The sequence below is a fragment of the Misgurnus anguillicaudatus genome, chromosome 17, assembly GCF_027580225.2.
Source record: "Misgurnus anguillicaudatus chromosome 17, ASM2758022v2, whole genome shotgun sequence".
In the NCBI taxonomy this organism is placed as follows: Eukaryota; Metazoa; Chordata; class Actinopteri; order Cypriniformes; family Cobitidae; genus Misgurnus; species Misgurnus anguillicaudatus.
In genome coordinates this window covers 14,015,401-14,151,683 of record NC_073353.2, presented here as the reverse complement: position 1 = coordinate 14,151,683, position 136,283 = coordinate 14,015,401, and the positions used below count along the sequence as shown (strand labels likewise).

General features: G+C 37.6%; 6 protein-coding genes and 1 long non-coding RNA gene across 10 annotated transcripts; 4 read left to right on the top strand and 3 right to left on the bottom strand.

Moving 5' to 3' along the window:
• Positions 1-2,564: 2,564 nt before the first annotated feature.
• On the bottom strand, positions 2,565-37,124 carry ptprna (protein tyrosine phosphatase receptor type Na). Its single transcript, XM_055216251.2, has 23 exons — positions 36,820-37,124; positions 32,898-32,948; positions 28,178-28,288; positions 25,806-25,899; positions 25,487-25,634; positions 24,453-24,765; positions 22,877-23,002; positions 22,479-22,510; positions 21,444-21,724; positions 19,634-19,720; positions 19,444-19,523; positions 19,224-19,288; positions 11,555-11,764; positions 10,561-10,773; positions 9,875-10,022; positions 9,643-9,716; positions 9,447-9,524; positions 7,879-7,998; positions 7,620-7,786; positions 4,316-4,369; positions 4,155-4,219; positions 3,990-4,063; positions 2,565-3,909 (listed from the first exon to the last, which is right to left on the bottom strand). Exons 1-23 carry the CDS (start codon positions 36,899-36,901, stop codon positions 3,838-3,840), a joined length of 2,745 nt encoding a protein of 914 aa, XP_055072226.2. The 5' UTR covers positions 36,902-37,124; the 3' UTR covers positions 2,565-3,837.
• Positions 19,192-19,502, top strand: LOC129452417 (uncharacterized). The gene is made up of 2 exons (XR_012358290.1): positions 19,192-19,309; positions 19,412-19,502. It is a non-coding gene; the product is annotated as an uncharacterized lncRNA (long non-coding RNA).
• A 7,354-nt stretch (positions 37,125-44,478) lies between the features above and the next one.
• On the top strand, positions 44,479-54,585 carry desma (desmin a). The gene is made up of 9 exons (XM_055215834.2): positions 44,479-45,111; positions 46,914-46,974; positions 47,085-47,180; positions 49,173-49,334; positions 49,456-49,581; positions 51,031-51,251; positions 52,214-52,257; positions 52,418-52,518; positions 54,218-54,585. Exons 1-9 carry the CDS (start codon positions 44,555-44,557, stop codon positions 54,257-54,259), a joined length of 1,410 nt encoding a protein of 469 aa, XP_055071809.2. The 5' UTR covers positions 44,479-44,554; the 3' UTR covers positions 54,260-54,585.
• Positions 54,586-59,393: 4,808 nt separating this feature from the next.
• Positions 59,394-87,323, bottom strand: tmem198aa (transmembrane protein 198aa). 2 transcript variants are annotated; one of them, XM_055215690.2, is made up of 6 exons: positions 87,011-87,323; positions 75,070-75,249; positions 71,745-72,015; positions 67,154-67,729; positions 61,251-61,495; positions 59,394-61,116 (listed from the first exon to the last, which is right to left on the bottom strand). In XM_055215690.2, exons 3-6 carry the CDS (start codon positions 71,911-71,913, stop codon positions 60,964-60,966), a joined length of 1,143 nt encoding a protein of 380 aa, XP_055071665.2. In that variant the 5' UTR covers positions 71,914-72,015; positions 75,070-75,249; positions 87,011-87,323; the 3' UTR covers positions 59,394-60,963. The 2 variants fall into 2 exon arrangements, with proteins under 2 accessions (XP_055071665.2, XP_055071664.2); XM_055215689.2 differs by lacking the exon at positions 75,070-75,249.
• A 3,477-nt stretch (positions 87,324-90,800) lies between these two features.
• On the top strand, positions 90,801-111,651 carry bin1a (bridging integrator 1a). 3 transcript variants are annotated; one of them, XM_055215950.2, is made up of 20 exons: positions 90,801-91,059; positions 92,116-92,196; positions 92,305-92,359; positions 92,474-92,568; positions 94,128-94,223; positions 94,329-94,436; positions 94,579-94,671; positions 96,457-96,542; positions 96,791-96,866; positions 98,156-98,211; positions 98,388-98,432; positions 98,905-98,977; positions 100,114-100,236; positions 102,270-102,347; positions 104,555-104,572; positions 105,087-105,320; positions 105,594-105,641; positions 108,839-108,892; positions 109,098-109,199; positions 110,463-111,651. In XM_055215950.2, exons 1-20 carry the CDS (start codon positions 90,973-90,975, stop codon positions 110,562-110,564), a joined length of 1,710 nt encoding a protein of 569 aa, XP_055071925.2. In that variant the 5' UTR covers positions 90,801-90,972; the 3' UTR covers positions 110,565-111,651. The 3 variants fall into 3 exon arrangements, with proteins under 3 accessions (XP_055071925.2, XP_055071927.2, XP_055071926.2); XM_055215952.2 differs by lacking the exon at positions 105,087-105,320 and having other exon boundaries at positions 90,802-91,059; XM_055215951.2 differs by lacking the exon at positions 98,388-98,432 and having other exon boundaries at positions 90,802-91,059; positions 110,463-111,650.
• A 2,936-nt stretch (positions 111,652-114,587) lies between these two features.
• slc23a3 (solute carrier family 23 member 3) lies at positions 114,588-124,490 on the top strand. Its single transcript, XM_055216524.2, has 12 exons — positions 114,588-114,949; positions 115,850-115,986; positions 116,069-116,139; positions 116,248-116,321; positions 116,795-116,976; positions 117,147-117,231; positions 119,914-120,115; positions 120,306-120,556; positions 121,475-121,580; positions 121,669-121,836; positions 122,064-122,159; positions 122,244-124,490. Exons 1-12 carry the CDS (start codon positions 114,812-114,814, stop codon positions 122,504-122,506), a joined length of 1,773 nt encoding a protein of 590 aa, XP_055072499.2. The 5' UTR covers positions 114,588-114,811; the 3' UTR covers positions 122,507-124,490.
• Positions 124,484-131,732, bottom strand: ihha (Indian hedgehog signaling molecule a). The gene is made up of 3 exons (XM_055216525.2): positions 130,738-131,732; positions 128,998-129,259; positions 124,484-126,122 (listed from the first exon to the last, which is right to left on the bottom strand). Exons 1-3 carry the CDS (start codon positions 131,035-131,037, stop codon positions 125,443-125,445), a joined length of 1,242 nt encoding a protein of 413 aa, XP_055072500.1. The 5' UTR covers positions 131,038-131,732; the 3' UTR covers positions 124,484-125,442.
• Between the last annotated feature and the right edge of the window lie 4,551 nt (positions 131,733-136,283).

The window sequence follows — 136,283 nt, the reverse complement described above, 5'->3', positions numbered from 1 at the left end:
AAGGTGCTTGAATTTGAAGTTAACTAATGTGTGGGAACCCTATAAGCAATTTCAACTTGTTTTTACTTTATAAGTTATAGCAACTCATCACTCATCAAAATTTTAAAGTGTAAGTTGACTTCTACATAACTTCTACAGCCAATTTGATTAAACTTAATAATGTAATAATGCAGATATTCTAATAATGTCAAATTGAAATGTATATAATCATTGTAGTTACTGTATATTAAAGTATTTATAATTTTTTGTGCTATTTGAGCACCAAACAATTACAAAGATAAGTGATTTTTTAAACATTCCCCATTTTCTATTGGTTGGTCAAACAGATTATCCCACCCCAAGCTCATCATTAAGCCAATATTTTTATGTTGGCCTGGCTAAGTTTTTTGGATACCAGTGTAGAAAAAAGTATACTGAAATGAAAAAATACACACTTCATCTTTAGCAGTGCTTTGCTTAACAATTGTATTCTTTTGTTAATGAACAGCAGCAGTCTCAATTGGACAGCAGCATTGGTCACAATAAAGCAGAGAGGCAGTATGAAAAGCCACAGACATCAATCGGTGCTGCTACACAGATTCACGTTTAATTTATAACATTTAAAAATGATAGTCATATATTTCTCTTTTTTGATCATTTTCCAACATATGCTACAGGAATAGACAAAGATAGCTCTCAGTGAATTATTTACAATGAAAGACTGCCCGGACTAGACTGGATGTGAAAGCCTTGAAGGAGATTTTACAGGAACTGTACGATATTACACGTGCCTTCAGGTGATACAGTCCACCAAAACAAAGGACTCTGGTGTGCAGACAGTATGTAGGCTTGACTACATGAGACATATTTTTCGTCTTTTTTGTATATGATGCTGTACATTGCAAAGTTAAGAAAGCATTTGAAAAACAAAAAATGTAAATGTAGAGACTCTGCGTTTGCAACATCAAACTATATCATCAGAGTCATTACAGCCATAATGTCTCATAAAACCTTTGTTCTCCCTGAAACTCTATAAGGACTGAAGATTTGGCCCATGTAAAATCCAGCATACAGAAATCTTTCATAGCCTTTTACAGACAGTGAGTGAAATTTTAAAATCTAAATTGGACTTAAAATCTAAAGTGTTAGCATTGCAGTCATAAATTTGCTTAAGTTAAAAATATAATATTTCAGCGATAAATCATTTTGAAATTTACACACATTTTGGTTTGGATAAACAGACCAAAAGTCATTTTACACTACACAGATTTTTGTTCAATGAATCAAAGAAAATACATCAACACATGACAGAAAACTGCACTAATCAAGCAATGTCATAGGGTCTTGCATATATGACTTAAAGGGATAGTTCATCCAAAAATGAAAATTATTTTAGTCTGTGTAAAGTCCGATATTAAAGGATTAGTCCATTTTCTTAAAAAAAATCCAGATAATTTACTCACCACCATGTCACCCAAAATGCCGATGTCCCCCCCTGCTCAGTCGAGAAGAAACCACGTTTCTTTGAAGAAAACATTGCAAAATTTTTCTAATTTTAATGGACTTTAATAGAGCCCAACATTCAACACTCAACTCAACACCCAACAGCCCCCTTCAACGGAGCCTCAAAGGACCACAAACAATCCCAAACGAGGCACAAGGGTCCCATCCAGCGAAACGACCGTCACCCTTGACAACAAAAAACAAATATACACTTTTAAAGCACAACTTCTCGTCGTGTAGATCCGGTCGTGATGCGCCAGCTGACCCCACTACGTCACCGCAATACGTCATGACGTCAAGAGGTCACAGAAGACGAACGCGAAACTCCGCCCCAGTGTTTACAAGCGTCTTGAAAGAGGACCGTTCCTACGTTGTTGTATGTCAACTGATACTAATTAATGTCTTTGTGTCAGTTTATTGTTTAAAATGGTCCGCAAATGTGCGTTTTATATATGTAACACGTGACCTCCCTACGTCACTACGCATTTACGTTAGGTCGCGCTGGACCGGACCTTGACGAAAAGTTGTGGTTTAAAAGTATACATTTTTTATTTTTCTTGTCAAAAATGACAATCGTTCCGCTAGATAAGACCCTTATGCCTCGTTTGGGATTGTTTATAGTCCCTTGAAACTCCGTTGAAAAAAACTGTTAAGTGTTGAGTCAAGCACCAAATGTTGGGCTCTATTAAAGTCCACCAAAAATAAAAAAATTCTGCAATGTTTTCTTCAAAAAACACAACTTCTTCTGGACTGAACAAAGAAAGACATCAACACCCCGGATGACATGGTGGTGAGCAAATTATCTGGATTTTTCTTTTAAGAAAATGGAATATTCCTTTAAATGTGTTCTCAGTTTGTGACACCACAGAAAAATGTGTTATTAACCACTGCCAAATTTGAATGTTTAAGAAAACCACCACATAAATAAAACAAGTTTCTTGGAAAAACACTCTCAAGTGCAGGGGGCGTGTCTGCTGTCAGCGCTGAAACCACGCCCACTCGTGGGAAAACTGCCGGTATCTCTCAACTTTTAAATACCGCTACAACCTGAATGGATGCTTGCAATTGTGTTAGATTTTGTAAAATCCTGAACACAGATATGTGGTAAAACTGTTTAACTCCACAATTCAGTTCAAAGTCAATGGGGCGGTTTCCCGGACAGGGATTAGACTAATCCTAGACTAAAATAAATGTAAGAGCTGTCCAAACTGAAAACAACTTGCACTGACAAGTTGTTTTGCTTTAAAATTCACACAAGTAATGTTTTTTAGTAAGACACGTTTGTTAAAACTAGTTATATTACCCAATTAAACTAAGGCCTAGTCCTGACTTAAGCTAATCCCTGTCCGGGAAACTACCCCTATGTGTTTCAGCAATACTATATATTATAATGTGTTTAGAAACAATTCTCTGAAATGACTTTACACAGACTTGAATTATTATTTACTCACCTTCATGTCAATCCAAACTAGGGCTGTGTTGAAAAAATCGATTCACCAATTCTGAATCGATTTCATATTAATTTCTAAAGATCGATCCGTAACTCAGAGGATCGATTTAATAATTAATAACTTAAAGTTGCCGCGTCATTGAATTCACGCATTTGTGGAAGGACATTAAAACAACGAACATGGCGGTCAGTATCGTTAAGCAAGCAAGCGGTTGTTTTGAAAACTGTAATTCAGGTAACAGCTGGAAAAAAAGCTTTTTCTTATCTTATCTAAATCTCAAAGATCGGATCGAATCGAATCATGATAATCGATTCAAGATCTTGAGAATCGGAATCGAATAGATTCTTGAAATTTGAATCAAAACCCATCACTAATCCAAACCTGTATGACTGACTTTGGAATATCATATATCTTGCAAATTATTTTGGCAAAATATCCAAATTCAAGTTTATTTTGGCTAGAAGTTGGTTACTCACAGACAGATTTGAAATGGGCACCAATAGATTTCCACAGTATGAACACAAAACCATTTCTTAAAATATCTTCTGTGTTGAGTCATGCACAGGTTTTAAAGCACATGAGGATAAATAAATAACTGTTTATTTTTGGTTAACCTATCCCCTTAAAGTATGTAAGATGGACAGAAGAGAAGCATGTAAGCGGAAATGATGTAAAAGAGACACGGTGTTCAGGGTTGCCAGATCCGCTTATCAAAACCAGCCTAATGGCCATTCAAAATCAGTCCAAAAGCACCCCAATGACTACTCACAGCCCAAATACCAACAAGTACAAAACCTTTCCATCTCTAACCTGCAGAAACACATCAACCTGCAGATAGTTTAAAAGTAGCCCAATTCAGAAGTCTGACGAAAGGCTGCGGACCTGGCAACGCTGGCAGGGTGGCTCACTGAGGAAGGGCTTTCAGAATGGCATTCACTTCTTCTGCCACAGCTGTCAAGGCAAACTCAAACTGGTCCTGAGGACACAAACAAGCTTATTTATCTACTGCACATCTACAGGAGACTCTTAAAAAAGTACATGAATACTGAAACATACCTTAGTGCGTACCATACTTGGTCTCTGATCACGAATGTGTTCCAACGTTGCGGCAATATCGATCTCCTTCACGCCTAAAACATACAAACAGGGAATAAGCATGTGGCATGCTATACATGCATGGTGCCCTTAAATGAAATTTGCAGCAAGTAATGAGGCACTTGCCTTTCGCCATGCGGTTAAGTACCATGTCGATAAGAATGTATGTGCCAGTTCTTCCAGTACCATTACTGTTTGAAACAGGAAACAATTTTAATTTAAGCGATTCAACTACAATGAAAGCTGTAATTACAATACTTCACATCCCTGAGTCGAAGCAACATTACCTGCAGTGCACAATTATGGGGCAAGAACGTCCTCTGTAACACTTGTTAACTTTCCTAAAAAAAAGCAAAATAGATTAAAAACAGGTGGGTGAAAGGACCCGTTATTTCATAATAAGCATAATTGTTGATTTGTCAAGCATCTCAATTCATTAGTCTGTCAACAAAGAGGAGATGAAAGATCAGGCTGGTTTGAAGGGCCGGGGAGGAGAAGGAGGAGGAGGGAGATGGAGCATCTGTCTTCTGTCCTGCTGCACTCACACCTACCAATGATCATTTTTGTGACTATGCAACTGGACCCAGACTACTAGCTGCAAATCACAAAAATGACACTGGGAGGTGTGCTACGTCCAGGGACCTACTGATCTCCATCACAGACAAGAGAGACGTGTGGAAGAGAGAGGTAAGGTGGTAAAGCAGGAGCAAAAGTCCAATGTGCAAAGACATTGAACAGAGAGGAACTTCAGGGAGGTTTGAAAAAACATCCACAGATATTTCGAGTCTCATATTAGGGTCAGGAGCAAACAGCAGGGAAAATGTAGAATTGCTGATAATTGTGATAATTAGACACAATTGTTGTGTTTATGGCATATGGTGGAAGTCTGAAATGAGGATGCAACATCTTTTTTGGATTTGGGTTTGACGATGCCATAGAAGAACCATTTTTGGTTCCTCAAAAAACCATTTAGTGAAAGGTTCTTAGAGGTACCATTTCTTTCTTACCTTAAGGACCTTTTCACCACAAAGAACCTTTTGTGAAACAAAGGTTTAAAATTTCTTTATAGAATCATTTAGCCAAAAATGGTTCTACTATGGCACCGTGAAGCACCATTATTTTTAAAAGGATAGTTCACCCAAAAATGAAAACCCATTATTTACTCACCCTTATGCTGTTACAAAACTGTATCAATTTATTTGTTCTGATGAACACGAATGGAGATATTTTGAGGAATGTTTGTAACCAAACTCATTATGAGCCCCACGGATATCCACAGTAGGAAAAAAGAATACTATGGAAGTCAATGGGGCTTCTGATCAGTTTGGTTACAAACATTGCTTAACATATCTTCTTCTGTGTTCATTAGAACAAATACATTGTAAAATACAGGTTTGTAACAATATGAGAGTGAATAAATGATGACAGAATTTTCATTTTGGGGTGAACTATTCCTTTAAGAGTTAAGAAAGTCCAGCTGTTGTGTTAAATTAACCAATTTTTTTACATTTGACCCAACAATGGGTAAAAACAACCCAGCATTTTGGGTTGAAACATCCCAGCATAGGTTAAATTACAACCCAAGGGGGTGGGCTCGTGCATTTTTGACCCATTGAAAATAACCCAGAATTTTTTAGAGTTCATGTAGAACACTATTCACCACAAACTATTAACAGGAAACATATGTATGTACAGTATTGTTTGTATGTATATTTCAACATTTAGTTAAACATGTGTTTACATTTCAGTAAAAAATGACATTATTACACTAACAAGCATATTTCGGTAGATTTTATGTTTTAAAGGTACACTCCACTTTTAAAAAAAAAAATATTCTCATTTTCCAGCTAAGACCGACAAAAAATTAAAAGTTGCGAACTATACTCTTATTCTGGAGTAATAATCAAGAACTTTGCTGCTGTAATATGGCTGCAGGAGGCGCAATGATATTATGCAGAAGCTGAAAATAGTCCCCTTAGTATCGTTCAATAACAGGGGACTATTTTCTGTGTAATATCATTGCGTCTGCTGCAGCCATGTTACGGCAGCAAAGTCCTTGATTATTACGCCAGAATAAGAGTATAGTTCCTAGCCATATCTGCCTAAAAAATCGCAACTTTTAATTTTTTAATTGTCTTGGCACACAATGTAACTACAGAAGAGTCAAGTTTTAAATAGGAAAAGTATTGAAACTCTTTGGTTATTTTTTAGCATGATGCTAATGGTCTAATCAGATTCAATGGATTATGCTAAGCTATGCTAAAAGTTGTAGCGCCAGACCCGGAGATCAGCTGAATGGATTCCAAAATGGTAAGAATCAAATGTTTAACTCTCGGGGAGATGGAAAATAAGCATATTTTCAAAAACGTGGAGTGTCCCTTTAATACCAGCTGTTCACTCTTAAAAATAAAGCCTTCTTGTCTGGCTGTGGTTCTGAATAGAGCCTTTAACATCCACAAACCCCTTCTGTTGCATAAAATGTTTTTTATTGTGAATAAAGACTCTTCAGAATATATAAAGTTTAGAAATATATATATATATATATATATATATATATATATATATATATATATATATATATATATATATATATTAGAAATATATATATATATATATATATATATATATATATATATTTTTAAAGAACAAAAAATCTTATAATTGATTCTTCTATTGCGTCACTGTAAAGAACCCTTTATTTTTAAGAGTGTTTTCAGTATTTTTATATAGCCTTTTCAATGGTGGCAAGCACAAAAGTTTAATTTAACCAAATTGGGGTCGCAAAAAAGTTCAACACTTTTTTCAAAAATTCATTTAGATTCTGATGGTGCTGACAGGGTGAGATATTTACTCTGTAATTAGTCCATCAGTTTCTGACAGTTTGACCTATTCAGGTCGATCTGAAGAATAGACTGCGAACATGATAAGCGAGCGTTATTACACTGACATGATAATCAGACAATCATAGTGCAATAAAGCCACTGTCTTCTGAATTTTTTGTAAATTTTTTACTGTATTTCACCCCCTTCACATGTTTTGGGACCCTAACTAGAACACATTGAGCTCCAAAAATACGAGCAATTCCATCTTTTAAAACTCTATTTGATGGTGTTGCTATTAAGCAGTGTAATGTCTTGCTCAAATTTTCTTAATATTTGTTTTGCTTTATTTGTATACTGTACTACTTTATTCAAATCTTTTGAAGAAAAGCCACTGTTGTGTTTATATCCGTTTTAGTACCAGTAACTATATTTTATACCACAGGGCTGTTGAATGCTTTATTCTGATTGGTTGAGAAATGTTGGGTGTTGATTAAACGCACATCTAACCTTTCAAATGTCTTAAAATAACCAGCAGATCAATGTTTGTGGTAACCATGGTATAAGCAAAATAAGTGACTCTTTATTTGAATTAATTTATTTGAACTCAATTATTTGAAAATAATGCACACTCCGCTTCGCATCATACTGCATAACCACCTTGGGTTTGCATTATTTTCGAATAATTCAATGGCCTGTCATCAATTATTCCTTACATATGCAGTGATATATCTGCACTAGTACTAAGCTGTGCATGGAGCTGTGGCAGTACCTGCGGAAGTCCAGCAGAGGTCGTGTGGAGGAAGGAATGCCCTGCGCAGGCCAGCTCAGCAAATGAAACTGGGTTAGGGTCCGCGTCTCCTGAGTCTGAATGTTCTTTAAGTAGAAACTACGAACCAAGAAGTCCTTGCACCAGATGTGTTCAGACACAAGATTCACCTACAGGAAATACAAGAAGAAAAATACATAACTCAAATAGACCAAACATCACGAGAAACCCAAAGGTAATGAAAGTGAATAATGTTTCTCACCTCATAGATGTTGTACAGAGACGATCCTTCATCAGGCCAATAGCGTTCACACTGTTTCTCTCCATCCTCCACTAGAGCTGTCATCATGACTATTACAGTACATCCATTCTCCCAAACCATCTAACACATAGGCCAAAACACAGAGAAAAATCATTTATCTTCAACACATATTACGCTTATTTGAGTTATTTCCAAAACAATAGAGTAAAAATTGTGGCCACCTTAAATGTTTTAAATTGACTGTACAAATCAATTCAACTTAATATTTTAAAAATTGATCTGAGATGAGTTGCTGTAACTTCAAAAAATTTTAACATTTGATCAGTTAAAGTAATGTATAGACATACATTGAATGATTATTGATAACATAATTATAGCTGGGTATTTCTATTAAAAAATGTATAAGTCTTGATTAACTTTATAGCCATTAAAGGATTAGTCCATTTTCTTAAAAAAATCCAGATAATTTACTCACCACCATGTCAGCAAAAATGTTGATGTCTTTCTTTGTTCAGGCGAGAAGAAATTATGGTTTTTCAGGAAAACATTGCATGATTTTTCTCATTTTAATGGACTTTAATAGAGCCCAACACTTAATACTTAACTCAACACTTAACAGTTTTTTTCAAATGACTATAAACGATCCCAAACGAGGCATTAGGGTCTTATCTAGCGAAACGATTGTCATTTTTGACAAGAAAAATAAAAAATATGCACTTTTAAACCACAACTTTTTGTCTAGGTCCGGTCCTGGAAGCGTCAGCGTGACCTCACGCAAGACGCAACACATCATCACGTGAAGAGGTCACAGAGGACGAACGCGAAACTCCGCCCCAGTGTTTACAAGTGTGTTGAGAAAGAGGACCGTTCCGACGTTGTTGTATGTCAACTGATACTAATTAATGTCTTTGTGTCAGTTTATTGTTTAAAATGGTCCGCAAATGTGCATTTCATATATGTAACACGTGACCTCCCTACGTCACTACGCATTTACGTGAGGTCACGCTGGCGCATCACAGGACCAGAGATAGACGATAAGTTGTGGTTTAAAAGTGCATTTTTTTTTCTTGTCAAAAATGACAATCGTTTTGCTAGATAAGACCAATATGCCTCATTTGGGATCGTTTATAGTCCTTTGAAACTCTGTTGAAAAAAACTGTTAAGTGTTGAGTTAAGTATTAAGTGTTGGGGTCCATTGAAGTCCATTAAAATGAGAAAAATCCTGCAATGTTTTCCTCAAAAAACATAATTTCTTCTCGACTGAACAAAGAAAGACATCAACATTTTGGATGACATGGTGGTGAGGAAATTATCTGGATTTTTTTTTAAGAAAATGGACTAATCCTTTAATAATAATATATATGACCCTGCTTGAGAAAACCCACTTAAAGTCATTTTTAGTAATTTACGGTTTTCTACATAAAATCATCCTACTGTATATAATGTAAAGAACATTCTGTAAAAATGTAACCTTGATGTCTTTAATATTAACTGAGTAAGGTCATCTCAAAGATTAGCAGGGTCACATATGTGTTTAAGCTAAATCAAACACTTAAATCTGACTTTACCTGCCAGAAATCAGCAATAGTGTGTGGCAAAGGTCCTTGAGTGGCGATATAAGCAGGCAGGCGTGGATCATGGTCAATCTAATGGCAAAAGCAAAATAATAATTAAGAATTTAACTGGGAGATCATCGCATCCACAAGTGTTTTGCTAGAAAGCTGTTTGTTCTCTATTATAGCTTATACTAATAGAGTTTCTTACTATAATGCTGGCATTTATGTAGTCCTCTTTGGAGGGGTTAGTCTCTGCCTTTAGTTTCACACGGGAATGATCATCTAAACACAGAATGTAGGGTAAGGTTATCAAAATAAGAGTTGAATTATACATTTCACAAACTGCCCATTATTATATTATAGTTGTATGTCTCACCCTCTATGTAATGTTTTTAAGATCACTGCAATAAATATTTTTTAGTACTTTAAAAGGGTCTTACAGGGCACAAAGTCAGGATAGCGGTTCTTCTCCATGTTGGTTTCAGATTGGCTGACGGAGACAGAGCTCGGTTCAGCCTGGTATGAGCACAAAGCCTCCCACTCTTTCTGCAAACGGTCCTTATTCTTCAGATGGTCCTCCATATAAGCCTGAAGAACAGACGTGAACTTTAAGCTTCCAGCTGGTTGCCCGTGACCAGTCTAATCCTTCTCTATATAATTAATAAAGCATTTAGGCAGCCTCGAAGCTGACCATATAACTAAATTAAGACGTGAAACCATATAATAGTTTTTCTGTCCTGTAATTTACTGTTTAAATATGAACTCTGTGCAAATATGGAGTTTTAAATATGGAGAACCTATTAAATGGGCTGATTTGTATTGCACAGCTAAAATTATGATGTAAAATTTATTGTTAAATAGTTTAATACCACACAGGTGCACACAGCAAACATAGCAGATTAAGTTGTCTGAATGAGAATCTTTGGGTACTGTATAAAGCAGTGGTCTCCAACATTGATATGTTTTATCATTTAAAAATGATTAAACATATCAACAAGGAAATCAAAACAGTTTTAATTAGACTATCAAACAAGTAGTTCTCAAGATTGTTTTATCCATTGTGGAACATTGGTCACAAAAAGGTTGGAGACCCCTTGTATCAAGGTTTAATGTTGTGGGTGTGTACCAGTATCATGTGTCCGGTTGAGATGTCCATGTTGGACTGAGCAGGCTCTTCACTCCAGGACGGCGTGCTGCTGTGAGAACTGGGGCTGTGCTGCGGTCCGTCGCTGAACTGAGACGACACACTGCTGACTCGAGACGTGTCGGTCCCCCGTCGACCGCCGGCCTCCGTACGGGTGAACGATGACTTGGCCGCCATGTGCTGACGACATAGTTCCTGAAAGATAAGAGGGAACGTTGTCATAACTAATCTATTTTAAATTAAATTTTATGATCTGATTACTAATATCACTAATGTAAATCTTACTTATGTGCTAAATCACAAACGCACTGCCAGACAAGTACAAAATCAATTTTAGGAAGGTCACAAAAACTCCTTATTAAGTAAGCATTATTCTTATCATTTATGACTATGTCTTCATGATAAACTCTCATAATTTAATTATGAGATTAGGAGCATCAAATTTTGATTTCACTCAAACTTTGACATGTCCTTATACTCAGTCAATATTAAAGATTTTCAAGGTTATATTTTCACACAATGGTTTTTACATTATGTAAGATAACACATTTTTGTAAGAAACATTATACATTTTATTAATCATTATATTATATCATAATTACATTGTAATAATCATTATGTATCAATTCCTTACACAAAATGAATGGATGATTTATTTAATAAACACTTGCTAGTCTTACACATTTAGTATGCAGGCAAATAATTTTTGTGTATTCATACAGTATTCATTGAAATGTGTGCTTTATATGTCTACTGATGAACAGGGAAAGATATGAATGTCATTAAACATTTATACAAATTAGATTCTAAATATAGTATATCATACTGAAGAGAGGATGGTAATAAAATTATTAATAAGTACTATATGAAATGATTCAACTTTTGCATTTGTGTATCTCTCTCTCTCTCTCTCTCTCTCTCTCTCTCTCTGTCTATATCTGTGTTGAAGCTGCTGTGTGCGTGTTTAACAGTGTACCTGGTAATCAAAGTGAGTTTCTGCGCCGGCTTCTGGTCCCAGACCTAATTTGCCCGAGGCCAACTGACGGGCGTGGTGACGGAGACAGGCAATCGCCAAGGCGACCAACAACACCGTGCCCACACATGCCATGGCGACCATTGTGAGCACGACTCCACGCGAGCCCTCCCCTACCCGTGTGGCCTGGGGCAGGCCGCGCCCCTCGCTCCTCTATGATGAGAGACAAAATCAGAAAGAGAAACACTGTAAATGTTATTATTCCCATATAGATTTTGACCTTTTCTCCACAAATAAGTAAATAGATAGACAGACAGATGGACTTGAAGAAGAATGAATGGAGACTTTTAGCTAAAAGTCTCCTTAGTTTCCTCAGTAACCTCATATTTATCTCATCTACAGTTTCAAAAAAGATCTTTCCAGTTTGCCAAGAATCAAAATACCAAGTTTGAGGTCTACACTCACAAATCAGATTTTAATATACCAACATTTCTCTACGTTCACCCAAGACAGATCTGAGCTTTCACATACACATTCATTTTGTCATTCTATCCCCCAACTGCATGTCAATGATTTCTGTCTATGTCTCATATAGGCTTTTTAAAGAGAAACATCAATGACACACAGTTCAACAAAACATAACTGAACTTCATGAATGATTCCTGAGAACAACAACCTACTAGAAATAAAATGTTTCAAAATGGGGGATGTGAAGACTCAGCGTTCGTGTGATCTCTCTCTCTGCATACACCCTACACTTTCTCGCCCCTTTACGCATTCGTCTCCCTCTCTCTGTTTGTGTAAACAAGTTGGATGTCATCATCAGCTACTAATTACCCTGGCAACTCACACAGGATCTCGTAGACACGCAAGGGCACGTGCCAGCCCCTCTCAACACCCCGAAATAATTAGAAAAAGTCACTGACCCGCCCGCCCCTCTGAATAATTGCCAGCGAGTAAACAATTAAGGAAATCCCCCACACAATACAGGGTCAATCACTCCGAGGCGACTCTCTTGCTCGCTTTTATTATTTTATCTTTCACACTCTGTACTTAAGGAGCATCAATGGAAATCAGAACGAATGCAATGACTTGCAATGATTGTTGATGTCACGCGCCCGTCTTCCCGGCCCTCTGCCCCCGTGTCTCCAACCCCTGCCTGTTGGTGTTGCCATGGTGTCTGGAAGCCTCAGCAGGGGAGGACAGGCCATAGCGTAACCATGGCAACAGCAGAATGCTCAATGTAATACATGGCAATCACAGTGAGGAAAGGAAAGGATGGAGGAGAGATGTGGTGTCATCACAACACCTGAATCATTCAATGAAACAATATGGGGCGTAAATAAAACCTTTTTAAAATATCTTTTTCTATATGTGCAAAGCTTAGAGAACACTATATAATAGAGATGTACCAATATTATATGTTTCCACTGATACAGATAGCCGATTATCAAACTGATATCTGCCGATATCGATGCAGATTGTTTGGTGGTTCTATCAGCTTTCGTTTACTAAATTCTGAAAGTCGCCATGAAACGGAAGTAGCGATTGTCTTGTTTTCCCGTGGTGATGTATATCCGAGTAAAACGTCTTTTAAAAATGAAAAAAAGTAGGGCAGGACTTGAATTCGTCCAACGAGGACTGATTGGATCAGTGGAATTTTGCGTTTGTTATTAAAAAAAAATTTAAACAATGAAGTTTACAGATAAGTCATTTATTAAAAAATACCAGTATTCCAAAACAAATTAGTTTTTTCATTGCGACTCGAAGATTACATTTTCTGAATGTTATTCATTCATATAATGACCATTAATATTAAACATTTAACTAGTGATGTTTCTTTACATTATTTTATTTATTTATTTAAATTATTACTGCCTGTCTGCTAAGGCCTTAAAGGGATAGTTGACCCAAAAATGAAAATTCTTTCATCATTTACTCGCCCTCATGTTGTTACAAACCTGTATTTTTTATTCTGATGAACACAAGAAAAGATATTTTGAGAAATGTTTGTAACCAAACCGATCATGAGCACCATTGACTTCCATAGTAGGAAAAAATAATACTATAGATGTGAATGGGGCTCATGAACGGTTTGGTTACAAACATTCTTCAAAATATCTTCTTTTGTGTTCATCAGAAAATTTTTACAGCTTTGTAACAACATGAGAGTAAGTAAATGATGAAAGAATTTTTATTTTTTGGTGAACTGTCCCTTTAAGGGAATATGTCATACAACTTTAGTTTATTTATTTATATAACTGCATGATTTCTATACACATTAGCAATTTGATTATTTTTATTAAATTAATAATTAAACATTCAGTTAATATCAACCAAAAATCAACCATTAACTGAATTTATTAAACCAATATGATTTCTAGAGATAAATTGTAGGTATAAAGAAGCAGTATAGCATTTATAAATCTTTGTTAATATTAGTTAATGCCAATGCAACTGTTCATGTTAGTTTATTGTGCATAAATTAATGTTAACAACTTTTGATTTAAAAAAAAATGTATTAGTAAATGTTGAACTTAAAATAATAAAGTGTTGATACTTGCATGTTAGCTAGAGTTAACAAATACAACCTTATTGTAAAGTGTTTTACTAAAACTAAATTCCCCAAAAACTCTTCGTGTGAAAATAACTGCGTAAAGCACTTCCAATTTTCACACAAGCATCCGCTGGTTTTTGTAATCAGTGTTCCTTAAATTGAATCAACTTTTTGGTTGAAACCTCCCCACATCTCAACAAGAGACTCTGCAGCACACAACCAGCCGTTAAAGCTGAGCTAGCGAAAGAAAAGAGTGAGTGAATGAGCACTTAAGTCTTGCCACAAAGAGGTCAAGACGCCCCCCTCCATCCCTTTCTCCATCTCTCTCTGTCCTCCTCACGCCCACTCCCTCGCTGCTCTCCTTCTTCGTTCCTCGCACGTTTCATTACGTCCCTCTTGTTCCCACTCAAATTCGACCCTTTCGTCTGAAAAGCCAGAAGAATGTTTCGGTGTGGAGATTGAAGGAGTGGCGGGAGGGGTGTGGGGCGGTGTCGAAAGCAAGGGTGCGCGACTGGACTGAAGGACAATGGGGAGCAGATAAGGGGTGTGGGGCGCCTCACCTGCTACTCTGGAGGGGCCCCGAAAGGAAGAGTGACAGGCTTTTAGAATGGAGCACAGGAGCGCGCAGGAAAAATGAGCTGGTTTAGGACAAGAGTACAAAAGCCCCCCGAGGTCTGAGAGGGGCAGGCGGAGAAACCGGGAGACTGAGAGGAGAAAAAGCGGGAGAGGAGGCAACTGATCAGATGGACTGGAAGGAAAGCACGATTATAGGGTTCAATGGGTATAGGGGGGTCCAGAGAGGGTAATACAAAAAACTATTTTTGTAAAGGAGACATACAAGATGTAAAACACACTTTTTATATTTATACACTTATAAATAGAGATGTTATTGGCTGATTCTTGATCAATTTAAAACCATTGGCATATCAACTTTTGCATTTAAAAAGCAGATATAAAAAGGTTTATAAATTAACTGTGTTAAGGCACTGGGTTGTATTATATGGATAACATAACTAGTTGCCAAAACTAAATAAAATCTCTTATAATATCGTTCTGTTTAATGGATCATACCTGCGTTCAATACAATTATTTGATGATGTAGCAATAAACTAGCTAGTATACCCTAATGCATGTGTTTTATAACAAAATTAACAAATATCGGTATCCCCCCCAAAAAATCCATTGGTGCATTACTTACTAACAAAAACAAACATGCATTTGAATCACAATACGCTGTTAGCTGAGGAAGCATAATTCAAACATCTGCTCCTCAAGAAGCGGGAAAATAGGATTCAGGGTCCCAGGACCCCTTCACCATTCCCCATGACCCCTCTGACCTCCACCGAGCACTTTGACCCCCATCCCCAAAAAAAGCAGATAGATGCACACAAATGCACGGCTGTGTACGCAGTTGTTTGTTTTGGACGATCTCGGGGCCAAAGATCACCAGGAGATTCTGACTTTGAATCACAATGGGCAATTCAGGCATGGCCGAAATGTCAGAATCAGAAATGGTGCGGCTCACGCCGATCTAAGATTTCATCAGCCTGTCCGTCCCATTATGTATCTTCTGCTCCGTTCACTCCCTGTGAATTGATTTTACAATTCAGCAGGAGCGCGGTTATCTGATAGAAGCGTTCAGACTGTGACTCGTGGAAATTCACATCGCTGCTGTGGCGTCTACGCTTTTATATTACACAGCAGAGGGTGTGCAGTAAATTTCAGTTTTTCATTAAGTCTCCTCTATAAACCTTTGGGAAGTGTTTCTAATGGATCATTCTTTCGCTCTCTTTTACCTTTCGAGCAACCGACATATCAGTTCATATCAGTTGTTTATGTTTGACAAAAAAGAAATCCTTGGTATTTGAAATAGAAGAGACAGAAAACAATTATTATTGTTCCCGATACTCTGCAAAGGGGAACTATAAAATACTGATACAAAAAAAGGGTATTTACTGTAAAGTATTGTAAAAAATTACAGCCAGTTTATTCCAGACATTTCTCCTCACAATAATACAATTGATTATAAGCACATGAAGCCCTAAGTAATAGTGTGAACTTAGTTGCTCCTGCAATGGCTACAAATGGATTACATCATCTCACTCATCCTGCCTGCTCTGCCCTGTTACCACAGCAACCACTTCACCTGACATCACTATTCAACATAGCACACAATTCCTAAAAACAAGGTTTAAAAAAAATGTTTCATTAAACTCATTCACACACAGCGCGCACACACACACACACACACACGCACACACACACATCTGTATACCGTCTGCCTATATAGCCAAGAAAACTGTGATAAAAATTTAAATAATTTAGTTCTTATCTGGTGCATTTCATTCGTATAATTTTCCAAATATTTGGGAGTTTGACAAGGGACACTTATGCCTACTTAGGTTTAATATCCATTTTATTTGAAATCTTTTGTTATGAATGAATGATGATGTAATCGAAGAAGCAGAAATACTATATTTTGCCTGCATTTGAGTATACACAGATATTATCATAAACTTTAAAAAAGTAGAAAATGTTAAGATTCATTTTACTTTATTCCTTCCCTGTATATTATGAGAAAGAGAACTGGTTATTTTAATATATAACTTTTTTACAAATTTAACCTGATTTGAAAAATTTGAAAAGTCAGTATCATTAGTCAGGGTGGTTTATGTTAAACTTTTTAGGATTTTGAAAAACATTTACAGGACAGATCTATCTTCATACCCACGTTCAATAAAATAAACACTTTTTATACACAAAATATCCACTTATTATAGTTTTTTCATGGCAAACTATCCAAGCCTTTAACTGGTATTATAATTTAGAGTTCATGAGTAAAGAAAAAGAAAAAGTTTTGCACCACCAATGATTTATGGTTCGATCAAAGTGCTTTTAGATAAATAAGTGCCGTTTAAACACAGCGACAAGTAAATTAAATGCAATTAACCTACTTCTGTATGCACGAAACAAACGAAGGTTTTGAAATCCTCTTCATAAATGACTAAATTATGCCTTATCAAACCACATTTGCATTGCATGTTCAACGACTATGCAAAGAAGCCTTTATCTACAGCGTATAGATCATAGCATAGATTTTCCATTAATCATAAAGAAAAACTATTTTTATATATGAATGATGATAAATATGACGTTTACATACAACAAGCCATGAACACAATAACAGCAAAATATGAAACATCTCAGCATCTATGTAGTACAAAGGCCTACAGCATCACTGATGAAGAGGGTTTGTAGTGAAACAGAACTCACCCACACACATCTTGCTCAGACCGCAAACCTTTTTACATCACACACGCCACGAAAAACGCAGGACCGTCTTTAGTCTCACATTCAAGCGTACTCAAAGTCCAAGCATCTCGGTCGGACGAGCAAAGCTCGAGCTACCCCGGCAAAGTGGAGGGAAAGAGTGCCATGTGGGTTCTGCCGGAGCGAAAAGGTAAATGAGTGAAAAATGGAAAGGAGAAAAAAGGGAGGGGAGAGTGAGAGAGCTCCCCGAGAGCTGTGTCCGACTCGTATGAAGGCCTCGCTGCCTCTCAGCCCCATTCAACCAATGCCGCCACTTGTCACATCAAACGGCGTTGCCGTAGCGACAGCTCCACATGTTGCTGATGGTGAAATGGTGGGGTGAGGGGTGGCAGTGATGCCCTGGATAGGCTGTCCATGAGAGAGAGAGAGAGAGAGAAAACAGGCCCAATGCAACAGGAGCAGGAGGGGGTACAACGAATGGGGTGTAAGAAAAGTGCCACGGGCCCAAAAAAGGTTTGTAAGTAATATGGTTTGGCAAGGACATAAATCCTGAGCTTTCACATCTGGAATAATCGCAGCACAGAAGATATATGAGAATGCAGAGACCACGGAGAATATGCGAAATGATTTATATCTGCGGATGATTTATAGAATAATAAGTGTTTGGTGTGATGATGAATAAAGTTTATGAGTTTATGTTCGTTACTTTAAAGCCTTAAAACATAATTTAGCATACGATGTCCCACAGAACCTACACGTCCGAGCACGCATTTCCAAAAGTATCGCCATCAATCTCAGCGGGAGCACCAAAAGGACACTGCTGTGTATGTCGCCGTGGGAGGGAAAAACTTGAATTCATTATAGAAAGCAAAGAAAGAGACTGACAAACGGAGAAAAGTGAGAAAAAACTGCCTGTGCAGAAAAGCATTTGTCCCCTCGATACAAGAGGGACAAAAACGGTCAGGTGCAAGCAGGTCTCATTACCAAGGCAGAGAGAGAAAATTATAAGATAAAGGATAGGGACGCACACACGCACCCTCGCTCGCGCATACGCCGTGCACTTCAGAGCATAGAAAGTGTCACGCCCCACAATGGCACAAGAAAGAATAATTAAAAATATGAGCAGCCGGATGCAACAAAAGACATTATTCTGCATTCAAGGGCCCGCAACAGCTGTACAAAGTGAAAAGGGAGCCGGCGAGGGAGAGCGCTACGCCTCAATATGCGCCGAGCACAAAAGCCACCCAAGAAAGTGGGGGAGAAAGGAACGGGGAGGGGTCAAAAACAGAGGCAACAAAAAGAGAAGGGCCCAAAGAATAGCAACGAGGAGAATGGCATGAGACACAGAGAGAAAGAATGAGTCAGGGAGAGAAATGAGGCGCAGCGGGGGGGAAATACGCTGAGGATTTGAGACGGGACAACCGTACAGTAGGGACAGTTAAGAGATGAACGGTGAAGATTTCGGGGAAGAAAAAAAAACGTTTGGTTTGAAATGCCCTCCTTGTTCGGCGCGGCGTTTAACGCCAAAGTGATTCATGAGAACGACGAATTACATCACGGTGCGTGATCTGTACATAATAGATGGACAAACTGTAGAATCTATGAATTTCAATGAGAACGTTCAGGGTTTGGTTGATGAGGGCTGTTATGTGGAGAATAATGACCTGTATGGGCAATTCTGCTGCTGACTGACAAGGAAAGAGTGGCTCATTATACCAACCAGTTAACATAATCACTAATCCATAAACCTGCTGATCACAGTGAATGCGGGGGTTTGCGGTTTTTTGCGGATAGGACACACAGGAAGAAACAGAGAAACAGAGAGAAACAGAGAGAGACGCTTACCTCCCCAACTCCAGTCTGGATGATTTTCAAACCCGTCTCTCCCTCGAGGAAATTCTTCTCGGCTACTGCAATGGCAAAACACTGAGGTTTGTATGTGAGCTGACGATAAATTGTATAATTAATCAATTCAATGAGCGGATACGATTGAAAAGACACCGTTACTTTTTACCAAACTATCTCTCTTTCAGTTAACGGCCCGAGTCGGGGGCTTGTCACTCACCTGCTTTACTGGCCACATCCTCAGCGCTGAGATTGAGAGCGTTCTGTCTGATCCTGAATGTCAGGGCTGGACCCACCACGCTGCAGACATGAGCACATCATATAGATTTCTCATTTCATTTATTTTCTGATCTTTCAGTGTTTCTCTCTCCAGAAAACAACACACACACACACACACACACACACTTCACCTTATATTGATGAAACTGCTCGTGGAGAGATGAATTCGCTCTGCCAGACGCTCTAAGAGCTTCACCCCATCATACAGACTTAAAGGACTGGAGGAAAAATACAAGGAAGACAAATCACACATTCATTTTTTATGAAATAAATTATTTAAGAAATAAATAATTATTTAATTTTGAGAAACATTTAGACATATTAACTATAATGCACATTCATATCTCTGATTCTAAAAATCTATGAGACAAGTGATAAAAAAAGTAGGAACACTGAAAAAATTATTCATTCAATTTACTAAATTTTTTTAAGGTAAGTGGTTGCAATCAATTTATTTAAACTACATTTAAACAAAACAATTAGAAATACAAAACAAAACAAAAAACTTTTGTTTAAATGTAGCTAAATTGATTGCAACCACTTACCTTAAAAAAAATTAGTAAATTGAATGAATCCCATACATTTTGCTAAATTTAAACAAGGACTGTTAACCAATGAATTTCCCCTTTTGATCAAATACTTTTTTCTAAATTGAGACTTGACCTCTAAAACCTGCATTTAAAGGATTAGTCAATTTTCTTTAAAAAAAATCCAGATAATTTACTCACCACCATGTCATCCAAAATGTTGATGTCTTTCTTTATTTAGTTGAGAAGAAATTATGTTTTTTGAGGAAAACAATGCAGGATTTTTCTCATTTTAATGGACTTTTATGGACCCCAACACTTAACACTTAACTCAACACTTAACAGGTTTTTTTTCAAAGGACTCTAAACGATCCCAAAGAGGCATACGGGTCTTATCTAACGAAACGATTGTCATTTTTGACAAGAAAAATAAAAAATATGCACTTTTGGACCGCAGCTTCTCGTCTATCTCCGGTCGTGTGGTGCGCCGGTGCGACTTTACGTAATGCGTCATAACGTCAAGAGGTCACGGATGACGGATACAAGTGTGGAGAAAGAGGACCGTTCCGACATTGTTGGATGTGAAATGATACTAATTAATGTCTTTGTGTCAGTTTATTGTTTAAAATGGTCCGCAAATGTGCGTTTCATATATGTAACATGTGCCCTTTCCACATCATTACACAATTACGTGAGGTCGCGCTGGCGTGTCACAGGACCAGAGATAGATGAGAAGTTGTGTTTTAAAAGTGCATTTTTTTCTTGTCAAAAATGACAATCATTTTGCTAAATAAGACCTTTATGCCTCGTTTGGGATCGTTTAGAGTCGTTTGGAACACCGTTGAAAAAAAACAGTTAAGTGTTGAGTTAAGTGTTGGGTGTTGGGGTCCATTTAAGTCCATTGAAGTGAGAGGATCGTGGAATGTTTTCCTCAAAAAACATAATTTCTTCTCGACTGAACAAAGACAGACATCAACATTTTTGATGACATGGTGGTGAGCAAATTATCTGATTTTTTTAAGAAAATGGACTAATCCTTTAATATTTGAGTTATATTTTAGCATAACTATAAAAATGCAATAAATTAAATATAGATCGAACATCATAAATGTATAGATTCTCCAAAAATAATTTCCTGGTATTTCCAGGTTTTTCATAACATTGCGAGTTATAACATCATTGCTATTTAAAAAACCTATCTATTATGTATACAAATGTTTATTATTTATTACATTTAAGCAGGAAAGTAAAAGTTCAATGGCTGATTGAACAAAAAGTATAAGGGGGGCATGGCAACCGGAAATCAGCCTTTGCGGAGTAAAAGAGGACTGTGTCTAAAAATGTTCAATATCTCCAACAGAGAACATTTCAGGTAAAGTAAATTACACGTCATTAAAACTAATGAAACTCGTACCTCTGATTAGTGACAATGTAGCCATATTCCTCCCTGCTGTTTGCTCCATCTTTAGCTGATTTTAAGACACTGTCTGTTTTCTCTTTCAAATCCAAATCTTTTGCTGACAGCGTGGGTCCCAGTGTGCTCTCACCGTCTTTCTTAGGCACGGTCACAGGATCCGGTGTGGATGGGGCCGGAGTGGAGGCCCGCTGGTATGTTGGGGTAGAGGGCAAAGCTGAGACAGGTGATGTGGATTTGCCTCCTTTTTGGGTCACTTTGTCACTACCTTCTACAATCGTCTGTCAAGAAACAAAATTTGTATGCTTTTAAATAAAAATATTTTATTATATATCCTAGCGGCTACAACCACACTCTGTAAGTTGTGTGGTCGGGTCGGATCACATGGACCCGCTACTTACAGCCCCATGGGCTACTTTACCTTGGTTGACATGGTATCCATATGACTTTCTGCATTCACCGGTTCTGTCAACAAAATCACGTGTATTGCCCTGCCCACGGCGAGGCAATACAACAACAGTATTTACAATACTGATAACAAACAATAGTGCTTTTCAACCACACAGGGGAGCCGTGAACCAGTCTTACAAAGTGGCGCTTTAAAGGTACACTGTGTAGATTTTAGCAGCATCTAGTGGTGACATTGTAAATTGGAACCAACTGCTTAATTCACAGCTCACCTTCTCTTTATAAACACATAGAGAGGCTACGGTAGCCGCCACAGGACAAACATGTCATTGTCTGAGACAATGTAGTGACAAAATGTGCTCTGTAGAACAGTTTGTCCGTTAAGGGCTACTGTAGAAACATGGCGGAGACTTCCATGTAAGGTGTATGTAGATAAAAACAATACAGTTCATTATGTAAGGTCTTTATTCACCACTGATAATATAGTTATGTTTATTATATATAATTTATGTCAAGAGGTCCTTCTAAAAATCCCACATTGCACCTTTAAAAGCAATATTTATATTGAAGGTGACTGAAGGTTGTTTGAGCATTTACATCAATATTAAAATAGCAATCTGTTCCCACCTCTTTAACTGCGACTGTCCCAGGTGATCGATCTGAGAAAGAAAGATATATAGAAAAACATTAAACAGTAATTTGTCCATACTTTTATCTAAAATACTTCAGATTGAAAAGTAAGATTTGCATGCTAAAGGAAATGTCAACCCGCAAAGGTAATCACATTTTTGGAAACAATTATTTTGTGTCTAATCTTTTCTATGAATTGATTAATTCATCATAAGACCGATACCTTTTTGAACTGGATATTGCTTTTTGTTTCACAACAAAAGATCAAGATATTCAGTAAATAATGACTTTAGGCTTTAAATAACACCCACGGACTACTTTAATACATTAGGTTATATTTTTAAGTTTCTGTATATGTGCTCTTGTACATCTTTCAGGGTTATGCCATATCCCACCTGTGTTCTCCATGTTTTGTAGGAGCTGTAGCAGTAGAGTGAGTCTTTTTATTTGCTGAGGGCTCAGGTCTCGTGGGTCCACCCCAAAACCCTCTGAAAGACGTCCCAACTGAGCCAGTGTTTCATCTGTAACAAACAGGCAACATACAAACCCTCAGTAAAATTGTGGTTTGCATTGAATTGAATCATATGACAAAGGTCAAACTCTGATTCTAAAACAATAAATAACTAATAATGAATAAATAAATACCATGACAAGCTACATTTCAAACTTTCAACAAAGCTGTAAGCTTAGGGGCAGTTTCCTGGATAGGGTATAGATTAATCCAGGTCTAGCTCTTAGTTATATAAGTTAAATTAAAGGAAAACACCAGCTTTTTAAATGTTTTACTATGTTCTTACCTCAACTTAGACAAATTAATACATACCTCTCTTTTATTCAATGCGTGCACTTAATCTTTGAACGGCGCATTGTGAATGTGTTAGCATTTAGCCTAGCCCCATTCATTCCTTAGGATCCAAACAGGGATGAATTTAGAAACCACCAAACACTTCCATATTTTCCCTATTTAAAGACATTTAATGATGTATGATAGCACAAAATAAACGTGGTGATTTTTTAAGCAGATAAAAATGAGAACTATATTGTATGGCGCACTTAGTTTTCAGCACTTTGACCTCGGCGCGCACTAACATCATCACTCCTGACTACTCCCCCTCTTGCTCAAACAGCCATCAATATTACTGCACCTGAGGTTGAAGTGCTGCAAACTAAGTGCTGTTTCCCCATACTTACTCGTGTAACTACTCATGTAACAGTCTTTAAATAGTGAAAACATGGAAGTGTTTGGAGGCTTCTAAATTCATTTCTGTTTGGATCCTAAGGAATGAATGGGGCTAGGCTAAATGCTAACACATTCATGAGGCGCTGTACAAAGATTAACTGCACGCATTGAATAAAAATAGGTATATATTAATTCATCTAAGTTGAGGTAAGAACATAGTAAAATATAAAAAACACTGATGTTTTCCTTTAAAGGCGCTCTAAGCGAATCTGTGTGACGTCACTTTTTGTTGATGTTTGAACTGTTTTCAAACAAACGGAGCGTAGCTAACTCCTCCCCCTCCTTATCCCTTCCGTGCTTTCATGAACGCGACCAACCCCCACCCCCAAATCCTTCTTGTTGTTTATTGGCTGGAACTCTTTGTTTTGTGGTGCTAGGTTTGGCCACTGTGTTTTTATTGCAGTTTGTGGAGCCTGGGCTGTCTACAGAGATCGCGTTTTTTTACAGTTTGATCAGCGGACAGGTAGCAAGCAGATAGTGAGGAGATGTTTACAGTATGTAACAAAAAATGTTTTATGGTCTACAACGCGTGAATTGGCTTAGAGCACCTTTAAGTAGTTTACAAACAAACCTTACAAAAAAACAATACTGATGTGCATCTTGAGACAAAACAATGGCACTGATATATGTGCTTTTAAATGAAGGCAGCTCATGCATTTTAGTCTGGGGCTGGGATAATCCCTGTCCGCTCCTTATAAAGCTAACAGACATGACATCAGACTGAAACTCACCATCAAGACCAGCGAGAGAGCTGTAGTCCTGCGGGACTTTCTTGTTAGTGTGCTGGGATGAGCTAGGTTGCTCCTGTAGGGTGTAGTCCTCTCCGTACTCCAATGGAAAGTCTAGATCTTCATAGTATGGGGCGGCAGGGAGGGCTGCTGCCCCCCTGTGGCGAAAAGAGGGTTGTGAGGAGGAGAGATAAAGAGACAGAGCATCTTCCAGGAGCTGACGATCTCTGTCTCGTTGCTGAGATCCGGCTCCAGAGGAGGGTCGCTGGTATCCCCCCACACTGGTGTGAGGATGGAGAGAATGGGTCATGTCATCCTGTTAAGGAACAATGAGAACAATGAATTAAACAGGCATTGAGAACGATCAGTAAATCTGTGCATGGAGTCTCATGCTAGTTTCCAGGAACAAATGCACATACATACTTTTTTATATAACAGGGAAGGCCAGAGATAGTTGTCAGACAGCGAATATCTTAGTTATACAGGTTTAGAGGCTAGATTAAATTACAAAAAGGGGGGTTTGTCTAGCATTGCTTTGCATGTTGGTTTTGAACACCTAGTTCAAGAGTCTTTAAAATTTTAATATTTTTTTGTGAATCATTTCCTCAAACTCAATTGTAATATTAAATAAGCTTAACAATAAAATCATACTAGAATATATTAGAAAACATTACTAATGTACAGTAGATCTTATTGAGGGATTGAAAAATAAGAGGTATAGTGAAGTAGGGGCAAGTTTAAACCTGTATTTTAAATGGATATTATTATTCAACTTCAATTCAATTATTTTCTCGATATTGTAATTGTTTTTATGTTTAAGTTGTGATGAAAACCTTATAAGGGGCTATTTAATGACAGGTTCCATTGTGACAACTTACCCCATGTAGTGTGACAACATGTCCCACTAATAGGTCATGGATTAATTTTTCTTTTTTTTTTGTACCATTATTGGAAATGTTCAGTAGCTCAAAACTTGAAGGTATTGTCTTAAATACAATAATTATCCTTAAGAGTAAACCCAACACCAAAAGTTGTACCTGTAGATATGAATATGGGTCCATAGGCAGGGCCTGCATCCGAAGCGAGGAGGACTGATGGGGGTCTAAGATCATATAGTCCATATAACTCTGAGCTGGTCCAGGTTCAGAGTTAGTGTAACCCTTCTTAGCTGTGGGCTGTGATGACCTACAATATGCAGTCAATAAACACTAAAGATCTGGTGGTTTATTTCATATGATGTCTGACACTGTTATTAGGTTTTCCAGCAATAATAGCTTAAACTGTATTTATTAATGGATCTGATATGGTCCATTATGAACATTATCATTGGATTGTTTTTGATATACTGGTACTCACTGTGCATTCTGGGTCTTTTGTGTGCGCGTGTGAGGAATACGACTCAGCTCTTTAGCAATGATGTGCTGGGTGATGTCATTCTGCCAGGAGAATCCTGCACACACACATAACATACAAACACTTCATGCAAACCCACTGTAAAAAATGATCCCAAATCAACATATATTTTTATGTTACTTTAACTTAAAGGTGTAGCGGAGGATTTTCTTGAATTATAGAAAGAACCGCCTTCTCCACTTTTTAAAAAAAATGCAATTGCGCAACACTCCTGATTGACAACTAGGAGGACCAATAGTCTTGATGATCCACCCAGAAAAAGAAAATCCTCCGCAATACGTTTAACAAATTAAGTTAAACAATTCAACAGTTTTTTTAAGTTATGTCAAGTTATTACAAGTCAAAACTTAAAAAAATAAACTTTTTTTCTTTTTTTTACAGTGAGATGAGAGTAAGCGTTTTATCAGTGGCTTTATTACTAGAGTAAATCAGTGTGTGTTTTGGTGTGGGTGTGCTTTTCACCTTGAAAACAAGTACTGTATGAAACCTTAGATGCCAAATCATGCATACGATCGATCCAGCTCGACACTGAGATGTTAATGTAATCAATCGCTTGTTTTTTACTTTAGATCTTATGCGTAAAACATTCACAATCAGATAGCAACTGAAAGTACTTATTTTCTACAAACTTCCAGAATTCATAAAAATCAATAAGGTGTCAAATATTGGAATTCTCTGAAATGTTTGTTTATATTAATATTTATGCATTTACATTTTCAGTTACAGTGCACTTAAGATAAACATTTTAACAGTACATTCATTCCTATAGACCTAGCGATTAAGTGCAATGCTTAATGCGAAAAGCTTTGCTGTCTAGTCTGTACTTCCACCATAATTTTTTTTTGTAATCTATATCCGACAGCATGTTATGTATGTTATGTTTAAATGTGTTACAATATGATTACAATCCTACAATTATCTTTACAGTTAGCACTGCTAAAGTACAGTACATCTACTGTAATAACACAGTGTATTTTATAATTTCCCCATTTCTTTATTTTTCTTATATATGTACTGTTTTTTCTTATGCCTCTACTGTTTGTTTACAATGTTTTTTTTGTGAAGCTGCTTTGCAACAATGCAAAATTGGTAAAAGCCCTATAGAGGTAAAATTTTACTGAATTTATTTTATATTTAAGTAAAGCTATACCCACTGTTACAAGCTTGGCCAAAAAATGTGTTACTAAAAACAGCAAAAATAGTGTTGTCAGCTACAGTCATTTTAAAACCACATTCAAGTAGTGATGAACATAAATACCAGTAAATAAATCTGTTACCCCATTTATAAGCCACATAGTAAAAAAAAATCATATCAACATAAGTTTTTGTTTGACTTTAACTTAACAAATTAAGTTTTAACTTGCTTATAAGTTATGTCAACATTTTTTGTCAAAAACTTAAAATTGTAGGTTCAATTAACGTGCATAACCACTTTTATTAAATTTGCACGCAACACCCCTACTAAAAAATCCAGCTAAGACCAGCATAAGCTGGTGAGCTGGTTTTAGCTGGTCTCCCAGCTTGGTTTTAGCTGGTATTGCTGGTCTAGCAAGCTGGTCTAGCTGTGTTTTGGTCTATTTTTAAGCTGGTCTAGCTGGACTTAGCTGGTCAGGCAGTAAGACCAGCTGACCCACCAGCTTGACCAGCTTTGCCAGGCTGGAAGGACCAGCTCAAACCAGCTCCTGACGCCTTAAACCAGCAAAAAAGCTACCAGCTTATGCTGGTCTTAGCTGGATTTTTCAGTAGGGACTGCAGCATTTTTTACAGTGCATCATCTTTTCAGATTTATAATGGATAGTGCCCCATTTTTAAGCGCATCCATCAATCAAAAACTAATCCTTACAGTTATTAAATGTTTTCTGAGGCAAAGTCTTTCACCTGACCTCAACCCTTCAAACACGCATATAGCCAAAGTTTATAATGTATTGTTTCCTTACAAAAAACAATCACTTGAGTATGAGGATGAGTAAAATTAGCTAATTTTTATTTTGGGGTGAACTATCCCTTTAAAAGCGGGGTGCATGATTTTTGAAAAACACTTCGGAAAAGGCAGTGGGGCCAAGTACCAAAACACACTTATAGCCAATCAGCAGTAAGGGGCGTGTCTACTAACCAACATCGTTGTCTGGGTTGCGTACGTGTGGGGCGGGTCTATCAAAAGAAGGTCCAGATTCTATTGGGGTAGGGGCGTATTTGTTTAGGTGATTTCAAATTTCAACATTGGCTTTCAGAGATCATGTAACCCACCTTTAATTTAAAACAAATTAATAAAAAAAATTATTAAATAATTAAATGTGTATGTGTGATTAACATACCCTGAATCATTAACTGCTTGAGCACTTCCTGTAGCCTCTGAAGAACAGGAACAGAGACCTGGTACTGAACCTGATCATGTCTGGAGCTCCGACACTGCCCAAAGAGCCTGTCTGTTACACAAACACACACACACACATCGTTCAGATTCAACAGCTATCCAAAATTACACTAGATAAACATTCTTTATAAAATGATACCAAAAATAAATTATTAGCCTATGAGCTACAGCATCCTGAAAGGTTACTGTCGCTAAAAGAGATTATTTTAATGTATGGTGACTGTAAACACATCAAAATGCCACAACCAAAATATCCCATAAATTAAAAATTAGATAACAAACACCCATAGGATATTCAGCCCCCGCGCACACGCTCATACACACTCACTTCCTACACATAAACCACTGACTCATCTCTGACTAAACCTCCAGTTATGTGGTTTAAAAAAAGGACTGAGTTGATCCCCTAACACATACTGTATGAGCACAAACCCGACCATTTTCTACCTCCCAGAGCAGGTCTTTCATCAACATGACTCACGGCTATTTATAGGACAGATGGAGATGTGAGAGGACTACAGGGGAGATAGATCAGTTGACCTGGGGCATGAAAATACACAGCAGATTATTACATCGTAACAGGAGTGACCCAGAAGAACTGATGTCACACCCTCGCTTTGGTCAAGTGAAAGTGTAACTCACACAGTGCACACAGACTAAACTTATCATGCATGCATCCTCTCTCAAAATGTAAACATAAAGAATCATGACAGATGTCTTTCACGTGTTCTTCAGAATTTCCTTTTGTGCCATACCATACAATAGTTAACACATAAATGTACAGACACAGTCCAACTAGCACATTCATACAGTACATACATAATTAATAAATGTTTTGTTATATTATTGGCGCCGAGCCATAAAACAAGTAAAATCAAAAGAAAGATATAAAGTTATTGCTCTATTTTCATTATTTACTTCACCAAAATGTCTGGTTTCATTTTATTATAAATGTCTTTGTTACATGTTACACTTACTATAGTATACTATATATACTATTATTTTTCTATGGCATTACTGTGATGTGCCCCATATTGAGTCAAAAGGGACGAACCCAACCTGTTGGGTTGTAATTTAAACTGCTGTATGCTACTGTATGCCCATTGTTAAATATACACATTTTCCAGTTTAATTTAACCCAACGGCTGGATTTGTCCCTTTATGACCCAACACTGCGTTCAAAAGAATCCAGCATTTTTTTATTAAAATTTTAGTGTTAGTGTAATATCATTAACATCATGCATAATACATGCAACTAACACTAAACCAAATCCTAATCCTAACACAAATTCACTCATGGTTGTGTGACAGAACCAACTGTTGGGTTATAAATAAACCTATGCTGGATTGCTGTTACTCAACCACAAGTTGAAACAAGCCAGCATTTGGGTCAAAACCAGCATATGTTTATTTATAACCCAACAGTTGGTTCTGTTCAGTATTTACCCAACTGTGGGTTAAACCAACCCAGTTTTTTTAGAATATAGTAGTAAATGTATGTTGTTAATAAACATGTAATACACTGTAACACGGACACCTTCACATAAACCAGATGTCTAACTAAAGTCTATAAACTCGTTTTGCTAAACAGAACTTGAACAGCAAACAATAACCATCAGACTGAATAAATAAAAAATATTAATATTAATCAACCATGTGAAAAATAACCCAGCAGTTGGGTTAAAACAACCCATTATTTGGGTCATTTTAACCTAGAAATGTGTTCTCTCCTATAGTTACCCAGCCCTGTGTTAAAAACAACCCAATATCTTTTACAGTGAAGAAATAAATATGAATAAAGACCTATTTGGTTTTTATCTATAAATCTATGAATATACAGTGTACATTATCCACCCGTGTATCGTCAGTTTATGAGCCTGGAGACACAGAAGCCAGATAAACGTCATTGTATTTTCAAGACCAGGTTATGAAACGCATCTGAAAGAGACCTTTGGGTCTTTGTCAACGCTTCTGAATGTGCAGGTATACGCGTGGATATGTGAATGTACGAGTGCGTACGAGTGCGGCAGAGACGTGATTGTGTGCGTAAGCATAGGGTTGTGAGTCATCAGTGATTGAGGGGGTGTACTCCCAGCATCCATGAGCTTGATGATGTCACCGTTACCAAGGGGATGTGAAGCAGGGGTGGGTGGGGCTTGATGGTGAGAGAGAAGAGCAGGTGACAGAATACTAGTGGCTCATGGCTTGTGTACTACACGCTCAGGTAAATCCCAGAGACGAGTAGGGGATATGTAAAACTATCATTTCAGTCATTTTTAGATGACTGCAGTCTTGTACAATAAGATAACACTTTATAATATGGTTGTATTTGTTAACATCAATGCATTAGTTGACACAAACTAACAATAACAATCTTTGTTAATTATAGTTATACAATTGTTCACGTTAGTTCATTCTGCATTAGCTAATGTTAACAGTTACAACTTTTGGTTTTAAATATGTATTTGTATATGCATGAGATAAGATTAATAAATGCTGCGGAAGTATTGGTTACTGTTAGTTCATTTTAGCTAATGCATTAAAATACAATTTTATTGTAAAGTGTTACAGAAAAAATATATACATAGCAATGTTTATTCAAGACTGATATCAAAATAAATGTAACACACAGTGGGATAGTGTTGCATTTCTACCCAGTCTCACAAAATTATATACCTGTCACATAATTTTTTTATTCTTTTTCGTGATACTGTCACGAATTTCCGCCGTTTTTCGTGATCGCATCACAAATTTCTGTTTATGTTTCATTGTCACGTATTGTTACTCAACTGCTTTTTCCTATTTTCAAACCATTTTCGTTTCAATTTAGGGTTAGATTTGGTGTTTGCATTAGGATGTCCTTTTAAGTATTGGTTTATACTATTTTTTTATTTTTCTAAATTTTAAAACATTGTCGCGTAGCGTTAGGGTTAGAGTTGGGTTTGGTAAAGATGTCATTTTATGTAAATCTAACCCTAAACCAAAGCGAAAATGGTAAGAAAATATAACATAACAGTTGAGTAACCAATACATGACAATGACACATAAACAGAAATTCGTGACAGTATCACGAAAAAGAATCAAAAAATTACGTGAGTATAGTAACGTAATTTCGTGCGACTGGGCTGTGCATTTAATTGCATGTAGTCATTTTGCTATTTTAACAATTAAAAAAAACAAAAGCTGAATTATTTCACTGTAACTGTAAGCAAATGTGTGTCATTGGCCTTGTTAACTCTTTTGTACAATATCAGGTTTTAAGTCCATCTTGAATTTAAGTGCATGCTGTCTTTAAAGCAAGATGTTGGCAGCCAATGCTACAAAAATCAGGAAAACATGCTTTCAAAAAATTATTTCAAATATATTATGCCAAAATATATTTTGCAGTTAATTGCAAAAGTGATTTCAGACTTTTGGACCACACCGTATCTCTAAGTTGAGATCTACATAATGTGTTGACACAAATACCATCCCTGTTCCACCATACGCCAACACAACGTTCGACTAATATGAACAGATTGAAGTGAAACTTCCTGTAGTGTAAATGATTTAGCCATGTGTATGTGGCTTCTGCATCTTAGCAGGATGTAGCAGAGCTGTTGTGTCATATGATGATCATCGCAAGCAAGAAATAAAGAGGCAAATGCTACAAGCACATCAACCGGCCCTTATCCATGTGTGTCAGAACTACAGAGATTTATATATTTGGGCGATTCTCACGAAACCATTGAAACACCACGGCACTAATGATTTTAGCTTTAAAATGTGTAATATAGTAACATTAAAAAGCATCAGAATTAACACAATACTGTGTTCTACCTTGCACAATGTGTGATTTCAACATAAGAATTTATAATTGGAAATTTTATCTAATTTTCTGCTGAAATTCTCATTACCGCAATGTGTCCGGCTGTGTTTGAACATGCGTTATGTTGTAATTTAATCAAATTAACACAAAAATATTAAGAAAAAAAATAAATGGATGTTTTGCTAGACTACTTTAGATGACAGAAAAAATATTTATTGAATATTCATGTATAATAATAATGAAGAAAAATTAGGAAAATGATGTGTCCATGCCTGATGTTCTCATCCTCCACAACACTTTTTGAGAACAGTTTAAGCACACATACAGAATTTTAATAAAGTTTGATTTTGAGTGACCAAGCACATGGACCAGTTACTTCAAGATGGCTACCAGGTAAGATCATTTTTTTACAGTTAATTTGAAATATTGTCTTGTCAGAATGCTTACACGACATTTTGATTATCATTACCGCAACAGATGCTTATTAAATGTTAATTTAATTAATAGAAGCATAATACTTTGATTTTCAATGCATGTGCAGAATCTCCAAATTATGTTCTTTCAGGTTTGTCATGTCATTTTGAAAATATGTCAGTGTTGATGTTTTCTGACTGTTGCGGTAATAAGATTTTTTAGGACTAATTTTTTAAATTATGTTACAAAAAGTGTTAAATGATAAGTAAAAGTTTTTAAATGAATGTTCCCATTTACTCCAGACTTTGTTTTTCAATGTCTGGTGGGAAAAAAAGTAAATTTAAGGAACTTTTACATTTTCATGCTTGACATTTTTAAAACCAATTTTTCGTGAGAATCACCCATCTATGCAATAGTGCTCCTCTAGTGTGATACTCACCGTCAGAGCAAAACTGCTCCCTGGAGCACAGCCTCTTCTCAAACAAACAGCCTAAATGTGAGACAGAGAAGAAGAAGAATAAGCAGGATTACATTATAATTACAAAGAGTTTTCAATTATTAATAATACTGTATCTGTGTATTTTATGCCATATTTATTTTGCACTAGACTCATGGTGTCCAAGTGACCTTTCCTACGCAACATATCCAATCTTACAACTAAGCTTTTAGTATAAAATGAGATCTGTCTCTGGAATGAGATTTACATCTTAAAACACAAAAACATTTAAAGGGGTGGTTCAATGGTATTTCATGCATTCTGACTTAATAACGCAGTTATAGAGTTGTTTCCTCATGCTAAATGTAGGCAAAAAGTGTCAAAAAAGCAGTTGGGCATGTTACAGAATATTTCTGTGCCGAATGCACTTCGACAGGCTTCGTACAAGTTTTGGAAAGTTTTTTTCGATTACGGTTCCAGCTGACGGTTTAGGGGTTTCTATACGTATCACTTCTTTTTATGGGCACTTCCCCCGGAAAACCCCGCCCAATTGCCAATCAGCAGGAGACGCTAGAACTTACATCATATCACGCGACACAGATTTGTTTAATTTCAAAATTCAACAATGGCACGAAAGAAGAAGTGTGTTTTTGGATGTAAGGAGATAAAAGCCAGCATTATGAAAACAATGGATATAGTTTATTATCCGGGGTAGCAGCGGAGTTTTGCGTGTGTGTTTGATGCGCTGGATTTCATTGAAAAGTCTCAACCGGGTCATGATTGCATGCGGTAAGTAAGACTTCTGTCTTATGTTGTAACTAGGCACGTGCATATTATATAAATGACACGAACATGTAGTGAATCATAAGTTAAACAGTGTTGTATAGTGTTGCATGACTCGCTCCTCCCGTGGTAGTAACTCCTCCTTCTTCATTTTTCGTACGTTAGCGGAAAGAATCTGTAAAGCTAATCTTTCTTTTATAAATCTGATTAAACTAAAGACTCTTTGGAGATATAAAGGATGTAATACTACTCTATAGGTACTCCAGATTAACATCAGAAATGCAGAAACAGCGTGTGTTATGTGAGCTTTAAAGAATAAGTTATATATCAATAACAAGAGTCCTTTATTCATTATGGCCTATAATGGCAGCAGATAGCTTTGCTTTTTAAGATGCAGAACTGCTGCGTAGGCTGATGAAATGAGGAGGAAAGATCTTGGCATGTGTTGAACGCAGCTGATCAAATAAAAATGGCAACATGACTACCAGTGAGCATGACCTAACTGTGCTTGACTGTGTATATGGGTGTGTATGTTTGTCTGAAGTGTGTGTGTGGGAAACACCAGGCTGGCCAACTGCACTGCTGTCTGGGGAACCGAGCAGGACAAACACAGATAAAACCTCAAAGGCTGATAAAACTGGGGGAGAACAAAGCCAGAACTGGCATAAAAACAGATGCAGACACTTTAAAGGTTATGAAGCACACACATACAGCAACCAACAGAAAAACAACCTCTTATAATATAAATGATATGAATCAAGGTGAATAGCATGGAGAAATCTGCTCAATTCCACAAGCCTTAAAGTCTCTATGAAATCAAAATGGAAGTTTCTTGAATTTAAGTGAGAATATTTTAGTTAACTTACAGTCTCTGACTTCTGCAAATAAGGACCAGTGATTTTTATGACGTCATTCTACACATCAGCTTCTCATCAGATTTCAGGCTGGGAGGTAACTAAACGCTTTTGGCTTTTTGATGTGTCCCACCCTAATTGTTTCAAGGGAAATTACGTCAATACAATAAACAAATATGCGCAATTCAAGGCACTTTAGTTGGTCTTTAAAAGTCAGAAAATGTAGAAAACTAAACATGATAGCTAGTCAGTCTGACATTTCCATATTTGTGATTGTTGAGTCACCACGTTAGTAAAAAACACAAAAGCATCAGACACAGTTCATAATAATAAAAACTGCACTGATATCAAAGACACAAAAATATCAAAATACTCAAACAACCACACATTGCAAATGTTATCTTAAATACAATGTCCTAAAAAAAAGTCCAGCCGACAATAAAAAAAGTATTATCTATTAAATCTAAATCCAAATGTCATCCTAAAGGTTTGGCATAATCTTTGCAATGCATTATGTTTTCTTTTAAAATTAATATACTGTTTATTCATATCAAGGAGTTTATACATTAAACAATGTTAACCCATAATCATTACTTTTTAACAACTGCACTAGATGAATTTTAATGTTCTCAGCACATTCCTGTTCCTGAAGTGTGGGCTAGCATATGGACATATTGAGTCACTGCTTCCCAAAACAAGCAATCAGTGTCATAAATTGAGAGACAGAAGTGCCTGTTATAAAAGGGAGGTGGGTGTAAAAATGTCAGGGGGGATTGCAAACACCCTTGTTAGTGACATCAAAAAGGACAAAGTAAAGATGAACAAGTCAAAGACTATACGGTACACTTTCATGTTGTCAGTGCGACGGTACCTTTAATTACGGTCCTAATACTGTATGTACCATTTGGGACAAATATGTAGCCTACCTTTGAGCTACTAAATTGTGTACCATATACCAAACTGCACAATAAAAGTGTACTTAAGGTACGACCACAGTGACAACTTTTGTACTTTTTTTGTACCTTTTATTCTGAAAGTGTACCTGACCTTTGGACCCACTTAAGTAAATGAAAATTCTGCTGTTTAGCCCTACCATATTGAAATTACAGTAGTAAATGTACAAGTAGGGGTGTTTGCTTTGCCTCTGGCTTCATAATCACCCTGCCTGGGTTTATTTTGCAAGAACAACCGACTGGATCCACATGAGTAAATAATTGGACACAAAATATTGATTTGAAATACTCTGTTGGCTCATTTGTAACAAATTCAAGCCAAGCATGAGAGACAGCGGATCCATACAAATAGCACAGCTCAAGATGACTCGCGTTACCCGGATGTTGTGTGTTATCAGTTTCAGCGTTTGTTATTGACGAATAACCCACTTCTTAATGTCGCGATTGGCCAATCAAAATCAAGGTTTGCCAAACCGCCGCGTAATAAGCACGAATAACGCAGGAATAAACGAAATAACAGCAGACTTGTGGAAAAAGCACACGGATCAAAGTGGTACTAGATAATCAATACGCACTCTAATAAGACATATATGATTCAGAAGCACGTTTTTTTGTCTTGGGGTCACTATTTCCGTTTCGCCGACGTGTCGCCAAGGATACTACAGAGAGAGAAGAAAATGGTGTTTCTATTGACTAAAGAATTGATGGAAAGTAATGAACATTGTTTTGTTACTAACAGGGTGAAAGGGACATAGGGAATTAAAGCTTGTAAAACACGAAATGGATGAATGCTTTGAAAAATAAACTAATCTGAATTCTGCCCCTCTCCGTGGTGCTGAAACGCTCCCATGCACTGAATGACGGCTTGTCTCCAGGCAGCCCAGTAACACCAGTTGCGTGATGACTGGAAACAGTTCGCTTTACCATTCAGACCAATAAAACTTCTGTTGCATGTGAAAAATAAGTAATTACAGTGTCCTGGTAAATCAGTTATCGTGTCAGTACTTGACCACTATACAAACAACGCATGAGAATATACAAAATATACTCAAGATTGCAAAGACACACCAAGCATCTTGATCCCACGTCATTAAAACGCAACAAAGAGCTCGTGAGCTAGAGCGAGTTGCTGTATTTGCTCAAAACGCTTGCAAGTGGCTACAAAGATGTAAAATTAGAAACATCCAGACAACTAATTGACACAGGCCTTCAAATCCACACCAGTGCACAATGTCTGTCTCATAGTCCATATGCCATGCAACTGAAATGCTGTCAATCGATGTGTGCATCTTTGCATACATCTCACCAAGACTTTCTCACGCTACTTATACGTACCGTATTTGCCTGCCATCCCGAGGTGGTGTAATACGGTCATGATAAACAGAGCTCTCCATACTCTTGGATGCATCATGTTCATTATCCACAGGACTGAAGTCAGCAAGCGTTGTTTGTTTCGCCCTCCGTCAGGAACCTAAATCCACATTTTGTCTGTCGTTGCCGCAGGCTTGTGCTAAAGGGTTGTAGCACAAGTGATGGGCGCGTCAGGTAAGAGATATTAAATGTGGGCTTTGGTTTTTGGCAATCATAAACACACGAAGACATTTACGGCTGTACGGAAAATATGGCGCGGACCGGGAGCGGGAGTCACGCTCTGCCTGCTGAGATGTGGCGGAGACCCGCAATTGCGTCATAGCGAGCCCAAGAGACTTATGTGGAGTCCTTTAATCTTTTTCTTTGATATGTGATATGTACACTGGCTCTTTTTATCAGTCCTTTGTCCCCTTTCTTGTGACGTAAATGGCATTTTGATGTTTTTTTTGTTGTTGTTGGTCTCAATGAAATGTGGTGTAGCCTATATTTCTTCAACAAATTGTTTACATTTTTATATGTTACAGATTATTGCCTTGTTTGCTGATGATAATGTATATTGAGGTGTAAAAACAAAAATCATGGAATCTTATATGAGTGTTATATGGAGGAAGGAAAAGGTCAGCATTATATACACTATATGGCAGCTAGTTTACCTATAAAAAAGAATGGGTTGTTGATGTTGTGGTTAAATAACATGTTTGGGGACTGCAGAAGCTAATCTTTTTACTTGTTATAATTCATATAACCGCACAATATAAATGGTACAGTAAATTGATGCTATAATTTGCTATTATATGCTATTAAAGGGATAGTTTAAATTAAAATTCTGTTATTATTTTCTCATCCTATAAACCTTTATGAGTTTCTTTATTCTGTTGAACACAAAAGACGGTATTTTGATAAATGATGGTAAGCAGATATGGGCATTTTTTATACGTATTTCAAATACAAAAGAGTATTTAGTAATTTGTATTTGATAGGGTTGACGAAAACACCTTCATATTTTGTATCAAAATACTTAGTGTTTGTATTTTTAAAATACTGTAAAATACTTTGTAAGAAGTCTACATGATGACATCATAGAAATGCGGCCTCTGATTGGTGCCTAATGACAAGTTTGCCCAACCCTCGACCAGAAAATTGATATGAAAGGTGGCATAAGAAACTTGCAGGCTGCCAGCTTTTCATAATTTTTTGCATAATTTGCTATAATTTTTAAAGTTCATGTTAAGTTTTGATGTTTGTTTTAGTAGCCATATGCTAAATAGTTTAGAATGCAACTTTTAGCCTGTGTTGGTTGTGCATGAAAAACAAAGCGTTTCAGTGTTGTACAACAACAACTGGGATTTTAATGCCACAATATTGTTCTAAACTTACGTGTAGCAGCAGCTTTTACTGTTAGCCCCTCTACAACACGGATACCCTTCGGAGGCCCTTCGTTACCAGTTGCATTTTTGCATGACTCAATCAGAGTCAATGTAATGGTAAACCAATAGATCAACTGATGGAAGGTTTGCATGGAAAATTCATGCACCCTTTAATATTTTATTAGTATTTTTAAAATACAAAAATAATTTTTTTTTATTATACACTTAAAACTAAGGTATTTGGTATTTTATTTTAAAGGTCACGTTCTTTCTGGTCCCATTTTTTAAACCCTATAATGTGTAATGTTGCTATAATAGCATAAATAATACCTGTAAAATGATAAAGCTCAAAGTTCACTGCCAGGCGATATATTTTCTTTAACAGAATTCGCCTTTGAAGCCTACAGCGAACAGTCGGTTTGGACTACAGCCCTCTACTTCCAGCTTTAATGACGTCAGTAGAACAGTTTTCTGACTAAACTCCGCCCACAGGAATACGTCAGTCGCAAGCTAAGCTGCTATTGCATCAAAAAAACACACTAAACAAACTACACAATCAAAACTTGATAGCAGAGTTGCCAAGTCCGCTTAATACGCGACTTTGGGCTTCTTATTTTGGCAAGTCGCATTAAAAAATCACGGGTTGTGGTTTTTTGGGCTTATTTAAAAAATAAGGTTGCTTGTTAGGAAAAGCTGTTTTCTTTACATTTATGGTTGCCGTTTTCTCAATATCCAATGCACTGATGTCTGCTCACAGCTTATATAAGTGATGTGGCGTAATTCCTAAAAACATCCCACCGAATCCGCCCCCTTCTCCCCCTCATTGGAGAAAAGTCACGTTCACTGTGCAGGCAGCGGGCACGCTCGCGAGAGGGAACTCCGCGAAACTAATGTTAAACTAACGTTAGCCTTTTAATGTTTTTGTGATGTATTTATGCATATGTAATGTATAAAACAAGTAGTCTTATACTAAAAGTAGATACATATGAAACATAATATAAATATGTTACAGCTCCTATTAAAGGCGGGGTCCATGATGTTTGAAAGCCAATGTTGATATTTGAAATCACCTAAACAAACACGCCCCTACCCCAATAGAATTTGGACCTTCTGTTGATAGACCCGCCCCACACATACGCAACCCTGCATTTGATTTGATTTGATTGGCTATAAGTGTGTTTTGGTAGTCGGCCCATCTCCTTTTCCAACGCGTTTTTCAAACATCGTGGACTCCGCATTTAATGTTCTTGTCTTTTCCTCCTTGTTTTCCCCTCTTTTTCCATCTCAGCCTCACAGGTGATCGGAGATATATTGGAAGAAGATTTGCTAAATTATTTGTTTATCCTTTTTTAATAAATTAAAGGTTTCAGTTTAGCCTAATATGTTGCAGGCTCATTTATTGGTAATAAATAATACATTATAATGCTGAAACTAAATAATATTATAATATTGGGCTTGTTCATGGGCTTGTTTTTGAAGCTGCAGTTGCGTATTTGTCTCGCGAGAGTTGGCAACTGTGCTTGATAGGTATTTCTGAAGGAGGGACTTCGTAGAACAAGGAAGACATCGGCCAGTTTGAGGACAGTGAAAACAGCGTTATACAGATAAGTAAATTGTGTGGAAAATACCGCGAAACAGGAACACATGTTATATTGCGCACTGTAAACAGAAATCAAAGCTTCAAAAACACATTTTGATGTATCTTTGCCCAACTCTGATGGTAATCACACAATAGACTGTATCCATTGACTTCCATAGGAATAACAACTACTATGGAAGTCAATGCGTACAGTCTACTGTGTGTTCAACAGATAAAGAAATTCAAACAGGTTTAGAACAACATGTAATTTTGCAATGGTGTGGACTATGCACTCGATTAGGTAGAGATCTGCTGCCACCATCTGTACAGATACTGTCATTGTAGCATAAACTTTGCCATACACCTTCTACTGGAGTTACATATAATGTTCAGAAACATAATGTTCATTTCTGCAATGCAAAATATTTAGTTCCCATGAAAAGAATAATTATAAAAATAATTTAGCCTTACATATATTTGTCTAATCAAAATGTTGAACTGTTTTTCTAGTGAATGATTTTTAGCTATTTTAAGCAGAAAAGCAAAAATACAATATTTGCTTATATGTCACCCCATCTGTGAAAACCCACATTAAATCATCCTACTACATAATGTAAAGAACATTGTGTGAAAATATAACCTTGATATCTTTAATGAATGAATAAGTTAATGTCAAAGACTGAAATCAATGAATGAAACCAAATTTTAAAGCTCCTAATATCATAATCAGATTATGAGACTTTAGCCTAAATTTTACAGTCAGGGTCATGTATGTTTAACAGACGGATTCTATATTTAACATGTTTGAAATGGTTTCCTTGTTAAAGTCCATATTATCCTCTGCCATGGTATTTTACTTGCTGGAGTCTGTGAATGTTTGTTTGGTGGGTTGCTAAGACAGCCGTAGGGTGTTTTTGAAAGATGACCCACTGGGTACGTCCCACCACTTCCCATATCCCCTGCCTATCCTTGGGTTCACATGCCTTGGCATTTAGACATTATATTCCCCTGACATCTATACTACCAATCCCCTATGTCTGCATGTCATCGGTACAGGTCATGCTAATGCAGGAACAGTTAAAACTGATTTAGTATGGGACAAGGACACATGTTATTCAAAAGTATATTACGTTTTAATGATTTGACATGAAGTGATTTATTGTAGCAGATTTTTGACTTTGTTGAACTCCTCCGTCAGTGAAACAATAACAGTCTTTTAAAACTTTGAGCATTTTGTTAATGTCACTATCATTTGAAATGGTTTAAAATAGATTAAAAATGTCAATAATGAAATGCCAAGACTTTAAAGCAACACTATGTAGTTTCCATGTAATAATGACTTACAGCTCCCCCATGTGGTTGAAAAGCGCAACAGTGCCTGGTATCAGACACTCTTCTGCAGGCAGGGGGAGGGGCGGGGTTGTGTTTCCTACCCTCCACCGCCATTTTCAGAGTGTGCTTGTAGCAGCTAGGAGGCTGCTCAGGTTGCAGCAACAGTACAATTTGTCCAGTTAAAAGTTGTTCTATCACTGAAATAATTTTAGAGACATTATTTAAAGGTAAAAAAACTACATAGTGTTGCTTTAAAGAAAGTTATTTGTCATTGTGTCAGCCATTACATTAGCAATCAATTTAAATCCAAATGTTTAATTTGGATCTATTTGCATCTGTTATTTATAGTAACAACTTTCAAATTGTGAGTACCTGTGTCCCAACTGGTATGCATAGTGCCAGCAATGCCAATGCCACAGGTTTAACTCCCAAGCATGTGACAGACAAATAAAGAATAATAAACAGTATGCATTGTGATGTGATTTGGATAAGATTACATTAGTTATCTAATGTAATAAGTTCCTCTGTGCATAGACATTGTAAAATAAATAATTTAAGTAAATGAATGACAGCTATAGGTGGGGAGCAAAGCTGAATTTCTGTTTGTGGTTACCTTGCAACGTAAACTTTGCGTGGTCTGTCCTTATCACAATTCTTCCCTCGTGACACATGCCCGTCCCAGAATTCCTCTGAGAATTTCCTGAACCTGATCTCATGATGCGCCAAAAATAAATGTGATTTTTACACTCATGATGTGGCACTATGTATTGGAACACATGCTGCGTTCCTGTAGCTCACTTGGAAGAGGATTGTTGTGTTAAAAGGATAGTTTACCCAAAAATTATTCACTCTTGTTTCGTTCTAAACCTATATGAGTTTCTTTCTTGTCTTGAACGCATAAGAAGATATATTGATAAATGATGCTAAGTACACAGTTGATGGTACCCATTCACCTACTATGGAAGTCAATGGGTACCATCAACTCTGTGCTTACCATCATTTATTAATATACCTTCTTTTGTGTTTAACAGAAGGAAAAAAAACTCATACAGGTTTAAGTGTTGGATACGCTTCATTCTCACTCAGAAATTCTCTGGTTAAGTCTTTAGACAGTGCACATCTGTAAATATTTATTAGTATAAGTAAATAAGTAAGTTCCCCGGGGCACTTTCTGAAACCAGGGACACAATTAAAATATAACTTCATTCACACAAGTGCATTTAGATAGAGTACTGACTCATCATTAGCATTTAAATCATTAAATTAATAGCTTTTGACTCATGATGTTTATTCTTCATAAACATATTAATATTCTTAGTCAAGCATTCTGAGTTGGGAAGCGAGACGGCCTAAGGAAATAGTGATGGGGTTCAGACTGGGGATCTATTAATAGATATTAGAGCAGCAGCTGGGAAGTAACACTGGGCTCTTAGTCACTATGGCTGGCCTACGGGACAGTACAGAGCCAACACAGACTGTTCGTGTATACAGAACAGTTTTTTTGGCATTGCATGTATTTTATATTGCTAATATACAGTTACTTCAATATTTTTTTAGTTTTAATAAAAAGTTAATGGCCCATGTCCTGTGTAGCTGATCCTATGTAGCCCTGTGGTAGAGCATTGGGTTAAAAGCGCAAAAGGGTTAGAATGCAGGAATATGAATGTTGATAAAAAAATGTATACCTTGTAACATACTGTAAGTATCTGCCGCATGCATAAATGTAACATAAATTAGGAAAGGTAATGGATCTGTAAAATGGCTTTCTGGAATAGTCGTCTTTATACCCCGGGTCTGTTGAATGCTGTATTATGATTAGCTTAGAAATGTTCCGTGGGTATGCATTAATTTCTGATAACCGCACACCTATTAAAAATAGGCACCAGAGCAATGTTTGTGGTAACCGTGGTATAAGAGGAATGGTTGACGACGGGCCATTGAGTTGTTTGAAAATAATGCACACCCGCGGTGTAACAGCACTCCACTTTGCATTACACTCCGCATTGCACCTTGGGTGTGCATTATTTACTTATAATTCAATGGCCCGTCGTCAATTATTCCTTATTTATACCACGGACCTACTGAATGCTGTATTCTGATTGGCTTAGAAATGTTCCATAAGTGTTGATTATTTTTCAATAACCGCATGCCTAACCTTTAAAATGTCTTAAAAATAGGCACCAGAGCAATATTTGAGGTAACCGTGGTATAAGCGGAATAACTGACTCCGGTCCTTTTAGTTGTTTGAAAGTGATGCACACCAGCCGTGTAACGCCACCATGGCGTTGCCACCTTGGGTGTGCATTGTTTTCTTATAATTCAACGGCCCAACATCAATTATTCCTTACGCATTAGTCATACGTTTTGTAATGATAGCCGATGGTTGTCCCTGAAAATCACACTCTAAAAAATGCTTTTTCAACCCATGGTTGGGTCAACATGGACACTTCTGGGTTTGATGCTGGATTTGCTTACATTTTATCCAACCATAGGTTAAACAAACCAGCATTACACTAGGCTAAGTAGTTTAATGTCTCTCATATCCTTGTTAAATAATTGTAACCTTTTGAAATGTCAGGTCCATTTCTTTTGGCACGTATGTTGTGCACGCTAAAAATGGCTGGGTTATTTTTGACCCATAATGGGTGAATGTTGGACAGAACACATGTTGGTTAAAATTATCCCATGCTTGGCTAAAAATGACCCTTTGTTTGGTTGTTTTTATGGAACCATGGGGTATAATAACCCAGCAGTTGGGTTAAAAAACAGCATTGGGTCAATTTTAACCCAGCAGTGTGTTCTGTCCAATATTTACCCATTAAAATAACCCAGACATTTTTAGAGTGTGCAAACCGTTTTAGTTTTGATCAACCCATGTGGACCCAATGGATGCACAGCCAGTATTTTACCATGAAAGGGAAGTCACCTGTTACTCAAAAAAAGGTGGAGAGACAAAGTTTCGCAAAATTAAAGCAAAACTAATGTAACATTCATTATATAGCTTTTTAAATACATTGCAAACCTTTTGATTTAAACATTTAAACAGGCACGATAATCCATTATACATCATTCTATGTTTTTGTAATATTTGGTACAAGAGCTCTTCCTGGTATGCAACCTCTTATACAGAAGACGTGACACCACGTTTTACACGACGTGGCCTGCTCCACCTCCTGCCCGATCAGCTCAAACCCCCGTCCAGTTGCTGGAAACCAGACCTCATGACAGCTGATAAACCAGAGAGAGAGAGAGAAACGGGGTGACAATGTGTGGGGTCATAACTGTGAATAAGTGGGCGGGAACATATGGGTTGGGAGCTCCACTATATATATAGTCTAGCTTTGCCACTTGATCCTCATTCAGCCACACAACCCAAACCGACACAACATCAGCACACCGTACAAACCTCCAAGACCCAGTCATGAGCAAATCCTATTCAGCTTCCGCCGAAACGGCTTCCTCCTACCGCCGTACCTTCGGCTCTGGCCTGGGATCTGGATTGAGCCCCTCCGTCTTCTCTGGTCGTGGTTCCACTGGGTCTTCACGTATGTCCTCCAGAGTTTATGAGGTGTCCAAGACCTCCATTCCCTCTTTCGGCAGCCACCGTGCATCCAGTTCCTCATACGGTGGGGGATCGAGGGTCCGTTCTTATGGTGGGGAAAAGCTGGACTTCAACCTGGCCGACGCCATGAACCAGGACTTCCTCAGCACGCGCACAAATGAGAAGGCCGAGCTGCAACATCTCAATGACCGCTTTGCCAGCTACATCGAGAAGGTGCGCTTCCTGGAACAGCAGAACCAAACGCTGGTGGTGGAGATCGAACGCCTGAAGGGTCGCGAGCCCACGCGTATCGCAGAGATGTACGAGGAGGAGATGAGAGAGCTGCGCAGACAGGTGGAGGCCGTGACCAATGAGAGATCTCGCGTTGAGGTAGAGAGGGATAACCTGGCTGATGACCTACAGAAACTAAAAATGAGGTAAGAGGTTGAAGACTTTAAGATTTAAAGCTATGGATGACATTTAGTTCAAATGTAATGATTTAGATCCAGAGTTATATATTTCCTTAATATTATATCAGTAAATGTATTATTTTGACAGCCTACATATCTGGGATGGCAGCATAGTGCCGGGGCAGATATTTCTAAGTCAGATTTTTAATATTCATACAGTAAAGAGAAAATAGTGCATCCAGTACTAGTACTCCCAGTCATAATCACATGCTTTTTGATGGCGAAGTGACATTTATTATAAATGTGTCCTTGAAGAAGTCACATACAATAAAATTGGAACGCGTCATGACAGTACCCATAACTCTTGTATGTGTCATTGAACTGTTCATTTGGAAAATGACATTATCTACTTACAGTTCCCTCACTAATTAACTTTAATGTGAACCTTACATAAGAAAACGAAATAAAAGATATGTTCCTCAGATGGTAGGGCATTGAGTTATCGGTTCAAATGTCATTGGTTCAGTCCCTTCTGCCAGACAAAAATGGTCCCTATAGCTTCAAAAAGTATACTTTTGCACCTAAACAGTTCATATTAGTACCTTCGAGAGAAAATACTGCTATAAAATGTATTCATATCGTAACTTAAATTGTACATATTAGGACTTTTTAAAGAGTACTGCCACAGTGACATCATAGGACAATATTTAACCTTTTTTCCCCAGACAGTGCAGGGGACACACATGTATAAATTGAACGCACTTTTGGATAAAAGTGCCTAATGTAAGACATTTGATCATGAAGGAATGCATTAGAAATCTGTGACATCCAGGCACATTATCACATAAAACTTACAATAGCATTTGGAGAAAAGAGGGGTCATAAACACCTCAATAATCCCCAAGCAGTGACCGACTCATTCATTGCTGTTTATGATAAAAGTAAAGAGTGTTATTTCCATTTGCAAAAAGACCCAGAGTCATATTACTGGCCAGATTAGACTGCTAAAATTATCTCCTCAATATCCCACCCGGCACTTCAGAGAATGCGCATCCCTTAAAATAACCCTTATCTCACTTATAGCCTGTGTGTGTGTGAGGGGTCTGTGTGTCTGGGTGCAACCCACTCAAGAGACCCACTTAGAGTGCCCCACATTATCAACAGTAATTTATGATAACCGTCCAATGCCTACTAAAAGCAATTGCTAGCCATTTCTAAAATAGACAATTTATTTTTACAATGGACTGTCCCATTGCTAAGTACAGTATGGCAATTATGAGGACTGATTAAAACCAACTAAATGGTTTTCAAACTTGATTCTGATTATCAAGGCTCTCTTTGCTATTTTCTATTGCCATAAAGTCACCAACTGTGCCATGGTTTTATTTAAGGATGACTCCTTTCATCTCCCTGATGAAAATATCAGATACCAGCTGACGGCCAACAATCATACCCTTGAAATCAGATATCTGGCACACTTGCAACATACCATTTTAGAATAGTTGGAGACGTTTACATTAGATCTATGAAGGGTATGAATTCAAGTAGTATGTTGGAGTATAGCGTGCCATTTTGATCTCTTTGCATGAAGGAATGGCAATATGACAAGAATCCGTTAACATATTTTAAAGACTAAGTACATTCAAATCATGGTAGTCATGGCCATGAAGGAGTTCCTGTATAACAAAATAACAAATGTATTTAAAATTGCATGGGAAAATCAGAATAGCAACATTTAGAAATGTAAAGTTGAGACATGTTTCGTGCTTACTGTACAGTTCATAAACACTTCAATGTTATAAAGATCATTCTTTCTCGTTCCTCCACAGACTTCAGGAAGAAATCCACCAGAAAGAAGAAGCTGAGAACAACCTCTCTGCTTTTAGAGCTGTAAGTTTCTTACATGAATGTTTCTGGAAAACCTTTAGTTTCCAATGAACTCTCAAGATACACATAAAATTACAAACCAATCAAACCAATGTTTTATCTGGTTTCACCAGGACGTAGATGCTGCAACTCTGTCCAGGCTGGACCTGGAAAGACGTATTGAGAGTCTTCAGGAGGAAATTGCCTTCCTCAAGAGGATCCATGAGGAGGTCGGTATTTATTCCCAGTTATTAGAGTTATTTTACTAAATGTCCTTGCTCTTCCACACTTTATAATGGTTGAAAACATGGATCAGGAAACAACCTCTGACTTTAGGCCTCAGAAAGTGCATCCATACTTCACAAGAGTAATCCACGTGGCTCCAAGGGGTTAATAAAGGTCATCTGCGTAATAAATGGCTTCAGGTAATGACACCATCTTGCACTCAATTCACTTGGCATCGATTCCCACATAAGACCTTTATTAACTCCTTGAAGCCGAGTGGATTACTTTTGTAAAGGATAGATGCAATTTTTGGGGGGTTTAAAATCATAAGTTGTTTCCTGATCCCTGTTTTCTATTATTATAAAGCTTAAAAAAGACATTTACTAAAATAACCCCAAATGTGTTTGTCGGAAAGATGATGGACATGTGCATCTCAGATTTCTTGAGGGTGATTACATCATGGGGTAATTTTAATTTTAATATGGCTGGAGAATCGTTTTAACAAAACTACCAGTGACACATCTCTATCTGATACAAAAAATCTGATGTTTAAACTTTAATAATGTAGAGAGCTCAATAGTGGTTGAGTGGCTTGTTTTAGCCCCCCAGTGTTCCCCACCTCATTCCTAACGTACAACACATACAATGACCTTTAACTGACAGGCCTATGAACTCAAGGTCTTTAAATGCCCTTTCTGCATAATGATGAAATAGCCACGTGTGTGTTTGTGAGCGCGCGTGTGTGTGTGTGTGTACGTGTCAGCTGGCCCTGACAGTGAGAGGGCAGCGTAAGTCTGTAAAACAGATGCACCCCTATAATTAAACAGAGACAGATTCTCTGAGACACAGCTGTGAGCAGGGGGTTGGAAAAGAAAAAGTTGTGCGATTCCTATACTTGTAACAGAGAGAAAAAAATACAATTTGAGCTATATTTTATACCAGCAAATAGCTGGTCCATATCTTTTCCTGCTTATCTTGACCAAATAACACCAATGAGATAGAAATAGACTTGATGATAGTGTTTGGATAGGAAACCTCCTGGATAAACCAGGTTGCTGTTGGTAGAGATGTTAGTAAGACCAGCAGGGGGTGCTCACCCTGTGATCTGTGTGGGTCCTAACACCCCAGTATAGTAATGGGGACACTATACTGTCAAAAAGCACCATCCTTCGGATGAGACATTAAATCGAGGTCCTGACTCTCTGTGGTCATTAAAAATCCCAGGATGTCTTTCGAAAAAGAGTAGGGGTGTGCCCCGGCATCCTGGCCATAGACTATAAAAAAATATGGACGTAGTGTCCGTGACGTCACCCATTGGTTCGTGAAGATAATTTTTGAAGCTTAAAGTATGCGTTGCCTGCTGTCGCCATCTTGGCCCCCCGTCACCCCTCACAGTTGTCATGAAGGGCAAAATTAACTATACAGACCAAAAACACTTTTTGTACCAGGCTGTAAACATATTATTTTCTACTGTAAAGTTGGACATTTTAACATGGAGGTCTATGGGAATTGACTCACTTTTGGAGCCAGTCTCAAGCGGCCGGTCAATGAATTGCAGTTTAAGTCACTTCCGTATTGGCTTCATCAGAGAGATCGGAAGGTTGCCCCTCGATCCTGGCTAAACTTGCCCATTGGCCTACTAATCATCCCCATAAATACTAATTGGTGATATCAGTCTCGCACCTCTCCACTAATAAGCTGGTGTGTGGTGGGCGTACTGGCACAATATGGCTGCCGTCGCATCATCCGAGTGGATGCTGCACATTGGTGGTGGTTGAGGAGATTCCCCTACTTTGAATGCTATATAAATTTAACAAATTATGAATTCATTATTATTTGTACCTAAACGGTACATTTTAAAGGGCAACAGCTCAGGGCCCTTTTTTTGACAGTGCATGAATTTATCTTCACTCACAACTTGCTTTATACACATGTCAAGCATCAGGTTATCAAGTAAAATGTTTTATTTTAAAGCCTTATGTTCATCTTTCCTGTAGGAAATCCGTGAGCTGCAAAGCCATATGCAGGACACTCAGGTGCAGATCCAAATGGACATGTCCAAACCAGACCTCACGGCTGCCCTGAGGGACATCCGCATGCAGTACGAGGGCATTGCTGCCAAGAATATCGCAGAGGCTGAGGAATGGTACAAATCCAAGGTCAGTATTAAAGAGTTTTTCGCTATATATTTCATACGCTGACTGTCCCTGGTGACCAGATGAGCTCGCTCGACTGATAGCAGTCAGTTGTTTGAGGTAACCTGTCCTCTTTCTTCTTAAGGTGTCAGATCTGAACCAGGCAGTAAACAAGAATAATGATGCTCTGAGACAGGCCAAGCAGGAGAGCATGGAGTACCGTCACCAGATTCAGTCCTACACCTGTGAGATCGACTCTCTAAAGGGAACTGTAAGTCTTTAAAGATCATTCTGGGCACGAAACCAAATGATTTTGCCCAAGCCAAAACAAATGTTAGCTACACCTGATTCAAGCTTAACTAATTATGAAGGCTTTAATGTGTTTACCCAGGTGCTGGATGAGTAAATTTGATTTAGTACAGAGCCTCAAGTTATAGTCTGTAGTCTACTGTCTCACTAAATATATACAGTAGAAATAAAGTAAAATCACCAAAGTCGTCGCTATTGGGGTGGTACCCTTTCAAAAAGTACAGACTTGCACCTAAAGAGGCACATATTGGTACCAAAGAGTGCATATTAGTACCCCAAATGTGCATAATGGTACCAATTATACACATCTGTATCTAAATGGTTCTTATTAGGGCCTTTTGAAAAGGTGCCAACCCAGACCTTTTTGCTGACAGTGTGGTAGATCGAGAAGCAATGTTTCGGGCATTATGGGATGACAGTTTAAAACTGTTCATAACATTAGCATTAAAGGCGGAGTCCACGATGTTTGAAAGCCAATGTTTATATTTGAAATCACCTAAACAAACACGCCCCTACCCCAATAGAATCCGGACCTTCTGTTGATAGACCCGCCCCACACATACGGAACCCGGCAAGGATGTCGGTTAGTAGACACGCTCCTTGCTGCTGATTGGCTATAAGTGTGTTTTGGTAGTCGGCCCGTCTCCTTTTCCAACGCTTTTTTCAAACATCGTGGACTCCGCCTTTAACATAGTACCATAATTAATCAACCCACCTAAAATGCCCAAATCTGCTTTGTACCTTACTGATATATTACCATAATTAAAAGAAGGATGACTCATAATGAAAGGACTTTAAAATGTATCTTCTCATTAAAATTAATCTTTTTGTACACCATGGTTGAAAAACATTATTATCAACACAGGAAAAAACACAACAGGCTAACATGCATTAGTTTAAAATAATGCAATAAACTTTATAAAATTGTTAATAATTAATTGAAGTATTAATAAAATGTTTTTAAATCTAATCACATTATGAAATGTTGTTGATTAGGCCTACGTTACAGTTAGCAAGTTTTTATTGTAGCTTTTTTGCACATTACTGATCTGTTTTAAATTTATATTGCACCTATTAAAGACCCACTGAAGTGCCTTAAAATGTGTAGCTTTGTTCGATGCATTGACTTACCGGTAATTTTCACTGAAACAGGAAGTTAGTCCCCCTTCTAAAGTAGCAGTAGTGCAGCATAGTGCATAATGATGTCATGAAAAGTTTTGATTCACATTGTTGCAAATGAGAGACTGCAAGTTTATAAAGCTTTGATCTTCTAAATTGGAGAACAGTAGATTATTTTCTTAAGACTAACATAGTTTTACTCAAAGCCACTTTAATACTCCAGTTAATTATTCTCAACTCGTCTTTCATTTCCTTTGTACATCAATTTATTCTCATTCTACTTTACCTGCAGAATGAGTCTCTAATGAGGCAGATGAGAGAGATGGAGGAGAGGATGGGTCATGAGGCCGGTGGTCTGCAGGACACCATTGCCCGCCTGGAAGGTGAGATTACCAAGATGAAGGATGAAATGGCTCGCCATCTCCGTGAATACCAGGACCTGCTGAATGTAAAGATGGCACTTGATGTAGAGATCGCCACCTACAGGAAGCTTCTGGAAGGAGAGGAGACCAGGTAAAATATTCAAGAGAGATGTTTTTATCTTAAAGGGCACATATTATTTTTACACGATGTAATATAAATCTCAGGTGTGCCTAGAATGTGTCTGTGAAGTTTAAGTTCAAAATACCCCACAGGTCATTTGTTTGCATGTCCAAAATGCCCCTATTAAGGTGGGAGCAAAAAAGCACTGTTTTCATGTGTGTACTTTTAAATGCAAATGAGCTACTTCTCCACACTTCCTTACCAACAGACAGTGAGCACTTTTGGTTAAAAATAAATCTGACTCCTGTGAATACAGTCTGAGACAATAGTATATTTAGCTGTATTAGCATTAAAGGTGCAGTGTGTACATTTTAGCGGCATCTAGTGGTGAGGTTGCGAATTGCAACCAACGCCTTAGTCCACTGCTCACCCCTCGCTTTTGAAACACATAGAGAAGCTACGGTAGCCACCATGTCATCTTCGGAGACAACTTAGTAAAAAAATTGTCCGTTAAGGGCTTCTGTAGAAAAATGGCGGCACAAAATGGCGCCTTCCATGTAATGGGACACTCGGTGTAAAAAGGTCTCGTTCTAAGGTAATAAACAAATAACGGTTCATTATGAAATGTCTTTATACACCCCTGATAATATAGTTTTGTATATTATTTTGCATTTCTGTCAAGAGATCCTTCTTAAAATTACACACTGCACCTTTAAATTGTGCTAACAAACACACAAGTTTTAGAGTAAAATTAATCAGTCAGTCAGTGGCCTTGGACTGGGCTTTGTTTGTGTGACGTCACATTAACACGAGAATCAAAACAACATATCTATTGAGACTGCTTTGTTTCATTGTAAGGTGGTTGTGTTCACACATTGTCAACACACATTTATGTCCAAACATCTTGTAAAAGTGGATTTTGCATAATATGTGCCCTTTAATCTTCATGTAAAAAAACTCATTTCAAATTATAATTTGTCTCACTTCTTTAGGATTACTCTGCCTGTGCAATCATTTTCAAGCCTGAGTTTCAGAGGTAAGTGAGGCGGCGACAAAGCCTTTGTTTTTAAATACTTAGCTCTCCTCCCTGCCTGTTTTTGGTGTACCTCAAGATGATATCAGTAATACAGTGTTTATATATTTTCTGTGTGAGGGTGAGTTTAATGATGTGGAGATTGTGAATTGTGTTGCCAGAGAGACCAGCCCAGAACAGTCTCAAAAGCAGCAGCAGCGTGCATCTGAGCTTCACTCAAAGAAAACAGTTGTCATCAAGACCATTGAGACCCGTGATGGCGAGGTAACTTAAATATATAAACAACCAAACACACACCTTGTTGTTATGCGTGTTGAAATATAGAAATTCCATCAGCTGTTTACCATTAAACCATTACAAGATTCCTGTACACGCTAAAATGGTGTGTGTTTTAGGCCTTTACAATTAAGAGTTAATGGTGTTTTATGGTTCCTGTTTGCCAGATAATAACCAGCACATTACCAGAAGAGACCCACAGAGATCATTACAGTTTTCATTGAAACCAAAAAAATTAACCTACCATAGCATTCAAAGTCCGTGGAAAGTCCAATATTATTTGTGTTCTCAGTTTATGACACCGTCGGAAAATGTGTTATTAACCACACCAAATTTAAATGGTTAAAAAACCGCCAAATAAATAAAATAAATGTTCAAAATCTTGGAAAAACAGGCAGAATTCTCTGCTCTCAAACACTGGGGGCGTGTCCGCTTTCAGCGCTAAAATTTGGATCTGGCTAGTAGGGATACAGCTATGGCCAAATCTCGCGAGATGTTGGGTTTAGGGTTAGGTTGGGTGTTTATGATGAAAAACAGCAGTTCTGGCGATAGGATACAGCTACGACATACATCGAGTGAAATGTTGGTGTAAGGGTTAGGTTTTGGGGTAGGATTAGGAAAAAACAGCGCTTATCCGGCGAGATTTCACGAGATTTGGGCCGTAGCTGTATCCCTTCTAGCCACATGGATTTCTCTCAAATTTCAAATACTGCTACAGCCTGAATGGAATTTTCGCGATTATTTTAGGGGCGGGGTCATGCGCGGTGGCTCCAGTGAGTCATCAAGCCACCGTTTTTGCCCCGCCCAATTAATCCTGAACACAGAAACGTGGAAAAACTGTGAAGGTTTAATTCCAAAATTCAGTAGCCTACTACATAGCCTAGTTCACAGTCTTTGTAACACACACTTTAATATATTACCATTTCTGTCATGGTGCAATTAATGTGTTAACAAAATATTAAATGGCAGACTGTCAGACTGTTAAATAAATATAATATACAAACAAACATGCATAAATGTACACACATGTATGGGTGATATTCCATTTTAGGAACTTTATTGAACATCGTTTTGATAAAGATGACACATTTGAAGTAATCTTACTTCTTTAGTTTAAGTAGGCAAACTTGCTTTGAAGAAAGAATTATATACAGAATTTGTGTAAATATATCATTATCTTCAAAACCATTTTCTATTTTACTCCAGACTAGGACCAGTAGTGAGGGCATGAACGCCCTTAGTGCTTTGTGTGTAAGTTGAGCCGTGGCTTATCGTTTCATTTGATTGTATAGTCCTTTTCCTAAACACTCTCCCAAGCCAAACCTTATCTCTAGTAACCAGCACACTGAAGCACTGTCGACTCTCAGATCCTCCAATCCACATTTATATCACTGCTTTGTATCTGTTTCATGCATTGGGTTTGCCACACACTTTGTGAGATTCAGCAAAACACTTTTTCTCACTGCACAACATGAATGAAGACTTGCACCAGTATTCATTTAAGAAAGTTAAAATAAAGACCCTCCTAACTTTCTCTGTTTCTCATTAGTTATGTATCTTCTATTCACTTTGTATGACACCTCCCTGTGGTTTTAGATTAATGTGCTGTTAGTTTTGCATATCTGTGAGTCACATTCCTCCCCTTTAGACACTTTCTCACTAACGTTACTCTTTTTTACTTTGTCAGGTTGTCAGCGAATCTACACAGCACCAAGAGGACATCATGTAAAGCCCACAAAACAGATTAGACTTCATCAGATCTCTATATAACCCTAACTAGTATTTTTACCGATGGCTTCAGGTTGTGTATACGCGCATATCCAGTATTGTCATGATCCATTACCACAGTATTTTTGGATGACAAAGACAAATGCAAGTGAAATAGAGGGAAAATGTCAAATCAAACCTGTGATGCACATAAAAGTGCACTCAAAGTGAGTTTCTGTACGAAAGTATTTGTGAATGTGTGGTTGGGTCAAATTAAAAATAATTGTGTTCCACCTCTGCAAAAGACATTAATAAAGTTTCACTTTATTTTCCTCTTATAAAATTGAAGTCAAGTTGTCTGTGTACTTTGGTTTAAATTAAACATTTGTACATTTCATAATAATAATTAGCAAGATAACAGACCGGGGCTAGTTGTCACAGTTTTTTACTTTTTCCGCTTGTTTAGTCAATTTCTGTACATGGCACAAACTAATGGCTTGCTAACCAAAAAGAAACACCATGAGGCATATCATCATTTTATTTGTGTATTGCTTTTATTTTTTGTTGGAAACGCTTTTGTGATTCTCTTTAAAAACAAAGTCGCTTAAATTTCTTTTTCCCATACACCATAAATAAAACCCTTGTCAGGGGAAAGACTGACAGGTTTAATGAATGATGCTGGGTGATGCATTTCTCAATAAAGCTCCACCTTCTGTCCTAATTCAGCATCCAACTGTTTGTTCCAGAGACAATGGATGGCAGTAGCATATGTGCAGAATCACACCACTACAATCCCTCTTCATAATCAACTTACACTTACCTCACTTTATACATACAGACAATAAATACATCATTACAGTAATGAATGTCTTTTAATAGTTAACACTGACCTTTATAGAGGCCCCACGGCTGTGCTGTGTTTCAAGCCCACATCTGTGTGTCAGTGTAAGGCTGGGGAAATAAAAAAATAAATAAAAACGTGGAGAAGCTGCGAAGCTGGAAAAAACAAAAATTATATTATTTTTATATGCATGACGGTATTACATTATTATGTGCTCCTGTATAGCTCAGTGGTAGAGCATTGCGTAGCAGTGCAAAAGGTCATGCGTTCAAAACCAAAGAATACAGAGTGATTAAAAAAATAATACCTCGTAATTGGATAAAAGCGTCAGATAAATGTGAAAATGTAATTTTTTTCTGGTGGATTTGATTATATTTGTGAACTCTGACCTTGTGGATGATAGAAACCCAAGGATGGAGACACACTGAACTTACTGGAAAGTGAAAGCCGATGTGTTTTTACATTGAACTGAAACTGGGGTTCTTTCTTTAAATGATGAGACAAGAAACATGTGACTCAGACCTATTAGTGTCAGATGAAAAGACTATAATAAGGAACATACTGTATAATCAGACTGAAACTATAGCTACAGTAACTTCTAATCCAGAGAGTCTAGACCGCGACAAAAAAAGCATGTATTCTGAGCACATATACGTAAATAAAAGACAAGCAGTATCAGCTCAGCCCTATATGTCTGCGATGACTCATTCAACATAAAATAGACTACAATGGGTTTTTATAAGATGACTGCTCATTCACAAAAAGTAAGGAAATATTCATTTACAGTAGTAATACTTAAATTGTATTTATATAGCGCTTTTCACAATTGTTCATTGTTCCAAAGCAGCTATATATGAAACACAGAAAAGCAAAGAACAACAAAAGGATAGCAGTTTTTAAATGGACCTTAGAATGGAGTACATGAAGATACAGAGTTATTTAAATATATTTTCTTATTTGAATAATGTAATTAGTAGTCCTCCGTTCCAAACTATATTATAAGCATATAGTATGGAGTATATAATGCCTAAATAATAATCATATTCCTATATTTGAATCAGAAATTTATTATATGGAGGTATTCACAATTATTTCCATGTTCCTGCACTGTTAGACTTTTTATTGTATATATGCGGTAACTCAATGGTAACGTGTTGCCAGTGAGTTACTGTAACTGCCCCATTACAGTACCATAACTGTACATGTTTTTTACAGTATGATGCCTTTACCGCAGTTCCATTTTACAGTATAATACCCTTACTGTAACCTAGTTTTAAAAAAATATTGCCTTGAAGGGGATTCAAACCCAGGTCACCCATGTCGTAGGTCCGTAACACTACCACGGTGCTACAGAGTCACTTAATAAAAGTTCCTCGCTACACTCCCCAAGTAGCCTCTTCTGTCACTCTCCCGACACTCTGAGGAGCGAAATCTTGGCGTCACTAGTGTTTTGAAGTCTTGAGGTCAACTTCAAATCTGACGGTCAAGCATAAATATATTTCCTAATAGAATGATGTATTTTTTATTTTTATTTTAATTGACCTTTATTTAATCAGGAAATCAAAATCTCTTTCACAGGAGAGTCCTGACCTAGTAGGTAATATAATAATGTTACTAAAGTGATGTAGCCACATTTTTACGATTGTAATTGGACCATAATAATAAAAGCAGTACTAATGTAACGAAGTACAAAATGAAGCCATAAATTAAGCTAATGTCAGCCGTCCCCCAGTAAGCAAGCCAACAGGGCGATAGCAGTCAAGGGGTGAAAAAACTCCTTTTGGGAGACCAAAAAACCTCTGTGAGAAAACCAGACTTAGCCAAGAGGGCCAGTTATCATCTAACATGTTACCAATGAAACCATAACAAGAGGACAGAGACAAAGTGTTAAACATTGACCAAATATTATATATTACAGAGTATATACACTGATCAGCCATAACATTATGACCACCTGCCTAATATTGTGCAGGTCCCCCTTATGCCACCAAAACAGCCCTGACCCATTGAGGCATCGACTCCACTAGACCTTTTTATCAGAACCAGCTCCACTTTTGATAGGTATCGACCACTGCAGACCGAGCTGCAGTTTTGGAGATGCTAAGGGCAGCCAAGGCTCATTGATGCACGTGGGGATCGAAGGCTGGCCCGTGTGGTCCGATCCAACAGATGAGCTATATACTGTAGCTGAAATTGCTGAAAAAGTGAATGCTGGTCTGAAAGAAAGGTCTAGTGGAGTCCATGCCTCAACAGGTCAGGGCTGGCAAAAGGGGGACCTACACAATATTAGACAGGTGGTCATAATGTTATGGCTGATCGGTGTATATATGTATAAATAAATAAATAGATAGAGAGACAGAGAGAGAATATATATATATATATATATATATATATATATATATATATATATAGAGAGAGAGAGAGAGAGAGAGAGAGAGAGAGAGAGAGAGAGAGAGAGAGAGAGAGAGAGCGAGCATATATAGTAAATACTATATTATAGACTTTAACATCAGTTCAAGTGCACAAAGGAGGTGGTCAGTTGTTGCTGGGCAGTTGTCAATTTGGCAACATGAAGATGGGCATCAGGTGAATCGGTGGTGGGATAAGCATCACACCAAACTGGAACTGAGCCTGTCTGTCTCAGATGTCATTGGTTTACCAAGGATGAGACGAGAAACAGAAACAAGGTGCTACTTAGAGGCGGCTCACATGTAATGTTAAAGGCATATAGTCATAGGTAAAATGTAATCATTTCTGGTTAAGCTAAATATTGTGGAATAAGTATGTTTAAGAGCTGAATTATGCTTGTTAAAGAGATGAGTCTTCAGTTTGTAGCTTTTCCATCAAATTGCAACTAAACATTTTACACAATATTAAAACATTTAAATGTGTGTTTTTATTTTCTACTGTAAAAAACCCTTAAAACTGCTTGAGTGTGTCTGAAAGGTCATCCCACAGTTTAGAGTCTAGCTAGGTAGGAAAAGGATCTACCACCTATAGATGATTTTAAAAGGAAAACAGCACAGTTTTTAAATATTTTACTATGTTCCTACCTCAACTTAGACGAATTAATACATACCTATCTTTTCTCAATACATGCACTTAATCTTTGTACAGCGCATCGTGAATGTGTTAGCATTTAGCCTAGACCCATTCATTCCTTAGGATCCAAACAGGGATAAATTTAGAAGCCACCAAACACTTCCATATTTTCCCTATTTAAAGACTGTTACATGAGTAGTTACACGAGTAAGTATGGTGGCACAAAATAAACGTGGCAGTTTTTTAAGCAGATAAAAAACAGTCTTTAAATAGGGAAAACATAGAAGTGTTTGATGGCCTTTAAACTCATCCCTGTTTGGATCCTAAGGAAAGAATGGGGCTAGGCTAAATGCTAACACATTCATGACGCGCTGTACAAAGATTTAAAGTTAACGCATTGAAAAAATATAGGTATGTATTAATTCATCCAAGTTGAGGTAAAAACATAAAATATAAAAAAATGGTGTTGTTTTCCTTTAATATTCTAGGGATTATTACGAGACCAGAATTTTGCGTGCGCAATGTTCACAATGGATTGTTCTCTGATAGTAAATCACAAAGATATTAAGGCTTAATATATATAAGGCTTTATATGTTAACATTATTTAATGCATTAGGTATCATAAAATAATGAACAGCATTTATAAATATGCTTTTTAAAATTGCTTTTCATGTTAGTATATAATGCACTGTGTAATTGTTATTGTATTAACAGGCTATGTTGCAATTACGATATAATAATATGTATAACCAAAATATATTAAAGCTGTTTACTATTGTGATAACTAATGTTAATGTACACATCTTTATTGTAAAGTAATTGTATAATAATTTACTTTCTTTACTTCCAACCGCTAACAAATATTGTTTTTGTAAGAGGAAAAACTTGATATTTAAGTGATGCTGGATCATATAAATGCAATCACACGGCTTAATCCACATTTGTAGCTTTTCCATCAAATTGCAACTAAAAATGTAACACAACAGTGAGCCATTTAAATGTGATTTTTCATTTCCAACTGTATAAATGAACTCTACCCCTGTGGCGATATGCACATTTATTTTTAAAACAGAAATTATGCTGTGCATCACAGAGCTATTTCAGCATGTTTTATCTTCATTGCAGATACATGCCTGCCAGACACCATTTCACACGATTTAATATATTTCATCCCAGGCCTTAAAGGCTTCTATACCATCTTCAGAAAAAAAACAAATTATTTTATATCCAGCCGTGCGTTAAGTGGTAAAAAGAAAAATACACACACACGTATTCGACTTTGGGAGCACAACATTTATGGTTATCAGTCTTGTAAAATACATGCTCAGGAATAATAATAATAATGGTAAACATTAATGCAATTACATACAGAGCTCCACAGTAAGTCTTTATCTAATAAATTAGAAATAAATTATAATTACAAATGACTATCAATGACAAATTTGTCAGAAAGACATTTCTTCAGCACACAGACATAGCCACTGATTAGAAAAATTAAAAATTATTAATCAAAGCACTAATAGCAATAATACAAAGCCGCATGTAAACCTATATACATTCAGACCATGTACAAAAATTAACAGGAGAGCCAAGCTGTCACTTGAGAAACAGTAGACACAGAGGAATGTTAGCCGTTGAGCCCTTTCACTACTGAGGAAGAGATAAGACGAGACTCTTCATCACTCTTACAGTCCCGATAAACACAGATGAGAAACTGGGCATGAAATCACTCACACGCACGCACACACATTTTCTCATTGCATACACAGCAAAACACACATTTCAAATGGTACCCCATCTCTGTGTTTCATGCCTTTCACACACAGAAATAAACAACATCCTTTCTGGGAAGTCTAGCATAAATCTCTTTTATACATCCTTCTTTAATCCCTTACTGTCTCACAGTAAACAAGGACACTTAAATCATCCATACAAAACACTTTATAGTGTTCACAGTAACATAGCTAGTGCTCTCGGGCTGCCACGGCCCCTGAGATTTAACCGGGACCCACCCAAACAGTCACTAGACACATATAATTACACCGTAAATGGATAGAACTAAAAATGGGCACAAAAAATGAAAGCAATGCATCTCTACATCATAAAAAACGGCAGATTTTCCCCACATGCATTAGCTGACAAAGATAAACACACAAGACATTTTATTATTTGTGCAACAGTGGTTTCAGCAAACGGCTCAGATTGTTTTTTACCGTATATGGTCTGACAGAATTGGTGTATGTCCTGACAAAGAGCAGATAAAGCCATTCGAAACTATTATAAAATGGTACATACCTCCCTGCCTGTGCTGTAAACATAATTTCACCCCAAACATCTTCAACAGGTCATAAACAATTGGAGGACTAAAGCTTGAATATGTACGAAGAGTCTATCTGGCAGAACCCGTGCATGCTTTATGGCAGCTTAGTCGCTTAAAGTCAAGGCCGTATTTGGTCCCATGTTCTTTAAAATGGCTTTTGTAATAATGAGAGCATTGTTCGTGGACCAAGTAAGACGGTAGCCTAAATATGGGCAGAAGAGCCCCAGAGGAGCAGACACAAAGACACCCATCTTCAACAATATCAAATGAAGCTAAGTGCAGTAGAACAGAGCCCCATTAGGCAGTGTTGTAGGTAAACGATCCATTTGCATCAACGATCCATTTGCAGCATTATACATACACTTAACAAATAAAAGCATGGGATCACAGCAAATCGATTTCGGATGGGAGTCCCTTCAGCCATCCCGGCGGCTAAAGTAACTGCATGCTCGGGATCTTATCCAGCCATAACTTGTTGCTTCTCGGATCGGTTGCTGCAGTACAGCTCTTGTTCAGTAGGGGTCAACCTCTTACTCCGGGGCCTGTGTGGGCTGTCAGGGGCACTTGGGACCCATAGTCATAGTCCAAATCTACAACATGTGAGCCGTCAATCAACCGGTCATGGGAGTATCCTCTCCTCTCCACGCGTCTGTCACGGAAGTTCTGGATGTAACTCTGGAATAAGAGAGCATATTTCGTAATATAAAAACCAGCCAAGTAAAGCACATCTGAACTGAATTGAGAAAGGATCTGGATACAATTATTTGTAAAAAAAAACGTAAACTGACAGATGGGGTTATGATACGTACCGGCGAAAGCACGTCTCCATCAAAGCGGCGAATAGTGTTGGGTTTCCGGCGTTGAGTGGGCTCCGGGCGCTGGGTTTTGGGTGGGGGATTAGGGGGTATCGGGTTGGACTGAGGGGGGTGGTGGTACTTTTGTTGCTGCGGTGGTTGTTTCTGAGGTTTTTTCTTTTTTTTCCTGCACTCTTTCCTCTCCTCCTTTTGACGGATTCGCATTAGCTGCACTCGCCTCTGCTGGTGACTGATGAAGACTTTATGAGCAAGAGAAGAAAAGAATTAAAAGAGCCAAGGCAGCACATTTACCCACAGTCATTCACAGCCAGAAACAAGAACAAATGGGAGACGTGCCTTGCCTTCCAATTCACATACTATCCAAACTAAACATTAGGTCAAATAAGAATTGAACGGCTCAGAAGCCGCTAAACGCCACCTTCATTAAAAATTACATAAAGGAATATTCCACCTTCAAGAAAAAAATCCTGATAATTTACTCACCCCATGTCATCCAAGATGTTTATGTCTTTCTTAGTTCAGTTGAGAAGAAATTAATTTCTTGAAGAAAACATTCCAGGACTTTTCTCAGTTTAATAGGCTTTATTGGACCTCATCAAGTTCAATGCAGTTTCAAATTGAAAAGGTCTCTAAACGATCCCAATCAAGGCATAAGGGTCTTATCCAGCGAAACGATCGTCACTCTCTCCAAGAAAAATCAAAAAGATGTACTTTTAAACCACAACTTCCCGCCCCGAACCAGCCGTGCGACGCACCAGCGCAACCTTACGTATTACATATTCACGTCGAAAGGTCACGCATGACGTATGCGAAACTACCGCTCCAGTGAAGAAAGAGGACCGTTTCGGCGTTGTTGTATGTAGAATAAGGGTGTCACGGTTTCAACTTTAAATCGAAATTGATCTATATTAAGTCACAACCTCGAACTTCAAATTAAAAAATAGAATAGTCGATGCTGCCATGCCCCAATGTCATGTCCGGCCGGCTTGCCAAGTGTGAAAAAAAACCGTGTTGAGTGCTGCGAGTCAACCTCCTCTAACTTAGCTAGCTACAGCCAGTTAAAAGATTTTTCCACGCTCAGCGCTGAGCGCCGAGAGTTGAAAAATATTCAACTTTGGGTAAAAACCTCCGCTCATCAATGTCAGTTCTCACACGGCTGTCCAATCACAGTGGAGGAGGGGCGGGGCATTACCACAGCAACCAACCGGCTCACAGCTAAAGTATCACAGCTACCAAAGCGCTCAGCTGAAGAAACAGCTGGCATTCGGCGCTGTCCAGGCGATTTCAGCTGCGTTTAAAAGTTTTGGTGTGCACAACCCCTAAGAGTTATGAAAACAGCATTTAAACATGACTTATTGGGGTATAGTCTCACAATTTTGTCTGACGGTAATAAAAGCGTGTTTTTAAGGTGCAAAGTACTGACAAGAAGTTTCGTTTTATCAGGTATGTGCGTGTACCATATTTTTCCACTGGCAGCACGACTAACATGGCAGGGCATCTCCGGGTTTAAGGTCAGATGTTATATTTCATAAAAGACTAGTCTAAAAATGGCAAAGCATTTTTTTGTGCTTAAAAAAAGTACAAATCGAGAATCAAATTGAATCGTGACCTTAGAATCGAAAATGTAATCAAATTGAGGATTTGGGGAATTGTGACACCCCTGATGTGCAATAATACTGATTAATGTCTTTGTGTCAGTTTAATGTTTAAAATGGTTTGCAAGTCTGTGTTTCAAATATAAAACGCGTGACCTTTTGACGTGATAACATAATACGTTATTTAGCACTTGGGCATCACACGGCTAGTGGAAGACAAAAAGTTGTGGTTTAAAAGTTGTGGGTTTTTTTCTTGGTAAAAATAACGACCGTTTCGCCAGATAAGACCCTTATGCTCCGAGAAAAGCCCTAGAATGTTTTTCTCAATATATCTCGACTGAACAAAGAAAGACACAGACATCCCGGATGACATGGGGGTGAGAAAACCATCAGAATTTTTTATGAAAGTCGAGTAATCCTTTAACCGAATGCTCTCGGCACATATTATATGTTCATCAAATAATTTTGCTTCAACTCCACTTAATCCTGGCCTCAGGCCATTCAGAAATGCTGCTTTGTTGGCACAATCCATTAAGAGTCCGATAAAAATGCTAAGTGAAAAGAAAACACGTCAGACACACTTAAGAGGGTTTTGTATCGGAGTGCAGATGCGCACACACATCAACAGTTGATATTTTCCAGAACTAAATGCGAAGAGGAGTTGATTGATGCTACATTTAGAGATGCACAGATCGACCGGCCATTAAATCTAAACATTTTGTTTATGTACTTTTCTTTTACACTTTCTTGTCTGTTGCTTAAAAACATATCACAACTCAAATCATGATCGGTGCATCACTAGATACAATGAATAAATACACTAAATGTGTGATATTTTAGTAAATTAAAGCTACTTATTACACGGCTCTCTGGAATGCTTGATTCTGATTGGTCAGTTGAGACATTTGCAGGTTCGTTCTTTTCAAATAATAACCGCTCCAAAGTAATAACGCATAGCCGGTACTACTTGTACGAGTAAAATCGCTCCGCGCCAATAAAGATCAATAAAGAATACTGTTTGGCGCCATCTTGTGACAAACACTGGACAACCATGACAAGACACAGACAGCTTACTGAGACTGAACTTGACAATATAGAGCATACCTACGAAGCCAACACACACAAAAATACAAAATGGGCATTAAAACTTCTCAAAGACTGGCTAAAAGAAAAAATTTAATAAAAATTTCTTTTAATAACATATATGATGTTATATTTACAAATGATTAAACAAAATATCGATAATTGAACTTCTTGACTGATCTTAAAACCAAAAATAAATAAGTTTTCCTCGCGGACGGTCTGCATTCGTTAAAAATGAGCAAATATTTCAAATCAACATTTTATCTTACCTTACTTATGAGATAAATAGCCGTGTAATAAGTGGTATAATGTACAGGCAGACAGTTTTTATCGTGAAATAAACCTCTTCAGTGTGATACAAGATAGGGCTGCACAATCAATCGCACGCGATTTTCACGCACATCTCGTCTAGGGATGGGCACGGATATTCGAATATTCGATCGGCAATAATAATTCGAATTTAAAAAATGCTATTCGAATGTTTGTTTGTTTTTAATGTGCCACCAAAGGGTTACGACTTATTTAATGCTTTTTGACTTCATTTATACTGTCTTTTACAGACTTAAATGTAAAATATACATGAACATTAATTTGTAAATTTGTCTGCAATGCAGATTGCAGACAAATTTAAGTTTTCCTTTTATCTCCGGGTTTGTCCGCGGCGAGGGCTCACATGTTATTAAACGTGCTTCTCCGCCGCCCGCATCAACACATCATAAGAGATTTGTAAGCTTTCTGTTATAAAGTCTACTTTATTTTGTTAATCACGAGACAGACACGGAGAATGAAATGAAACATTTATTATATGCGGTGCTCTTTCGAAAAAAAACCGGATGAAAGCTCCGTCTTTGTGAAATGTTGTTAAATTAAGCTAACGTTAGTAACTTTGCACAGTCAACTATAAGGTATCGAGCCAGCTTACGTTATTTGTAAAATAATGTTAATACAGATATTCAATCTTGTTCAATTCATCTGTTTTTATCGGATAACCATCACAAGAAGAGTTTTCTCCGCAACACCGGCATTATTCATATATCTAGTCAGAAGAACGGGCTTTCACCGAAGCAGGTAGGATATATATGGTTTTCTTTATTCACAAATACATGTCAAACTAAACTGAGAAGATATTTATATGGCGACTGAGCAGTCGGTTATGTAGATGTGTTTTTTCGTTTGCTCCGGGCTCTTATTTGGTGTTTTGAGTCTGTTTAAATGATGATAGCCTACTTTGTCAAGTCCTCAAACTTTAAACTTCGCAAGTCCTCAAACTTCCCTTAGATTTGGGGTTAGTGTATAAGATTTGGTGTAATATAATGTATGTAAGATCAAACATTAATGAATTCATACTAACGACCGACTTGAAACTAAGGATTTTACTAATTAGGAATATTTCCTAATTATAATTATGACAAAATGAAAAATACAAAACACGCATGTTTTAATTAACATAATTTAAATAAACAAATATTCGAATATTCGTTCTTTATGAGCTTAAATATTCGAATGGTAAATTACTGGAAAATGCCCATCCCTAATCTCGTCAGTAAAGCCGGTTCCTTGATTAGTAATAAATCTCCATCAGCTGCTTTCAGATGGAGCGGCATTTACTACACAGAGCCGTAGTTCACTGACAAGAGAGGAAATACCGCATTTATTAATAATCAAGGAACCGGCCCCACTGATTAGATGTGCATGCATGAAAATCGCATGCGATTAATTGTGCAGCCCTAACTGTGGGTTCACACCAGACGCAAGTTCAACGATTTGCGCGAGTAGATTGCATACAAAGTCAATGAAAAGACGCGATCAGATGCGTCCTCGCGTGGGGCGATGCGGAAAGCACGATATGGGCGGCGTGTTTGCCGAGAAAACGTGCCATTCGCCTCAAACGCGTCTTCGCCCAAGTTGAAAATATTCAACCCGAGCGAAAAATTTTCATGACACAAAGTTAAATCCCGCGAGTAATCAAGAGCGAGTAACGCGATGCCCCGCATTTGGTGTGTATGTAGCATAATACAAGACCCTACGCTTACATAGCAAACATTACATAAGAAATAATGAATGAAGGTTTATTTATGTTAACAATCACAACGTGTGTTTAGGCAACATGTGTCACTACTGTAAAGTGCTCCAGGGTATTTTTTGCTACATGCTAAAATGTATATACTTTATCATAATAAGAACAGCACATATTTAGGGCATAGTGTAGTCTGCAAATTGGGATGCGGTAATGTTTACTGTACATGGCCCTAGATCACCCCATTTTTCTTAACCTGCAAAGGCACTACGGTGTGTTCATTGGCCGGATCTGTCACATGATGGTCCAATGCCAAGCTGCTAAACAAACCATTGAGTATTTGACACATTTTGCTCTGCCACACGGCTAAATCGACATTCTGTTCTCTGTCATTATTAGAAACAGACGGATTATTTCTGCCCATTCACTCACTCTGTTGGGCCTCGACAGCCTCGTAGTCCATCTGTCAGGAAATTCACGTAATGATCTCTCTTTCTTTCTCTCTCCCCCTCTCGTTTCCCCTCAAAAACCCTCCTTCCTCTCTCGCTTCCATTCTTCTACCCTTCCTCAACACAGCATCCTCCCCCAGTTCGCCAAACAAGACCCAGCTTGTAGCCATGGCAACCATCCCAGCACAGTTAAAGATGTTTGTTTGCTCAATGCACATTTTAATTCTGAATGTCTTTTTAGCCTTGCACTTGACAAAGAGTATACTTTTAAAGAGACGTCTCAAGGACTTGTAGATGTCTGGCAAAACTTTGCTTATTAGCTTTTGCTCTAGACGGCATTAAATGCCTACTTGTCCTTTCAGACATGTTGCTGGATATTTCGCAGAAGACAATGATGAGCCAATATATTTCAGGTTAGGCCTTTACACAAAGTCTGGGTGACCCTGTTTGCAGGACACAACTGAGCCAGTCTGGTCCCAATCGGATCACTACTACAGCAAGTAAATAACTAGGACACCTATAAATAAAACAGTGTCATATAATTCAGAATGACTCTTTATTTAAAGAAGTCATGGAAAGACATCCTCTTAAAGGGACAGCTCTACCAACAAAAGGCAAAATGGTTGTTAACTGACAACAAAGTATTTTTATTACTGGGTGAACTATGCTTTTAAGAGAATGCACCCATTTGACTGCATCATACCCTATACTTATTTCCAAAACACTGTTTTGTGCCTCAGTGTACCAACTTACCTTCCGTGTGCGAATATCCTTCAGCAGTGACCTTCCACTGAATCAGAACACCCAGCAGCGCTAGCACGGGCCAAACTCCCATCACCACCCACGTGTACCAACACACGGGCCGAGGCGGGTCCACCTTCACCCTCTCGTAGATGTATCGTGTCAGGGCGAAGAGCTCGACAAAATAATCCACAGTAACAGTTACCACAGCTGATCCGAAGACGGCAGTGGAGAGGGTGGTGAAACACCGTTGCCACTGTAATGTCAGCACGGCAAACAGCATCCCCGAACCCAGAAGCACACCCAGTGGAAGCCAAACTGTCCTCGGGTGGTAAAACTCCTCCAGAACCACTAGAGATGCCAGGGCCATCAGTAAACCCAGGAGAAGTCCAACCATGAAGAGTCCCACGCTGCGGACCAGCATAGTGACCAAGCCGCACAAGGTGCCGATGCCCAGGCCTATGCCCACGCTGGCCTCCACGCTTAGCTGGGTATCCATGACCCTCTCCTTATAGCAGAGCATGAAGATGACGATGGAGCCAAACATCAGACCCGTGAGAAACATTACAGCCTTGAAGCAGCGGTAGCCTACGAGAGGTGAGGGAAAGGAGTAGGTTTAAAACGCAGTAAATAATGTACTTTATGATGCCATAGAAGAACCATTTTTGCCTGAATGTTTCTATAAAAAAGCTTTAACATCTGAAGAAAGTTGTATGAAAGTCATAGTTCTTCTAAGAACATTTGACTGAATGGCTCTTAGAAGAAAAACAATTATTTTGGTTTCTCAATGGCATCGGTTTGAAGAACCTTTCAGGCACCTTTATTTTTACGATTGTTTCTGAGGCGCCATAATGTGGGTTCTCTGTTGCTAATGTTTCATGATTGCAAAATAAATTAAACCTGAAATTAGGCAATTACTTAAATGATTTAAAAAGTGCATCAGCAAGTCACTGGATGACCACGGCACTCTTTTCTATTAAAAGAAAAGAGCGTAATAAAAAGCTTTTCAATTGAAAAATCTTTCTTATCTCATGTCTTCATACAATACAATGTCTACATACTGAAAAAGTGTTAAGGCATTAGTTAAGGCATTAGCCAACACAAATTAAAAACAAACAACAGTTTATAGCATTTATTTATTTTAATTTCTGTGTTGACTGAAGACATTTTTAAAGCTATACTCCAGCCATATATCAAAATAACCCTAAACCCCATGATTTATCCTCAAGCAATCCAAGATACTTATGTCCAACATCTTTTAGATGAGCACATTTGGAGTTATTTTAGTAAATGTCCTTGCTCTTCCAAGCTTTATAATGATAGAAAACAGGAATCAGGGAACAACTTCTGACTTTGAACCCCCCCCCCCAAAAAAAGCGCAATTAATCCTTCACAGAAGTAATCCACAAGGCTCCAAGGGGTTAACAAATGTATTCCGCGGGTAATCGATGCGACATTGTAAGAAAAATATCCATATTTTAAACTTTATAATAAAAAAGCTTTATAATAATAACTATAATAACTAGCTTCCGGTAACAACGCCAACTTGGACGGAAATCACAAGAGTCCCTGTGCAGCCTACCAACAGCAACCAGTGCTCACTACGCTAAAACTCGCGCGTGAGTCCAAGATAAAGTTGGACAAAAGTTTGAAATATGGATTTTTTTTACAAAATAACATCAATTACCTGCAAAAGACCTTTATTAACCCCTTGGAGCCGTGTGGGTTACCTCTGTGAAGGAATTTATCTGTTAAAGGTGACCAAGAATGGATTGAAATAATATGTTACAGTGTTCTTTGATATCTAAATATAAGGAATGTGACTCTTTAAGTGAAAAAAAATTATCCAGAGATGGTTTTAGATGTCCATTTACAACCCTATGATTTGCCCTCAAAATGAAATGGTCTCTTATTACCTTATTTAGAAGCGTCATGAATAATAATAATGAGCTGCGCTCTGATTAGTTGTTTACCAAGGGGATCACTTCACCATCAGGACTTAATCGCAAGATGTTTACATGACTGGAGCTAACCTCTTGACTTCTGTTTACACACAGTTTTTATTTTCTTATCATTTACAAATAGCCCAATACAGAGCACAAATGATGACCTCGTACCCACAGTCCACTGTTTTAATTTACTTACGTTAAAAAACAAACATGTTCTAGTGGACGTATTTCATTATTCTGTGCCGTGATGAAGACAGAAACATTATGAAAGTGCCTGTAAGTTTGATAGGCTGCTTTCGCATTATTTGAGCAGTTTCTGGATGAAGGCAAACTGCTGTCAGCGATTCGTGTTGATGGAGTTCAGGGAAAACTTCCTAATGTCAAGTAGAATTCGCGCTTAAGGTGAGTGACACATGAAACCACAGGCAGGAATAATTATAAACATCTGTGTAAATAGGTCGTCATACAATCCATGACATTTAGTTTGGTAGTTAACGATTTTTTTAAGGAAAACATTGCAGATTTTTTTCATTTTAATGGACTTTAATGGACCCCAACACTTAATACTTAACTCAACACTTAACAGTTTTTTTCAACGGAGTTTCAAATTACTATAAACGATCCCAAACGAGGCATAAGGGTCTTATTGTCATTTTTGACAAGAAAAACAAAAAATCTGCACTTCTAAACCACAACTTCTCGTCCAGGTCCCGTCGTGACGCGCCAGCGCGACCCCACGCAATACGTCATGACGTCAAGAGGTCAGAGAGGACGAACGCGAAACTCCGCCCCAGTGTTTACAAGTGTGTTGAAAGAGGACCGTTCCGACGTTGTTGTATGTCGAATGATACTAATTTATGTATTTGTGTCAGTTTATTGTTTACAATGGTCCGTAAATGTGCGTTTCATATATGTAACACGTGAACTCTCTACGTCACTACGCATTTACGTTAGGTCACGCAGGACAGGACCTAGACAAGAAGTTGTGCTTTAAAAGTGTATATTTTTAGTCCATTAAAATGAGAAAAATCCTGCAATGTTTTCCTCAAAAAACATAATTTCTTCTCCACTGAACAAAGAAAGACATCAACATTTTGGATGACATGGTGGTGAGTAAATTATCTGGATTTTTTTTAAGAAAATTGACTATTCCTTTAAAGTCAAAAGTTGTTCCCTGATCCCTGTTTTCTACCATTATAAAGCTTACAAGACATTTAATAAAATAACTCCAAATGTGTTAGTCTAAAAATGCTTAACATATGTACAGATTGCTTGAGGAGTTTAACATCAATCAGATCCCACACTTTATTTTCTCATTTCTGCATGTTTTAAAACCAAAACCAAAATATCTAACGCGCAAATGCTTTGCTTTTGATGGACATGCATCCTATATATTAGGAAATATTTAAGGTACACCTCTCAGAAAACATACAAATAAAGTATTAGATGTTAAATTTGGAGCATTGGGATCGCTAGACGACGCTTAGTGCACTTATTTTTATGAAAACCTCAAATTCGACAAAATCTACACATTTAACTTCTTTTGACTCTAGCTCCAAATTAGACCATGCATATTCCACAACTCATTTAGACAGCACAGGTCACAAATGTAGATTTCTAGTTATTGCCAAACCTGTATTATAATAAAACTAAAAAATATATAAATTCATAATTTTCCCCCCCAAATAAAGCAGAAGCAAAAAAGTAACACATTTAAAGATTGAGATAGCGGATATATCAGAGAGTGTAGAGATACAGAGAAGGCATATGCTGTTGTTTGTCACAGCCGAGATGGCCTGTATCTTCTCTCTCTCCTAGCAAGTAATGGACAGTGAAAGCTAATTTCACAGTCAAGTGAGACTGATAAAGCTTATCTAATATAGAGGGACAGAGATTTGCCACACTTGTCTGGTTGTCACATTTAGACGGCTATTATCGGAATTAAATTTGGCAATAAACAACCACAAATGAAACAATGTTTGTGATAATGAGGCAATAACATACCCATGTATTTAGGGAGAAGAGTAAATGCACAATGTTAATTTATGTGGGGGCAACTTACAAAAAAACTCTCTCCCTCTCTGTTTGAAACATAAATTGCAGGTTACTTTATTTCCTGTATATGGGTTAAAGTCAAATGATATCAAACTGACATTACCCTTGAAATTGTACTCGACCGTTCAAAATATAAATCATTACTATAAGCTAAGGTAAGCAGAAAAAATACATGCATTTGTGTCTAATTTGGTCAAACAGATCACATCTTCTGCATGTCATTTGCTTGAAACTGAAGTCTTTCATCATCTACCTTCATGTTATTTCCAAACACCCATTTTGGTCCATGTAGAGCCGGCTGTCAAAGCTGCTTCATTCTGTCCAAGTACATGATAAGCTTAAGCTTGATTTATTAAAACCAATCTTAGATTCAGTTTTGAAACCGTGTTCCTTTTCATCCTGAATAAAACCTACCATCACACATTTCCCAGTTTCTCATTTGGATATATTTTTTAAACCACCAATCATTTACATTTTTCATGCCAAGACCTGGGTCTAAGGTCAAAGTTGCTTATCCAAACTGATTCTTTCTTTATATAGGTTTCCAAACTCGTGTGAATATAACAATAGACCACAGTTCAGCATGCTTTGCGACTTACCAAAAAAGCAGTAGATGATGCCGAAGAGGCAGCACATGGAGCAGACAACGGATGGGACCACCTCGTAACGCCGTTCGATCTCCTCATCACAGCTGAACAGACGCTCCGGATTTCCATCCTGAGCGGGTGGGGAGAACTTAAAGGCCAAAATCTGGGCAGTGGTTGTCATGTTGACAGCGTAGTAGGAGTATGATGTGTTTTTACGGGAAACAGAGGATGAGTGGTGTCATAACAGAGGGTACAGAAAACCTTTCCATCCAAAACAACTAACCTGTTGAAAGAGATAAGAAAGTAGATATTAACATGAATACCAGAGACAGTTTGACATAGCTTGTCAAATAAAACTTGGTAAAGTGATCAGATCTTTTTCTGACAACATCACCGAGCCTAATGTAAGTATTCATGCAGTCTGCTGTCAAACTCCATTAAATTCGTACGTCAATTCATGTCTTCACACAAACAAAGAAATGTTTTGACCTTTTATTCCATATACTTGATAAAGTATATATTGGTGCTAGCTTGCTTTTAAAAATGGAAAATATGAGATGTTATTCAATGATAAAACTGCCAACACATAAAAAGCATTAAAATGGCATAAACATAAAACCCTTTAAATCTTATTTAAAGGTGTATGGTGTAACTTTTAGAAGGATCTATTAACAGAAATGCAGTATAATATTCATAACTATATCATCAGTGGGGTATAAAGACCTTAAATAATGAACCATGTTGTTTTTATTACTTTAAAATGAGCTTTCTTTATCTACATACATACACCACGAGTCCCCTTACATGGAAGTTGTCGTCATATTTCTACAGTATCCCTAAACAGACAAACTACTCTACAGCGCGTTTCATTTCTACATTGTTTCAAATTCAGATGACGACATGTTTGTCTTGTGGCGGCTACTAGTCTGGGTTTCGCCATGCTGCCTTGCGCCCAAATTTATTCACGCTGCAAGTCTAGCATGGAAACTACGGACCAATTTTGCCCCTGAAATAGGGAACTAATCACAGAATGGGGAGGGGGCAGCAAGACGATGACGACGTCTATGCGACACACCGAAGCAGTTTTGTTTATCCAACATGGCAGCAGACGCGAAGTTACTTTTCAATGCAGCCTTAGATAACGTTCTAAGTAGTTTTGAATGCAAGTTAATTTAAAAAAAGAGCAACTTTTAGCGTTAAACAATTTCATATCCAAGAAGGATGTTTGGATCGTCGTCTACGAAGTACAATTAACTTATAAATGGTAAGTGGTATTTATTAATATCATATTGTCATTATGCCTGTACTGTGGTTGTCACAGTGCCACCTAGTTGTGTTGCTTTTCAATATCAATATACAGCTAGCGGTTTAGTTGCACAGCTTTCAGCTGTGTGCACATGTACCCGATAAAAAATGTTTACGTTTGAATTTATGTCGCTCTACATACGTCATCTGGTATTATTGAAACGATTGGCTATGAGCTACGTACAGACGCATTTGATAGACATTCGTAGCGCCCAATAAACAGCTCTGGGCATTCATAAACCACGCCTCAAATACGAGAAAATGAGCATGTGGTTCCCAGACCATATCTTATTCTCTATGAGACTGGTCTGGTGTTAGCCAGGCTAGGCGGCTACCATATGTATTTTGAAATTGAGGGGTGAGCTGTTGGTTGTAATTCACAATCTCACCCGTAGATGCTGCTTAAATTTACACACACAACCTTTAAAATCTTCAGTAAGCAATTGTCAGAGACAAAAAGTCATCTAATATTAATCTAAAACTAAGACTGCTTTATCTCACATATCTCACAGTGGATTTTTTTTTCACTGATTGCTTGACAGCAGTTATTAAATTGCTTTTAAATGCATTGCACTGAGTGTATTTGCATTATTGATGTCAATATTTGCTCTTGTGATCTTCAAAGAAACTTAGGGAGATGAGTATTGTAATGCATAAGCCCACAGAACAGAACATTACGGCCTGGTTTCACAGACAAGACTAAGCTAAAGCCAGGAATAGGCCTTAGGTAAATTAACATGTTTACATTACATTTATGCATTTGGCAGACGCTTTTATCCAAAGTGGTTTACAGTGCATTACAAGGTATACAAGGTATTTTTTTATCAGTTTCTGTGTTTCCTGAGTTCGAACCCATGACCTTTTGCACTTTTAACGCAATGCTCTAGCACTGAGCTACACAGGAACACATTACTGGGGTCTATCTTGTGAGAAATCAATAGCTGGCATATTTGTCAGTGCAAGTTTTTTTCAGTTGAGACAGCTCAAACACGTGTTTTAGTCTAGGACGACTAGCACTGTCTGAAAAACCAGGGGAACATGTTTTTGATTCAGATTAGGTTTTCAACACAATTCCACCTACATCTGCCCACAAAAGGCTTAATTTGTCTGTCATCGAGAGATTTTCTTTGCTTTAGGACCAAACGTTGTTACAACAAATGCCTCCAACATACCATGTTTCACAAAATGTTTAAAGGGAAAATATTTTTTGTTTTATTGATAAGATGGTTCCTTTTCTTTACATTTTTATTGCATTACATTTATGCATTTGGCAGATGCTTTATCCAAAGTGATTTAGAGTAAATTCAAGGTTTACGTTTTGTTCCCTGGACAGCACCCATGACCTTTGTGCCGCAAACACAATGCTTTGCCAAGTGAGCGAATGGAACACAAATGACAATTCCTCAAGGAAGAAGGATATTTACATTGTTATTAAGGTACAGCAAAGGTTTTTACTCCAAAATACATCAAATCCAACTGGAATCCAAAAGAAAAAAAGTTATATTTTTTAGTAAAATGAGTACTGGCACTAATACGGTTGCAAACATCCTTTCCATTGCGCTGAGAGGTACATCTTATCTCAAACGTTGCTTTGATGGAGACCTGAAATGACATTTTCCACCTTAAAAGCTTTTGAAATCATGGAATAAAAATCTAACCAAAACATATCAAACTTTGATCCAGACCCTAGGGATTTTTTTCCCAATCTGAGCCAAAGTAAAACACATGAAATATTGGACGTGTTTAAACTTTCGCTTTGGGGTTTACTGTAGAAACAGATTGAATTAATTGACAAAAATAATCCCAAAAATGGTAGACAGAGCTGTGTTTCATAAATATTTGTAATGGGCAACTGTAAGCATCATTTCCTCCAATACCAGTGCTATTTATACAGAAATGTGAATACATTATTGTCTTATTGGCGCTATAATGTGCTAGAAAATTAAGCCTTTATATAACTGGCATAGCAATACCTCACTTCCTGTCTGTTGTCATAACAACAAGAGGGATTGTAGGATGCGAAGTAACACACCATTTGGTTGAGATGAGGAGAGCGACCTGCCACCATGGCAACAGGCTGAGAACCAATCAATGTTTCAGGCTGCCTCAGAGGTTTATTTCAATGCTGGAGAATTCGCTCTCCCCCTTAAGCAAACCCCTCCCCTTCTGCACCCAACACATGAAAATAACAACTTGGCCCACTTGGGAAAGCCTGGGAAAGAGAGACAAATAAAGAAAGAGTAATAATAAGGGCAACCAAGAGAAAGAAAGAGAAGGAGAGAGAAAGAGACTTATTTTAGAAGCCATGTTTGCCTTTACCCCTGCATGGTCAAACACAGAAACGGATTACAAGCAATCAAATCAATTCTGTACAAGGTGAAAAAACATTACTCGTCGGATGACGGAGAAGAAAAGAGATAACAGACATGAAATTTCAAAACAAGAATGGGCCAGGAAACCGTACTTTCAGGTAACTCAAAGCAAAGGGCATTATTCAACACCAGCTCCCTCTCAAGCAAAAAATGATATTTTCAGTCAAAAAAAAAAAAAAAAAACACACACCCCTCTCTTTATCTTCTGATGGAATCTCATACACGTCCCTTTGCAGTTCGTGTTCATATCATGGGCAATGCGTCCTCGTCTGCCTCAGGTGCAAATGTCAGTCATGATATTGAACAAAAGCCTCTATTGAGCTTGCGACATCGCATGAATATTTCTCACCAAAAGACCCAGCAGAACGAGTTGGACTCTTACATGTACGACTGTGAGCGGGTATGTACGACTGCTGCTCCTCAGATGGAAAATAACGGATCAATGTAAACAGCCTCCAGTCGAACATAAACAGACAACGTGATGGGTCTGAATACAGCCTCTGGGGATTGTGTAAAGCGCCTTGCTTAAAAGCACAAATGCAATAGAAAGTGACTGTGTGTCTGAATAAGTCTCCAGTTTCCAAGTTAACCCTTTTGGAAAATCACACTTTGCCCTGACCTATGATACATCCACCTATATAACATCAGCCATGAGGCGCCTGGCCGTCCTGACTGTGCATCCCAGAGTTGTGCAAATGTGGAACACTGTTAACAGATAATCCAATAGATGACATAAACACCTGGAACTAACCTGCCATAATGCTTTTAAATTATATTTAAGAACAATAATTGAAATATTTAGTTTTTTTTTTTAAGGAGCAAATTGCTTTAGTTAATGGATAAAGAATGTGACTTTAAGACTCCTATATAAATGCTGTAATACCATGTGAATCTTTTCAATTTGAAGATTTGCTGTCTGAGCTAGTAGTTAGCACTACTCCTTTAAAAAAAGACTCTATGCATAGGGCACACAATTAGACTACAGCGAAATGTGCAACAGAAACAGCTTAGGTCTGAATAAACAGGAATAATGATCAGGGATTTAGATGTATTCATTATGTAGTAGACGCTTTTATGCAATCTTGTTAAAAAAGAATCCACTGCTTTCTAAAGCCCAGAGCATAATCAGTTTTTTACGTGTATGCGAGAGCCTTGCAAAACATAGTTTATTTGACTCATGTATGCAGACGTTCGACACATACGCATCGCAAGAAAATGCGATGCATCTTCTATATTCTCCTGTGTGCGCATGCGGGACCTAGACATACAATGCACGCAGGGTTTTAAAAAATCTGGTGCACTGTACACTAGAAGGATTTTTGAGTACACATAAAAATACAACCCGAATTCCAGAAAAGTTGGGACGTTTTTTAAATTTGAATAAAATGAAAACTAAAGGAATTTCAAATCACATGAGCCAATATTTTATTCACAATAGAACATAGATAAAATAGCAAATGTTCAAACTGAGAAATGTTACACTTTTATCCACTTTATTAGCTCATTTAAAATTGAATGCCTGCTACAGGTCTCAAAAAAGTTGGCACGGGGGCAACAAATGGCTAAAAAAGCAAGCAGTTTTGAAAAGATTCAGCTGGGAGAACATCAAGTTAATTGATATTAAGTCTGTAACATGATTAGCTATGAAAGGTATGTCTTAGAGAAGCAGAAGTAAAGATGGGCAGAGGCTCTCCAATCTGTGAAAGACTGCGTAAAAAGATTGTGGAATACTTTAAAAACAATGTTCCTCAACTTCAAATTGCAAACGCTTTGCAAATCTCATCATCTACAGTGCATAACATCATCAAAAGATTCAGAAAAACTGGAAAAATCTCTGTGCGTAAGGGACAAGGCCGGAGACCTTTATTGGATGCCCGTTGTCTTCGGGCCCTCAGACGACACTGCATCACTGACATTACTAATGGGCCCAGGAATACTTCCAGAAACCACTGTCGATAAACACAATCCGCCGTGCCATCAGCATATGCAAACTAAAGCTCTATCATGCAAAAAGGAAGCCATATGTGAACATGGTCCAAAAGCGCCGTCGTGTCCTGTGGGCCAAGGCTCATTTAAAATTGACTATTTAAAAGTGGAATAGTGTTCTATGGTCAGACGAGTCCAAATTTGACATTCTTGTTGGAAATCACGGACGCCGTGTCCTCCGGGCTAAAGAGGAGGAAGACCTTCCAGCATGTTATCAGCGTTCAGTTCAAAAGCCAGCATCTCTGATGGTATGGGGGTGCATAAGTGCATATGGTATGGGCAGCTTGCATGTTTTGGAAGGCTGTGTGAATGCTGAAAGGTATATAAAGGTTTTAGAGCAACATATGCTTCCCTCAAAACAACGTCTATTTCAGGGAAAACCTTGTATATTTCAGCTGGACAATGCAAAACCACATACTGCCGCTATTACAACAGCATGACTTCGTCGTAGAAGATCTGCAGTCCAGATCTTTCACCTATAGAGAACATTTGGCGCATCATTAAACAAAAAATATTTCAAAGATGACCACGAACTCTTCAGCAGCTGGAAATCTATATAAGGCAAGAATGGGACCAAATTCCAACAACAAAACTCCAGCTACTCATAGCCTCAATGCCCAGACGTCTTCAAACTGTTTTGAAAAGAAAAGGAGATGCTACACCATGGTAAACATGCCCCATCCCAATTTTTTTGAGACCTGTAGCAGGCATTACATTTTAAATGAGCTAATTAAGTGTAAAATTACATTACATTTGCTATGTTATGTTATCTATGTTCTATTGTGAATAAAATATTGGCTCATGTGATTTGAAATTCCTTTAGTTTTCATTTTATTCAAATTTAAAAAACCTCCCAACTTTTCCGGAAATCGGGTTGTAGACCATACTAGTAACCAGTCCCTTCAGAAAAACGTGATTATGCGATCGCATGATTTAATGCATAATCAGCCAAAGTCCACATATTTATGCAGGGGCCGCATTTTTTCAAATACAGCTCACTTTCGCAGCATAAATTGCAGATTTCCGTGTGCAAAATATGTTTAAAGTGTCACTTTAAATCCTACTCTTTAGTTAACTAGATTAAAGAGATTCAAGTTTAGCCAATTTAACTGGTTTGAGGACTGACAGTAACCACAAAGTAGGCAGCACCCATTGACTCGAAAACATACCATGGAAGTCAATGGGTGCCTTCAAATGTGTGATTACCATCATTCATCACTTAGCACAGTTGCCATCACCCAGTGACTTCTATAGTAGGAGAAAATACAGTGGAAGTCAATGGGTGTGAAATATCTTCTTTTGTGAATAAAGAAACTCATACAGGCATACAACAACAACATGAGGGTGTATGAGCTTAAATACTTTATTTTTTTGGGCAAACTAACTCTTTAATTGTGTTTTCTTCTAATGTTAAACTAATAAAATCTACCCTACTTCCTACAATCTTTATTACTTCATTAAAACTGAGCGAGCCAAGTTGCTCAATATCCCTTAAGCACTATTGATTTGCAAATGTGGATGGTTATCTATCTGACATCAGAAAGTTGCAAAAGTTTAGAAAGTCTCTTTTGATTAGGGAGGATTTACTCTCAAAGTTTAGAAAGTTAAGTCGAACTCCATTATTTCAAAAGAACAAGAAAACACGCTTTGTCCCATTCCATCTGTGTTACAGCAGGCTATTGCTCACATACGCATTCATTTCGGTCCCACAATGAGTTACATGAACAGGTCAGAGAGAGCTGCAGTACGAGTCCTCTGTGATCCTTCTGCGCACTAAACGCTGAATCACAACAGTCCATTCATTAGCTCCCTGCCGAGCACTTGCAGGTGTAGAAGAAGCTACCTGACAGGTGAAATGTACTGCTCCCACTCTCTGAACCACCACTTACAGCTGGAATTAGAGCAAAAGAGCAGATGGCAACCGAGAGCTTTGGGCAATGGAGATAAAGGAGCATCCGACTAAACTGTCCATATTTTATTCCACAGCAGTTGCTATCGCTGAGGTTTCCCTGGTGATGGTTGCCAGGTTTAAAGGACAAAGAAGGATGTATAGAAAAATCGGAGGCAGAGGGCGAGTATGTGTAAACCGGTGACAGCAGCATATGTGTGTCCGTGTGAGAAAGACAGAGTGGATGCGAAAGAGAGAACGTTATGTGTGTGTGGTTGGGCTGAGTGATGTTGCGGACAAGGCTATGACCCTGCTAAACCTTGTTAATCTTGTTGAGGGCTTCTCCTCTAAATTCCATTAGCAATGGACTCGCTTTCTCTATCTGCTGACCTGAATGAGATCATCAATGTGTTCGCGTGTAATGTGTACGGTCATGTGCAAACCAGTGCGTGTGTTTGTGTGTGTTTTTCAGTCGGGCAATTTTGGGAATGTCCACTGGCTGTATGTTCCAGATAATATACAACGACCCCACTGTGCTTCACAATTCTGAGTCAGAGGTAAAACAGAATCACTGTGAAGTCTAACACAGCAGCCTGTCAGCTCTCCACACATCACGACTAGGCTAAAACAAAGATTACGTGGCGTCTCAAATCTGTAAAGCAGGACCACAACAGTGGTTAGGACTGTCAGGTGGGAATAAATCATTCCATAATGAAAACCCCTTCATGCTGTTCCAAACATGTATTTTTCTATGGACCAAAAATTAAAACCACCATATGCTATTCTACAAGTATCCTTATGTCATTCCGTATCTTTCTAGGCAGACTTGAGGAAGTAACAGATTACATGTAATGGGGTTACATAATCAGGAGGATACAAAAAAACTAGTAACTGTTATCCTTTAGAACCACATCAATTAATATTTAGACATAAGGCAATGTCGTTTATGGAAGAGATGTTCTGTTATTAAAGAGCACATATTTCATTGCTAAAAACAACGTAATTTGTGTATTAAGGATATAATACAATGTGTTTGCGTGGTTTATGGTTAAAAAAAACATTATTTTTCAAACAACGTACATTTTTGTAGTTCCAGATTTTCCTGTCTTCCTGAAAGGCACGGATTTGAAAAGCTCTGTGTTCCTGATTGGCTAGTTAATCTGTACATTGTGATTGGTCTGAATACCTCTGACGTCAGCCGGAAATGTGACGCTACCATGTTTGAAAGATTCGCGCACAATGCAATGTTAACATGAGTTAACTTACAGGCTGTGAGTCCAAAGCGTGAGGAATTATAATAATGTCGGTCTTGTCTACATAACCAATCCCAGGAAGTAAACTGTTGCCTACAATCCGTGTGTTTGTTGTTGTCCAAGAAAAGTCCAATTTACATTGGAGACGATAACTCACGTCATCGTTTACTTTGGGATTTTTACCTTTTGCATATCGTTAATATGTACTAATACACACTTACACACCAAAGAAAATGTAAAATCATGAATCGGACCATAGGTGCTCTTAAAGATATCAAGCCTATTGTTCTAAGGAGAGAGAACAACGTTCTTTGTATGCGTTTTTGTGCAGCGTCTAGCATTACAACCAATCACAGACATGTCTGTTGAGTACATGAACGTAATGGAAAATGTATTTACATATATGACCTTGAAGTAACTACAATACTACAATACTTTCATATTATGATATATAGATATGTTTATTAAGTAATTAAAAGGTATTACATTACAGTTCCTGTTTTCAGGCAAGATTATCAGAAATAATAAACAAGTGAATATCCACAAAAACTTAGTAAAAATGTAAAAAATGGTTCAGTACCTTTCAAAAAGTACACCTTTACACCTAAAGAGTTCATATTAGTACTTCAGAGGTACATACTTGATACTTGGTACCAAAGAGTGCTTATTAGTACCTCAAAGGGTACATATTGGTACCATATGTTTACATATCTGTACCTAAATGGTACATATTAGGAGATTTTTAAAGGGTACCGCCCCTGTGACTGCTAGGGACCATTTTTTGGCATTTTTTTCTGAAAGTGTAGGTTTATTAAATCTAATTCGTATCTACAAAACTAAAAAAACATATGAGGCTGAGTAAACAAAATTTGCCTTCTGGATGAACTCTTTCTGTAAGACTGCAGTGTGTGTGTGTATTTATGGCTGTGTGATTATGAGCGCAATCTTCATTAGCAACATAATCACCACCACAGAGACAATGCAACCGACTTTCACAACAGTTCACAGCCTGCCTTATGCAACTACACATCAGGCCTCTATTCTACAGAATTCCCCTTTATTTTATACATAAAACACCGATCTCATGTGCATTGCGTCATGGGGCCAACAGATCACTCAATGATGCTCCTGGCACAAAATCCAGCTAATACAGACCCTTGAGTGAACCCCTCTAAAAACACACACCACAATTCACAGTCAAGACAAAGGAGAGTCTTTGAGGTGTGTGATAAAAGCTAGTGCCTTCAGAGAATGCAGTCAGGAAAACATCCATAACAAAAGAAAACAAGAGTCGAGGTATTTCGACAATTCATCTTCATCTGTTGTTGATTGTTTCATTAGGAGTCCATCCCATTTAGCTTTGATACGGGTGACAGTCAGCCGTTAACATGTAAATCCGATCAAACTAATGAAGTGACTACATAACTTAGTTACCACCACCATGCCTTTGCATTTCACACGTCCTAATACACGTGTGGGGGAACCAGACGCATGTACGTACGCACATACATATACAACACTTACAAAGAGCTGGCTGACCTCTGCCACCGACTTTGTGTCCGAATCAAATGCTTTGGTGATTTTCCCAGGCTGCTTTCAGGGATGATACAGAGGGTCTATTGAGCTATTCTTGGCTTGGCTCTGAACAGAGTCTCTGACAGTCCACTGGAGCAGAAGTGGATAGAGCAAAGGCAGGCCTGAGGGTAGAGATGCTGCTGACCAACATAGACAGCGAGAACAGAAACGCAGAGCAAAGCATGAATAAAGAATTATACTGGGATATAGAGGAACAAAATCCACCATGGATTGAATCATTGCTCTGAGCCTCGGTAGTTAAAGTTCAAGGTTTTGTTATAGATTTAAAAAAGTCGATGGGGAAAATTTTATTTACTATGAGACCATGTCAAGTTAATGCTTTTTTGCGCCAGAAGAAATAATTATTACAGGACTCGGTGTCCCTTTGTCACCATATATTGAATTCTCTTATCTTGATCTCTGTTGTAACCAACACTAAAGCCAAAACAAGCAACAGTATCTTCAAGACGTAAATGCCTGTTTTCTGTACTGATACCCTGAAGCCTCTTGTCATTTTACACTGTGATGAGCGATGATCCAAATAGGCTTTGCTCAGATTAAAGCCTCCGTCCTTGGCCAAGTCCATCGTAATGATTGCACACAGAGAGCAGGGTCCAGCTTCTTCGCTATCATCATCTGTTCTTCAAAGTGTTGGATGTCCCATTAAGAAGCTTTGAATTTGATAAAAATAATGTTTTACGAAATCATAAATCATAAATGTTGCTGAAGGGAGTGCATGAAAGAGATGATGAAATGACTCCAGTTCGGGTTCATACAAAAATCATGTACTTTATTCACTTATGAGATTGTTGAAAGCCAAACAAAAGATCCACGCCTCGTCGAAAAACACAGGGTGGTGAGCTAATTTATACCGTAAACTTTAATGGCATGGCAGAGGATCAGTAAACTGATGTACAATATACACTGGGGAATATTTGGCCTGGCTCTTATATCATTACATGATTCACCAAACATCTGCTCCGCTGTATCATATTATAGAGTACAAGCTTAGAGACAAAAGTCTTTTGAAAGTCAAGAATGAGTAGAAAAGACTGATGTGTCTGTGAGACAAATCCAAACTACCAATATGCCTTCCTACGCACAAAGCCTGACGATCTGAGACAAATACAATACATGATGGAGAGCTGATTCTAGATCAGTGCAAAACACAGATATAACGATGTTACAGACAGGTCTGCAGCAGACAAATGGCTGGTGCATAGTAAAGCTCGAAGTGCAGTACAATTTTTACGTATAGGCAAGGGTCCGCGTACATTTTTTTGTACATGCGCGTATAGGAAAATGTAGTATGTAGCCCAGGAGACTGCATCGCATTTTTCGCAATGGACACGCGTCGAACGTCTGTGTACACGCGTTAAATAAACGATGCTTTGCAAGGCTGTGCGTTCAACCGCAATGTTTGCGTACATGTAAAAAACAAACAATACTCCCCGCCATTGGCGGCCGGTGACTTCTTTTTTCGAGGGCACTCAGTGGGAAGTGTGTGGTTCTTTATTTCAAAATATGTGTTCTGCGCGTCGAGTGATCCTATGTGCATCACGTGTCTTGTCAAAATTAGTGCCTGCTGCAGACGCGTCTAAAGGGTTTATGATAAAAGAGACGCTCACGTTTGCCAGATACTCGCATAATCTCATGTGTTATCAGAGTTTAGTGTTAAGTGAATGTCTTGCGTGTATTTTGTGAATGTTAGCGTCTCCTTTATCATAAACGGTTTTGACACGTGTGCAGCAGGCGCTTATCTCGACAAAACACATGATGCACATGGTTCACATGAAGCAAAAAACACAAATTTTGAAAACGCAAGCAACACACGACACTCTGAACACTTATTTTGAATTTGCGCCCCTTGGATAAGCAGTCACGAGCTGCCACTGCTCCCAGCTTAAGGCAAAGATCAATTCTATGTTATGTGAAAGGCATTCCCATAATTTTTGTTCTGTAGGACGGAAGGAAGAAAATTAATATTTTATGATGAGAAATGTATACTTACGTGGCTATTGATTGGTATAAAATGGCCAGTTTTGGAAAGTCTTAAGTGTAGCTGCATGGTGGAAGCGTAATTGTTGGCCAGAACAGCAGTGAAATGGTTTAATGGATTTATCATCGACTTTGCTCACACGTCCTTGTCCTCATATCTCTTTCTGGTCTCCGCACAATCTCACTATTTCAGGCTTATCATCTCATTTTATTCTCTTGCTCTTTTTAGCTCCTTCTTTCACTTTGCATCATATGAAATACAAAATGTTTGGCCTGCTGCAGGCTCAACCAATTAGACATGGATCTCTGAGGGGCTCTGCTGTTCCTTTCATCCATATATTATTACATAACCGCCTTCATTACAGAACACAGCATTTGGCTTTCATACAACTTCACTCTCCTCACATTTTTGACGGCACACCCATTATATTAAACTCCCTCCATGTGTTAATACATTGTTCCACACATCTGTGCCTCATCATGACATAACACTTTTCATCAGTTTGCAGCTGTATGGGGAACCCTTGGTCTGAGGGGGTATTACTTGGTATTACCCATCATTTTGCCAACAACATTTTCCTTAACCATTCATGTTATGCATGTACAATTTCAGGGGTATTTGGGGGGAATCTGTGCAAGATTGTTTTTTCTAGCTAATTAATGTTTCATAACGGACTGTCCAACCACCAATGTCCAGCCTCAAACACATTTATTTATAGCGCATTAGACAGGTTCATTAAATCTGTGCAGCACAAAAGCTTTTAAATGCATTTGTGTACAAGTACGCATGTTTAAAATAATAAAGCATGACCAATAGGGGTGCAAGTAAATATCGATACATGTGAGTATTGTGATATTTTGTTTGGCAATACTGTATCAATTCTCAAAAACAAAACAAAAATGCAGTATCGTTATTTTTAAAATAAAAATCATACAAGATTCATGGCAGTTGTTTCGTTTGGAGTTTACATCCCGAGCACTAGATAGCATTCTTCTTATTGTATCTCTGAACTTACAGGACGTACTTGCATATAGGCGCGCCACACATTTGGTGTGGTGGTGTGTTCTCAATGACAGCTTTCCTAAAATGATATCCTATTATATTCCTAAAATAGAAAATATCCCAATATAATGCCTTGCTTTACAGTATTGCAACATATTAAAATGCAACCCATGTATTGTGATACGTATTGTATCGCAAGATTCTTGCTAATATACACCCCTAATGTCAATCACAGACTTGAAGATGTTCTCTTACATGTGAAGAGAAAAGCTCAAATTGGCAAAATATTTTTTTTCTGTAAATTGTCCATATGTCGACTTCTATGAGGGTTAGGCTTATATGAAAACAATGGAAGTCTAATGACACGACAGTACTACAGAAAACAAGCCTGTGCCTGTGTGTGTGTTATAAAAAAAAATCTGTTATCGCTTCTCCTAAATTATTTGCAGATAATGATTTATCCCTTTAATTATTGATGATAAACCTCAATCTGCCCACATCTGACAACATATCAAAAATCATTCCCGTCAACTGGGGTTGCCCCAGCAGACAGTTAGTAGACTGCCAGGAAAAACCTTCAATCTATGGCAATTTTGGCAAACTGTCTTAGACCGGTCCAATACTTGAAATATTTAGGCTTTAGAAACCAGCCAAAAAATAAAGCTACCTAACATTCATTAATATAGAGAATGCAGACGAACAAGGCAAGCACAAGAATAATGTAAAATGTCTTAATATCTTTAGATTTTTCCTTCAAATGTTGCATTTAGCAGAAATGGGTAATGTTTAAAAGTTATAGTAAGCATTGCTTCAACATTCTAGGAGCATGCTGCAATGTCTGAACCAAAAGCTTTTGTCATTTCTGAGAGCAGGAGTCAAATCCAGCTGCTAAACACAAGGGTTGTTATTTTGTCAGTGTTGCTAAAATACAACTGGGATGTGCAGTGAAGTGTGGCTTTTTGCTTTTCACCTTGAAATTATAAAGAAGTAAAAATTCTTAAGATTCTTTATTGTAGAAGTAGTGTTTTACACCAATTACATCCAATTATTTTGCCATCCTTCAAATAACTGCCCCATCTTTTAGATACAGTATCACAGGGATAAAAAATAAAACAAGCACTTTATATGCCACATCATCTGTGATTCATACACAATAACACCTTACAATACGTAAACACAACAGATATGTAACAAAAGATGTAACAAAAAACAAAACAAAACATGAAATATAACTATTTATCTGTTTAAATATAAATAACATATAAAAGTATAAATGGCCAACCTAGACATTTTATTTTCTTTGTTAAAGAACACTACTATGACGCAATAACAAAACAATAGGCGATTTCTGTCGTGATGAGCACGTGACTATTTTCAACATGGTATCAGTTCAGCATGTTTTCACTATATGGACAGCCTAATAGTGTTCGTGAAACAGGAACACAGCAGTAGCCATTGTAGTCGTTGCTTACTGCTGTTCATATGACACGTGGAGTACTGTTAAATACAATAATGCATAAAAAACAGTGCAATACAGCGAGCACTTAAACAAAAGATCTCACGCGCGCGCGCGCTCACGCTGAGTAAGAACAATGGCACAACGTGTCTTAAGATGCGCTCACACAAATTATGTCAGATTTTTCTCTAAACTGTGAATATTAATGACACAATCATCTTTGTGACGTGTTCTTACGCACTTTTCTATTGTGACTTCTTATTTTAAAATCGTACTTCTCTATATTTTGACAAAAGACGGGACAAAACCTATTACCATTAACCGACCGGTAGTACACATCAGCAAAACAAAAACACCCTTTAAGATTAAATATAGGTTAAAAACTTCCATCATTCGAACGCGGACAGTCTATGAATAATGTATGTGGAAAAGATGAACTAACCGCTGCGACTGTAGTTTTAATTTCATAAATGAAGCGCTGCTAACTCAAGCTGCAACGCGTTACAGGAAACATCCTTTCCCGTTCCGAAGCAATGCCATGCATCCAGTCTTTCATATACTGTGATCTAATGTAAAGACACCTGGATGTTAACCCTTCAATGTGTAACTGCTTCACATAATTTATTGAAAACACCTCCAGATTTCTTTAAAATGATTCCGTGTCATGATACGCTTGCATTTCATTTGCTTTTGGCTTCTCTTTCTAGTGTACTATCTGATGGAACTCACTGTTTTCCTTTTGATTCACATGCTCTGTGTCTTTGGACTGTACCATTTGCTTAGGAGGCGGGGGTGGCGCGGAGGTCCGGAGGCGGATGGGGGGAGGGGTGCTTGCTTGTAGGTGAACAAAAAGAGATTCTTGGTGAATGAAGTGCACCACATTCAATGTAAGCTGTACAAAATACCCTTGCTTTTATGAGGATGTAGCTACTATAGATTATGTAAACGTGATTTAAAAAAAAATTCTTGTAGGAACATATAGACATATGTCTTCTATATAATGATATGTCTAACGAAGGGAGAGGGAGTGGTCGCATTTTTCAAAGTGACTGGACATCTGCGTCAGGCATGTGTAAGAAATGTAATGCAAAGAAGAAAAAACGTTGTTTTTGTGACGTTATTATATTGCTGTTTTATATTTGTAGTTCTAATGTAAATAGCCATGTAAAAATGACATAATTGGATATAAATTCGTATTGTCACATCATGATAGTTTTGTCTCAACTAGTCTTTGGGGCTGTCTAGTGCTGAAACAAAACACAACCTAAATATGTTAACAGAACTACATTTATACGAATGTAAGTTCCTCTAAAATATCAGTTTTTTTAAAATGCTGAATATGAAAATAAATGCTGTGACACAAATACACTTATATATCACAAATAACGTTTATTTTATAAAGCGTTCAAGATGGCTTTATGTTCAATGTACAATGCACAAGAGTTCAGCTCTATCAGCTTCAACAGGCAAAACTTGTTTTAATAGGCTGAAATGTTGAAGCATTATCGCCCCCCTGTGTGACAGATGCATCAATACAATAAAACAGGTGTCTCCTTCAACCCTGTTAGGTTAGCTATACTGTCCTGCAGACTTCGCTTCCAACCCAGCTCCAACACACCTGTCTGTGGCCCAGTCATAACCCAAGAAAGCTGACTCATGAGCTGACCTCATGAATTTTTTGACACATAAGCATTTATTGTGCTAAAATCTCTGCACAGAACTTTCCCATAACCAGGTAAATAAGTTTTTTCTCTCAAAAAATAAACATTGTAAAATAAGAATAAAAAAATGGCAGGTAATTTGCAACAAGAAGTACTTTATTTTGAACAAATTTTGTTAAGTCAAATAGGTGTTTATTGACCATTTACATATTATGTATGATGGTGGGAAACGTATTTTGATTGTTTTATTCTCCAGATTTCAGACTTTTGACCCCTTTTTTGACATAATCTTAAGAAGACCTTAGGTGTATGATAACACTTCATGACATACCATGACGTATATCAGGCGTGTCAAACTCAATTTCATCCATATCAAAACTTGCTCTCAAAGGGCCAGTTGCTGTAAGACTGGATGTATTAACTTTTTTATTACATTGCATAATTACAATCGATTACTTCTATTTTTGGTAATAACTTAATTGCCGAGGACAAATAATGACAAAGTGTATTCAAGTGTACATTCTACAGATTATTTAAACAATAAATCTGATATTACAAAATTTTTGTTATCAAAATTATTTCTTTAAAATATTTTAAATATATATATATGTTTGTGTTGTAGTATGGAAGTACATGCTCAGATTTCTCTGTTATCCCTTTATTGCACAACTGATAAAATTCAGATGCATTTTCAGGTACCAAAAATAAAATTTATAATAACAATAAAATAATGGACCTAAAACAGAATTTGTAAACACGCACTGCCTAAATACCAGAATGTATATGAGCACACGTTGTACAGATATACATGCAAATTGCTCTCTCTGCTGGTTCCTAATTGAAACTGCAATGTGAAGGTCCCTTTCTCATTTCTAATTTGTCATTGGACAGTTTACACAGGGCTTAGTATCACATTTAGAAGCTTGAAGAGCCAGTGCACATAATTGTGCAAAGAAAAAAAGACACAAAACAAGAACACACAAAGTAAATAAAGTACCCAAAATGCATAAATCTATCAATCATATCAGTATCTAAACACAGAAAGTAAACATTTTAAATTTAATGGTAGTTAATTCCTTAAGCATGCTAGCAGACTAGTATCACATCATGTTTGTTTGTGAAGATGTACTGTTAATGTAATTTTTATTGTAATAACACAGGATGTGTTCTATTATAAAAATGTAATAACATATCTTACAGAAGAAGAGCACTAGTGGATGCACATGACTGATTAAAGTTTTCAGACATTCTTAATGCTTGTGAATGCAGAAAATAGTGCAGATTACACTTAAAGCAAAGTGCTAAAAGTAATAAACCATTCTATTAAAGATTAAAAATTAAACAAACTTAATTCATATGCCAAGTAAAGAGTTTAAAAAATCAATCATTCTTGACAAAGTATAACAGTGCTCTGAATTCAAGGAAACTTGATGTTGCAGAAGTAGCCGTCAGGTCAGAGATATCAATTTTTCATTAAAAAAAATTATTTCTATGCAAATTTAGCAAAAATGCCTTTAGGTTGACTGGCATTTTTTTTACACCCACCCTTTTATTCAACCTGTAAACTTTGGTAGGCATTTTGACATACTGCACAAATACACCAATGTGTTTTGTGTATGCTGTTGCAATTTATACTTATATTGTTATGCACACTACTGATCCTATTGGTTTTGCAATAGTAATTACATCACTTGCAACTTTCTTAAAGTCTATGCTTTGAGGTCTTACCACAACATACCAAATGTCATAGGCTGCCTAATCCTGGTGCTTCAATAAATGTTTGATCCATGAACCACTAAGAGTCTGGATATGCAAGTCTAGAGAACCACAAGTAAATCAGAACCATCTGCTAACATCTGCAGGAACGTTTGTGGGGTTCGGTCCATGCCACTCCTCAAATGAGGCTGACCCATGTACAACCCGTGTACATTATTTCTCTTTCTTCTTTCTTTTTAATGTATTTAAAGCACATGTGAATATACTACTAAAGCATATCACTGAACCCAGTTTTATGTGTATGACACAGTTTTAAAGACCCTGAAGCTGCTTGAAGTGCACAGTTTTGTTCAATGTGTTGAATGAAATCAGCTGAAGTAGAAACTTAGAAGTAACTTTTGGTCATATCTGTATATTTTATTAAAGAAAAAGAAAAAAGAATTAGAGAAATTAATTGAATTAGAAAGCAACAACAATAAATAGACGAAAACATTCAAAAAGGTTTTGTCCCAGTTTTTCATAAATAATAACAAATGAGATTTCAATGATATTTTGACCATTGAATCAAGGAAGTTTTCGTTTTAAAAATCTGATTACCTGGTCAAATTTGGACCGCACTAGTTTATACTAAAAGACACAAAAAATAAATAAATTTTGATTTAATAAGGACTAGAAGAGTATAACAAATAAATACCATAATCGTCAATATTCATATGCAACATATCACGTGTAAAATAACTGTAAAATTGACTAGGCTAGGCGAGTAAACCAGTATTGTGTTATGATTACGATGCGGCCTCGGTGGCGTGACATAAAAAACAGTGTACTGTCTCTTTAAGACTGCGCTATTGTCATTGGTCGCTGAACATCTGCGTCCTGTGTGCGCTTGTGCAGGTTCAGTCCATCATCACAGGGACGAGTATTATTATAAGGCCTAGAATTTAATAGAAAAACAGTCTGCTGCATTAGATATCGTAACAAATGCACATCTGACACGCTACCTGCAAACAACAACATCCAGATAAGAATGGCTGAATTACCGATGGGGAAAGGGGTTTCCGCAGGGAAAATCGCGAGCAATGTACAGAAAAAAATCACCAGGGCTCAGGAAAAGGTAAGCGCATCTTCAAACAAAGCTAAAAATGCAGCACTTTGTTTTTCCGTATTGATTTCATCAATGTTATATAGATTACACACCACGATTAACGTATACATCTGAGACTGTCGCTGTTTCTTCCCCACAGTGATCATGTAAAATGAGTCAGAGCTCTGGCTCACGATCCAGACATTGTATAAAAAACTAAAATATTTGGACAAAATATTACACTAATTTATCTGATATAACGTTAGATTTATAAATGTTTAATTAAATGAATATATTATTGAAGAGCAGTAAAGGGAGGCAATGGCCATATGTAGAAAGCTGGGCCAGTTACGCTCGCTTGACGATCACTGTGGTGGTCATATCATATCTAGATGCATTTAGGTTTAAATAAATACATTTTTTATTACTAAGCCTTAAAATACAGGGCTTATTGATTTTACTATTCCAGTGCATGGCTGAGCCTGATCCTTCATCACTTTAAAATAACGCTACGGCCTGACTGTAATGTTACTGTAACACTTCAGGCTGCCTCTTGTCTTTAAAGAGGTCATTTAGGATATGGAGGACATATAGCACCATGCAGATTAGATGTATTGTTTTAAAGGAAAGTGCACAGTTCTGCCCTGCATTTGCTTCGAGACAAGCACCAGACAAGAAACCAATAAAATTAAAAACATCTGATTTGCTGATATTGATTGTCTGTGTCCCATAAAAATACTAATAAATGAAGTGTTTCTTTTAAAGATATGGTGACATAAGATGAATCTCTTGTTAATGAATGCCATATTGTTTTTGTTTCTTTTACATTGTATATTACATTTATGCATTTGGCTTTTATCCAAATAGACTTCACAAAGCATTCAGGTATACATTTTTCATTAGTATGTGTGAATCAAACCCACAACCTTTAATGGTGCTTGCTTTACCAGTTAAGCTATAGGAACCCAACACAAAAAAACATACTTTATTATTGTTCATTATTCACACATTATTACTATGTTAATTGCTGAAAAGAATAGATATATATAATATGATGTCACAACATGAGGTGTCATCTTTCATCAGGTTCTCCAAAAGCTTGGCAAGGCAGACGAGACTAAAGATTTGGCTTTTGAAGAGGGTGTGATCAACTTTAATAAACAGCTGGTGAGTTTTTTCCACAGTTATTCTTCAAATTTTAATGTATAGTCAATGCATTATGGAACCTAAGCTAATTTTCTGGTCTTGCCTGATCTTTGACTTTTTCTCAACTAGGCTGAAGGTTCCAAACTGCAGAAGGACCTTCGAGCCTATCTGTCTGCCGTTAAAGGTGAGATTATTAACTGATACAACTTTGCATAGATGTTATATATGTGGATTGTAGGCATTTTTGCTGTTTTCTACAACCCTCTTTTAATAATGTTTTTCTCTTGGATTTCTCCAGCCATGCATGAGTCTTCTCGACATCTATACGAGTGCCTGGATGACATGTATGAGTCTGATTGGTATGGCAGAAAGGACATGGACTCCATCGTAGAGGTTATTGTTTGATTAATAAATCTTTTCCGCATAATGTACACTGTTAGAAATGATTTAAAAAATGGTCCCTAGATGTCACTGGCCTGGTAACCTTTCAAAAAGGAGGTTATATTAGTACCTCAGAGCGGGTACATATTGGTACCAAAGAGTGCCTACTCAGCCCAGTCTCACAAAATTGCATACCTATAGTCACGTACATTTTTTTTTTTTCGTGATACTGTCACAAATTTCCGCGTTTTTTCTGTTTAAGTATAGCTGTCACGTATTGGTTACTCAATTGTTTCTTACCATTGTCGCTTCGGTTTAGGGTTAGATTTACATAAAATTACATCCTTACCCAAACCCAACTCTAACCCTAACGCCAGTATACAATAGTTTAAAAATCAGAAAATATAAAAAATAAATCAGAAAAAATTGTATAAACTGTGTAAATAAATTGTGACATCCTAACGCAAACACCAAATCTAACCCTTAACTGAAGTGACAATGGTTTGAAAAAGGAAAAAGCAGTTGAGTAACCAATACATGACAATGACACATAAACAGAAATTCATGACACGGTCACAAAAAAACACAAAAATTTTGTTAGTATCACGAAAAATAATCGAAAATGTATGTGACTATAGGTACGTAATTTCGTGAGATTGGGTTAGCCTACTAGTATCTCAAATGTACATATCTGTACCTAAATTGTAGGACCTTTTAAAAAGATACTGGCCCAGTTTTTTTTCACAGTGTACTTTATCTTTGTCTTAAAGCAATTCCAGAGGAAATAAAAAACATCAGAGCATCGGATATAATATCTCTTTAACGGTTTGACAGGCAGAAGTAAGGATGAGATAAAATGTCAGATAAAGCCTTTTTCCTTTCCATCGCTGTTTTTATTTTCACTCCACTATCAATTCACTATGCTTTTAATACTGACAATAAATGTTTTCCTTATTCAGAATATCATGCAGTCCTCATGTCCAACATTTTTTCTTAATTTCTGCTTTTCTTTGAAAGGAATGTTAAATACATTATGGCATTGAGGAAACAGATGGGAGGTAAATCAAGGGGTTTACATTTGTTTTCACACCTAGTTACCATGTAACAGCAATATAGTTATTATATAACAACATAAGTAGTGAAACTTAACCTAGAATTCGCTTAGAATTTTGCCAAATCGCTTTAAACCCTAATTGTGGGTTCACATCAGACGCGAGTTCAACAATTTGCACGAGAAGATTACATACAAAGTCAATGCAAAGACTCGATGCGAATGACGCAATATGGGCACCGCGTTTGCCGCGAAAACATACAATATTCACCTCAAGCGCGTCTTCGCCCAAATTGAAAATATTCAACTCGAGCGAAAAATTTGCATGACACAAGTTAAATCACGCGAGTAATCTAGAGCGAGTAACGCGATGACACGTGTTTCGTGTGTACGTAGCATAAGGATCCTGCTTCACATTAGTTAGATGTGTGTTTGTTTGTGAAGGTCTGTATATGCAGCACATATTCGTGGCATTTGTACCATCCTAATAATTTATTTTCAACGTTGTATTGTGCTGCAGGACTCAGACCTCCTCTGGACAGATTTCCATCAAAAACTGGTGGATCATGCGCTTATATCCATGGACACTTACCTGGGCCAATTTCCTGACATCAGGGTATTGTGATCCTATTACTATGATAAGTGAGAGTGTTGTGGTACATTAGCTATTACTTTTAATATCACATGCTGTGATTTTTTATTCAATATCTGTACTTGTCAGGCCCGCATTGCAAAGCGTGACCGGAAACTAGTGGACTTTGACAGTGCCCGACACAATTATGCTGCGGTAAACAAAGGCAAGAAAAAGGAGGGGATTAAGATCACCAAGGTAACACTGGACAAATCAAATACAGTTTGTTATAGTGTGTAAGTTATTATAGTCACACATTTTATTTCTTGTTGAATTTAATACCTTTTGTAGCCTCTGCATATGTGTACATTATTTTTCAAGATCTCTCTTCTATCTGTAGCCAGCATCTCTGCTGGAAAGGGCCGCCCCAGGCTGGGCTCAGGGGATCCTGTCAGCCCATAATGTAGCACAGACCAATCTCACCAGGAGTCAGGTGAAATTTCATTTTTGTTATTTGTTCAGTTTTTTCAGTTCTTTTCTTTCTTTACACGGACAGTATCCTCTTGTCAGGCCGGCGTTAAAGGCACAATATGCTGCAAAATTGCAGCTTGATGACATAGATCAATCAATCTGCACAGCGCTGTATGAAGGCAAACACATCTATGATTTCTACCACAGTAAAAGCAGGAACCGAGGATAATGCGAACATGACACCATTGACAGACAATCATATGAACTGGGGGGAACACTTTTTAAAGAGCACGTATTTTTGCTATCGTGAAAAATTACCTTCTATGCAGTGTGTCATGTGGTTGTAAGTGTATATAAACAGTCTGCAAAAGCTGTAAAGCTAAAAGTGAACCGTAACTCAAGTTTTTTGGGTTTCAAAAATGAGTCGACCCGGAGTCGCCTTTAACTATCCGTCCAGAGTTCCAATCTATTTTCATTAAAGAGTTTTTTGATCTTGCATGTATGTAAACCTGTTGTTGGGGACTCTTAAAAGCACATATTAACTCATTCCCCACCAGCCTTAAAAAAAAAAAACTTTTCACAAAGGTTTCACAAAATGCCTTCCAGGAAAATTTTCTTCTATAAATATATAAACATACAAATATATCAAATAAAAGAACAGACCCTCTGCTTTCAAACGAACAAACAAAACTGGAAAAACTTTAATTTGTTATATTTTATAACATCTTAAATATGGGTAGGTTTCTTCAAAAATACAAAATTTTGAGCAAAAAGCTGAAATAATTGTTATTTTTGTAAAGGAATTTTTTTAAACATCAGATTCAGAACAATTATCAAAACAAACACGGAATTTAAAATGTTGAAAAAGTTGTTTTTGCTTCAGTTTTTTATAAATTGGGTAAATGGGTTTCATCTAGTGGATAATAGCGGAATTACATATTACCGTAAAAACTTGTCAGGAAAGCATCATTGCATCATTTTCTCTTAATTCTTAATTCATGAGATAACTCGTCAATAAGAAAGAGTTAACCTTTCTAAAAGCATAAGACTTGCACTGTAAACTGCAAATTCTCAAGATTCAAACATTGTTAATGACGCGAGTTATCGTCTTCAACGTAAATCTCTTTTCTTGGACAACAACAAACACACAGATTGTAGGCAACAGTTTACTTCCTGGGATTGGTAATGTAGACAAGACCGATATTATCATAATTCCTCCCACTTCGGACTCACAGCCTGTAAGTTAACTCCTGTTAGCATTGCATTGTGAGCAAATCTTTCAAACATAAAGAGGTAAAGAGCGTCACATTTCCGTCTGATGTCAGAGGTATTCAGGCCAACCACAACGTACAGATTAGCTGGCCAATCAGGGATGCAGAGCTTTTCAAATCTGTGCGTTTCAGGAAGAGAGTGAAATCTGAAGCAACAAAAATGTACGATATGTGGAAAATAATGTGTTTTTTGACAACACATAAACCACGTGAACACATTGAATTATACCAAATACACTAAATAACTTGTTTTAAGCAATGAAATAGGTGCTCTTTAAAAACATTTGGGATAATGTAAGCACACATGAGAACAAAATATATAACACCGCGCTAGTAGTTTTTGGATATTTTAATGCAAAAATCTTACATATTGCGCCTTTTGGACCAAATGTTTGATATATAGAACTAGGAGGTAAAGCAATACAGTTTATTAGTGCTTCTTGGTTTCGAGACTGTAAATTTTGTGAATGAACACGATGAATAGCTCTCAGTTTCATGTTAAAATGTAATTTTGTAATGTCTGTATGTGTTTGTAGGCAGAGGAAGAATTGGAGAGGGCACAGAAGGTGTTTGAGGAGATTAATATAGATTTGCAGGAGGAACTGCCGTCGCTGTGGAACAGGTGTTCATTTTATTGCTTTTTTAATCTCACAGATTCAGACTTTTGATTATTTGCATGAAATCAGGTCCACATTGGGAATAACGTACTTAGATAGAAAGATGTAAAGTGAAAGAAGTGAAATTGCATATTGTAGATGTCACCCAATCAGATTTTATCTTTCTATTGCAGTCTGCAATAAATGGTTTATGAGTTCGCCAGTTGAACTAAATCAGAGATATCTATATAAGATTGTCTTTGCTCTCTTCCAGTCGAGTTGGCTTTTATGTGAACACTTTCCAGAGCGTGGCTGGTTTGGAGGAGAAGTTTCACAGAGAAATGGGAAAAGTAAGACTACACTGCAAAAAACGACTTTCTTACTCAGTATTTTTGTCTTGTTTTTAATAAAAATATTAAAAAATTTAAATATTAAAAATATAAAAAAAATCTTAAATCAAAATGTATTTTCTTGATGAGAAAAATGGCCTAAGAAAATAAATCTATAGCTTTAAGTAAAAAAATATAATATTTAATTTGATCTAGAAATAAGTCTACTTTTTTCTTAAACACTTAATTTAAGAAAATTCAAGAAAAGTTTCTTACTCCATTCACTGCAAAAATGGTTTTCAAGAGATAAAATTCTTAGTGTTTTTGTCCTGTTTTCAGTAAAAATATCTAAAAAATTTTAAATTAAGATGCTTTTTCTTGATGAGCAAAATGACCCAAGGAATAAGTCTAGTTTTTAGACCAAAAATATCAAATTTAAGTGAATTTGTGCATAAAACAAGCAAAAAAAATCTGCCAACACTGCAAAAAATTATTTTCAAGAAAACATTTTCTTAGTATTTTTGTCTCGTTTTCAGTAAAAATATCTAAAAATTCTTAAATTAAGATGCTTTTTCTTGATGAGCAAAATGACCCAAGAGAATTTGTTTAGTTTTAAGACAAAAACTATCAAATTTAAGTGATTTTGTGCATAAAACAAGCAAAAAAATCTGCCAATGAATTTTTATTGAATTAAGTGTTTAAGAAAAATGTTTAAGATTTTTTTGCTTACCCCATTGGCAGATTTTTTTTGCTTGTTTTATGCACAAAATCACTTAAATTTGATATTTTTGATCTAAAAACTAGACTTATTTTCTCGGGTCGTTTTGCTCATCAAGAAAAAGCATCTTAATTTAAGAATTTTTAGATATTTTTACTGAAAACGAGACAAAAACACTAAGAAAATGTTTTCTTGAAAATAATGTTTTTCCGTGTTGGCGGAATTTTTTTGCTTGTTTTATGCACAAATTCACTTAAATTAGATTTTTTTTAAATGCATTCTGATTTAAGAATTTTTTGATATTTAATATTATATTATTATACATATTTATTTAATATGTATATACTGAAAACAAGACAAAAATACTAGGCAAGAAAGTTAGTGTATTAGTAGAAATTGCATACATTTGTTGCAGTTGAAAGTAAATATTTTGTTTCCTGATTATAAAATGTAATATTTAGTTTAAGGTATACAATTTTATTAGTATGTGTGTTCCCTGGGTTCGAGCCCAGGACCTTTAGTGCTGTTAACGCTATGTTTTACCACTGAGCTATACAGGAGCACATATTAACCTTTCTTGTCATATTTCTAGATTAATCAGAATCTGAATGATACACTGCAGAAATTAGAAGATCATGAAATGTCCAGGTCAGTCACATTTAAACACAATTACATACATTACATTTTCACTATAAGCAGCAGCATTTTTTTGTCATGATGTTTATTTTGCACATGTTGCATTCAAGGTTTCTAAAGGAGATAATTTTATTACACTTTATATAAACTAACAATTAAATAAATAAACCCCAACACCACTCTCACAGAAAAACAGGTAGCCAAAGGGTGAGGACATCAGCAGTCCAGAGGAGGTAACAGTGGTGGCCCTAAATACAGTACAGTGCTCTATGTTTTGGAGGATTTGTATGCGTGTGTGTATGTCTGCATTCCCTCTTACTGAAGCTTATGCGTGTCAACTTAGACAAGGGTTTGTCTTGTCCAACATGACATATTTGTCAGCGTCGAACCTATCGGTGCTAAATAAGTAATAATTTGCATTCCGACATTGTGATATTAATGATGTGTTATAGATGCACTGCATGAAATGACTTTGCACAGGAAGTAACCGCGTCTCAGTCTGCATGAATGATTGTTACGTTTGATACTGTCTTCAGTGTAGTCATGGAGCAGTTATGGCTAGGCTTAGGGTACACACATCATCTTAGACTATAAGGCTTGCAGTGTGAACCGCTATTGCTTGTTTTGAGCTTACGAACAAAGCATGACACAGTGGGTTCCTCACAGCGGTCTCGCTGTATTAAGTGTCTTTTCTTTATGCTTCAGTGAGATAACACAAGAGGCCAATCACACTTTGAGCCCAGGAGGACCACCGGCCATTCCCAAATCACCATCTAAGGTAATGAATATGTTTATAAATCAGTCTGTCAATATAATTGCACACAGTTTTGTTCTTGCTGATACAGACTACTTATCCACCTGAGCAGAAAAATATCATGTGCGTACACAAACCTAATGAAAAAATTGTTGAATTTGTTACATTTAACACTGTCAGTGGTCAAAAAATGGTCCCTAGCGGTCACTTTCAAAAGTACACCTACAGAGTTCATATAAGTACCTTAGAGGTACATATTGGTGCAAAATGTATACATATCTGTGCAGAAATTAATAATTTAGGACCTCTTTAAAGGGTATTGCCCCAGTGATGCTTGGGACCATTTTTTTGGACAATGAAGTGTGTTTTTATTAATAAAATAATTATGATGGAAACACAACATTTAAAATGTTGTATATATATTTTTTATTTTCCAAATATGTTTGTCTAACTATGTCAGGATAATAGTTATTTCGTATTTATACATTTTTAGGTCATGCTTCACTGTTATTTTTTAAACTATTTTAAGATAACTTACAAGAAATCACATCAATGAAAACAAAATTATTGTGTGGGTATGTGGGTGGAGGATGACGAAGGAGACGTGAAGTAGAATAAATGATAAACTTGAATTTATTATTACAACAAATATGGCATGAGACTGGCATGGAGAATACACACACATAGCATAAATGTATACAAGACGTGATTCGACAAAGACATTTAGTGCAGAGATCAACTTATTTGCATTTTAAAAGATACACCCCAAAATGGGACTTTTTTGCTCACACCTACAAAGTGGCAATTTTAACATGTTATAATAAATTATCTATATGGTATTTTGAGCTAAAACCACACATATGTACTCTGGGGACATAAAAGATTTATTTTACATCTTAAAAAAGTCTTGTGAACTGTCCCCTTTAAATGATGAAATCAAGTCCAGACTATGACAGTGACCTCTAGGTTCAGTATTAAGAAAAAAAACTTTGCTCTTTAGCTTTGAATTATTCTTCACTGACAGCTTAGTTTGAACAATGGTAGCAGTATACAGTAACTGTACTGTTACTCATAAACAGCAAAGTGATAACTTCTCATCACTTTGTGTTAGCATCTCCAGTGCACTTCAAATCTCATTTCTTACTCATGTGTGTTTTCAGCTAAGGCCTGCCGTTCCTCCACCTCCAAAAGTTACTCCATCAATGGACATGAAGCAGGAGAGCATTATTAATCTGTTTGAAGAAGCTGCCACTCCAAACATCAGTGTCACTTCGCCAACGCAGGTCAGCATTGTTTACTTCACTTTTACCTTAATCCTCATCTCCACTCCAACGCTGCTGCTGTTGATGCTAATAGTGGTGACGATAATATTGCTTCCTCTCTTATAATTATGATATACTTGATAGTCACACATCTTACTGTTACTAATACTGTAGGTAGCGACACATTATCGCTTTGTTTCAAGGCAAAAATAAAATAAAATAAATCTAAGCCAGCATTGCATGTGTCTTCTGTGGATCAAGCAATCCCAGAATGCACTGCAATAAGCTTAGTGAACTTTTTCTACGAAGATGGCAGAGAGACTCGGTGTCACCTGTACGGTGTTTTATGCAGTACATGTAATATTAATGAAAAATTTGAGTATTCATTGTACGTGCCAATTTAATGTAATTTAAGAGCTATGTACAAAAGATCTTCAGCGCTTGCCAGCATCACAAATATGATGCAACTGGTTTTGCACAACTGTACCAAAAATTCAACATGTTGTCGTAGCCAGACGCAGCAACAGATGTCGTACCCTATGATACAACATACGAGGTAAAGCAATGGAGTCTTGCGTCCAGACGCCCACTGACATATGAATCACCACAGCACATGGATCCTGCCAAAATTGGGCTAAAAACACGTAGTCTTAACTAGGCATTAACTCTTTCCCCGCAATTGACGAATTATCTAGATTTATCCATATTTCCGCAATTGACGAGTTATCTCTTCAATTAAAAGAAAACGCTTTCCTGCCAATGACGAGTTTTTATTAGAGACTGTAAAAAAATATGGATGTAGTGTCCGTGACATCACCCATTGGTTTGTGAGGATCGTTTTTGAAGCTTAAAGTAGGCGTTGCCTGTCTTCGCCATCTTGGCTGCGCATCACTCGCGGAAAACCGAAAATGGGTAAAGAGGCGGGACATGGGTGAAGCTGAGGTGACTGGTTGCTGAAACCATGCCCGCCTAGCTCGATTCTAGTTAATTATGCAGAAATTTAAGGCTTAATATAATTTAAACGGATGAGTTACAAAAAAATTCACCCCCCTTACAGTTGTCATAAAGGACAAAATTAGCTATACAATCCAAAAACATTTTTTGTACCAGGCTGTAAACATAATATTTTCTACTGTAAAATTGGGCATTTTTAACATGGGAGTCTATGGGAATTGACTCCCTTTTGGAGCCAGCATCAAGCGGCCAGTCGATGAATTGCAGTTTAAGTCACTTTCGTATTGTCTTGATCAAAGAGATCGGAAGGTTGCCACTCAGTTTTTTTTATCCATATTTCAGCTATTATCCACTAGATGGCACTCTGATCCAACTTATAAAACACTGAAGCATTCACTGATCACAAAAACAGTAAAAAGTCTGTGTATGTTTGATCATCGTTCTGAATCGGATCACTAATAAAAGTCCTGTACAAAAATGCAATTATCTCAGCTTTTTGGTCAATATTTTGTATTTGAGAGGTGATAAAAAGAGAACTAATGATGAGATACTTTTTTGTTGTTGTTTGAAAGCAGAGTCTGTTATTTAATTTGATATGTTGTATGTTTATATATTTAAAAAAGAAAATAATCTGGAAGGCATTAAACTTTTGTGAAAATCATAAAAATGCTGTCGCTGGCTGGCAACTTTAAATAAAACCTGGCGGGAAAAGAGTAAAATATCCCACAGTGTATCACAAAAACCAGGAAAACTTACCTTACAGAAAATCATGTCATATTTTTTGCCCCACAGATCAAAATCACACAAGCCAGCTCAAAAACATCCCGAAAGCAAACACAATCTAATTAACATTTCAAATAAGTTCCAGAAATGTGTAACAGAATAATCAAAGTATCTTAATCATTATCATAATGTTCATTAAACAGACCAATCGTTTAATAAATACCAGTGTTGATGTCTTACAACAAACACTAGTAGTGCCCTAAAATATAGTTGGCCAGAGTACCAAAGCCTGAACCGCACATAATATACTGACTCATGACCTAGGGAGTTTATTGAGTGACATTCATTTAATATTTACTTTTTTCATGTTTTGTCAGTATGAAGCTCCAGCCACTGCTAATCTGCTGGACATGGACCTGGACTCACTTCAGGCTGCCACCACCCCTGCAGCACAGGTCTGTCACAATTACAGCATTTAAATTATAGCCTTTATATTGTCAGTTCTTTATGTTATGCCTTTTGCATACAACAAAATAAAGAAAGAACATATTAAGGGGGCGTGCCGTGCATATCGTGGACAAGTGTTTAAAGTGCTTTGGTCACTATGATACTATGATACGATTATTTTTCCCAGCCCTCCTCCACTGTGATTGGACGGCCGTGTGAGCATTGATGAGCTAAGTTTTTCACCCAAAGCTGAACATTTCTTAAACTCTCGGCTAAGACTTTGAACTGGTTCATGGAACGAAAACCAAAAACTTTTGATGTTTTGCAAGGAACAGAAACGAAACCAGAAACTTTCAAAAAATATATGTTCCGGAATCGTTTATTTTTTTCGTTCTTTGAAAAAATTTCTGTGCAATACTTGGTAAAGTTCACTTCCAGTCGTCGATGACTCATCTGAGAAATGAGAAGCTTGCCACCAGCAAGTAGCCTCAAGCCCAAGTCTCTAATGCTCAATCATAAGAGGTAAATGTTGTAGGCTACCAAGTATCTCAAGATGTTTGTTTTTTAATACTAATTAGTGGTGTAACGGATCACAGTTGATCCGCACAGATCACGACCCATGGTTCGGCTCGCATGCGATTCGCGGATTAATGCGCAAATTTAAATAGGGTGAAAGTTGATCATTTGCACGTGTTTCAAAGGCTTGAAAATGTTAACACTTAAGTGATTTTAAACAATTTAACCCAGTGCCGTAGCAAGTCAGTCCAAGGCCCATATACCAAAAAAAAATGCGGGCCCCCTTTAGCCAAAGCCCCCCCAACCTTGCCCGTTGGCACTGTGAACTGTGGTGCGCAGGGCTGTTAACAACATATACTTTTAATAAGCTAGTCAAATATTTTTACTTTACTTTTTTACTTTAAAGGGTAGATTTTAAATAAAGAAAAATGAAATGTTTTGGGTAGTTTTTGATTGTGACTAACTTCTCCGCCTTCTCTTTTCTCTTTAAGGCCCCACTTTTATGTTTATATTTGTCCATCCTTAATGTTCATGTAGATAATCACTATAGTAGCCTCTCACACTGTTTTTTTTTTGGCGCGGCGATGCGTCATGTAAAAAATGATGGCGTAGTAGTCTACGGCAGCCGCGGAGTGCAAAAAAAATAATAAACGCAAACAAGAAATTACGGAGAAATTCGACATTACAGAGAACTAAGTAATCACTACACATGATATGCCTTTAAAAATATATGTATTGCGGCCACAAATAAAAATTTAATTGAAACAAATTTTTTTATTAAAAGCTGGGGCGGGCCCAGGGCCGGGCCCCCGCTTGGCCCGGGCCCATTTGCATGTGCATACCCTGCATGCCCAGACGCTACGCCACTGATTTAAAAGGCGCTGAAATGAGCAATTTTCTGTACGCACAGACGTACATGTGGTTGAATGTGTCCGGTCCAACTCCAATCAAACGTGATTATCCCTATGACCTTCAAATATCAGAACTCTTGATGTATAAACTTGAGAGAGAGTTGCGCTACTGTGTCTCATACTGTAGTCCATTAAAATACATTTGGTATTAAAAACAACATACTGAAAAACAACGTAATTTTCACTTTATGTGGAGCGACTGTTTATGCTGCATCTTCTTCCCAAAGCGGCGTTTGGAATTCGTCCTCCGTCTGTGTGTGTGTGCGCGTGTTTAAGTGTACTCAACAAATGTACGCATGTCAGAATTACAGTTATGCCGCTTACATAATGTAACCTTTTTTAATGTTTGATGACAAGATAGAGACTTAAGGAAAATTATGTAGACTAATAATTTAAGTTTAATGTCCTAATGATCAGCCTACTTATTTATATGACATTGAACATTATTAACCGGTTCGGGAACTTTATTTTTTTGTTCTAACCGGTTCAGGAAATGTCAACTTTAGGGTTGAACCAAAAACCGGAAACATTAAAATACTGGTTCAAATGAGCGCTCAGCATGAGCAAAACCCGCCAGTTGCTGGCGTTTTTGAAAAGCAATTGGAAACAATTAAAAACATACGCTGGCCGCCGGTGTAAACACCTTGGTATGCACTGCACGCTACCTAACAGTATATTTATTCATTATTATTCATTATTCATTATTTATTCAGTGATGAAATGTTCTTTTTTCATTCATTAAAACAATAATTGATCATGTTTTTAATTTCCTTTTCTATGCTGAAAAGAATTGGGATTCATTGGAGGTGAGTGTGCTTTTCATAAAATTAATCAATTATTATAAATTGTAATTAATCAATTCTCAAACTTTTCATTGTTAGTAAACTCTGTAATAATAATAGTATATCTTTGACAAATATTAGCTAAGTAATGCCAATGCATTGTAGGGCAAAGACGACAAATGGAGAAAATAAATCCCCCCTGGTCATAAAGTTGCAATTCCATGTATATGTCCTTTCACTGCAAAGCTTTCCTGCATAAGCTGTAAAGATTGTAAACGTCTGTCTGTCCAGCTGTAGCACGTTTAACTGTCCGTGATATTAATGTTGCATGTTCCACATCATTTCATAGGCTAAATGACTTTTTCAGTCAAAACAGAGCGATGTGTTCAGCTGTAGAAATTCTCATCTGTGTTCTTTCTGGCTCATCATTCTGTCTCCACTCCGAATGATCCCTGGTCATGCTTTTCCCTTGCTCTCACATGCCCCGCCCCTCGCCATACCCCTCACTACCCTTCCTTACCCACCTTGCCACATATAGCAAGCAGAGAGGAATGCTGAGGTGCCTCAGACATGGGACGATGATGTTACCCAGCCTGTGCACACTGGCTGGGGCGATGATGGTACCCAGGCTACCTGGGATGATGATGGTAGACTACCTGTGCGTGCTCCGGCCGCATACACCACCTGGGATGATGATGGCTCCCAGCCTGTACAGGGGGATGCATTTGATTCTACCCAGAAGGCCCAGGGGTGGGACGATGATGGGGCTCAGGTACAGTTCTCATAGAGCTAGCTAAGACGAGCAGAGCTCCTGTGGGCACGGAGCAGCGGGAGCGAGATGATGCTTAGCATGGCAGCTGGTAGCAGTAGATTTAGTAGTAGTAGTGATAGATGCCGCTGGGCATTATATACTTTAAGGATTGATGTGTAATTTGCATTGTTTTGTTCTCTTTTTCAATTCCCTGACTTTCTCTTGGTATTTCACCCCAATCTATATTGCCCCTCCCTGTCTTCTTCTTTATCTCTCACTGTTTCAATTTCGCAGGATGCAGTAAAGGAAGCTGCTGCTACAGAAAAGCCAGCAGCCGAAACTGTAAGTGTTGCTCCAGATGCTAAAATGTTACAAATATAAAATTCAAGACCATACATTTCACAAACCAGCGTAGTCAAAGAATAACAAAAGGTCAGAAATCAAAGTAACTTTAATATAAAGCAAATAAAGGCAAATAGAAAGTCTGTTTAAAGGTGCAGTGTGTAAATTTTAGGAGGGTCTATTGACAGAAATCAAATATAATAAACATAACGATATTATCAGTGGTGTTTAAAGACCTTACATAATGATCTGTATTGTTTTATTACCTTAGAATGAGCCGTTTTTATCTACAAACAGCGCGGGTCCCCTTACATGGAAGTCGCCGTTTTGGGCTGCCATGTTTATACAGTAGCCCTAAACGGACAAACTGCTCTACAGAGAGTGTTTTATCACTATGTTGTCTCAGCCGATTTATTTTATTTCGGCTACCGAAGCAAGGTGAGCGATGGACTAAGTTGTTGTCGCAATTTGCAATCTCACCCCTAGATGGTGCTGCAATATACACACAGCACCTTTAAGCGGGTAGCACAGTGGCTCAGTGCTTAGCACTGTTGCCTCACAGCCTCAGCTGCATCAGGAGTCCTTTCTGTTTGGAGTCTCTCTGTGTCAGCATGGGTTTACTCCGGGTGCTCCTCTTTTCCCCAAAGGCACCTGCACTGCCATGTTTTCGATGCCTCCATGACCTAGCAGATACTGCGTATGCTCGAAGACCCTCTGCCAGAGGATTTCATATCTTTAATGGTTGACAATTTGCTCTTTTTACTAGAAGGCGGGACTATAACGGCCATATTGACCGTTGTGATATGTCCCTCATTCATAGCAATAGCAGTGACACATATTGGGAAAAATAGCTTCGGTATATACCGTAAAACTTCAAATAATAGCCGAGTCCCAAATAGACGCCTGTCTCTTTTAGACGCCTGGTGTGACGACAGTTTGGGTAAATAAACGCCTGTCTCAAATAAAGGCCTGGTCTGTTTTTTTAGTTTCGGGTTGTATTTAATCTTCTAAAACCCGTCAGATAGTCTGTTTAAGACAGTTCTATGGTGCAGATTGAACACGCTAAAGTTTGTTTTGCTTACCGGTAGATGTCACGTGACAGACGCAGTCGTTCCTTTACTCATCACTATGACAACACAACAAGCTTCGTCGCCAGGATTGAGGTGATGATGACAGTAGCGAAGTGGCAATCGGGAGAGTCAGGACTTTTCCCGGTGGGCCGGTAGTGTTTTGGGGCCGCTGATAATAGCCGGGCTTTCAGTCTTTTGTCATGCATGCACTCCCGCCACACATTGTATTTCTCACGCGGAAACACTATTTATCATATTTAATATGCTGCAGCGCCTAAAATGTATCTGGCCGCACTGCTCTCTCTCTCTATCAAGCCCGTCTTCCCTAGAGTTCTAGTCGAGCGAGCCAATACAAAAAAAAGAAAGAGGCTACGCAATAGCCAATCAGAAAATAGCACTGTTGTATCTGGGTAAGATTTCACGCAACAACCAATAAAAAAACATATCATTGTTTGCTTTATTTATACTGCCAATAATTTAAGACTGTTGCTATTACACGAACTAATTTGTTAAACACATTCAAATTAAAAATAAAACGTAATATGTGGTAACCTCCTGCTGTCATGCTGGAACAATTAAATTAAAAGCCTGTCTCTTATAGACGCCTGTCTCTTTTAGACGCCTGGTGTGATGATAGGTTTGGGTAAATAAAAGCCCGGGCTATTATTTGAAGTTTTTAAAGGACAAGGTTGGTATTTTACACTTAAAGCCCTGTTTTCAGATTGTTTATGATGAAATAGAATGGTTTTGACTGAAATTTTTAACATATGATGCTGGCCCGAGAATTTTCGGGTGTTTGTGTTTCACCTCCCACCTCCACAATGGCTGCATAGGTGCACCGGAACAATCCTTCCCAAAATGCATCAAGCCCTCGTTTACAAAGACGTGAAACTCACCGAGTGGTCAGGGGTGTTCACTGATATGCTCACACAAAAATTGCTGCAAAAGACACATTCCAACAGGTTTTATCGTAGTTTTGTCCAACTCCATTGACTTGTATTAGATGTGCTGTGAGGTACGGTATTACTCCGCACCAGGAACTTTGTTTGTATTCTTGCAATTGGCAAAGGCGGATTATCGCCACCAACTGGGCTGTAGTGTCTATTATTCAAGCTCTTGATCGGAAGAATTTACGGGTGTGAGGCGTTTGGAAAAATAGGTCCACAAGTTTACAATGAATGGTAAAACACCTGTTGGAGGGCATCTTTTGCAGCGATTTTTGTGTGAGCATGTCGGTGAGCACCCCTGGCTACTCGGTGAGTTTCACGTCTTTGTGGACGGGGGTTTGGTGCATTTTGGGAGGGATTGTTCCGGTGCACCTATAAAACCATTGTAGTAGTGAAAGTTCACGGGGCAGTCACATATGTCAAAATTTTAGTCAAAACCATTTTATTTCATCATAAACAATCTGAAGACGGGGCTTTGAGTGTAAAATACTGATTTTGTCCTTTAATAAATAAACAAACAAATATTTAAGCAAGGTCTCACTCTAGTGGAATGAAGGAGCAACTGCAATCTCAAAAGAGCTACACTGTAATAATATCTCATTTAGTGGAAGTTTTAAAGCTAAATGAGTATAATCCAGTAAAACAAATAGTACACAAACCTTTAGGGAAGTCATGTTTGCAACGCCTCCAGGCAGTTATTTCAGTCATGTAAGACTCCTATCTAGGCTACTTGAATGGGGAAAGACAGATGTTTTTCAAATCGCATGCTAAAATCACAATTAAACAACAATTAAACATTAAATCAACTGTACCATAACTTTCAGAGTGAACTAAAACACCCCTTTCGAGGTCGTTTCAGCAACTGTGTATAGAGCTTCTTACCTCAGAGAATCGTCGATTGATGATTGGTTATTAAGCGTTGCATTGTCTCCTATTCATAGTAATAGCAGTGCTTAATCTTGTTATATCCAGTATCATTGGTATTAGTTTGTGAACGTCTAGGATATTTGTTGTTTTTTTAAATGAGGGAAAAAAATGGGGTGGCTGAAGTGTCATCTGTATACATTTTCATTCATCATTGTGTTGGGTCGAAATATGCCCCTGGTTAAGGTCTCCAAAATCTACATACTAATATATGTACATCTGTGTTTCTTTCTGTACTTATATTTACAAAATCCAGACAGTAGACACAGCTGCTGAAAGTGTAGAGATGCCTGAAAAGTTCCTGTTCAAAGTGAGTGCAAATATGCCTTCAATTCACCAATATATATATATGTGTGTGTAGATATATATACACACACACACACACACACATGCACATATATATACTGTACTGTACTGTACTATACTATACTATACTTTTTTTGTCTTTAAAGTATTTTTATCTTTAAACTATACATGTTTTTAAGTAACCCAGAGGCATATTTGTATGACTACAGGTGAAAGCGATGCATGACTACAATGCTAATGATTCTGATGAGCTGGAGCTGAAGGCCGGAGATGTGGTGCTGGTGATGACCTTTGAAAATCCAGATGAGCAGGTTAGTACAACTGATTTTGACCATTACTGCTCCCTGAAAGATCTTAAAGGGATAGTTCGGCAAAAAATGATATTTAACCCATGATTTACTCACCCCGAAGCCGTCCGAGATGCATATGTCCATTTTTTAAGACCAACACATTTTCAGTTATTTTAGAAAATGTCTTATATTTTCCAGCTGCTAAGCAGTAAAGTTACGGGGTCCATGTCCTTCAAGTCCAAAAAATGTGCATATATCATTCCCCAAAGAAATCCAAACGGCTCCAGGATGATAAATTAAGGTCTTCTGCGGGTAATCTGTGCGGTGTTGTTGTAGAAATATCATTATTTAAAACTTTATAAATGAAAATAACTAGCTTCCGAACTAGCATCTTAAACTCCTCTGTATTCAGGAGAGAGTATTAGTGTAGAGTACACACTTTTTTAGTGACGTATGACAAATGCAGAGGGCGGGGGCACAGAGCAGCAGCAGAGTAACCTCCGTGAACTGCGTTGGCTCTCATCTTGAATGCGGACGAGACTAAGATGGCGGCGTTACAGGAAACTAGTTATTTTCATTTATAAAGTTTTAAATGTGGATATTTCTACAACAAAAGCACAGATTACCCTCAGAAACTTGTTTAGCATCGTGGAGTCGTTTGGATTTATTTTGTGAAGGATGGATGCACACTTTTTGGACTTGAAGCACGAGGACCCCGTAACTTCACATTTGATTAACTGAAAGATCTAAAACATTTTCTAAAATAACTGAAAATGTGTTCGTCTGAAAAATGCGGGACATATGCATCTCGGACGGCTTCAGAGTGAGTAAATCATGGGTTTAATATCATTTTTGGCTGAACTATCCCTTTAATAGTGAAAATATAGATCCAGCAATGTACAATGAAATAATAATAATAATGTACAATAAAATAATAGGCTATAAGCTCGCTTCAGTCACTATACTAATCTCCTGTTATTAAGCCAAACATGTAGTCTTTCCCCATGACTTGTCTTCAATACTGCTATATCGGAGAGCTTAACCTGTTAATCCTACCCACACTTTTAGCACCAACGATGAAAATGACAACAAAGAATACTGAAAGAGACACCTTTTTGGGGAAATCACCCTGCAAAAGGTTTACTTATGCTGTAGTTGACTGTGTATGACGCAAGATTAGGCGAAAGTTTTTTAAAAATAAAAAAAAACATACTGCAACTTGCTTTATTATGAATATAATATTTATAGCTCAGCTGGGAAATAAAGATCATTATGTGTTTGCAGGATGAAGGGTGGCTGATGGGGATGAAAGAATCCGACTGGATTCAGTCTAAAGACCATGGGAAAAAAGGCGTCTTTCCGGAAAATTTCACACAGAGGATTTGAGAGCTTGGCTCTCCTACTGATCTGTGACACTTTAACCCCTGCTGTTTCTCTATGAATCCTTGTTTCACCTTTGAGCTTTCCTTGACAAGGCAGCGAAGATAAACTGTAATACTCCAACAAATGTGAACCCACAGGTTGGTTATGTGTGTGGAAGTGAAGTTTGCATTGTCAGGTCAATCTCTATGTTGTTTTGGGTCTCACAGTGTTTCATCAGCCTCTCCTTTATAATGTGAAGTGACTTTCTGTTATATAGTTTTGCCTTTTCTAAATAAAAGCTTTCAGTTGCATAGCAAAAGATAGGAACTCGTCTAATACTTTGCAGTAGATGTTTTTAGACTACCCAGTCTTAAGAACTGTCCCACAAGCTCACAAAACATACACATACTGTAAGTAGTCTCTGTAGTGAGCATTTGAGGTGCATAAAATGGTTTTAGCAAACCATAGTTAAATAACAGGTGGGAACATGCTGTATTTTTTGTGAATAACTCCTCTATTAATTACATAATCCTGTAGTATGAGAGTACAGAGAGACTAAAGTCTCCACTTAGACTAAAGTACTAAATGTTTCCCACCTTTTACCCCTACTATCTACCGCCTGCCAAACCATATGCAGATATTTATATGCAGGTAATATTGAAACTAATGAGGCTGATATATTTAACCCCAGACTCTTGCTCAGGTTAACCTGTGTGCTGACGCTCAGCTTATTATTCATACTCGATATTACTATCCACAGATCCTTTTGAATAAGCCATTTCAGATATCTCTGATTATTTTACTTCACTGTGCAAAGGGAGTCATATACAAATATTATGTCCGCCCAGTAAAACATGCTTTATATTCTGTAAACTACTATAAAGTATAAACTACAGTTGTATTCTTTTCTTATGTGATGCAATAATGTCTACACAGATCTTTATTATGAATTGTGTTCATAGACGCGTGTCAGAGTTATATATATATATCCGTGATTTAAAAAGGCGAGGATATTAACGCTTGTAACATGGTGCAACAGTTAAAGGAGTGGTCCATTTTCTTGGAAGAGGAATCCGGATGGTTTGCTCACCACCATGTCGTCCGGGGCGTTGGTGTCTTTCTTTGTTCGGTCGAGAGGACATTGTGTTTTTTGGGGAGAACATTGCAGGGTTTTTCTCGTTTTGATGGACTTTGATGGACACCAGCAATTGGCACTTGATGCAACACGTGGCGGTTTTTTTCGGCGGAGTTTCGGGGGACTGTGGACGATCCCAGGCGAGGCATGGGGGTCTTATCTAGCGAAACGATTTTCATTTTTGTCAAGAGAAGTGAAGAATATGCACTTTTGAACCACAACTTTTCATCTAGGTCCGGTCCAGCGCGACCTAACGTAAATGCGTGGTGACGTAGGGAGGTCACGTGTTACATATATAAAACACACATTGCGGACCATTGTAAACAATAAACTGACACAAAGACATTAATTAGTATCATTCCACATACAACAACGTCGGAACGGTCCTCTTTCAACACAATTGTAAACAATGGGGCGGAGTTTTGCGTTCATCCTCTGTGACCTCTTGACGTCATGGCGTATTGCGTGAGGTCACGCTGACGCTTTCAGGACTGGATCTAGATGAGAGATTTGGGTTTGGAGGTGTATATTTGTTGTTTTTCTTGTCAAGGGTGACAATCGTTTCGCTGGATGGGACCCTTGATCCTCGTTTGGAATCGTTTATGGTCCTTTGAAGCTGTTGCGTGTTGAGTTGGGTGTTGGGTGTTGGTGTCCATTAAAGTCCATTAAAATAAGAAAAATCCTGCAATGTTTTCCTCAGGGAACGTGGTTTCTTCTCCACTGAACGGGGAGGGACATCGGCGTTTTGGGTGGCGTGGTGGTGGGTGAATTGTCTGGATTTTTCTTTTAAGAAAATTAACTAATCCTTTAAAAGTGATTCAGAATATGCATACTATAAAGTCCACTTACATTGTATTTAAAGTTTTATTTTTGTACATTGTAAGGCTAATGAGAGTTAAAATGTGCCATGAAGTGGCAAATAACTGGGGTCCTGCTTTACTATGTGATGTATGGTCTTTTAAAGTTTGGATTGGATACCATCAATTTCATAGCAAGGAACGCAAGTGGAGTTTATAAACATTTATCAGGACCTAAAGTTGTCGTGTAGAGATATTAATTCATATCAGTACATGTTTTGTTTGGTTTGTCACTCCTGATCTCTCTCTTCTCTTATTGGACGTGTCATGTGACCCAAGCTTAGTTGTTTTTGCCACGCTTCACCAGTTTTGAAGCACGTGTGTGTGGGTGTGTGTGTGTGTTTGCGTGCTTGGTTTTTGTATCCTGTACTGAGAAACCAATGTGATCTGTATAGAGATGAATTACTGAGTTACCTGCTGCCAATGCATCTTTAATGACCTCTCAGAACATTTGGGAAACACTTTGTTCTCGTGTATTTGAGCGCATTTACGATATTTGCTAGTGTCGCTGTGTTTGTGGCTGTGAACATTGTGTAGTTTCGTCACTAAAGTTCTCTTCACATATCTATCTATCTGTAATTAGTGTGAATGTGGCATGCTAAACTCCACGAGCAGTGTGTCAGTGTGTGCTTACTTGATGTTTTCTGGCTGATGTGGACTGGGAGACCAGGGTCACTTTCTGCCACTATAAGCCATGAGTGTAGTCCATACAGTCCTGTATCATGCTAACTCACCAGTCTTAATAAACATTGATTTTATCCTGTGATTTACATGTGTTCAACACGAATGTTATTACTTTGATGATTTATGGAGATGTACTGAACTGTGCAGAAGTTTTGCAATGCTATGGAGACCATATATGATTATTTCTCTGCCTCTTTATTAGAATAAAACTAGAAAATACAGGAAATTTGTATGCCGTATTAAAACACTATGAGGCGGTTTCCTGGAGATGAATCCAGAACCAGGCCTTATTTGTTAGGATTTTGAGAGACGAACCCAAGCGCAGATGTAGATGAACAATAAACACTATTAAATATAAAACAAGGGGAAAAAACACGATGGGGCAAACAACAAACTGAACAAAAGACAGAATAAACACAGGACTATACTTACTAGACTAAACTACAAAGACAATATCAAGCAACTGGACTATGACTAAACTAAACAAACTTCAGGGTACTCACAATGACAGGACAAAATGGACTAGTACAAGACACCAAATGTTTGAGAACCACTGCTTTAACCTAAATAAAATCTTTAAAAAAATCCTAATTTCTAATCTTAAGGACTTCAGTCTCCTCCTCAAAAAAGTTCAAGATGCGCTTGGTACCAAACGACATTGCATTAAAGACTTTTGCCTAAATAAGCTATTTCATTGTTCTGAATATTTTGTTTTTTTATTTTGTGTAAATATTTCTGTATTTTATGTTTGTATTTCACTAAAAGAGTGAAAAATATATATGGATGGTCATTTAAAAGCTAAAACAACAAAGCTGGTGGTGGCCTTTTGGACAATACTGTACAATAAATGTTCACATTAACATACAGCGGGGAAAATAATTATTTGACACATCAGCATTTTTATCAGTAAGGGGATTTCTAAGTGTAGCCATTAAGCCAAATGTTGAATTCATACAAAGAAATCAGAACATTTAAGTATACAAGTTGAGTCATAATAAATAAAGCTAAAAAACACAGGGTATTGAACAAACTTTATGTAATACTTCGTAGTAAAGCTTTTGTTGGTGATTACAGCTTCTAGAAACCTCTTGTATGGAGAGACCAGTCATCTGCATTGCTCAGAATGTTAACTTCTGGTTTAGAAAAAAAACTATTATATTAGAGACAAACAAAACTGAATCCAGCCCCCTCTAATGTCATCTGTATATCACATGACTGTACTTTGTAAACCTATAGAAATAATGCTGTCTGAGTATCTTTACTATGAGTATATTTTCTATGAAACAAAGCACGTCTACAGCAGCATGCCACTGTGAAACGTTGCTGAACATGCTTACAGTGGCAAACATAATCACAGATTTCTTCATATCAGCTTTCTGAGCAATGTTGCTGCAGTCATGCATTGTTAAATTAAGTCAATGCAAAGATAATGATTAAAAGAAGTAATAGTGATGAACAACTGCATGTTGCATAACACAGAGTCAAAGGCCAAATGAACAGAGGCAAGTATAGGGAGGGAACGAATTGAACAAATGCTGTGAACAAAGACACAGCCAAAATAAAATTTTAAAGGACAGAGAAGGAAAGAGGAAACAATGGGAAAGACCTGCAGATGTAAAAATCTGTCTGCGTGTGCAGAGGAACCTTTGGACCCAAACAAAGCTGGAGGAATAAAGAGTCTAGACGTGGATTACAAGCCTTCATTATTGCTGAATATTCCATTGGCACTGCAAGTAAGTTTTCATTTTATATTCTTGCATCTTTTACAAGTTAAATGCACACTGTAATGTTTTTCCACGTTAAAAAAATAAACATAATATAATGGGACCCTGAAGCTGTCAAAGATTGAAACCAATGTGAAATCAATGAGGGAATTCAAACTTTGATTCTTCTAATCTCATAACTAGATTGTGACTTTAGCAGATTTCACATGTTTAAAAGGCACGCACTCATAAAAATGTGTTCAGCAGCCCTTTATAAAATGATTTATTAATTTGTATGTGGGCTGACCACCCAAATACTCGATCTATTAGAAACCCCCCAAAAATACTTTTGCATAATGCTGCTTTATCCACAACACAAGGTGTCAGTATAAGTCCAAGATATTGGCCGGCACAAAATTAAACAAAACCTTAACATTTGTTGACCTAAATCCCATTTTCCCTTTAAGTAATTTTATATTTATTTAATATTAATTGCATTATATTTTTGTATTTGTGTAACTTTTATTATAGAACAAAACATGCAGTTTTCCTTCTTAAAGGGGACATTTTTAAAATGTAAAATAAATCTTTCGTGTCCCCAGAGTACGTATGTAAGGTTTTAGCTCATAATACCATATAGATAATTTATCATAACATGTTAAAATTGCCACTTTGTGTGAGCAAATGTTGCACAAATTATAGCACTTAAACACGGAAAATTCAGATTTTCATGATATGTCACCTTTAATGTTTTTGTAAACCAACCTTCTTAAAGTTTTCCTTTTATAAAAATACGAATGTAGGCCTACTTATCCATTTAAAATTCTCAAAGCAACCAATAGTGAACTAGCTTTCCCAATAAGTTGTGACCTATAAGTTCACTGTAATGTCAAAAATAATAATGCACACATTTTTTTTGTCTCTGTGCAGCATGTGTTGGTACAATCCTCTCTCTGTGTATTAGTTGTGAGTGTGTTAATCCATGAAGTCCACAAAGAAAAAGTAGTGGCCCATGTGCTCATGAATTCAGGCATATCCACACTACTGCAGAGCTGGATTGGATCACGGTAAGGTTGCATCACCTCCATTCTGCTCCTTTCAATTAAGCCTGATAGTTTAACTAAAGTAAATACAATGTTACGTCCACAGCTTACCATTGATCCAGGCTCCATCTCTGGATTTTCTGATCCCTGCCATGACCCTTATTTCTGCTCAGACAGGTGAGAACGACCCTGAGGCCAAATAAAATGTAAATGTTTAAAGTGTATATTGATGCACAGTGTGTTTAAGGACTATTGATTGATGTCCATTGTTGTATTATCTGTTAGGGACTCATGTATCCTGCAGGGGGCAGTGTACTGAACCAGAAGAGACCGTGGCCCCAGCACACCCAATAAGAGAGGTAGAGCACAGTGCTGTCCTTGGTGCTGAACATTCAGACCACCCCTCCACTATCTCTCACTATGATCCACAGTAACACACAATGACATCACTTCCAGTTTTTAGGCATGTTTAAGACCTTCCTAAATTTAAATTATTTTTATTGTGTTTTAGAGCAAATATGATCATCTTGATTTGTGTGTCAGAATAAATGGTCAAAAAATGGTCCCTAGCTGTCACTGGGACGGTACCCTTTGCCCCTCATGTTGGTACCTCAGAGGTACATATTGGTACCAAATATATACATTTCTGTACTGGTAGGATATTTTTAACCCCCCTGTTATGTTTAAATCTTAGCAACACTTTTAATGTTTGGGGATAAATTGACCTCAAACATAATAGGAGGGTTAAAGGGTACCACCACAATCACAGCTAAGGACCTTTTTTGACAATTTTTTTCTGACAGTGAATGTGTGTGTGTGTGTGTGTGTGCAGTTGAGAGGAATGACTCTAGTTACAGGTATGGTGCAGCTGGCTGTGGGTTTGACTGGTCTGGGTGGGTTTGCACTGGGACGCAGTGGGCCATTAGTTTTGGCCCCGCTACTCTGCATCCTGGGGTTTTCAATCTACAGAGAGGCGGCCCTACTTTGCTCTGACCATTGGGGCATGGCAGCACTGTAAGAAGTCTCTAGGGTCATAATATTGTGTATCTTTCATCATGTTTCCTCTGTCTGGATCTTCTTTGCTGCATAATAATGGCAGTTTAATTCATTTTACATATTATCAAATATAAGTATGTTATAGAAGTGTGTGCTTTTGTGATCAAAGAAAATTATGTATTTTCCAGGGCTGTTGTACTTCTGGTAATCCTGTCTCAACACCTGCACTCCTTCCTGCGGATGTCTTTGTTTCCGATCTGCCGGAAGCTCTCTGTGAGTACACCTGAAATTTGATCAGCATCAAGGGACGTTTCTTGAATTTCGTATGACTTTGAGAGCCAATGCTGCATTAAACAACAGTTTTTTGAACTTATGTTTTAATAGACAAAAGAGTTTTACTTGTACGTGCAAACACCAGTCTAATATCTTAAGACGTGTGATGTCATGATTTATGGGATATCCTGTACTAGAGTTCCTTTGCAGCTTTTAACCTGCAGTACATTAGATGGATGTTTTGCCTGTAAGAAGATTACACCATTGATCTGGGCGACGTTTCCCAACTAAGATGTGCCTTGTGTTACAGAGATCTTTGGCTAAAATGTTCTTAATTTAATATGAGGTTAAATAAGGCTTTTTATGAGTGATCGTAAGCTCATATTGGAATCTTGCTTTTGGGAAATCCTTATTGGTGTTTCACCTCTGTTTGGATCTAGACAGTGATTGACTGTCTAATTATAATTTTCGTCCATCTGGGTTTGAGTTAATTTATTTATGCCTGGGTAGTTGTGTATAATTGTGTCTGTGTTGTGAATACATAGCATAGACAGATTTTAACATGTCTAAATTGTATGGCATTAAATAACAGTATTAAACCAAGTGGCATCTGCAAACGAACAATGCTAGACCTTTCCTCAAAAATGATTTAAACTTTAAACTAAAAATGATTAAAATAGTATAGCATATAGCACCAGTGTGTTCAGCTAGGGCTGGGTATTGTTAGGAATTTCGCGATTCGATTTCGATTCTTGATGCTTCGATTCAATTCAATATTGATTTACTTGCTTCGGTATCGATTCAATAATAAGTAAATACACAAGCAATTAAGTACCCGAGTATATTTTTAAGTAATGTGTGTAGTATTACTAATGTTTGATCACGTTGATGGTACAGGCTTGAAAGAAGTGCTGCTGTTTGCCATCTTTGCTCTTTCTGTTTTGATAAAGCGCGTCTTGTACAACGCTGAACGCTCTCACTAGAGTGTTGCCCACAGCGCCGCCACTGGCCGGGGGAGCTGAATCGATTCATAGGATTTGATGAATCGACATTGAATTGAGAAACAAATAATTGCAATGCATTGATGAATCGATATTTTTACCCAGCCCTATGTTCAGCGACCCGAGTTCAATTCCCCTCTCTGAGGTCCTCTGCCGATCCCGCTCCCCAGTGGAGAAGTGCAGGGTATACGCCGGTACCCACTTCTTTATTAGATGGCATGGGGTATACCCACTTCTAAATTCTAAATATTAATGAATAATATTAATTTCATAATGATCATTATGCTGAGAAGTCAAGCAGCAGGAGGTAGGTGACAATACTGGCCCATTTTAGAGTAATCTAAATATGCAAGTCTTACATGTCACTGTTTATAACAGAGGGCGTTCAACTTTCGATTGGCCACTTTAAAAAAAATAGGGGCATAAATTAAGATTATACCCACATCTCCAGGCACCATTACACCACTGCCGCTCCCCTATCTTCATCCAACACTTGTACACACTGGTGGCAAATGTATCTGTACCTAATTAGGACCATTTTAAAGGGTACTGCCCAATGACCGCTGTGGTACATATTTTGACTATTTTTTTCTAACAGCATACTGCTGTGAAGTCGGTTCCTTTCAAGTTCAAGACTCAGGTGCAATAAAATATTTGAATTGTCCACATATTATTTGGGGCTACTGTATAAGGGTACTGCAACTACTGTATTGTTCATGCAGGTTGGTAGAGGAAAATGTTATGTTATGGCTCAGATGTTCCTCTTTCATAGCTCAGGAGATTTGATGGAGATCTCAGTTGTTTCTAGGTATCGAGTCTCTGATGTTTCTCATAAAATTGAAGAAATAAAAAAGAAACAAATGAGACACTTGTTAAAAAACATTAAAGGGACATTCCATTTTTTTTAAATATGCAAATTTTCCAGCTCCCCTAGGGTTAAACATTTGATTTTTACCGTTTTGGAATTCATTCAGCTGATTTCCAGGTCTGGCGCTAGCACTTTTAGCATATAGCATAATCCATTGAATCTGATTAGACCATTAGCATTGCGCTAAAAAAATAGAGTTTCAATATTTTTCCTATTTAAAACTTGACTCTTCTGTAGTTACATCGTGTACTAAGACTGAAAGAAAATTAAAAATTACAATTTTCTAGGCAGATATGGTTAGGAACTATACTCTCATTCTGGGGTAATAATCAAGGACTTTGCTGATGTAAAATGGCTGCAGCAGGCGTAGTGATATTACACACTGCCCGAAAATAGTCCCCTTGGTTACTTTCCAAAAACGATAAGAATCAAATGTTTAACTCTAGGGGAGCTGCAAAATGAGTATATTTTCAAAAAAAAGTGGAGTGTCACTTTAAGAGCATGGAAGGATATCAACAGACACAATTTGAGCAAATGTAATGAAAAATGTTCATGTTCATACTGAAATCTTCAAATTATTGACATTTAATTGCAGTCTGACATTTGATTCAAATCTGAGTTTATAAACTATAGTTTGTGAAATATTTTGATCTCTTCTGAAACTTGAGACATTTGTGAGACAGTTTCTATTTGCTCCTCATTTATTCACGTTGATGTCTAGGATAAATAATTGAGACATTAATGAGATCTCATGTGTGATTTTTTTTTTTCGTTTTACTGTAATAACATAAACATTTATTTTGATTTTTGCAGGTACTTCTCTCTGTGACAGTAACATGGGCTGTTTGTGTTGCTTTGGTGAAGTGGGGAGGTGTTCATCTTACCTCTCTGGCCCAGATACTTTCATCAGAGCAAATTATAAATGACACATTTATTCGATCCATAAACACTTCGCACCCATCTGATATGTCTTTCTCAAATCACCCTGTACCCTGGCTGGACTTCCCCCTACCCGGTATTTTGAAATATTTTCTTTTTTTTAGCTTAAATTAAATTAAATAACATTCTCCTCTCTTTTCAGGATACACCACAAAGTTATAACTATTAAATATTTTATGTGTTAAAAATCAAATAAATATAAATAAACACTTTCCTTATAAGAAAATTAATGATTTTGCTCTAATATGTTTATTGTGTGCTTTCAGCTTCAGCACTCCCCCTGCTGTCTGGTAAAAGCATTGCAGCAGGAGTGGCTGGTGGCCTGTCTGCCAGTATTAGCTCTTTAGCTGTGTATGTGGTAGCAGCCCGGCTCCTGAAGACTTCTGTACCCCCAGCGCATGCCTGTAACAGGGGACTGTGTGTGGATGGATTGGGAAGTGTGCTAGCAGGCCTGATGGGGGCGCCAGTAGGTCTGTGCAGCAGTGTCCCTAATGCATGCATTATTGGGCTCAGCCAGGTAAGACACATTTCTTAATGCTCTGACCCCAGAGATGGCTCTTTAATAGATAAAGATACTCAGAATTATGTTTAGATATTTTTAACATGTACCTCTAATGCATACATAAGTTATTTAGCGGACAAGGATGTCATCCACTACCATCCCCCTAATTCATTTTTTGAAGTTGGGCCTTTCACCGCCTTATTATTCTTCAATCTTTTTATTGTCAACAAAATGTGAAATTATATTTTTTCTCTAATTAATTTATTGTATACAGTTTAATGCATTGCTAGAAAAATTATGTTGAGAAAGAAAACTAAATATTTAATAATACTTTATATTTATAATGACTGAAATCATTTAATGAAAATGTTACACTGCCTCGACTCTTTTGATGCTTGAATCATCAGTGCATACTTTTAACAATGCATTTTAATTTAATGTAATTTGAATGTAATTTGAATGTATTTAATTTAATTTAATTTAATTTAATTTAATTTAATTTAATTTAATTTAATTTAATTTTATTTTATTTTATTTTATTTTATTTTATTTTATTTTATTTTATTTTATTTTATTTTATTTTATTTTATTTTATTTTATTTTATTTTATTTTATTTTATTTTATTTTATTTTATAAAATTTTGTGATGTTAATGAAGTATTATGACAATTTTGTAAAGGGGCAGATTTGAGATCCAATTTTGTTAAATATACACGGTGGGTCACTATATTTTATGTAAAAATGATTGTCAAAACGATTTATGCATTTAAGGGCTAATTTAAGTATCCACTTTTATTACAAATGTTTCAAACTAGTAGACACATGTGGGATCTTTTCCCAGGCTCACAAAAGTTTCCAATTGTTGTCTTTTCCATTCTCGTTGCTTTAAATGAGAAACATTTCTTTTAAGTCATTGGTCTCTCTCTCCTTCAGTCTGGATCTCGGAGCACAGTGCAGTTTGCCGGGGTGTTGTTGGTAATTCTGGGTGTGTCTCCACAGCTGGCTCAGATGTTTTGCTCCGTACCTCTGGTTATCCATGGTGATTGTCCTTTAAAATCTTATGTATGATACGTCTCATAATATTATTAAATCAAGTCATATACTAAGTGTTTGTTCACTTCTCTCAGGTGCTGTGCTCAGCGTGGCCTACACACTTGCTATAGCAACAGGCATAACTTATTTCCAACATGCCAATGTGGACTCAGGACGTAACATATTTAACATTGGCTTCACTGTGTTCATGTCATTAGCACTGCCGCGCTGGTTTAGACTTCATTCCAGTTTTATCCAAACAGGTATTTTTTTTAGAAATTAAAATTTTTGAATAAATGCGACCCTGTATGTAGAATATTAAAGATGGATATTAAAGATATCATGGATATATTTTACATTATGTATGATTTTGTATAAAAAAACTGTAAATGACTTTAGCAGACTGGGTCACAGATTAAAGGAAATTATGTACTCTGGCATAATTTAGATTCATTCATTTGAATGTGCATGCATTTATTTTTGTGTTCAGGTGCACCCAGTGTTGATGTTTTTCTGCAGTGTCTTCTAACATTACCCGTTTTCTTTGTTGGAGTTTTGGCTTTCTTTCTAGAGCACACGGTTTCAGGTAAAACACCAAGTAATACAAAATCACTGAGCACTAAAAATAAAGTTCACATTTGATGTACATTATTTTGGGTATTTGCTGTAGGAACCCTATCTGAGAGAGGTCTTGCGTGGCATGAAGGCACAAAGAAGATCGAGTCTCTCGCCGATCAGCAGCAAGGATACAGCCATAGCCCAGATTCAGTATATGATCCACATCCTCTCATAATAAAACTGATGGATTTGCCTGGATTCAGAACTGTCCCCTTCTGTGCCTGCAGAATAAATCCTGTTGAAGAAGTGACTGTAACTGTACCGGAGATGTCAAGCTTATTATCTGACAGGGATGCTGGTGTTGGCACTTCTTGATTTTTTACAACTTTTTGTATTTTAATTTGTATTTAAACACACCTGGTTTGTTTGATATATTGTATTGTTGTATTATGTTTATAACTGGTATAGCCTTTGATCGAATGGTTCTTCAAGGAACCAAACATAGTTCTTCTGTGGCATCTCTGTGAAGAAACTTTTAAGCACATTTATTGTTAGAGTGTTAAGAATGCTGGGTTGTTTTAACCCATGGTTGGGTCAAATATGGACATTTATAGGTTAAAGGTCACCTAATTTGGGAAGGTTACGTGTCGCCTGTGTGTATACTTTACCATGTAAGGATAAAAATCTGCCACTACAAACCTCAACAGTCTCATAGGACAAGCTATTCTGAGCAAACTGAAGTCACTTTGCATAGGCCCCGCCCACAACCGTCTTAATATAAGAGTTAGGTCATCATTTCTCAATGAAATCTTCTTTACATAATACATTACTGCACGTTCATTATAAACAAAAATTAAGGTAGTTGTATAGATAAATAAAAAAAATCAATAAGCAGGGAAGCAGCGGCTCATTTGCATTTAAAGAGACACACACAAAAAACTGTGTTTTAAGTTCTGGGGACACCTGATGCTAATATGCCACCTTGACAAATTGCCTGTTAAAACTGTAAATAGTGAAAGTTAGATTAACTTTAAAAAATTACCTAAATTGGTAACACACTCTTGTTTCTGCTGGGTTGTTTTTGACCCAATGCTGGGTGGATATTGGAGAGAACACATGTTGGGTTACAAATAAACCTATGCTGGGATGTCGTTAAACCAAACATGAGTTTAAACAACACAGCATTGCATTACATGACCCATAGGTTTATTTATTAAATCTTTCCTCACCAGCATTTTTTTTTTATTTGCCAGCCAGCGCCAGCATTTTTTATGATTTTCACAAAAGTTTAATTCCTTCCAGAAAATGTTCTTCTTTAAATATAAAAGCATACAATATATTAAATGAAAGAACATCTGCTTTTCAAACAAAAAACCCGTTTTTATCCTATCTTCATTTGTTCTATTTTTATCACCTCACAAATATGGGTAGGTTTCTTCAAAAAGCTGAAATAATTATATTTTTGTAAAGGACTTTTGTTAGAGATCAGATTCAGAGCAATGATCAAAACACACACAACTTTTACTGTTTTGAATCAGTGGATGTTCCAGTGTTTTATAAGTTGTGTAAGAGCACCACCTAGTGGATAATGGTGGAAATATGGATTGCCATAAAAACCCGTCATTGGCAGGGAAGCGTTTTCTGTTAATTGATGAGATAACTTGTCAATGGTGGGGAAAGAGTTAGCCAAGCATGTGTTCTGTCCAATGTTTGCCCAGCATTGGGGTAGAAATAACCCAGCAGAATTTAAAGTGTACCAAAAAAATTTGCACTTTAATTAATAATTTTACGTTGAAAAAGCTAACTTTCACTTTTTACAGTGTAGGTGACCTTTAATTTAAAGGTGCAGTGTGTAATTTTTAGAATGATCTTTTGACAGAAATGCAAAATAATATACAAAACTATATTATCAGGGGTGTATAAAGACCTTTCATAATGAACCGTTATGTGTTTATTACCTTAGAATGAGACGTTTTTATCAACATAAACCGAGGGTACACGGAAGTCGCCATTTTGTGCCACCATGTTTCTATAGAAGCCCTTAACGGACAAACTTTTTACTAAGTTGTCTCCAACGATGAAATGTTTGTCCGGTGGCGGCTACTGTAGCTTCTCTATGTGTTTCAAAAGCGAGGGGTGAGCAGTGGACTGAGCCGTTGGTTGCAACCTCACCACTAGATGCCGCTAAAATTGTACATACTGCACCTTTAACCGTTAATTGAATTATTTAATTCAAACCGTTGGGTTTGCCTATATTTTACCCAACCATTATTTGAAACAACCCAGTATTTTCTATAGACGTTTAATTAAAATACTACAAACAGAATTGGTCCCACAAAAAAGACAAAGACACATATTTCCATAATCTTTAATTCTGAAAAATAGATCTTTAAATAGTTTTACAAATATTATATAATTTCTGACATCTTTAAGTAAAATGTAAATAATGCCACAAAACAGATAAATACAGTCATTTGTACGGGAAATCGAGTATTACTGCATAAAGCACACATAAGGACTACATAAACTGGCATAAACTCTGACGCTTATAAAATTGCTACACATTGCACCGAGTAAACGTAATGTCTTTAATGAAGCCTTCATAAACGTGTATGTATACTCAAACCCTTATGTATGCTAGATGTAGAAATACAGTGTAAAAAGCGACCATTAAATAGTTGATTAAGTTGGGAAAGACATAACTGACCGTATGAGAAACAAAACCTGAAAATGACCTGAAATGGTTTCTATGGAGTACAAGACTTTTTCCTGATGTTTTCCCCCTAAGCTGTAGGTTTCTATGGGTGTGTTTGTGTACCTTCCAATCTCATTCCTTTTCTAACCGAACTTCCTTATCCGTCTCAAACCTTAACTTTATCAGTCAGGGTTGGCCTGATATTCTGTGAGTCATTGCTTACCTGAGTATGAGCAAATTCATATAGTTTACCTGTTCCTTCAACCACATTGATGATACGTGTTGAAGAAAAACCAAGACGGTTTGAGTAAGAGAGTGTGCGTCTTTGTGTACTTGTGAGAATGTTCCAGTGTAAAAAACCCATTTGAAAAAGTGTTAAATATTTTTTTACATGTGGGTTTTTAAAGAACCATTTTTATGTCCACTTTGTTCTTCTAATGAGGATCTCTGTATCCTTTAAGTCTTTTAACAGAGTCCATAAATGATTCATTTTCTCTCACTTCCTTCTCTCAATCGAGGTCCTTAATCCATCATTTAACCTTTCTGTTTCCTACTTTAATTCAAATTCATTCTTTTCCACCCCATTTATTTACCCAACACTTCTTATTCCTTGCATTCATCTGTCATTGTCCATCATGCTCCACGGGTGAAAATGTGTCGGGTCCAGCACAAAAGTCCCAACCCAGTGCAGCAGTGAGGAATACCAATGTATCCCCACAGCCTGATGTCCGACTGGCCCGCCCCAGCTATAAAGTACCCTGAGTGGGCCGAAAGCCCAGTGAGCCAGCCAATGCTGGTCCACGGCCGCGTAGCAGGAGGAAACAATGCCATTGACCACCACTGTGCCGTGGCGGGTAAGTGGGGCGAAAACGCCCTTGTGCACCTGGATTTGGATCCGAGTGACCTGGGACAGCTGTCCCTGCTGTTCTGTTTCTCGTGTGGACACCACACATTGGCCTGGCCGGACATCGCTAGCGTATACAGACCGCAGCTGTCCGCTGGCTACAGGCCCTGAGCAGTTCCCATCGGACACGAACAGGAGATGAGCTGCGGTCAAGGTCAGCGTAGCACCAGAGTCTGTTTGGATGCTGTAGAACTGCTTGTGTACGTTAGGATCCCGATCCAGGAAGGCAATGACTTCGCTGTAGATGAGCGGCCCACTGCCGTTGCTCTGTGATGATGCCAGCACTTTATCTCCAGGCTGTAAGCTCTCCATGGTCTTCACGCTACCGTCCTCGACCGTTACAGAAGCCGATGCTGGAAAGCATCCTCCGGTCTTGGCCGCCACGGAGTGATCTGAGGAAACAGGAGGGGGGAATTACAAGTTGAACTCTGCGACTCCTCCATAGTTAAATGTGCATAACAATTTCTAAGGCAATGTTGGCCGACTTTACGCAATAGGTTGTCTATTAAAGTTGAGGTTGGACTGTTCAAATATAAACATGGCACAATGCCTTCCCCAGATTAATCTTCAAACGTCTTTAAATTCCTCTTAAGACTGTGAACATGACTCCAGACACAGACGCACACAAACACACTTTTGCTCTCATTGTAAACACATAAAAAACCAATTAAACTCCCAGTCACGGTGGCAAAATAAGCCGGCAAACATCCTTCAAGCTAATTAGTTTTCTCTTTTCACACGACTCCAGTCAGCAGGTAAAAATGCAATAAAAGCTAATAAATAACCACTTGATTGAATCTCAGCTCTCCACGTCTCACGTCCAACAGAAGTGACTGAGGTCAGAAGTTGTCCATGCCCTAAAGAAACTGGAATGAGTCTTAAGTCTCCGTTAAGCCCTACACAAATATTTGGGAAAGGTAAGTACCAAGGCCGGGTGATAAGACATGCTGTGATAAGACATCTGAGAGAGAGAGAGAGACAACAACAGAATTTCCATCTAAAAAACAAAGACGCTGGTTAATCATCTCAGGACACTTCTTATACCACATTCCCTCTCTCGCAAACACACCCACAAGTTCATATAGAGTAAGATATAAAGTCACAGCACCAGATTTTCTCACTATGAAGGAACATTACGCCTCGTACAACCCTTCTAGCAAAACCATTTATGTTAAAAATATTTAAAACGTTAGGTGGACAGACGTCTTGGTTTCAACAGGTGAATCTGATAACAGCATATTTCTTCTATTTATACTAAATCTAAGTGCCTGAATCGGGAAATAGGAGCTCAGCCAGATAAAGAGCTCACTTATAAAGGACTTTGATAAAGCAAAGGCAGACAACGGCTCTTGCTTGTGTTTGCACGCTCTATCAGAAAGATAACACAAGTGCGCAAATGTCCACACAGAAGTCTCATACCCCACCAAAAGTGGTGAAATACTCAAACAGACAAAAGACGTCACTTTAAAGAGATATTTCACCCAAACATAAAACTCTGTCAACATTTATTCACCCCCAGGTCGTTCACACAAAAGAAGATATTTTGTTTTCATACACTGGAAGTCAATGGGTGCCAGTGTTGTTTGGTTACCAATGTTTGTCTTTAAAATTAAAGAAATGTATACAGGTCAGGAAAGACATGAATTGATTGAAGAATTTGGGTGAACCTTTTAAGGTCACAGTAGATTGGGGTAAAGGGATAGTTCACCCAAAAATGAAAATTATTTTTAAACCCCCAATGACTTTCTTTGTACTTCAAAACCCAAATGCAGATCATTTAAAAGTGTTGTTTGGGGACCACCTCGGTCACCATCCACTCCCATAGTAACTACACTCTAAAAAATTTGCTGTAATTTTGCAGCTGGTTGCCAGTAACTTACTGTAGAAGATAAAGTCAAAAAATGTTTCATGTTCATTTAACTTAAATTTTGCCAGTAAATAACATAAATGTAAAATCTACAGTAAGTTACTGGTAGCTAGTTGCCAGTAATACCCATTAATACTGTAATTTCTACAGACATTTTTTACAGTGTAGAAAACCCTTCAAGCTTCAAAATGACCCAAATGTGTTAAATAAATAACTTTGTAATTTAATTGCACATACATTTTTAAGTATAATCAACTTGAAATCCAGTGGTGGCCGGTGACTTCTTTTTTTGAGGGCACTCGATGCAAAGTTAATCACAACATGTATGTAGCCCGTCATGTGTGTGGTTCGTTATGTCAAAATATATGTTTTGCGCGTCGAGTGAACTTATGTGCATCACGTGTCTTGCGTAATAAGAGTTTACTGTTAAGGGAGTGTATTTTGTGAACGTGTCTCTTTTATCATAAACGGTTTTGACGCGTGTGCAGCAGGCACTTATTTTGACAAAACACATGATGCACATGGTTCACATGACGCAACAAACACATATTTTGAAAACGCAAGCAACACACATGACACTCCGAACACTTATTTTGAATTTGCGCCCCTCTGATGAGCAGTCACGAGCCGCCACTGTTGGATTTACAAGTCATTTCAAATTTTATTTTTTTATCTTGACTAGTGTTGAGTTCTTGTAGCTAAGTTAAGCTAATTCAACTTTATATTTATAAGATCAAGATAAAAATAAAAGTTGAAAAAATTTAAGTGCAATTTGTGTGGGTTCTGAAAAACAACAAAACACACTCGGGGTTCAAACAACATGAGTGTGAGTAAATATTGAATTTTCATTTATAAAATTTTATTTTATCCCTTCAAGTCCATACTTTTACGTTCATGTATGTGTAGAAAATGTTGTTCTTTTAACCAAACTCCATTCAGACTGATCTTTTGCACAAAAATCTCCACTGAGATCAAATCCAGGTCAATGCCGGAGGAGACAATAGGCATTAGTGGAAAGGGTGCACTTTTACTTTGCTTTTGTCTGGCCAATAATTTAGTCTCTGGTGACTCAGGTAGAAGCAGGTGTTTAAGGTTTAATGATGTGGTGTTACCTTTTTGTTACCCAGGTCTATCACTTATCTCACCCAGACAAATGAGAACTGACCACCTTGAACACAACAGGACACACCTGATCTTATAGCACTCTGAATGCATATTCAGTATTAATACTATAGTTTAAAAATTGGGCCTTAAAAATACAACCTCTGGGGACTGAGCAAACTGGACAATGTCAAAATGTCTATTTGTGTGCAAAACACAATGTTTCTCATTTATGCACAATTGTTGTGGATTTATACTGCAAATAATGTGAAAATGTGCATATTTTAAGTCTCAGTTACCTGACTTCACACTGCAGTGGACGTGAGCTTTGGACTCAAAGTGGACCCAATCAAAGCCAGCCTCCACCGCTAGACGTGCCAACATGCCATATTTATTACGGTCGCGATCGGAGGTGGTGATATCGACAGCTCTGCCCTCATAGTGCAGTGAATCTTCAAAGTGGTGACCGTCTTCGTCCCAGCCCTCGGTCACTCTGAGCTTCACACCGGGCCACATGTTCATCACTGAGATAGCCAGAGCGTTCAGCTTATCTTTACAGCGCTGTCAATGAAACACGGAAAGAGATTTAGACCTGGGTTAAACACGTGGAACACTGTCAATGACCCTTCATTTGAGTTTTGCAAGAACCATCCACGAGTTATTAAAGGAAGGAGATTAAAATCACAAATAAAAACAACATATTAAAAGGTGAGGGGTCACTTTAAAGGTGGGCTAAACTGTGCAACAATATTAACACATATACAATGTTATTTAAATAAGCTAATCTCTAAATGTTTTAATGGTGTAAAAGAAGTATTTAATACATATTAGTCATATTTCTTTTTTTAGATATTATAAGAGCACTTCCCTGTGTTTACCCAGTTTGTGTCTCAACTGTACAATGCCTAATAAGTTTGCTTTACTAAAAAAGATGAACAAAAAATAGTTTTATGTCCGAGTAAATTAAATGAGCAAATTATGTAGCCCACTTTGTCCACATTTTCTACAAACATGCCATTGTTACAGTGTTAGGTTTTAAAGCTCTCTTATTCGCATACAGAGTTTGTTTTCGCCAACGTAAAACATTACATAATATGACCAAATTATTCAATCATGAGAAGAACCGACTGATGAATTCAACCCTCAATGTAGACTATTTTTACCTTCCCACAGGTATTTTTCATTGACCAAGGTACAAAATGTGTCCAATATGTTAAGAGTGATTCACTTTGCTCGCTTAACCACATTCACCACCCTTTAAAATACACATGACATTTTTTTCTTTTAACAAATTTATATTTTAAGCTTGGAAACAAGAGCACATTGCCAAAGCACAGTATGTATAAAACAAACCATTATTTACTTCACTATTTATTCACACTGTATCGGCTCCATGATTTAGAGATTATAAAGTCAGTAAGTTCAGATCCATAACTAATGATTTATATAATATATGCTTTATATATATATATATAAGATTATAAATGTGGGTTCAAACCCAAACATTGTGTTAAATTACCCCAACAAAAATTCATATTTGACCTAACCATGAACTTTTCCAGCTTCTGACAAAACATTTGCTGGTGTTACCATTAATTCAAAGACTATTTAACAATTTTGTATTGTTTTTCTATTATTTTGTATGCAAACTAACCACTGTTGTCTAGCCATTGCAGTTGTGGAGCTATTGCGTAAAACGAAAAAATCTAATTTTAAGGAGCTTGTAATATAAGATTACTCAGATATGATGTGGCCAAAGATGCATTAACACTGTTTGCTAGGTTTTACTCGGAATCAGATCATGACAACTTGTGTTAACGTTATCCTTTGTGAGTGGCGCCCAATCGTAACTTACAAAACAAACCGCTGTCAGCAATCAATTCCACTGAAAGCTGTGAAGATCGATCAGCGACTGAGCAAAGGGCGCATCGGTGCGCAACAGTTTTAATGCGCTCGCAATCAAATCAAAGCCACTGAGTGTCTTTCTAATGGGCAGATAATTGAATTCATTCCCGCTGCATTATCCAAGTGTCGCTCACCTGCGTCATGAGTCGATCCGCACCTGTGTTCTCCTCATCTTTGAAGATGATATCGGGGTTGTAGTTGGGCGTCAGCTCTTTAAAGCGCTCCGAGTTCCTGGTTATCTTGCCTTCGTGTCTCCCGCTGGCTCCTAGTGTCTTCTCGGCTACGTGTGGACTGAATTGCTTGTAATTGAGGGGTGTTAGTTTCTGCGGAGGCCGCCTTTTCCCATATCCCCTCCCCGGTCCACAGCCCTCGTTAACAGGTGCGAAAATCAGGGCGCAGCCGATGAGGAACCCAAACACCACGGTGAGACGCATTCCACCCCAGCCCGCCGGGCACTCACGCGGAGTGGTACGGTGGCACAGCTCGCCGACGAATAAGAAACTACCCCCCAAGCAGATCCTTATTCCCCCCCACGGGGTAAAAGATGGGGGGTGGAGGAGGAAATCTTTACTTCTTTATCGCCCTTATTCTCGTCATGGTCAGCGCGTAAAAGTTAAGTCGCTTTGCGCAGAGGCTGTCATGGAGAGATGGCGAAAAGATCCAGTGGTGCCAAGTGTTCAGTGCCCATACAATGCGCAACGTCGGTCTCTCGAGAAAAACAGCGATATGAGAGTGAGCAGGCAAGTCCATTTATTTATCTAACAGAGTCTAGAAGAGAGAGATACACAGTGTAACTCCGAAGCAGCCTTTGGACAGCTGTCAGAGAGACGGTCTGCTGCCTTTGAACGCGCTCCTTTTGCGAACGTCTCCGCTCGAATCAGGAATTGAAGTGATCGGAGTTGCCGGTGGCGCACTAAGACCGCACCCTGCCAGTTTTTGCCCCTCTCAATCCCTGCCTGCCACTCCTCCCCACGGGTCACACTGGGTGCGTCGCGTACCCACCGTTTCTCTTTAGCTTCACAGCGCTTGACTGGGCAAATACAAGTCTCGGGACGAACTGTGGACTGCCATTCATAGATCCACAAATAGAGCGCGAGAGAAGGAGCCTGGCTACTCCTCAAACAAACGTGAGCGTTGCCCTCCCCTCTATGCTCTTCATTACATTAATATACAGTTAAGGAAACGCACACGACTGGACCTTAGCGCACCGTTTTAAATTATTACATTTAAATTAATTGATCAGCGTGACAGCTGTTTTTATTTAGTAGGCTGTTAGGATTTGTTGACATGTGTAACAATGCTCCTTAAATGAATGAATGCATTATATTGATGGCTCAATTGGTAGAGCATTGCGTTAATAACGCAAAAGGTCTTTGGTTCGATCCCAGCAAACACAAGTGATAAAAGTGCAAGACCTTTTTGAATAAAAGCATCTGCCAAATGCATAAATGTACACGTTGATGCAAAGGGCTCAAAGTTCAGCCCTTGACAAGAGTAAGTAATTGTAATACATAATTATTTGGCTGATGTTTTATTTAACCTTTATTTAACCAGGTTAGTCTCATTGAGATATAAAATCTCTTTTTCAAGAGAAACCTGGCCAAAATAGCAGAACATTAAATCACACAATCACAAAACAAACACAAAAACGCAAAGACTCGAGTGCATTTCAATTTAAATAAAAATGCCATTAATTAAAACATTTGCACGTGTGGATGGACTCATATTCTATAGATTTAACATAATGTTTAAAATCATTTAGACACTGTAGTTAGTGATTTCTGTAGGTCATTCCAAGTTGAAGGTGCAAAAAACACGAAAGCCTTTTTGAACAACTGTCCTGGCTTGAGGTACATTCAATGAAATAATTTTCTGGGACCGTAAACCATAAGTACTCTGGGCAAAAGTAAGAAACTCGGATATGTAGCATGGCAGTCTGCCTATGATACCCTTATATATATATAAAAATATAAAGGTGAGTAAGCTGGCGATTTGACAGAGAGCGCAAATTCACTGTGGAATAAAGTGTACAGTGATGAGTGAGAGGTCTGCAATTTGAAATAAACCTTAAAGCTCCATGAAACACAGCATCCAACATCTGAAGACACTTTGATGGGGCATTCATATACAACAGATCACCATAATCAATAATAGAGAGAAATGTGGCATCAGCTAGCCTTTTTCTAGCAGAAAAAGTAAAACAAGATTTGTTCATAAAGAAAAAACCTAGCTTCAATTTCAACTTCTTTACCAGATTCTGTATATGAAGCTCAAAAGAAAGGTGCTCATCAATTAAAAATCCTAAATATTTATAAGATGAAACTATCTCAATTGTTTTACCCTGATCAGTTACAATATTCAGGTCTAACTCTCTTTTCCTTGAGTTTGAAAAGACCATTACTTTAGTCTTCTCTGCATTTAGCACAAACTTTAAGTGATAAAGCTGTGCTTGCACTCTATCAAAAGCAGTTTACAAGCATTCATACACCTTCCTAATGGTAGCTGCACAACAATAAATGATAGTATCATCTGCATAAAAATGGAAAGATGCATGTTGTACATTTTCCCCTAGACAGTTTATATAAATAGTGAATAAAAGTGGCCCTAGAATGGAGCCTTGTGGGACTCCTTTACATATTGATAGATATTTTGACGTTAAGCCATCAACTTGCGTAGCTTGACTCCTATCAGCAAGGTAGTTGATGTATGTAAAATACTGCCTTAGCATGGTGCATTTGAAGTGAAAAGCTTAAGTTTCGAATTAAGTTTTATTTTCACTGCAATTAGTACTGTTGTTTTTAAATATTAATTTGGTTATCACCAACATGCAATTGATTTATTTCAAATAACTTGAAAAGACTTGTTACATTGCAGCTTGTCCATGTTTCTGGAGGTTCCTCCATGTGCAAACACTGCCTGCGAAGTCTATGCCTGATACAGCATCGAGACAAGAAGTCAGCTTGCCCAGGCCACAGTCTCCAGTGCCCCGTGCACATCAATTGCCCTCACTTGTGTCAGATATGAACAGAAAGAGCTCCAGTGTGTGGTGATCTGTGCTGAGTTAATGGGCAGCGTTGGGATCTGTATGAGAGCTTCAACTGTTCTTATTGCAGATGAATCTGGTAAAGAGCAGGTCTATTCTGTAGCACTGAGAGAAGACGCTCCACTACACAAGTAATGACTGTGTGGATGTAGCCAGCGGTCAGCACCTTAAGAACAGATATATCCATGAACTCGATCTCTGTTCACGTTCCCTTTAAAACGAGGGAAAGGAAACAGGCCAGAGTCTTCCAAATTAGCTTGGCAAATATTTGCCAGAAAGGGGTTAGTGGTTTTGTGCCCATTTCAAAAGCAAATTTAACAGACGTGGTGTTCGGTGTTGATTTATTTATTTTTTTATTATTTACTTCTGTAAATATCAAAGTATTTTAGTTCTGAGGGTTGGTGTTTCCTCATTTGGAACAGAGGGTTAAATGGTGTAATTGAAAGTTTGGGTGAAAACACTACTGTCACTCTTTGTGAAATGGTGAATCAGTTTTACCCATGCCTCATTTCTTACCAGTGTGCTCTGTCTGTTCCTAAAATCTGTCTGTTAAATCACTTTCACAAGAGAAAATAAAAATGCTTCACATATATTGTTGCTTTTTTATTGTATTTATTGTTAGATTGCTTTGTTTTGTGTGCTGAATAACTGGCTACCAAAAATGTACGGTATGTGGAAAATATGCAAACCATGCAAACACATTGCATTATACCAAATCCAGTTGTTTTTAGCAATGAAATTGGTGCACTTTAAATTCGCACACCATGAGCAAAAGTCTTCAAAAACTATGTTCACTATAAAAGACTCCTAAAACATATTTAAAATATTGGTAGATCATTGCATTAGCAATGCAATGGCCATGGGTTTGATCACCAGGAAACCGGCATAGCTATGTTAACTTTGTATAAAAGCACCTGCAAAATGCCTAAATGTAAAGTGATGTCCCTCCACTAACTGATCACACTAACAGGATGCATGTTTTTCACATCCATCCTCTGAGAACCAGGTACTTTAAAGCAACACCAGCATGCATGAATGGAATGCAAAGATGAAGTTGTTTTGAAGTTTTGGCATCTTGATGTGGAGATACAATTACAGAGCGTGCGGATCCCACGGAGTGTGTCCTCTTCCCTTTGATGGACGTAAATAAAGACATGGATCCTAGCGGGCCTGCCTATTGAACTTGGCTGTTGACAATGCTTCAGAAGTGGTGAGATCCAGTCAGAAATCTCTTCTGCCCTCAAGAAAAGAGCCCACGTCCTTTAAGGCAGTGCTGTTCCCTAACAGCCGGGCGATGGCAGTGGTTCAGACGCCAGCCCAGGCTCTTTTAGCGTGAGTCCATTGATGTAGCAGAGTTATTAATTTGCCCTGTGAAATAAGAGGACACCAGGGCCAAAACAGAGGGAGATGGGTGCCTTTCAAATAATGCCAGCCAGGGAGTCTTTCATCTGCTGTCAGTGGGGTGAGCGAACTGGGTCTGCTGGGTTTTCACATGGGCACCAGGGCTACCCACGGACCTAACCAACAAAGGGTGTGCAGGAGGGAAAGATGGAGAGAAAGAGAGTGTTTCTCCACTATTAACTGGTAAACAACTCTGTTTTTAGTTGTTTTCGTTCTCCGGAATGGCGTTCTTGTGGATTGCGGTGGGATTCGGTGTTCTCCGCCGCTCTTTCACTCCCCTCAAGGTAATGGCAGCTTTTTTCTCTCACCACTTCCTGCTGTCCCTGTAACAACCTCAGGGCAAAGAGGGACAGAGCCCTCCAACTGTATAATAAACCTCACATGCCATGGTTTTTGCTCGCAAGGCACCTGAATCCCAACCTCTCTCCAAATCGTCGAGCCCACAGGACTTTAGGTTGAATCTCAAGTCTCCGGCGGCCACAGAGGTTCCCCTGTTTGGACTGGAACAGAGACAGGAGATGTCATTGAATTCATCCGCGCATGTACAGCGTCAGTGACCGATTACTCGGTTTCTCCACATGCAGCCGAGCACGAGGAGCGGTCGGGGCAGTCATAGTTGGAGCGAGCAGGGAAAAAATAATACCAGAGATGTATAAAAGCACAGGCTAAAAGCAGCCTGAGCTAGCCGCCTGCTAAAAAAACAAAGCACTGCCCAGGGGACGAGCACAGGGTCGGGCAGCGTGGACCGGACTCGCCACAGCCGCGTCTCCGCACGTTAGTCCTCCTGCCAAATGGCTGTAATTGAGGCCTAAAGTCAAGAGCCCTGAATAACTCAATGCATCAATGGCAGTCTGTGGGACCTCCCCCTCTATGTTTCTCTTTACCTTCATAACCTGAACTTACTCTTTTTTTTCATGGACAACCATAAACCATGCTTACTTCCCGTTCTAAGCTGACCTTTTCTCTTAGCTAAATATATTGGGATGAAAGGTGGGTCTCTATTGCGTTTCTATTCTTAGCATAAGCTCCTATAATAAACTTTCTTTTGTGCGTGGGATAATGGACTTTTTTATGTACTGTAGCCGATGAAGCACAAGTCTAATACACATGTATTGCGGCATAGTCAAATTCAAATTAAGATGCGGTCCCCGTTACGAGAACTTCAAGATGTCAAAGCTTGAGGTTCGTGGGGATTATGAAAATTATAAGAATGATTATTATTATAATGATGACGAT

Excerpts from the sequence above, each read along its gene's own strand:
- ptprna (XM_055216251.2), bottom strand. The coding sequence starts at position 36,901 with ATGAACATGATGCATCCAAGAGTATGGAGAGCTCTGTTTATCATGACC. Across the intron at positions 10,023-10,560 it reads CAACCGGACACATGATACTG|GCTTATATGGAGGACCATCT; the intron begins GTACACACCCAC and ends TCTGTTCTTCAG. Across the intron at positions 7,999-9,446 it reads CTATTGCTGATTTCTGGCAG|ATGGTTTGGGAGAATGGATG; the intron begins GTAAAGTCAGAT and ends CCTATGTGTTAG.
- bin1a (XM_055215950.2), top strand. The coding sequence starts at position 90,973 with ATGGCTGAATTACCGATGGGGAAAGGGGTTTCCGCAGGGAAAATCGCG. Across the intron at positions 92,569-94,127 it reads ACATGGACTCCATCGTAGAG|GACTCAGACCTCCTCTGGAC; the intron begins GTTATTGTTTGA and ends ATTGTGCTGCAG. Across the intron at positions 108,893-109,097 it reads CTGAAAAGTTCCTGTTCAAA|GTGAAAGCGATGCATGACTA; the intron begins GTGAGTGCAAAT and ends GTATGACTACAG.
- desma (XM_055215834.2), top strand. The coding sequence starts at position 44,555 with ATGAGCAAATCCTATTCAGCTTCCGCCGAAACGGCTTCCTCCTACCGC. Across the intron at positions 47,181-49,172 it reads TCAAGAGGATCCATGAGGAG|GAAATCCGTGAGCTGCAAAG; the intron begins GTCGGTATTTAT and ends TCTTTCCTGTAG. Across the intron at positions 49,582-51,030 it reads TCGACTCTCTAAAGGGAACT|AATGAGTCTCTAATGAGGCA; the intron begins GTAAGTCTTTAA and ends CTTTACCTGCAG.
- slc23a3 (XM_055216524.2), top strand. The coding sequence starts at position 114,812 with ATGGGAAAGACCTGCAGATGTAAAAATCTGTCTGCGTGTGCAGAGGAA. Across the intron at positions 114,950-115,849 it reads ATATTCCATTGGCACTGCAA|CATGTGTTGGTACAATCCTC; the intron begins GTAAGTTTTCAT and ends GTCTCTGTGCAG. Across the intron at positions 121,837-122,063 it reads TTCCAGTTTTATCCAAACAG|GTGCACCCAGTGTTGATGTT; the intron begins GTATTTTTTTTA and ends TTTTGTGTTCAG.
- tmem198aa (XM_055215690.2), bottom strand. The coding sequence starts at position 71,913 with ATGACAACCACTGCCCAGATTTTGGCCTTTAAGTTCTCCCCACCCGCT. Across the intron at positions 61,496-67,153 it reads AGGATATTCGCACACGGAAG|TCTTCATCAGTCACCAGCAG; the intron begins GTAAGTTGGTAC and ends TTGCTCATAAAG. Across the intron at positions 61,117-61,250 it reads ATGGAGACGTGCTTTCGCCG|AGTTACATCCAGAACTTCCG; the intron begins GTACGTATCATA and ends CTCTTATTCCAG.
- ihha (XM_055216525.2), bottom strand. The coding sequence starts at position 131,037 with ATGCGTCTCACCGTGGTGTTTGGGTTCCTCATCGGCTGCGCCCTGATT. Across the intron at positions 129,260-130,737 it reads CGGATCGACTCATGACGCAG|CGCTGTAAAGATAAGCTGAA; the intron begins GTGAGCGACACT and ends TTTCATTGACAG. Across the intron at positions 126,123-128,997 it reads CCACTGCAGTGTGAAGTCAG|ATCACTCCGTGGCGGCCAAG; the intron begins GTAACTGAGACT and ends CTGTTTCCTCAG.